The sequence below is a fragment of the Dromaius novaehollandiae genome, chromosome 2 (genome assembly GCF_036370855.1).
Source record: "Dromaius novaehollandiae isolate bDroNov1 chromosome 2, bDroNov1.hap1, whole genome shotgun sequence".
Taxonomy (NCBI): domain Eukaryota; kingdom Metazoa; phylum Chordata; class Aves; order Casuariiformes; family Dromaiidae; genus Dromaius; species Dromaius novaehollandiae.
The window spans coordinates 2,224,709-2,368,887 of NC_088099.1; the positions used below are offsets into that span (position 1 = coordinate 2,224,709).

General features: G+C 42.1%; 1 protein-coding gene across 1 annotated transcript; it reads left to right on the top strand.

The window, feature by feature from the left end:
• Positions 1-24,719: 24,719 nt before the first annotated feature.
• Positions 24,720-61,127, top strand: MYL3 (myosin light chain 3). The gene is made up of 7 exons (XM_026095877.2): positions 24,720-24,900; positions 46,297-46,324; positions 51,693-51,842; positions 53,029-53,202; positions 55,103-55,180; positions 56,671-56,706; positions 60,256-61,127. The coding sequence occupies exons 1-6, from the start codon at positions 24,778-24,780 to the stop codon at positions 56,697-56,699; spliced, it is 582 nt and encodes a 193-aa protein (XP_025951662.1). The 5' UTR covers positions 24,720-24,777; the 3' UTR covers positions 56,700-56,706; positions 60,256-61,127.
• The last annotated feature ends 83,052 nt before the right edge of the window (positions 61,128-144,179 follow it).

Sequence of the window (144,179 nt, forward strand, 5' to 3'; positions counted from 1 at the left end):
TTCCTTGGGTTGCATCCTGCACACACATACCTCATAGTAAATCAGAAGCAGCTTTGTGAAAGGAAACAGATTTACATGGAAGTAAGACTGGCGTCTATCTTTGCGCCCACTGTACATAATTCTATCAGACGCTGAGATTTGTTTGACTTCCTCTGATTGACTGCTGAGCTAATGTTGATATTAGTAGCTACTGTGGATGAAATATTGCCAGAGCTACCGCCAACTTACATTTAACCAAGGATGATGGATTGTTGTTGGGGTGGGATTCACCTCGGCTGATTTTATACTTCTGTATTTTAGTTAGACAGCCCCGACTCGGCAGAGGACTGGCGCTCCTTTCAGTGATACAAAGCAGAGAGAAGATCCCTCATTAATTTTCCCCTATTTCCACCAATCGTTTTTTCATTAAATTGCGAAGTTTGGCTGAACTCTCAGAAGTCAGACTTCTAGCACCTTTTTGTGGATGGAAGTTGAGGAAAGTAGGAAAAAAAAAAGGATGAAAATGCATTGACATTTCTGTTAGTTCCTCTGGTAGTAATGAGCTTTCTGTGCAGGAGAGTGACAAGACAGCTGACTGTATTTGGTCAATCTGTTGGTGTAGTCCTTATCTTCACTAGACAGAGTTGGTGTGTTTTTTTTAAAAGGTCAAGTGACTAGGTGAAGAGGTCTGTTTGTGAGCTTAGCCAGGATGCAGTGACAGAGAATATAGGTAGTTATACTCTCAAATTGTCTTTGAAAATGCCTCAGTTTGCCAGAAGTTGTGAAAATTTTCACGAGATGCTTTACCAGCTCTATGACTAACTCCTCTTCCTGAAGCAAGAGCTGGCAGACATCTTTCGGCACAGAACTGCTATTTTTAAGAGAAAATATTTTGCTGAAACGTCAATTTTGTTAAGCCGTCACAAGGAAAAATTTTAAAGCAAATTCTTGTTTGGCAAACTTTGTGTAGAACTCTTTTTTTCCCCTCAATTTCAAAATATTTCATGAAATGTCATTAGTACTACCTTGCTGTTGCTGGTTGAAATACAATATTTGTTGTTTGAAAAAATCAAGGACAGCTGCTTCTTAGCACTTGCTAAAGCTTCTTATCTTTTCTGGATCAAAGTGTCTTCTGTCTGCGTTAAAATGAGGCAGCATGACACTTTCCCAGTTTGCAAGAAACTTCAAAAGCTCGTTTCTGTTCAGAACAAAGTGCATATTTATTAATGTCAGTTTCCCATAAAATAGAAATATTGAGTTTTGACCAGCTGGATTTGAAATCATGAATACTTATCTCTGTTCGTCGAGCCACACACATAAAGGGATCGACTGACTTTTCCAACAACAAAACTTCAGCGCCTTAATTTACCAATATGTTAATCTCTCTCTTCTGGATCTGTATGCACTGATTTTTTTTAATTACGTAACAAACACTTTTTTCCTCAACATTAACCTTAATCCTATAAACTTTATGTGACAAAAGGTTCCAAAGAAGAGGGAAGATGGGGAATAATCAGTGCTTCAAAGAATCATGATTTGTTCTGTCATGCTAAATCTGAAAGCATCCTAAGGGAATACAATCAGAGTGTCTCATTTAACAACGCTATAGCAAACAGGCTTTACAGCCATGTGCCACACAGTTTCAGTAGTTTTGCAGAGCCTAGTGTTTTACCAGGTAGATATATTTCATTTCTATTAACATGTTACTGGACTGATTTGCCAAATTAAACATACTTATCCTCTGGGATAGAAATAATAATCTTGTGTGGATGTGTGTATTCAGATCAGTCTTGTTAAAAAGTCAGTGAAATGTGGCAGGAGAAGCTAGTTTAATATAAAAGGTTTTCTATCTGTCACTAATAAGTATGTCCCCTGCTATATTTACTGCTTTACAGCTGTTCAGATACATAGGATGGGATTTATCTTATCTAAATTTAGCCACCAAAATGTTAGACAGCTGGAATCTCAGCTATTTAAGGGATTAGCACAGACAAATTTTCTGTGATCGATGCTTTAGATGATAGGCAAAATTTCCTGAGATGATTCCTAGCCATCATGTAGGATTTGAAGGTTCAGGCTTTTATTCAGCATAGGCAAAGGAAAGAATTGTCCCATATTGTCGCGTATGGGAGAAAGTTTCTTGGTATTGTATTCAATTCTCTAGTGATCTAGAGTTTGTTTCAGCAGACCACAAATCTCATTTCTCATCCTCACCCCCGGTTAGGCAACATAAGTCCTCTTTTTATGCACAACCTGCCAAACAAATAAGTGAGAAAACAAACAAAAGTCACTCTTCTTTCATTGTAGCAGCAGAACAAAAAGAAAAAAAAAACATTGACCAAAATAGCATTTTGATTCTTTTTAGACTCTTTTTTTCTTTTTTTGGCTGAAAGTAGTTGAGGAATTGAAGTAAAGCAAAAACACTTGGTTGATGTCTGTCTGAGTGGGTCAGAAAATAAAAGCTTCAGCTGGGAATTTCATTGGTGTCTAATCGTACTGCAATGTGTACATTGTTAATGACAGTGAATTAGCAAGAATTTATTTGCCTTCGCAAGTGTTCGATGCTGCATGGAGCGAGAAGAATCCCTAAAGTGGCAATAGGACAGGCACAGTGATCTCACCTCAGATACTGCCTGATCAGAAGGCAGTAAGGTATTTTACCCTCTGGCTCCCATTTATATCAATACAAATTAGCCACTCACTTACGTTTAAGGATGCGGGTCGTAATGTTCTTAAATTGCCTTATCCCTAGGATGGCCCTAATCTGCAGCTGTTCTGAGAACTTTGTATTATGATGTGAAAGAATAGTCAATAAATAAAGCTTTCTGCCTTTCTCCCTGTTCTTATGGGAACATTAATTCTTAGTCCAATATTAGCCATGCTCTTTCATGCTGAGGAATATGTGAAAAAGAATACTTTTAATTAAAACAGCTGTTGTTTCTTCTTTCCACATAAGAAAATGAGGTTCCTGCCCATTAGCTTATTATGTTTACAGGAGACAAAGGAAATTCTTCACCCACCCAGCCAGCATGAACTCTGGGTAGACTTAATGAAATGCGAGTCTCCCCTCTCTCCCCACTCCCTCATGGACACTGTACTCTACTTGCAGATTAACTTGGGGTCTCAGAGCCTGAGTAACGTCTTTTCACCAACCTAATTTTCACACATGTTGAGCTCTGTTCCCTTCCTTGTCCTTCCCCTCCTTGCACAGATTTATTTTAGGGGCTGGTTTAAATGGGTAAGTAGTACAGTGGGCAAGGCAGCATCCCTGCTGGTGGGACCCTAGGCTGACCTTACTAACCCAAGGTGAGTGGGGACATCTGAATAGGTGGTTGCCTGAGGGACCCTGAGAAAGGGAAGACAGGGTGAGTTCGAGGTCAAAGCAGGGACTGGTCCCCTCTTCCTTGCAGGTTTGTTTCCCAAACCAGGAGCTTTACCCCAGGTTTGCTGTTTATTAGAAGCCAGTGTCAGTGAACAACCATCTGCTTCTCCTGTTGACCTGAGACTCTGCTTTACTTTGCTTCTTGAGACCCCAGACTTGTTTCAAGAGTGGCTAATCCCTGAGGGTCAGGCAGATTTGTGAATAGCAGCCAGAGCAGAGAGGCACCACCACATGATTTACATCATGGCCTCAGCTATTCAACAGCCTAAGCTAAAGGACATGACGCCAACGTCCCCTTGTAAACAGCTAATTATGTTCTTTACATCTCTGTGTTTCTTTTTCCCAACGGCTTCTCCCTCCTACACTCCCAGACTAACTAATCACTTTTATCACAGGTTAAGCATGCAGTCAAGAGGTTCCAGCTGCCATCAGTGGTGTAATTTTAAGCCTTCACAGCTGACACGACATTTTAAGTGCCAGGCTGGCTTATCCTCAGCCTTCATAACTTTGCATAACGTGTGTCAGGGAGGCATGAAGATGAAGAAGATGACTAGGTACAGATATGTGACTGAGACCAAGTTGATCTATTCCTCACTCAAGAGAATTAAAAGGAGGGGTGGCTTGTTTTCTTGATTGTTGTGTTAACCAGAGACCAAATTTCCTCCCACTATTTCTTCCTGCTTTGCTCTTACTGGCTGTTTCATACGTGACCCCACTGACAAGATGAAGCAGTGCCTCCTGAAACTCCTTATGACTTTGTGTGACACACCACAGCTTCTGAAGAGAGATGGCGAATTAATGACACAGTCAAGTCTGTGGTAAGGCCAAATCCAGCAATCTCTCCTCACAAAAGCCCATTAGTGTTAATTATATCCGTGTATTGATTATTTGTATTGCAATTTACCTGAAGTAAAGAACTTCTGAGTTTGTACAGCCCAAGGTACAACAGGTTGGCAGTGAGGACTGGGAGATTTTAGTTGCTGTAACAATCAATGCAGTGTCCAAATACTTTTGTAGGGTGAAAGAGGCTATCCATGAGTAGTATTGATGCCACTGACAGCTTTGAATGTGGGTGTGTGTCACGACATCTGTAGCAGCTCTCCTCTGGGATATGAATAATCCAGTATCTGTCATGGTGTGTCTAGTGTTGGAGGAAATAATAGTACCTACTGGGGGTATCTGGAAACTCCTATAAGAGGGCTAAGTGCATACAGCCGGCTGCAAAACATGGTTATACTTGATATTTTCCTGACTGCTAGGGGCAGAATTCATCTCACTCCAAATTTAAGCATCTAGTCTATTCAAGTCATCGAGGTGCCTTAGAGAGGGAGAAAGGCAAGTGCTCTGCAAGTGGATCACCTAGCTTAGACACTTGTGTCAACACATGTTTACTGATGCTAAATGTTGACATGGATTCAAAACATGAATAAGTTAATGGCAGAAAAAAAACCTACTGTGGGTAACTGAATACAAAGATATCCACTCTGGGTCAGCAAGTCCCTGAGGCAGAAATGTTTGGAATGTATTTTGAGGAAGTATACTGCTTTTGATCTTATATTCTTCCTAGGCATTTACTGTTGACCAATTTTCTAGAAAGGCTGAACCAGATGGATCACAGGTCTGGCCCTCTGTGGTTACTCATATTCTTATTTCCTTCAAGTGGGATGAAACACCCTCTGGAAGTGCCTATCTGTCTTATTGGGTAGAGAGAGCCTAGATTTGCTGTGGACCTCAGCTTTCATGCCCTTGCTAGTTCCAGACAGATTTAAGTTTTTCTCATAGAAAGAACCTCTTGTGTTTTCTAGACTACATGTGGTCTTCCTTTGGCTGGTAATTTGGCCCTCGTGCCCAGCACAGCTGTTCCGTGTGATGCTTTCTGAGATGCTCCGCCAGGAATATACAGAAGGCCTCCTTTGTCTGTTGAACTGTCCCGACCACTGCTATAATCCACCGTTCTCCACACAGCTCACATCATGGAGGACAAGAAAGGCTTTGCCATGTTGACACTGGGTGGTTTCCCTGGCATCCAATTACTCTGTGATGGCTTTTCCACCTCTTGGAGCAAGGGTGGGTAGATAGTGGGAGACATAGTATCCCAAGGGGTGATACTCAAAGCTGAGCCACGCAGTGAGATTTTCTTGTGTCGGTCTTGCAGGAGATAACAATGACTCTGAAAGGCCTTTCTGCTCCTTTCAAGTTTTCACTTGATCCAAAAAGGCCAAAATACAGTATTTTTCTGGGTTTCTATGCTGTCTTTTTAATAACTAAACCTCAGATTCAAGGGTTTATGCTCATAGGCAATTCTTTCTACCCACGAACATGATACTACCCAACATCCTTGATCAGAAGTTTCTATTCCTTTACATAAAATAGCAAGATCTCTCCCAGTCTCAAGACAAAGATGCCACATCAACAGGTCTAATACCGAGGCAACAAGCCTGGGACTCTCAAGCTCTCTGCAGTATGTACTTGTTACACTGCAACACAGCACTCCTTGTTCCTTCTGAGCAATTTCTTTCACTCACCCAACAAAATCTCCTATATAAGTGGGATGGTGGAACATGCTGTTAAATGTTTATTACTGAAAATTTGAGGGAAACCACATGGATTTGCTAGACAAGACTTACAAAAACAAGTTGCAGTAAAAACCTTTATAGCATCTCCCCCAGCACCCAAACATAGACTTCCTTTTTGTTTATGAAACATATGCACAAACCGATGGGCAAAATTTGCCTCTGTAAGCTACATGACAAACATCCATTTCTGACTGTTCATATGCACCAGATGAAGAGCTTTCCTGTTGCCACTACATTTGAAAAATTAACATTCAACACGCAACAGAGATTTTCACTGTATGGGGCACACTTGCAGCAGGAAACAGAGAGGGAACATTATGTTGCTAGCATAAATTCCTTTTATTTTACCTCACTTCTTTCCCTTTCCACTTTGGGAATATTTACTCAGCAGATCAATAGGTTTGATTCTGACATCATATTGGACAATTATAAATGGTCAGATTATCACAGCTTAATGACTTACTGGTGACAGACCTCATAAACTTATTTCAAATGCCAAACATGCTGCACTGAATAAAGGAATTTTACTTTGCATGGTGACAGATTGGAGCATGTGCAAATATAGTAACTTCTTCACTTGCATTATCCTTTCAACCTCATTTACATTCAGACTAATACTAGTCAAGTCTGCAGATGAAGAGACATATTATTTGATTTTTTTTTTTTTGTATTACAGTATTGTACTTGAATGGAAGCAATTATCCCTTGTGCTTGTTGTTGTATAGACTTGAAACAGTTGAAAGTTCCCAAGAAAAAATGACGAGAACCTGCAGTGTAGGAAAAAAAAATAGATGGCATTCTGAAGAAAGGGCTAAAGAGATATGCTCAAGTTCTCAGTGTCCAAGCTAGACAGGCCAAAGAGTCCGAGGTTTAAGCTGCAGCACTGATGAATTAGTTTAGGCATCTGTGAAAAAAAAAAAAAAAAACAAAGAAAAACAAATTGTGTAATGATGTGGGGAAGGAAACATTCTGTGCATTACCTGGGAAGACAGAGAAGTCCCCATCCTTGCAAATTTTGTGCACACACCTGCCAGGAATGACAGGTAGACCCAATTCTGTCTTGGCACAGGAGAGATGAAGGGGATGATTTCTGGAGATTTCAGCCAACTCTCCAACTGCACAGCAATGGTTAGTTCTGTAAATATTTTATTAATTCTACATTTGCTTTTCTTGGCATAGGTAGGAAAATGAAACTTAGTTAGGATGGAGATTTAAACACAAGATGAAGATCAGGCCTAATGGAGCAAAAGGGTAGCTTTGCTATTGACAGGTCCCATCCAGTTTTCTCCCATATGTCATGTAGTGCTAATAAGAATTTCCTGTTGGAAGAATATTCTCAGCAACTGCTGCTTGAAACAAGCCTGAACAGGATAAATTGATTTTGTTGTTCTTCAGGGGAAAGATGAAGTCTTGAAAAAACATTTTGATTACACATGATCATTTTCATTTCTGTCTTCATGAATGTGCAATGATTTGCTTTTTACCTGATGGAACACAAGACAAAATGCTAGAGTCAGAATTGTAGGAAAATGGTTTTGCAACTGTGTAAGTAGGTAATTCCTGTGACAAGATGGGTAGTGCTGAAGCAGCTTCCATGGAAGCAAGCAGAGAGGACAGAAGGAGTGAGAGGGAGATTGAGTCTTCTCTCTTTGACCATCTACCATGAAGACTGAAAATTTTCTTGCTCTTTATCTGCTTCCACCTTCTATCCCCTCTTGGCTCTTTGCTACAGTTGCTTCGTTCAGACTAACTGCCTTCACAGTTTCGCTAGTGGAACAGTTCATGAGAGTGTCACCTTTCACCACAATGTTACTTTTGAGCTGAAATGGTTTTAAAGACTGCTCACACCTATCCCAAAACTGCTAGTAGGAAAGGTGGGAGGTTCCTTCTGAGGACAGGGAAGAATGGACATCTGTGGAAGGCTGAAATGACACCAGCTGCTTATGCAGCTAAGCCTCCATCAGCTAAGCCTTCATCAACAAACCTGAATGATTTTACCTGAAGTACATAATGAATGTTAACATTGTCTTATCTGTTAGCTCGATGGCAGAAAAAACAAACTTTGAGCTGGTTAATAGAGAAGAACAGATGAAGGAGGTGACTCAGCTCCCCTCCTGCCAGTCCCCCTTGTCTTTGCTGGGGGAGAGAAGCTGTGCAGGTAACAGAGTCCTTCTGGCTTGTGAGCTTTGACATGTTTCACGGCCTGCTCAATCCCAGTTGTGTTGGACAGGAAGACTGATATAAGAAGAGCTGGATCCCATCTGTGTGAGGACTTCCCAGAGCACTGCCAGCCTACCTGCAAGCATAATATGTACAAATCACTGACATGCTGGGCTCATTGACCTGTACCATGCCTGGGGTGATCAGAAAATGGAAGTGCTCTTTACCAGCTGTGAATCCTGAGCTCTGGATCACAAATAGATGGTGATGGAGAGTCAAGGCATGAGGAAGTACAGGTGTTTTTGGAAAGCATGATCATGGGCAGGAAAAGCAAGCGAGGTGCTGAATAAAGCAACAGAACTACTCATGGGGAGTTGCGTGTTGAGGGTGCTTCACACACATAAGGTCATATAAATATGAGCATATGTCCTGAGCTCAGCTCACTCCTCACACACACACTCCACCCCTGACACCCTTGATGCAGGGGCACTCTCCACGGTGATGGCTCCTTCCCGTGAGGTCACCTTGCTTTCTGAGCCTATCCAGCTTTCAGCAGTCTTCAACGCCAACCAGAGCCCTAGGATCAGATGATGGCAATCACTCCCATTGCACCCAAAACACTGTCTCTTAGTGAAAAGATATGTCTGGAATGCACTGTCATTGTATTACAGAGGGGCATGATTTCACTGCAGGGGATACAGTAACCCCTCCCAAAGCTGTGCGCCAACCTACAGATCATGCCGCTCAGATTGCTTTTAGCATGGCTGCCTTTAGACAATTTTAATTAAAACCAGCTGGCCGTAACTATATTTAGTGATTTTTCTTTTGGTATTGTTGCTTCTTTCTTTCTTCTGTGTAATCTATATAGCTGAAAAGAATTTCTAAAAGAGCAGGAACGAGCAACTGGTGATGGTTATCAGCTAATGAGAACAAGAAATAGATGAAAGGGGATGGCAAAACAAACTGAATGGCAGAATATACCAGGGAACTGGCCACAGGCGATAGAGCTGCCGAGCTTTGTTTGCTGTAGGGTCGTGACTGGGAACTGAAGCAGCTAATTGTCATGCCTGTGTGAAAGAGAGAGCGGGATTAGTTCTGATTCCTAGTGAGAATCCAAACATCCCAGTAGATGCTGGAATACCATCTATTCCCAAGTCAGGAACTATTACGTGTATGCTACTCACGACACAAGTTCGTTTAAGCTCACCTTAAAGCTTTCCAGCGGTGGAAACCTCTCCATAACATGGATTCCAGCATGCGGCATCCATCCTGACACAAACTTTCCTTTAATATTTAAGCACAAAGCTTAACCATTCTGCAGTTTAAGCTCATGATTATCGCTGACATTGAGAACTCAGCATTCTCTGAAGTAGTGTGTTTTTTCTTGTGCTTGAAGGTTATCAAGTTCTTGCCTTGTCTTCCCCTCTCCCCCTTGTCATTCTTTAGCCCAAACAACCCCATTTCATTCATTCTCTCAGCTCATATTATCTAGATCTCTGTTTTGAGGCAGCATCTGGGGGAAGTCCCCCTCCCGACCCCACACAAGCAATAAACCTTCTTCTGTGCCTGTCTCACAGGCCTCTCTCTCTTTGTCTGTAGGGTTTGATGGGTTGCAATGCAGGTGAGATGTGTGGGCTGCATAGTACGTGTCCATTCCCACTTCACAAGACTAGAAGCTCACCCCTTACCAACCAGTACTCATCGGAGATGATTTACACTACTGGAAGCCCCTTCCCTTTCTCCCTCCCATTAAATGAACTTCTGAGCTAGCTTACTAACAAGTTAGATGGTCATATGGCTCCTATTATCCTGTGGTCTGAGCAACACCCATCTCTACATCTAACACCTTGTGAGTGGTGGCTGGGGATCTTATGTTTTGTGAAATCATGAGTTTCACAGCTGATGAAGCAGAAGGGAAAATCTGGTAGGCTGTGTTTTATGAGAACAGGGAGAACAATACTGTCATCAGATTACGCTTAGGTTTTCCCTCTTGACAGTCCAGATGTGAGCGAGGGTAATGTGTTGCTTTGTTTCAGCCTGTATAGTGCTCTTCTGAATATGACTATTCTCACCGCAGCTGTCACTCAGTGCGACACAACTGGGACAAAAATAAACTCTATGAGGCTTGGAAAACCCACCTGGAAGGTTCTCTGTCTGACTCTCTTTTTTCTTCTTAAAATCCACCTTTTTGTTTGTAGTTTTTCTAAGGTATCTCAGTGGCTGCGTCTGGGGAAAACTGCCCAGCAGACTGACACTGAATGAACAAAGTTCATAAAGCTGATTGCCACAAGTAGTTGTAGGCTTTTTTCTCTCTCTCTACTGATTTTTCTACCAGGTGTCAATGGCAAAGGGGATGTATCAGTATCCACTTCTGTGCAGTAATCTGCATTCGTTTCATCAGGATTATCACATAAATTTTGGTAAATCCCAGAAAATAATTGTAACCAGTGACATATCTTTTCAAGATGCACTGAACAAGTAATTTTTGTTTAATATACCTGTTGGAAGGTAAACAAGGCTTGTGACTACACCGACATTACAGTAGATTGGGATGCTATGGAACTGAGTCTTGTTCACCAGGCAGATCTTTCCCTGCATAGTTAAAAACCTGCTGCGAGGGTGAGAGCTAGGGACTGCATGACTCCCCAGAAAATCACCATTAATACCTCCAGCTTACAAGCAAATCTCTCTGTGTCACTTTGATTCTCCTTTCCCATGTTCTAGATCTCCTTTATCCTACCACAAAGAGTTTATATCTTCCTCTACCATGCTTTCTGTGCCAGGAATTTCAGGAATCTTGCCTCTATCCCGTGCTCCTGTCAGAAAATACGGCAGCAACGTAAAACCCCCTGGTCATTCAAGAACAAAATTGACAGGCAGATTTGGAATATTTTTAAAATTACAATGTTATTGTTTTCATATTGACTATACACATAATGTGATTTTGTATGTGTGATATACACAGATAAATCTATGTACATTCATAAACACAAACATTTCCTTGACAGCTTCATTGAAATGTACTATTTTTCAGTTCCTGCTACATGCTTATATGTTTACACACAAATATGCACATCGTCATGGGCAAGTGTGTCACAACACAAACGGACAAATATATATATTTCCCCTTCAGATAAGCCAGTGTAACAGCCAGAGAGCAGACAAATGTGCTTTAGTTTCAGAACATTCTTACAGAACCACGTCTGGGTTTTTGGAAATACTTCAAAATGGTCAAGGGTGTTCCTGGTTTATTGACATCAGCAAGTATGAATTGGAGTCATTCCATCCTCTTCTATTACGTCCTTGCGGTCAGCTATAAAACCGAGGCTGTGACTGGTCTGGGCTACTGGAGATCACATCTCTTGTCCCATGAGCTGAAGTCCAGGGTTTGCTTGTGTGCTCGGTGCCAGCGTACGTAAACCTTGATGTGCTCTCAGAGATCCCCTTGGGATCTTGACAGGCTTACCCAGTGTGTCTTCAGCTGATGTCAAATGCCGACCACTGGTGATAAGTTAATATTTTTTAGGGCAGAGGGAATTGCCTTTCTGTGTCTCGGCTGCGGGATTTCCTGGAGACAATACTCACGGGGGCTGTGACTCATTAGCTGCTTCTGAAGTAGATGGATATCCCCTGTGGGTATCACATTGCAGAGAGGCACATACCCCACTGTCTCCTCAGAGGCTGTGGGTTCAAATTCATGTTTCCCATGTCCTCTCCCAAAAACATCCTTTGGCCTTCTTCCGTACAATATCAGCTCTGGAGAAACTCTTGGAACTGAAACTAGACAGGATCAGGTTATCTATTTTATGTCTTTTTATTTGATTATATTACTATTTGCTATAGAGATCTGAGATCTTCTCTTTGAGGGTAGCACTGTTCATTTTAACTTTTGATTTCACCTGCTTCCCCTGAAACACTTAGAGCAGGTCTGTGTCTTGGTGGAAGGGATGGACCATTAAATTTATCCTACGCAAATCAGTGCAATCCCATAAGCTCCAGGCAGCTGGAGGAGTAAGAAAACCTAAGACTGGAACATCAGTCCTTCTGTTTCCCACGTGTCTTCTAATAACCCAGTCACAGGACCAACACAACTTGCACTGCACCTACATTCATTTTCCCACTACAAAGCAGAGTCATTTTGGTCTCCCAGGCCAAGACAGACAGGCTTGGCAGATGCTTGGCAGGTCAACATACTAAAGCCACTTGGGACAAATGTATGAGGATTATATCAAAAGGGGAAAAGAGTCTCATAAACGCATTCTCCAGGTGGAAGGATATCCATCATTAGCCCTAGTCTGAGATCAGTGGAGCACAATGTCAAAGAAAAAGTCTTCAGGGTAAAGTGGCGCTTCAGATGTCAGTGATATGTACTGCCCTCACCAGAGAATAATGTATATTAAGGAGAACAGACTGACTGATGGCAAAGAGTTTTCCAGGTGCCAAAATCTGTCCCTCTCTTATTTCACATGTAATTCAGTGCATGTTAGCAATGGACCAGCTAAACAGTGGTAGATCTTGTACAGTCTTTAGTCATTAGCTATGTGTTCAAATCTTGTTCCAGCTTCTTCAGTTTGTATGTGGGAAATCTTGCCTGGCACAAGCAAAAAGCCAGGATAAAGAGAGGGCAGAGTACAAGGAAAAAGGAAAAAACTTGGATAATTTTTGAAGTTGAAGAAAGATTCAATTAGATGTCAAGACCAAAAAGATGTGCATGGTGCAGACCTTTTTAAAAATGTCTCAGTCTTTTTAAGAAATGTGCCTGGTGATCAACAAAGAAGTTTAAAAAAAAAAAAAAAAGGATAACATGACAAATAAGACACAGCAAGAAATGCAACCAGAAATAAATCCGAGGGCAAGTCCTGGATATGAAAGCTGGCGGGGTTAGCGTGGGATCATATTCTCTGTTCGCAGGTTGAACTGTATTTACATAGGGCAAACTGACCAACCGGCAGAGCCGAATCTCCAAGTCCCTTGCATATCCTTGAACACTAACTTGGCTGCCTGAGCTCAGCTCTTTCCACTCCTTCTTGGTTTCTTGAGCCACACAGTGCCTGTTGGAGGTCCCCACATCTCCTTGAATGCGGAGCAGAGCTAGCCCATGAGTCCTTCCATTCTGGGACATTCTTGGCATTCCTTTGCCAGCCGACACTATGTGACTGTTGTTCCCAAGCTGTCGATCCAGATTGGGTTACAGTCCTTAACAGGGTGGGTTGAATTTCACAACCAGGCCAGAAATTCCACTGCGTAAAAAAGGAAGCTGAGTATTTTGGGAAGTGGCATTAATGTTACATGTGTGACATCACAAGAAAAGACTCCATGTTCTCCTTTGATACACCATCTACTTGTTAAAACAATAACAAAAAAAGAGCATGAACACCAGATAAATTATTTTCTGTTAAAAGATTGCTGTGTAGGATTCCTGAAGTACTTCCCCATCATAAACGCTCTGTGCTTTCTGTAGGAGCTCTATTCAGCTCCCAGGATGTGCAGTGAAGGGTGGAAACACCATGAGAAATGTATTTAGTTGCTAATTCTCTTTGACCCTGGTCATATCACTTCTCTTTCCACTAAGAAATAAATGTATAGGATAACATTCTCTCTTTCTCCCCCTGTCTCACATATGTATGATCTGAATTTTTCTTTCCCTGTGTTTGTAACTAGAAAGCTGTGATTGTGGTTTCTGCTGGGACCTCAAGATAGTCATGTGACTCAAATGATAATGATAAATGATAACAGGATGTAAATTTAATCGTCACTGCAAAAGTTGCCTATATGATTGTGGCCCAGAATTTTAGATTGCTCTGCTAATAAGAAAGAAATAGAGAAATGATTAGCAGGGCCAGATCATAGGTCTTTATTGTTCATTAGAAGTTAATAGTGCTCATCTCCAAGGAGGATTTGACCCACAGGAAGCAGAAATGAGATAAGGCTGGTACATCTATTTTTGGTGCCTGCACAGAAAGTTCCAAGAGAGGCCTGACTTGATGAAGGCTGTTTGTTGTGATGTGAGATTTCCGCCTTCGTCTCTTGTCACATCAAGAGATAATATGAGCTCAGGGCTTCCCAAAGCTATCCTTAATGCTATAGCTGTGTATGTCCTGGGAACGTTCTCTTAAGAAAGCAGGGCTAGGACTTTGGGAACAACAGAAGTAGAGACAGCTCTCCAGAAAATTCATGCTTATCTCTTGTGCGTCACTCCTAGAGACCAGGAACAGGGCTGTGGCAGTCTCAGGCTCAGACTGTGACCCTTGTTAACCCAAATTTTTTTTGAACCTACAGCAATAGTGTGGCGCTTGCTACAACTTTACTGCCTGAAATACAACTTCATTTGTCTGGAACTCATTTCATACAACTAGCCATCCTGATTAGTCTTCCTGGCTCCTTGTCTAGTCAATGGAGAGATGTAGATGTCTTTAAAGAGTAATTAAGATAGATTTCCAAGATTTCCAAGAGAATGTGCTGAATTGCTCTTTTTCCATTGAATCCTTTTTATTAGCTTCTGAAAGGGAAACTCGATGAATAATAACACAAAAGACTGCATATATCTAGGGGAGGAAGGAAGGAGGGAAGGGTCACTTGTAGATCCAGTGTGGAAGCAAACTTAGCTTTCACATTAATATGCTGCCTTTTGACCTTTCCTTGTCCGTTGCAGGCCCTGAAAGGATTTTTCTCAAGGTTGAGAGCAGGAGTCTTAATCGCATAAGATGAACAGCATGGCCAGCGGTGAGACTCCGTAGGTGACTGGGAAGCTTCATTTGCTGACAGACTTCAGATCAGACTTTGTTCTGGGAGGTATGACCTGCAAGCATGATTCAACCACTTCAGGACAAATACCTGTATTTGATGATGGGTCTGGATGACCAGGCTTCCCAAAATACTTATTGCATCCCCCTCTAGTGTGTGATATACAGCAGAAGTCCTCTTTTTAGTTTAAGTGGTAATAGTTTATGCCAAAGATTTATTTGTTTGCATGTATATGTGCAGAGAGGAGTGAGCTGTTCAACCTCTTATTGATGATCCCTTTAAGACAACTGTATGATTAATTATCTCCTGTGTTCAATACTAGGCCAGAGAAGTCTGCTGAAATGACTCTTCTCAGACTTCGTTGCGAATTCAGATAAATTGGTGGTTCTCTTGCATCCATCATTGGGCCCTGTTGAGCTGTTTTCCTAGTATAGACCTAGATCTTTGTGAATTCATTTCAGGTTGCTGGACGAGGGCAGCTGTTGCTTTTATAGTCCCTGGGATTGTTTTTCAGTTAACACCATTGAAAACAGCACAGCCTGAGATGAAGAAATCTACCTTTGCACTGCAGCTGTCTCTGGTGGTGGTTTAGCAGGAACTCGAAATGCTCAGCTTTGAAATTTACAGCAGCCACATTGCAGCGCAAGTACAAGTAGGGACAGTCAAAGGCTGTAAAAATAGTTGCATTGCCATATGAGCTGCTGATCTCATCCAGTACCAAAAAAGAGAGAGTGAAGGAGCAGAAAGGAGAAGAGCAAAATGCCACCGCTCCATTGAAATCAGCTGTGTGGAGCTAGTTTTCCTTCCAATGGTCTTTGTACAGTTGAAAACACAAGGTAATGATGAACCGGGCTGAAGGGAGACTGTTTAGTCCAAGAGACAAAGGCATAAAAACCCGCTATGGGTGGAGGCTGAGGTAGATATGTTACCTTTAGGAATAAAGGAGTGCATTCTTTTTATTCCTTTCTTCTACTGGGGTTGAAATGGGCTGTACAAGTTTGGATACTGGAGTTTTCTCACTTTAGTCATCTAAAAGTTAGGCTTCCAGTCTGAACTAGTGTGACTTCCTTTATTAATGGAAAAAGAGAGGCAACTCTAGAAGGGTATTCATCCTACCTGTTGTAAACACCAAAAGTTGGAAGGAATTGCCTTCCAGGAGCTCTTCTACTATTTGACAAAGAAAAAGCCTAGCTGATTGTCCATCTAAAAGACAGATAGTTTGTCCTTGCTAAAGTCAAAAAATGGATCTGTCCCCTAATGCCTTTAATAGGAACTAGATGATTTTCTGAAAAAAAAAAGAAAATATATCTAAAAGAAGCAGGCTGTCCTATAGCCTCTAAAAAAACTATTCATTATGCCTTTTAATCAACCACTAAGACTTTTCTTATCACCAGATCAACAAACTAGTGAAGGACTGCATTGATTTTTGCAGGCTTTTACAGGCTTTAGAGCAGGACTTTGAAAGTTTGCTAAATCTGTAACGCACAAAGCATTTCATTTGTGCTGCTTGCACTGTGGTACCTAAATAATTACAGGGTACATTATTTACCAATTTCCCACCAAATCCCATATCTCTTCAGCAACAGGAGCACACTTCCACTGAATTTTGGGTCACCAGCGCTGCTTGGTACCTTCAGCGTTATATTTTCTGTATAAAAGATACAGCCTTTCTATTTTTTTTTCCATGATGAACGCAAACATGTGTTCTCCTGATCCCAATAGTCAAAAAGTAAATGATGGTTACTGCCAGACAATCTACTATTCTGGTCCATATCCACAGCTGCTATAAATCAGCATAGTTGCCTTGAAGTCAGTGGAACTCACTGATTTATAGCAGCTGAAGAGCTGGTCCAAGACAGGCGTTTACTCTTTGCTCAAGCTGATGTTCCTATAAGGACTGGTGGTAATTTGGGTCAGGCAAATCATCCTAAAAAAGTGGTGGCAGCAGCAGCAATCTCAGAGCATGGTCTAATATTTACCTTCAGTTCCTTCCTCCTCCACCTTCACTCCTAGCAGCTTCCCTTCAGATAAACATCTGCTTAGGTTGCCCTCCTCAGTCCTCCATCTCTACAACTGCTGCTCTTGCAGACACAACCCATTGTGTTCTTTCTTCTCGTATCTTGTATTGTTTTAGCCCTTCATGTCTTCAGGTGTGGATGGGAAAACTGACCAGCTCTACAGCTGATCAGCTCTACAGTTGACCAAAAATATGGAGAGAAATGGAGAGTACTTGGAAGTTCCCTGTCTGGGATATTTTTGTTGTTTTTTATTAACTATTTCTGAAATGCTATTGCCATTTGAAATATCTGACTTTCTGTTTATAACTTTGTTATAAAAGTACAGAAGTTGACTAGCCATACGAGCAGATGTGGTTTAGAACTCATCCAACAGCTGACAAGACATCTGCTGCGTTGGGGATTGAAGAAGTAAAAAAAAAAATCATCTTTTGGTTGCAAATCTTCTAAAAACGCTATTCCTCTGCTCTCTGGGGAAGACGCTGGAGCTGTGGCCATCTTATAGTTTTAAGGACAGCATTCCTTATTGGTAAAAGTTGCACAACAACTTTTGGTTGAGGAGAGAACATCTTTGACGTGATCTCAGACTCTCAGTTAAAGATGTCTGGAGGGTTTCCATCAATGGTTGTTTTTCAAGAGATAATTGAAGTTTAAACTCAAAGATTTATCTTATTTTTATTTTTAACAGAGCCCCTCCCCCCCCCCACACAACTACTTTTGGAGGAGGGGAATATACTTTTGTTGAGAAGATGAGTATCTGAAAGCTGATATGTTTCAGCCCCAAATAGTTCAGTGCAAACATCTCACAATATTATTTCATGCAAGCTGTTCACTTTTCTTAGGTTCTCATTTTCCTTGGAAAGCTGGGGTTCACCTCCCGCTGTACAGTCTCCTCTCCTTGCTCTGCAGGGAACTGTAGGAAATTGTCGTAAATGTAGTAAAACTGGGGAGACAGACTTACCAAGGGGAAGGAAATCATAAGGCATTGTGGCAATATTCCTGAACTAAAATGACTCAGATTTTGACCAGAATATTTAATTTTGATTTATATTTTATTTTTCTAGTATTTAAGTCCAAAATTTCTGTGGGAAATTGCTTGATGAGCTCTGCTCTCTTTGAAGATTATCCCAACCCTTGTCTCAGAAGTTAGTTATCATACCACAATGATCAAGAGAATTTTAGAAAATTCACAGATAACCCAGCCTCTCATATTAGACTTCAGGGCAATGCTGGAACAGCTTTTTGGCACTGAGATCTGCCACTAACATCTGTCATGAGCATGACTGAAAAACTGAAGAACATAATTTTTTCCCCCTTCAAAACCTATTAATAGGAAGACAGATTTTTGGTCAGGGTTTTTTTGCAGCTGCTGGGACTCTAGGGATCCTCATGGAAGAGATGAAGGGGGAATTAAGGCAAGATTAGTTGCACTGATTTGGATGTTTACAGTAGCATTAGCAGGGCATTGGAGTGTCTTTAATCCATGGAACCGATCCAAGACCTCCACCTGACAGTGATTTGCCAGCCCCAGGTACCTCCCTGCTTTGCCTTAACACTGCATAGTTGAACAAACATATATGCATACATATGTGCAGAAATCACATAGATGGGTCTATTACCTCCCACCTATGCTCCATCATGCTGAAAAAGTAAAGCAAAGAAATACCTACAGGTCTGAGAAAGTGCTGACCTGCAAGGGTATTCTGATCATTGGTATGTCTGTACAAGTAAGCCAAATCAGGCCAGGGCATGGGTCACAGCACTGGCTCATCTATACTGTTCGCAATGTCCCTGATGTGGCTTTGGCCTGTGATAATGAGCATTTTCCCAGACAATGCCCAGGTATGGTTCAAGAGACAGAACGAATCAGGGACTGTTCCCAATAGTCATTTGGGATACAACCATCCCATTATAGCAGTATAAAATTTAACCATAATAGCATGACATTTGCCCTCGGGAGCAAAGACCAAGCTCTGGCCCATTTTATTTGCATTTACTGATGTTTAATTATTGAGTCCTGATCAGGTCACGCTAACCATCATTATCTTTATACAAACCACTTGGTAAGCGGTGCAGAACAGTTGGCAGAGCACTCATGGAACAGGGAGAGATGCAGTAACTGGAAGTGATTTATATTCATGTTTCCTACCTCACTGGAGAATCTCCTACCGTTCTCCTAACCAGTGGTCTACCAGAGGGTTAATTATGTCCAGACAGCATCACTGTACAGCCAGAAATTAATAGAAGTAAGTGAGAGAATACCAATATAGTGTAGGAATTAAAGTTCTCATCCAGGAGGGTCCAGACCAGCATTACCATCCCTGCTGAAGACAAACTATGATGTTCACAGGAAGTATTTCCTTTATCCAGATGTTTCAGGAAAAATGCAGGAAGCTGGAAATGGATCTCTGATCCTTCCCAAATTCAAGCCCTAGCCACTGGGCTGTAGTTGGTCTCCTGCATGTCTGTTCCTCTTCTAGCTCCATGGCACTTGCCCTCTTGGCTTACTGGTGGCTCAGATGGATGGTACAGGCATGAAAGAGATGTTGGCATGTTTTGTAGAAGCCTGAGTTGGACACTTACACTCCAGAGGAAGGCAAATGTTAGATATTCTCATTGGGCTCAGTATTCTCTGCTGTTGAAAGAGGAAAACAGTCAGATGTCAGCTGTGAGATTTAGGGTCCTCCGAGTCCTCTGTCTCACCCCAGACATTGAATTGTATACCAAGCCCTGATGCATAGTGTCAGTCTCAAAATCAGCATTTTAAGGGTCTGTTGGATCTGTCCCCTGCTCATAAAGTAATCAGCAAAGCTGAAGTTAGAAGGTGGAACTACTGGTTCTCCTCCCAGCTCTACAGGAAGGCTCCACTGAACTTCTCTTTGACTCCAACTGCAGGTTAGTAACACAGACCCAACACTTGTGGGTGTTATCTTGGGTGGCATTCGTTTTACCCAACTCCAGGCTTTTCCAGCAAATCTAGCCACCCGGGCTCCCTTTAGAGTCCATGGAGGGAAGTAGTCATTTCTAAGGCATGATTCATCTCACCTCTTTTAGACTCTGCTTTCGGATGGATGTATCTTACCTCTGATTCCATGGGCTTTAGTCACTAGGCCATTTTGATTGCAAAAGGTCCTTTGAGTGAACAGCTGGAGAAGTTTGCACTGTGGGCATCTGTATGTATCTCAGAGGAATACATGGCATACCTCTTAACTTTTTGATGCCTGTACAGTAGAATTGCAGTACAGTATGTGTCCTGAGGAGTTGTACAGTGCTTTTCTCACTAAACTCTCCTCTCCCTACTATGGGTAATCACTTTTTTTGTTGTTCAGTTAACATCTGTTACCCTCCAAACATTACAAAAATATAGGGAAATCTGATAGGAGCGGACCCCAGAACAGTGTGAAGCAGAGAAAGTGCTTTAGTTTGTTAGAAAGCTTTTGGCAGCCCAGAAGAGAAATTATCAACTTGTACAAATACACTGCAGCACAGATTGATTAGAAGGCCAAAGAAATCAATGAAAAAATATTAATTTGACGAGCCCCCAGACCGAACAAAAGCTTAGCCTTTTTTCACCCTCTTTATTCCAGTCAGATCTTGGTCTTTATTCCTACATGTCTTCTGTGTTATAACTTGTAGTACACTCATTACAACTTGTCAGAAGATGAACATTCTGTTTTATAAAGAAGTGTGACTTCAAATTTTGGCTTCTTTTTTGAATATGAACAATACCCTCAATTACTTACCTTCCCCCTCAAAGGAGCTTTGGAGGGAAATGGTGTATTTTGGTATTTGTTTATTACATTATAGTATTTGATACAGCTACACACAAATAGCTTTGTATAAAACCTGAAAATATTTAATGGGTGTTCTTGGTGGTGTCATCAGAAGCCTCCTCTCCAAACATGTTTTTTTAGCAAAACATACAATTTACAAAAAGCAGCAGGATGCCATGGATTGTTTTGATTTTGACAGAAGTGCAAAGAATGTATTTTTCTGAAGTGTATCCAGCCAGCTGTATTGTGAATATACTTTATCATGAATATATACAGCACATAGATGATCTTTATATGACAGTTTGACTACCGACTTTTATGAGTTTTGGCTGAGAATCAGAATCAGAATCAGAATCAGACTGAGATGGGCCTTCGGCCACCTTTCTGTGTCTTCTATCTTTACTATTCTTTCTCTGATGTCTTTCCATTAGTGGACAGCTGAGGAAAGAACTTGTGACTGATTTGTGGAATGCGGAAGAGAAAGTGAAATATGACCTTCCTTGTTATCATAATCTTGTCTTATCTTGCAAAGGTGGATGTGACAAGATCCCAAGCTGCTGTTGAACTGCTGCTGGCATCTTAATTGCCTGATATTCTCCAGTGCTGTTTTCAGTTCAGGAATAAGATCTGAGAGCTTTTTTACACGCTGTGTATGTGTACAATCCTCCAGTCATGACTCACTTCAATGCAGAAATAAATAAAACAAAACTTTTTACCAGGCATAAAAACAATGCAGGACTTTGGTTATTTCTTTGCAGAAATATTCGCAGCTTGTAGGGATCACTTAGTCTTATCAGCACGGTACATCAGACACTTTCCACACCTATTTCTTGTTTGCCCTGTGAAGAACATGGGCAACCCTGTGCAAATGAGAAATAGCAACCTGTAGATACACTGCTACTCTGTGGTGTTGCAATAGTAAGGAAAGATGGAATTTAGCCCAGGTGGGGGTCCTCTTACTTAATTTTAAGTGTCTACAATGTAAACGTTGCTGTTCATAGGAGCTGAGGGCTGGTGCTCCCATTAAAGTCAACGCAGATCTACACCATACATTCAACAGCTGGTGCCTCACCTCTTTCAACTGTAGATGCCTATGGCTTCACTCAGTTACTTAAGTAGAAGTATCTGGTGTCCTTTGAGATGCCTCTGCCTAGCCTACATTTGGCCCTCTGGAAGGGTATGGATGTCCTAAGTTATAGTTTAATCATTCACAGCGATGGGATTAATTTGCATACATGGATGTTTCTAGACATATTTCTGATATCCTACAGCAGCTAATACATCTATATGAGACTGACAAATATGGCACAGATCCTATTGGAGACTGATACCCTTCAGGAATGGCAGCTGGAGGCCAGGTGGGATCATCTAGTGCATCTCTGTTGCATGTCCAGTGCAAACAAATCCCACCCTAAGACAAGAAACCAAATGCAGGTTTCTATCTTAGGGATACACCCCTGGCTGCACCAGGGGGTCAATGCATTGATAGGCTGCTCTCAGAAAGTTCTGCCCCCAGATGACCATGTAAATCCATATGGTTTGGGACTCGTGGGCTCCATTGGAGCAGGGCTGTGGCTACAGTCAATGGCAGTGAGGATGCAATTCTCTAGGCTGTCCCTAAAATACTGAAATATCTTCTCAGAGTGAACCTACAGCTTCGGCTGGCTTTGCTTTGCAGATGGCTTTTGTCCTGTCCCCTTTCCCACTTCACCAAGCTGCCTCATTTTCCATTAGGCTTCTAGTGTTCACGTTAGCAAGTGGGACACTGCAGACACTGGAGACGTGATTAGAGTCAGTGCTCTGCTGTTAGATGAGAGAACTGAGCTGAGCTTTGCTCCAAGCTGGTTGAGGTGCCCTTTACTGCCCTGGAGGGTGTCTGTGAGGGGCAGAATGGCAGAGGGAAGGAGCCTTGTCTGAGCTTGTTGGTCTGGGTTCATCTCTGTAACTTCTCATCTTGCCTTTCCTGCACTGAAGAGAAAACAACTGCAGACAAAATGCAGTGATGAAGGGCAGAAGGGACAGGGTCCTCCAGCAGCACCAAACAGAGCAGAAAGAAATGGGAAAGGCCAGCAGTTTTGGTATTTAGTCTTGACAAGAAGAACTGGCTTGCAGTGTGCTTTTCAGCCAGCCAGCAGCTTAAATCCCATTCATCCTCTCTGTAGAGACAGAGGGGAATACATGTCAGGGGAGAGGGTTACAGGGAGCATTAGCCACGACTCTAATTTATACATCAGAGGAAAGAAAAGAAAGTCCTTTGAACAGGACCTGAAGCTGCATGGGGATCTCCAGGTGAAGAAAGTATGAAGGTCATATTGGTTAAACTGAAAATTAGGGTAAAAGACCACCAAGAAGGTATGGCAGAATTACAGCTGGAAAGCTCAGAGTAAGCCCTGCTCTTTTGGCTTAGAGCATCCCTGATACATTCATTTCGAGATAATTTGCTCAGCAGCAACTCAAGGTTGCTGCTATAGTCAATGTGCCCTAAAGGTCCTCTTTGATTAGAGGAGTGAGATTACTTCTTTTTCCCCATTGTCCATAAAACACAAAGAAAAAGGGTAATTACCATTACCCTGGTAATTATCATGTTGTTGTAGTCATGTATTTATTTCTAATACGGTGGCATTTCCTGAAACCTGGAACCAGAAAGCAGGCTTTGATTCAAGTGGGACCTGAAACTGCACTCTACAGTGTACAAACCCAAAGCCAGCCTCTGTCCTGTCTCTCCGGGATTCCCGAACCGTATGTGCTAAAGCTGTGGTAGAGGCAGCAACTAGCTGAGGGCTTAAAGCGAGTGGCCAGCTTTCTGTGCAGTATTCATGTTCCACTTAAAAACTGCATGTGTACTGCCAGTAATGGATGTACCACAATTTGGGAACAGCTGGGCAGGATAAAGCACAAGCAGTCGTCCGGCAGAGCTATTCGGATAACAGAGAGCTGCAGATGGGCAGACACTTAGGGGTTGAGCTAACAGCGGTATCAGACAAAGCAGGTCTCAAAGGCGTTTGAATGGTAGATTACCAGGATGACGTATTAACTCCGTAAAAGAAGGAGAGATATGTGGTTAAACTGATATTTTTTCAAAACATCAGCACAGATTCTCTTGTCATATACACTTCATTTTGAGGTTTGGTTGTCTTGTTACAAGGGACAATACTTTTTGGGGAAAAATGTCCTAGGCAATGTGGAAATGACTGTGGAATGAATTTGCAGAAAGTGAACTCTTGATTTATAGAAATGACATAAGCAAACAAAGATCTGAAAATTATTAACCCTATTTTGCTTTGAGGGGTTTAGATAAGTCAAAATAAAGCTGAGATTAGAAAAGGCTCAAATGGATATCTTTATCTTAGCTATTTTACTTGGAATTTGGCATTCAAGTCCCTGAAAAGGTCTGGAAAAATCTCAGCTATAAAGATCTGCTCACAGACACCCAGGATTATCCTTGATTTTGTGTGTGGGCATATGTGTGACTATGCCCATATGTGTGTATCCCTGCTCTGTGTTAGAAGCAGGCTGCTAGAAGCAATAGTGGTTCTTTGCATTTTCCTAGGAAAAGACCAGTGAGTGATCCCGGGCATGAATTCCCCTCTGCACCAGCTGATGTGATGATGGTTGGCTTCCCATATTGCACTATCCTCACGCTTAAATGTAAACCAATGCTCGTCTTTTAGTGAACCCCGTCACAGCAAAGGCCGTGAGTGAAGATACTCAGCAACATGTGAACTGGGAAGGTAAATGGCAGCATGGTCCTGGGGAGCATAAAATCTACTGATGGGACCAGGAGTGTAACCCAACCTCCCCCTTGTTCACATACACACGTGCACACACACACACACACACACACAAAATGTTTGACCCAGGGCCAGCCTCAGCCCTAAAATCCCCAAACTCTTTTTCCATTTAAGTGCTAATTCGTAACAATGCCCTATCTGACTGCTCTAAAATAGCCCGGTAAATGTCTTGTCCTTTTATAGCAGTGGCCCTATTGTAAGCCCTGGCATGTGACAGGTCTGGGAGTGACACAATGTGTGACTTTAAGAGACTGGACAGGGATAAAGACCTGTGCTGGTGACTTATCCTGCAGCAGCCACCTCTTTTCTGTCTGTCTGTCTGTCTGCTTCTCTCCCTTTCTAAAACAGCCCACCAACATGCCCCCGAAGAAGCCTGAACCTAAGAAGGCCGAACCTAAGAAAGAAGAACCCAAACCAGCACCAAAACCACCAGAACCAGAGCCCCCAAAAGAAGTTGAATTTAACCCAGCTTCTATCAAAGTATGTATGTCTTGACCTGGTACAGGAGGGAGCAGCCAGGGCTGTTTGGGCTTGGGTTGGTGGTGGTTCCGGCCGTGGTACATTGAATGCTGAGATAACTCTGTCTGAAAATAGCGCTTGGTTTTGGGCAGAGCAAGGAGCAAAGGGGATTGCCTAGTTTGTCCCTTCTTATCCTCAAAGTGACCAATTCCATTTCCCGCAAGCTTCACTGACCTCAGCAGGAAACTTAAAGGTGGTGTGCAGAGAATATTGCAGGTTTTTTATATTATATCAGGAAGCCTGGACTGTACTTTCAGCTGGCTGATGACTAGCCAATGGCTAAGGCCACGAGGTGGGCTGGCAGTGGGCTCAGAGCATGGTTTGGATCATTTGTGCTTGCCTGCAATGCACGAGGTAGACCTCGCTTCAGTATCACAGGGTTTGTTCTGCTAAGAAACGAGCCTGGGACTTCCTTAATATGAGCCAGTGAGACCGCCTGTGGTTTTCCAGAAAAGTCCAATGCACTGTCAAAGGGACTGTGTGCAAGCGTGTTTTGGAAAGCAGAGAGAAACTCAGGCAAAAATCTAGGCTTCCTGAATGTTCTCTTGCTTTCAGGGTCTCTTCCAAGGATTCCCCCAAGAGACAAGAGCCCTCTCCTGCTCCTTCTTCCTCAGAACAGTGTCTGCTGGAAAGAGCCACTTTGGCCTCAGCAGGGTTTGCTAAAGTCTTGCTCATAGGTGCAGGGGCAGGAATACGTTTGCAAAGGCACTTCTGAAACAGGTTTTGAGTGAATTTGGGCCACTACTCCCGGCCATAGAAATTAGAGTCCTTGAGCTGCCTGAGTGACATATTATACATTTTATATATATATACATATTCCCACAAAAATGACCATGAAATGGATTATCAGAGGCTGCCTTCTTGATTTAAAAAAATGACGTAAGCAAATGAAGATCTAAAAATGACTAGTTCCACTTTGCTCTTTCTGCACCATACACACTCACAGGGAATGTCAGAAACCCCTGCATACATCTTTAGGAATGACTTTCCAATATTGCTTGCACAGTAAATATTCATGACACATGGACACTGCAAGGCATTGTAAGATTTCTTTGCAAAGGGTTTCTTTTAGGATGGGGAAAAGAGAGGGAGCTCTGCAGCTTCTCACAGGCTTTTCTCACATGGGGATTTGGGCCAGGTAATTAATTACCTGGTGTAAGTAAACATAATTATCTTAATCAGTTTTCACCAGCTGAATTCTATCCCATTGCCAACAAGAAAATGGGTAACTAAGGGGTGAGTCCGGATCTGTGTTTATGATGAGCCTGAGAAGATAAGAGAAGAATAGATAAGGGCAAAGAGATGGAGTAGGAAAAGCAATAAAGCTCCCTGGCTGTTGATGAGACCAGCTCTTCAGAGCTTATGCAAGGGAGGAGTGTCTCTATGAGCCTCTCCTGTTAGCTTGAAAAATAAAGTTCCTCCTTCACGCAGATAGAGGAACTACTTGAGAAAGTGAGTAAGTTATTCTGTCTCTTCAGTGTGTCCTCTGAGCACCACACAAGTGGCCTTGCAGGTGACTAGTAGATCACGAGGGTTACTGAAACCCTCTGCTGCTTCTGCATGGGATTCATTCTTGTAGCTGGGATTTCCTAACAAAGGAAGCACACAGAGGGGCTGTTTTTATGGCTTGAGCCATGAAAAACCTTCAGATTTTTCACTTTAAATACTGATGCAAAAGAGCAATTATTTATAACTATATCAAGAAATAGAATTCAGTGCACAAGGAATTAATTTTTGGTGTAGTGTTTAGACTATTCACGCCAATGTTTGTGCCGTGCTCTGAGAAAGACTTCCTCTGTGACCTTGGGCAAGTGGTATGTAGTGGGATTCAGCTCTCTGCTAATGTCTCTGTACTTAAAATTCCTGCACTGTAAGAGGAGAGGGCAATTGCAATAACCTCACTTAGAGGACACAGATACTTTCATCTGGGATACTATGCTATTGTGGTATGAAGGGTGGCTAAGTGCAGTAGCAAGATAAGTTGTAATGAAAAAAAAAAACCAAAAAGCCCTAGGACCACTCAAAAAATAGACATGCATACTTGTAGACACCACAACTTCAAAATCATCAGATGTTTGAATAGGATTTGAAGTCAATCCACTTCTGCATTTTTTTAAACTCTTTGTTCTGCACACTTCTCCATCCAGGTTATTACTTTTCCTTCCAATGGATTTTAAAATTATGGACTCTCCTAATGCTTTTAAAGCACTTTAAAATATGTATTGAGTTTCTAAAAAGTAAGTAAGTCCAGTACTCCCATGGTAGCATCTCTTGGTCTTTGTGGAGAACGTTCCATTATCCGATGTATACAAAACTGGACAGGGAAAGCACTAGTAGCTGTATGGTTTGGGTCTGGGGTGGTTTGTTTCCCAAAACTCGTAGCAAGGGGGGATGATATTCTCTGGAGAAGTTTTCCTGGGAGTTTTTCAATTAAATGTTTTTCATCAAAAGTGCTTTTGTCAAAATTGAAGCTATTTGCGCACAAGGGCTGGGTCTGGCAAATATACCGCTTCCTGTTTCATAAACCTAGCTCTGGTGGAGCTCAAGCCATCTGGTGTAGATCAGAATAACTCCCCAGATCATTGTACAACATTTGAAAAAAATGCTTTAATGAGTTTTGAAATTCTCCAAACATCCCATTTCAGCATTCCAGGATGAAACTAGTTTTTGTTTTCATGCAAAAGATAATATATAGTTAAAAACTGGGATGAAAACAAACTTACATCAAAACAAAATGTTAAAAAGTATCAAAATGCAATGTTCTGATGGGAATGTCTCAAATTATCAATATTTATTCTCAGATCTTGTTATGCAATTTTGTATTTGGAGTTTTTAACTTTTGCAATCCAATTTTAGTAAAAAAAAAAAAAAATCTCAAAACAAAAACATTTTTGTGAAAGGGAAGATTACTTCTCGTTTTGTTTTCCCTGACTGTTATATTCTACTTGCACAGTAATGGTCCAAAATTATATCAGATTTTTCCTGTTGTCTTTCTTTGGCTGCCTCAAGGTCAAGGTCGGGGTCTGTATTTGGTTCTCAGCTACAGTGGCCTAAATGTGGGTTATACCTCCTTAAATAATGGAGTCATTCTAAAGTTTTAAAGTTACCTTCTAAAGTTTTAATGATACATATACACATACATTCCTGCAGGATTTGGCCCAATACTTAGAAATTTGTAAAAGAGATTGGATGGGATTCAATATTGTTTGAAACTCACAGAAAAGGTTCTGCTTTTATTTTTGTAATTGTATGGTTCAGCTTATGAGGAAGTGGGCTTTTTTTTTTTTTTTTTTTTTTTTTAATAAAAAACCAGTTTCACTAGAACTTTCCTTGAACCTCTCCCATGGGGAAGAGATAGTGCTAAAGAGATTCTGGAGCAACGAGATTGTCTTTTTCATATATCCAGCCTTTACTCCCATCTGACTATTGTCTTTTAATAGGCGAAATATTTTGCCAGAAATAGACTTTGCTCTTGTGAAAAATAATAAGGTTGATGCTAAACAGGAATTATTTTTTAACCTGATGGAGCTGATGGGAATCTGAGGGGATCAGCTCACCTAGCCTTTGGAAAGCTGGTTGCTGCCCTTAAACAGATCATGTATAATCAGCAGAAAAAACTCTCTTGAGGGTTATTCAATGCAGCAGTGCTGGACGCCTCTACTGCGATGGATCGAATCACCCTTGGGAGATGCCAATCTGTTGATTGAAGTGGGAAATGAGACAACTATTTGAGCGCCAACATTTCAGCAGCTAAAGTTAGCTGAGACAATGCGTACCCGAAGTCCAGCGAGTCCTAGGTGTAAAAAGGTCATACGGAGACAGTTGGCATATGTGAGGACTTGGAAGGGACACCACTTACCATATGCAGTTATGCTTAATAACTACATTTTCCTGGTTTGTCATTTGAGATGCTTATTGTAGCAGCATGCAGTCATACAGGTGCCTGGGGAAAAAAAAATAAAGCAGGCATGGTTTATTTTTTGGAGTACTGTGATCTCGGAGCCTTGTGAAACCTCTTCTCCTCAGAGAGCCCTGTGGGCTTCTGAGCATCTGCAGGGACACAAAAAAATAAAAGCTCCTTCCCTTTTTCTGCAAGAAAAGATGTAAGAGCAGCCGGGGTGGGAGCAGCCAAGAGGGAAATGTGCAGGCACCGATACCGATGAGGTCCTGTCCAGGTTGCATCTTCAGCCCCAGTGCATGGAGCATGCTGCGGTGTGATCCCAGTGCTGCAGCAGGGAGGTGGACGTGCAGGTGTGTGCGAGTGTGTCTGCGCAAGCGCGAAGCAGGACAGCGTGCAGACATCTTTGGCTAGACGCTGGGGGAAGAAAAGCAAATGTTGCTTTGGGGGGGAACTGATGGATTTTCAGAGATTGATCCCAAAGCCTCTCTCTAAGATGATTATATTTAAGGATATCAAACGCTCTGCTAGTAGGGATTGTTGGAGTGGTTTTAGGTGCCTATTTGAAGAATTTATTTCAGGATGAAGTGACTGAAATGACTGTTTCAGAGGTAGCTGGGAGGACTTGAACATGGGAGAAAACGATGAGTTACCAGCAGGTATATGGGTGAGAAGGTCTTAGAGTGGTGAATGACAGAACAGGTGTTATTTTGTGGGTAAAAAGGATTTTCTCTTTGAGGTGAATGTATTGTATAAGTGCACGTGGGTATGGAAAAAAAAAAAAAAAGGGCTGTCCTTAAGAAATTCAGTTTGTGGAAATAATGAAGGTCTGATGCAAAAGGGGTTGCATAGGAAAGAGGGTGCATTTTCTTGTGGGGAGGAAAAAAACCCCATCGGTTGGAGTCGAGCACAGACACAATTCAAATCTCAGTGCATTGATGAAAGGAGACAGATTAGGACCCTTTCCCTCTGGTGCAGAGATGACTGGAGCAGGATAAGTGTGGGATGCATCATGTTTAGCTTGGAAGATTTCATGTTGTGTTCTAGCAAGGCATGGGGTAGATGCAGGTCTTAGCCTGCTTGGAAACCTTTCAGGTCTGGCCAGGTCTGGCCAAGTCTTTCTTGAGGATGAAGTGGCAAGGCTTTACGCCGGTACCCCTGAGCCTCCAAAGACAAGACATCAAAGCAGCTGAACGTGGCTACCGCATGGGTTCAACCTCCCAGTGCCCTCTCACCTTTTTCTCTCCCCAAACTATGTTTCCTCTTGATTTCATTCCTCCTAGGTGTTATATATTCCCATCATCATTACCCTTATTATTATTGGCCTATGGTGCATCTCGGGAGAAATACTTTGAGAGCAATTTCCTTCCTGTGCTCATATATTTGCCAGTTTCTGAAGTGGGCAGGCACCTGTCAGGTTCAAATGAGCTCAAGCTGGGCCTCTTTCTCTCTGTGATTTCTTCACAAGACTCAAGCACGGAGAAATCTGAGCAGTGAGCCCTTGAGGATGCTCCAGGCAAAAATGACTGAAAGCTTGGCAAAGACAGGAGACCCCATTGCAATCCTGTGGGAGTCAGTGGGCAATTTGCCCCTTTGATTTTTATGGGATTCACCTCTGAGTCACCATTCTTGCTGTGGACTGGTGCTCTGGCAAGGTGTGAAAATTTGTGTAAGCTTAGTGTGGTTTATTTTTGATTTAGCAAGCTGCAAAGGCCTTTTAGGTATGTACTTAAAATTTGGATCGGTCTGGTAGAGTATCTTTAGGTGCTCAGAGAAAAAAAAGAAACATATTCAGTGTAATAATGGTAGGGACTCCTAACTCTGGAGGAAGATTTTAAATGCCATGTATTTTAGATACTAGATACTTGCCTTAGCCTATGCCAAATGGAAATATGGAGATAAGTGATGGAGGCCAAAGGCTCTTACATGAGCAGGTAGCATTTCATGTCACTTAGTGGCTGGTACTTGTTTCATCGGGCTTAAGTCTGTTTAATCATTTAGTCTCATGTCCTGTGTTTGGTTTTTGACCCATTCATGCTCTACTGAGCCCAAAGATTTTGGTTAGGGAAAAGGATTTCAGGCCTGATAAAAAAGAAAAAGAAAAATGAGGTTCACCTGTCATATCTTGGTTATCTTCAAGTTAGATATTCAAGGCTGAGATAGTCTGTTTAGGCTCTCATTAGTGTCACTAACAAGAAAAAGGTGCTTTTAGAAGTTTATTCATTCCCACCCCTAAGACAAGCACCTAAGCTGCATCAAATAAAGTGGCAGTAGAGAAGAGAGCACCCTGAGGCGTAAGCACATTTAAGCCATGATCTGGATGCAGTTTAAGAGCCTTGCCAGCTCGTTTTCACGCCCTGACTAACAAGAACTGCAAATAATTGGTGCTCATCAGTAAAGCACTGACAGAGCTGGACAGTCTCTGCATCCAAGCCAGTAAAACTGCGTGGTTTGTACTGTGGTGTATAGCTCTACCAGCCTGGATTTCTGCTAGTTTGGGGGCTTTGCATGGTATAGATATTCGCTGAATGTTAGTTGTTCTTCCCAAAGCCCTGCTAATACTGTAAAACAAATGATGGAGTTATTCCAAAATCCTGGCTACGGCTGCCCAGGGAGGAGAACAGGTCCTCAAGATCTTGGATCTGAACCATCTCTACCATGTTTGGAAGAAACCTCCACATCCTCCCCACTCCTGCTCCCCATGAAGCTGTGGGGGACCTGACTCCCCTTCCTAGCAATGATCCGATCTGGGGATTTCAGGCCATGGTGGGCAGTGATTGCTTGGGATGGGAGCTGGAAGGGAATCGTCCCACCAGTGCCGGGCCCTCCTGTAAGAATCCCACTCCAAATTTGTGTCCACCAAGGTCTGCCTCACCTCTGCCTCAAAGTGCTTTTCTTCTGTAAATGGCATTGTTTTCTCCAACCCTGCCTCGTTCCCTGTATGTGATGGGAGGGATGAAGACATGACCTTGCACGCGTGTGCATGGGGAGGGGAACCGCAGCCAGGACCATCAGCACCGTCCCTGTTTGCTCTCAGAAACCTCCCCAGCTATGAGGCTGTTGTCTGCAGTTACTTTTCAGAGAAGTCAGTGCCTGAGATGGGCTGTATTGCACATCAAATCCAGGCGATGGTCATGCTCCGAATACCCCACTAGCAGTTTGCTCCGGTGCTTCTGCATGGACCCCAGCCATAAGCATAATTAAAATGCCAAGCTGCCACAACACACTTCTAAAGGCAGCTCTGCTCTTTTATTCTCTCCTTTATTTATCGCAGTCCACGTCACTCCAGCAGTACAGCACATTCCTGGCCAAGCTGGCCATTGTGGGGCAGCTTTTAATAGCAGAGAAAGCACCTTTCCTTCTCCTTCTCCTCTCTCCAGAGCAGCTGGCCCAGGCTGATATGAATTTGGCAGCTCGCTTCCCAAAAATGAATCAGTGCCTGGAAGGGTAAAGGGTATTTCAGCTTTAGGAAACAACACGTGGCCTTGACCTGGTGAAGCTTTTCTCTGAGAGGGGATGCAGGATGCTGGCAGCCCCCAGGGCTGGGAGCATCGCCTGGGAGAGGCACGAGGTCCAGAGCTGTGCCTTGATGGGTTGGGAAAGACAGGGACGGGGAAACAAGAAAAAGAGGATTGGGTTGGATGAAAGAAGGGACTGCAAGACCGAAAAGCTGAGGGGGAAGGTTGTCTTCAGGCGAGAGACTCGGTTCGACTTCTGGTTTTCCTTCAGGCGGTCACGATTAAGTCAGCTGATATCTGTTTATGCCTCAGTTCCCCTCTTGGGAACCGGAGGATGGTAATAACAGTTCGTCTCTCCTGGCTCTTCAGACTGTAAACAGGGGCTGCTCCTCGCTGGCTGCCTCTCCGCTTCCTAGCAAAACGCTATCTCGAGTTGAAAGGTTGAAGAAATAGTAACACATTAGGCAAGCTCATATCAAAATACAGCAAAGGGTTTCTTTGCGGTATATGCTGCTCGTTCTTGGGACCGAAACCAAACAGCACTGGAAATCAGAGGAGCTTTCCAGATGAATTTTCTGGGCCAAAGAAAATCTGGCTCTTTGTATAGCTCTCGTGTTCTTAGAGCTGGGTGACATTTCTCATAAAAATGTTTTTTTGGGGGAGATTTGAAAAGTGCATTTGGCGACACCAGAGTGTTTTGCAAGTGCGCACAGATTTTGCTAAGGACTTTGTTTTGAAAAAAGTCTGAAAAGGATAAAAAAAACCTACCAGCTTCAGCTTTTTTGTGTAATTCCATATTTAGGGTTTATTTTTTTGATTCTTTCCTTCTTGCATAAAAAAGAACCAGAAATTTTTAGTGGTTGAAATTTTTTCAATTTGGGCAATTTTTTCCCCGCAAAATTTTAAAATTGTTCAATCCACCCCTAAAATACATAATAATAAGATTTTTTTTTCTTTTTATTTTCTTCTCAAACTCATTTTTTTCTGGGCAGTTTCCTCTCCCAAGTCTTCATTATTCAGCTGCAAAAAAAAAAAGCTCTCCTGCAGTGTCTGAAATACATGCGGCAGAGACACCCAATAACAAATTTAAAAACTGGCTGGAGGGGTTTAGAGATGAAAACATGTCAAGCTTTCTATGCTCTTTTCTATTGAAAATAACTCAGTCTGAGTTGCAGCTTTGCTGGTTCTTCAGGCCTGGACCCTGTTAAAGCAAAAATCTGGAGCTTTCTGAGCCTGTTGCTGGACAGCTGGAAGCTAGGAGTGTAGCAGGATTTTCTGAACATGGTTTTCCAGGGTCTGTCATGGACAGAAGACTCTCTATAGAGGAGAGGGAAGAGTCTTAAATGCCATTTCCTCTCAACTTTATTCCACCAATGCGGGGGGGGGGGGGAAGCTGCAGCCTGAGTAGACCTTGGCCAAGGGCAGCCCAGCTTTGCTGAGTTATTTGAAATCATCAGAAGTAAGTTTTTCTGCAAACCTGGCTTTCACCTCCCTCCATATTTCCTCTTGTACACCTGTATTTATCACATCTTTATCTGTCTCTCCTCACACTTATGGGGCACTTGTCTCTGTGCAGTATTTCCCGGCCAGAGAAGGCCACTTGCCTTGAGAATTTTGCAAACCAAGGACCTGGTTCCAGAGGATTTGCACTGTCCTCAGCAGGCTGATTTTGAAGCACTTATTCTCCTGATTGATTTCTTCTTCTCCGTCATTGTCTCAGACAAATCAGGACATAAGAGATTGCTTCTGCTTTGCCACAGAATGAACTCGGTAGGGTTTAGAAAAGGGGGGATGAGAGCATGACAAGCACACCCTGTTTGGGCAGCTTCTGGGGTTTTCAAGTGTGTCTGCTGCAGGTCCTGACCTAGAAAGCCCTTATGGCAATATACCCCACCACAACAGTTCATCTTCTGAGATTTCGGCCAGTGTGTTTGGCTGCTTCTCCCACATATGGTGTGAATGCTGGTCTCGCTAGGCTTTTTGGCGTGTCAACCACTGTGTGCAAGGTAGGTCTGCTTTGATTTATAGCTGGGAACTAAGCAACGTATCAATGTGCAGGTCTCCTGCTATGGGTGTGTGCACCAGAGGTGGAAAATAAGTGAAAGCCACCTGAACCCACAGCCTTATGGTCTTTCCAACTGACTGTGCTTCCCCATCTGGCCTTCTGCTCTCAGCTCCTTTTCCTCTCTCCAATCTGTCTCTTGATGGGCAGCAAGTTATTAAAAACACACTCTGGATATGGAGCAGCTCTGTAAGAAGATCTGCATTTCTCACATAGCTGCTAAACCTCAATCAATATGGTTTTAATCACCATTTGTGTAACGTGCAATAACTATTAAATTTAAATTAAACGCACAGCCTAGAGCATGCAGAAGGCCCTGGCCAAAGTGCTAACTTTCCTCATGTTGCTGGAAAGATGGACTGTAGAGACAGATTATTTATTTCTCTCATAAACCAGTTAAGATTTAACTTGGAAGAAGGAGAAAAAAGTCAAAAGTAGACAACTTTTGTGAAGATATTAGCATTTGGGCAGTGGTACCCTGGTGCCCCCATCCTTTTCGGGGGTGATGCTGGCCAAGGGCAGTGCATCTCTGGAGATGCTCATTGACCTTGCATTGCCTACAAAAGGCGCCCCAGGCAAATATCCTCAGATGTAGATGGCTGAAATTTAGACTCCCAAATAAAGGAGCCCTTCAACTTTCCTGTGTAAGCCCAATGCGGACCAATATTTTGGGTCCCCATGAATCCCTACCCTTCCTAAGGCTGCACTCTGATTTTACTCTACAGAGCTTTCGGCCATTAGACAACTATCGAGCTCCTCCACCTCCATCCTCTCTCCTCTCCCAGCCCAGAGACTCAGCTGTTTGCTTAGACTTTGTTGTAAGGTTTCCAAGTGCCAAAATGACTGGTTAAAGCTCAGATTTTATTAAAACCAGCAACAACAAAGCAATGTCAAAGTATATTTCCTAACAGTATTTTTATATATATATGTGTGTGTGTGTATATATATATATGTATAAAATTATTATATGCTAGCCAGTGTAAAGATGTAGAAAGGAATATGAGAAAGGAAATAGGAATAATATTAGTTGAGAGGCAATGCCAATATAATCCCCAGATTTTTTCCCCCCTCCTGAGCCAATTTCCTTCTTGAGTTTAATTTCAGGTCTCGTTGTATGTGCACATCTTATATGGCATCATTCCCTCCCTTCTCTCTCCTATCTGCAATCTGAATCCTAAAAAAGCAGACAGGGAGAAGAGACACTTGACTAAATTTAAACGGAAAGCATTATGCTACGTGCAGGGTATGCAGCCAGCTCACAGCCCGGCTCCCGTTGATGAGCTGGTTGCATCCCCGAATCCTGGCCAGAGCTAGGAGTAATCACCACTGGTATCAGGGCTCAAGAGAGTTTGGGATGCTTTTTTTTTCTGTAAATGCTAAGAATCAGTCCCTGATTCTTAGCAGGTGTCAATCAGCACAGCTGCCTTCAGCTGCATGATCAGTGTGTGTCCAGCAGCCCCCACACAGGCGAAACTGCCCTGATCTGCCCCGAGTGAGGATCTGACCCACTGGCTTCAAGGCACTCATGCCGATTCATCCCAGCAAATACCCTGGTTCCCAGTTTTTGAAAGGTCCGTGCTGACTTCTGCTAGCCGGGAGGTTGGGCACATTTCTCTACAGGCAACTGAACCAAAGTTTGCCCGGAGGAGATCTGAGCCTCTAGAGTTAAACAGATTAGCTCAGGTTTATGCTGGTCCTTTATGAATGATGACCTCTCACTTCTGGCTTCTCTGTCTGGCTTGGTGTGTATGTATGGTTGTGAATGTGTGGCTTGTGCTGACATATATTATGCCTACACACCTGCGTTTATATATAGTGTATGTGCTTGTATGTATACACATATAAATAAAAATAAAATGCATGTAGGTGCATGCATACATGTCTGGGTATCTGCATATGTTCATATAAGCGAATATGTACATATGCATAGACATATATGTGGGTGTGTCAACTTCTTCACCCATACCTGCCCACATGCAGCTCCTTCTCTTTATATAAGAACCTGGAGGGTGTATAAATACGCGTGGCCCTCCGGAGAGGTGCCTGAACAGCAAACCTGTGGACCTGTGCCCCCTCCCCAGCTCCTCTGCAGGCTCTGGGTGGCCAAACGCCGCAGCCAGCCCTGGCCAAGGGAAGGAGCATGAAATCCAGCCCTTGACCCAGCCGGAGCCAGCACAGCCTCCAGCCTGCAAAAGCTGGTCGGCTCCAGCACGCTTACGCAGACGGAGCCCAGAATAGTAGCGGTGACAATCCACCGACCGTGTTTTCTGGGAAGCGGCGGAACACCGTGGCCACCGGGCAGATGCGGCTCGGCAAGGCTGCGAGAAGGCTGCTCCGAGGGGCAACCTTGCAAAGACAAGCCGGTTTGCAACCTGCCTAGCCTTAACAAAACAGCACCGGGGAAGAGTGAAATGAAATAAGACTTACAGGGAACCCAGCTCAGCCTGAGAATAAATGCTGAATGCTTGCAAAAAAAAAAAAAAAAACAAAAACAAAAAAACAAAACAAAAAAAACACTTTTGCTAGCATTTAGCTTTTTTAGCATTTATGGTTAGTGCTGACTGATAGGTAACAGTTGCAGACTGGCAGGGGGTAAAAATGTTCTCTCTCTTTGATTTACTGGTTCGAAAAAACCAAACAAATGCAACCCCTCACCCCCTATAGAGATGAAATGTCATCGAATGTCATGTTGCTCAGTGACCACACTTCATAAACACTGTGAATTGCGCACAGTTTTGAGTCTGTCTCCAACTTTGTCATATATGGGAGATGATAGCCAGGAAATAGCTGGAATGAGTTTGAAAGGGCGCTTGGTGCTGAGGCTGCGGGACGTGCCCGAATCCTGGGCTTCTCACCTTCACTCCCAAGTGAAACTTGTTTTTTGGTGTCCCCTTGAAGGCTCCCTTGAAAACGCAGCCTGAGAAAACAGTCGTGGATCAGAGCACTTGTTAATGTCACGCAATTTTGGACCTTGACACCACTTTAAGTGGACCAAAGAAACAAAACTGAAACATCAGTTCCAGTTGTGTTCTTAGGAAACCTCAGATTTGGTGTCTTTTTACATAAATAAATAAACTTCATAGGGTGAATCAAGCAAAAGGCCCCTGAAGAGTGACGTGAATTGAGAGTAAAACTCCTGGTGGTGGCCAAGATAGGGAAATGGTTTTTTTTTGTTTTGTTTCCTTTTTTCTTTCTTCAATCAAATACCTGAAATTTTGATAAAAGGGCAGGATTTGAAGTTTCCATCTTCCTGACCAGCCTTCTAGCTTGGGCTGAGCTTTTCTCATCAGAGCTCCTGGGTGATTTGGGGGTGGGTAGGAGCCTTCAGGATGGCTGCGGTTACACAGTGAGATCAGAGCAGAGGTTTTCTCAGTTCACAGCGAATAATGTCTGACTTTGGAAAATAATTAAAAAATAAATAAAAGAGCCCCCACAGGAAGGTGCCAAGTGGATCCCAGTGGCAGATGAGTTTACGCTCATGGATTTGCTATGGGGAGCAGTCTGGCCCGTTTGAAACCGGGGCTGAGTTACAGCGTGATTATTTGGGGAGAGGCATGCACGCTCAGCCTGCCAGCTCTGCGAAACAAAAGCAGAGCTCTCCCGGCTGCCAGCGTGTTATCATGGTGGCTCTTCGGAAGAGGCAGCCTGATCCCTTTTTTTTTTCCAAGGCAGTTTCAGGGCGAATGCTGTGACATTTTAAATCGTGCAGCTGTGACTGGTGCTGCTACCAGGAGCTGCAAGTGCGTGAAGAAGGACTGAATCCCCCGGGGGGGCCAGCGGCTGGTGTCATCCCGTCCCTGGGAGTATTGCTCCACCGAGGTGCCAACTCCACATTTGGATGGTGATGGCTGCAGTACAGATGGCAGAAAAATAAAGCTTTGGCAGAGCCAAAGCTCTTGTGTGTGTGGGACCTCGTAAAGCACGAGCAAGAATTTCAGCTCCCACATCTAAAGCCACTCCAGTGGTTCTGGGAGATCTTGTGTTGCAGACACTTTTCTACTGCATCCTGCCTGAGACCTCTCAAGCTCATTTCACAGTGGCCAGCCAAGAGCCTCCCACGGTCCATTCACTACTAGCATGACCGACATGTCACTCAGCGACCTGGGGGAGTTACGCAACTGTGTCATTCGAGACCAAAAATCAGTTCAGCAAAGGGTGGTTGTTTTTAGGCTTGGTGGGGGAATTAAAATATTAGAAGAAATCAGCTTGAATTTTCAGGATGAGGTTTCAGTGACACAGAAAAGCCCACAAAAATTCTTTTTTGGCAACTCAGAATGGTTTTGTTCAGTCTGAAAAGAATTGTTTTGCTACACTCTGGAGTGATCTAATGTGGAGGGAGCGGGATTCTTTTAATCAATTTTACATGAAAAATACCACTTCAATATAAAAATGTTTGAATTAAAAAAACAGAAAAACCACCAGTATTTACAAGAGAAAGCATCTGATTTTAGAAAGCCAAAAGGAAAGGCTTTCGTGTCAATATAACAAGAGTAATAACAATAATAATAACTAATAATACTAGTGCCTCCATTTTTTTCTCACCAAAGTTGTTTACCAAGTTACAAAAGTGTTTCGCTTTTCCTTGTGCACTTTCCAGCATATCATACCCATCAAATTTATTGTCTGGTGACTATTTTTCCCTGCCCTATTTGAGATCTTCTGTCTTAGGACGGACTGACTCCAAGGGGCACAACTCTACTGCTGACTTAAGGATGGCAAAGAGTCTTCCTGTCCCTATGCATGTTGGATTGCAACCTGGGACCTTTTCCCTGGTTAGCACCTGGGTAGTAGGAGGTGTGAGACTCACAAGCCCCCAGGAAGGGTTGCAATGAAGTCCCCAAGCTGCACCCTTGGGGTTCTTCTTGTCCCCTTCACACCCCCAACCCAGGAGCTGACGATTGTCAATGTCAGGCAGACAGCACAGGCAATGTCTGACCTTCCCTATACGCTAGGCTCCCGTCCAGGATTTTACAGAGGGTATTTTTTTTAATTTTATGATTTCTTCAATGTCTGTGAACATCTGAACAAACATCTGCTTGTGAGGCTGTTGAAGGGGGTGGGCTGCAGAGACAGCGGGAAGCCCACTGTCAGTAAATGGTTGGAGAATCTGAAACCACGTTGCTACAGGGAGAACAGTCAGTCTACAAAGTGTTTTATATTTCTGGTGCCGGCCGTTGCCAGAAACCATCTCAGTTCTCCTGAGCGGCTGTGTCATTCTCTTGTTGAGACTGTGGAATTTCCCCTTGTGCTCTGGAAAAATATGGCAACACATTCCCCATCCAGGAAAGGGAGCTATCAATTTATGGCTGCAGCCCTGCCAGAATTGGGAAAGCACCACAGTTTAAAAGCATAGTGCTCCTTCAACCCCAGAAGATATTTACAAGAAAGAGAGAAGCAAGGGGATGCAAAGTCCTGCCGAGGGGACTGTCACCCAGCTCTCTGGCTCAGGCTGAGGGCACTGAGCATCGGTGTCAAACGTGAAGCTGCCCTGAAGACCATGCTGCTCTGAATCCACACCCTGAAGATTTATCAGGCTGTGTTTCACATCTAAGCAGGGGTTTAGAGCACTGCACTATGGCTGAGCAGATTTACTCTGAGATACTGAAGTTCAGGGTTGTGTTGCAACCGCTTCTTGGGCAAAAAGCGCTGTGGGTTCCTCAGATCCTTCTCTCCTCAGTCTGATTCTTCATAGTCCTTCACCCATCACCTTTATCACTGTGCACCTACCCCAGTTTTCCCACTCTCCAGCTTTGTGACCACCCGGAGGCATCCCATGGGGTGACTCTGAGACCCAAACCAGTTCTTTCTGAGCCCAGACCAGACACAAGTTCTCACACAAGGCTTTTGCATCCAGTCCTTGAGGGAGCAGGTGAATCAAAAGCCACTACATGGCAGATCTGGTCCAGCCTTATTCAAGGCTAAAGTAGGGACCTGCAGTCCATAAAGTCTTCTGAAGTTATAGTATAAGTAATGGTGTTGTACTGCTGTATTTTTTCAGGCCTTAGAAAGCCCAAATAGAAGAAAGACTCAAAGTGACCAGCTTCTGGCTCATATGAGTACAGACTGAAAAGAGTGTTTTTGTATTTCCCTATGTAGCAACATCATCTGCACGACCTTGACCAAGACTTTGCCTCAGTTTCCTCATCTTGAAATACAGCCTTATTTTTTGAATGAAAAGCTTCACTGGTTCAGCTGAAAATAATGATTCATTTCTATCTTAACTTCACTTTCACTATCGGTGTAGTTAAATATTGCAAAAAGGTCAACAGTTCAGTGCTCTGTTTGACCCTCTCAAGCAATATATTTTCTGCCACTCCAAAAAAACCCCTGTCATTTCAGGTCAACCTGAAGTAATTTTTTCTCCTGAAAACACTGGGGACCAACCAGAAAACTGAAAATAGAAAGTATCAGCAGAGTCTTATGTCTGGGTTTCTATCTCCACAATGTCAGTACATTTTAGCTGTTGCTCATGAAGCCTAATTGGTGCAACATGTAGTGTCATGGGTCACAGCCCATGTCCTAGCCAAGTGTCTGCATGCTGTACAGTGCCCTCCTACCACCAGATCATGAGCTGAACTAGAAATAACCAGAATGGCTTTAGGGCAATGCTGGGAATAAAATGTAGATGTTTCAGAAGGCAGAAGGCCTGGGAAGTCAGGACCGACTATCAGCCAGTAGTGAGATGATGGAGGTGAATAGGACTTGACTGTGTGCCCATGGGCAGTGGAGGAGTTTACTGGAATCACAGTTGTTTTGTGCAGAAAGCGATGGGAGATGGGATGTTGTGTATTAATAGGTTTAGAAAGGTCTTTGTGTGGGGTGAAAAAAGCTTGTGGAATACAAATGCAGTCTCAACACAGCAATACTGATCCTGATGGCCTTCTGGGCCTCTTTCCATCTGCTGCATTTCTGTTTCCTAAATCGGTCTCTGAAGAAAACCCTTTTCGTTCTCCAAAACTAGCCTTGCCATGGCTGAGTAAAAAATCTTGCTGTTTGTATTAGGATTCCACAGAGTATTATGAAAAAAGAATATTTTCTCTATTCTGGGGGGGGGGGGGGGGGGGGGCTCCTTGCCTGCATTGTCTAAATGCTTCCCCCCACATAACCTCCTGGTTGCTGGTTAGCAACAGTTTTATTAATAGGATGTCTTTCAGACTAAGTTATGATTGTGTTATCATGCACAGTGTTATGTGCTTGACTGAGATATTATGAGTTTGTAAAAAACAAAAATTCCCTGAGATAAGAAGCTGTGAATGACATAACAGCTCCAAGGGGTGCGTCTCTCCAGGTCTTTCCGGGATAAAACCAGTGTAATGCCATGGTTTAGGTAAGGGAACAGTAGCATTAGAGCCACAGCTGATGCCACTGGCTGGCCAGGTGATAATCCCCTGAAGCCAAGATTGCTAAAACAGCAGGGAAGCTGGCATAACACTTCCCATTTGCTATGGAAAGTATTTTACTCAGATGCCTAGTGTCTGCAAGGAGCATATAGCACAACCAGCACATCACGATGAGAGAAAAGAGGCAAGTCAGAGTCAAAGGCAGGTTTAGCAGTCAGCAGCTCTGTCTCTCATATGGGTCTGTAGCAAATACAGCCACCCTGAGCCTTAGTGCTCTGAATGTGTAACATTCACAAGAAGGCCCTTGCCTTAAAATCTCAGTGGCCAACAGAAAAAATGCCAGGGGAAACGGAACTCTTCTGAAGTGTCAGTATACTAAAAACAAATGAACAAACAAAACCCCAAGGAAAATCATCCTTGTTTTACTTCCAAGGAACTGGAGAATGCAAAACTGTATCTAGGAAAGGAAATTTAATACTGTAAGTTTTGCACCCTCCAGCTTCGGGCAATGGGGGCTGCTCTGTTGACTGAGGTCACTGAAGTGTGGATGCTACTGGTGTGCCAGGGACGTATGCCCAGGGGCAGGAGTGGGCCTGGGCTTTGGAGCTGCCTTTGGAGGCTTTTATTCCCTTGGATGCTGATTGCAAGAAGCAGAAGGCCTTTGGTATGGGACCACCTGTATGGCTATAATGTCTCTGCCCTCAGTGCCTGTGGTAGGCAGATGTGAGCCACCCCAGCTCCTCTGAAACAGTCTGCTGGTGCAATGCTTCTGGCACAGACCCCAGAGGCAGGGACCCCTTTGCCTACAGCTTGTCACAGTCTGGCCCCATTTCTATGGCCTGAACCCTTCTGCCGGGGGTCCCTAGGGTGGTTGCCCTGCTGTCCTCCTGGGCAGCTGCACCCTTGCTCTTGTCGCTCAGGGATGGCTTTGGTCTTATGCGCCCCATGCTTTTCTGAGGGAAAGGGGAAGGGAAACAAAACCCCAACTGTCTTCAGTCTAAATATAGTCTGGAGGCAGAGTTCGTTCCACCCTCCTTCAATGATGCCTTGTGGCCGGGTAAATGATGACTCTCCTTTCCCCGTAGCTCCATGGTGGTATGTGTGGAGAGGGGAGAAAATAGCAGCAGCTGCCACCCACACATCTGTGCTGCTTTCCTGAGAGGAAGCCGTGCCTGGGCGGTAGGTCTGGTCAAACCATCCGTCACCGCCTTGCCAGCTGTCATGCAGAGTCCTCCACTGCTGGGTGGTGTTTTTGTAGGGGCCGTGATTAGAGGTGAGGCATGCTCAGCCTTTTAGCTCAAGCCTCCCCTTTGATCTGGCCGTGGGAATTTGCAGTCACCCTATTTTGCTCTGGTGCAGTTTCTCCCGGCCTGCCATCTGCTCAGGCTTTCTGGGTGGGATTCATGAGATTGGAAAAGGATGTCTACATCTGCGCTAGTCACCCAAGCTCCTTTTATTGTCAGTGTAGAATTAGTTAATTGACCACTCAGTGAAGATGAGGCCATAATTCATCTCCTCAAGTACAGACATTAAGCAAGTTAAATTGTGCCCTAGAGGTGCCCACTCCCCTCTGCTGGTATAAAGGGAACATGGAGTGGCTGGCACATCTAGATGTCTGCATTTAAGCGTAGCTGAGATGAATCCTTCCCCGAGAACAATCCATCATAGTGATTTAAACACAAGTTGCCAGCAGCTCTGGTCTTATTTCACCCAGTCTGCCTATTGATGACTAAATAAACCCCATGTGCAATTAGCTTAAGTAAAGCCCTCAAAGCTTGATATAATTAGACACACTGGGCAGAAGGCTGTGTGCTGACAGTGCACCTGTAAAAATGTGTTCCTTGAAGGGAATTAATCTGAGGTATGTGGATTTGAGATAGGACCCAGTCTATATGATTATAAGCTTCATGACCAGGACATGTTTGGATCCCTCAGCATGTTAGAAAAGGGAAGATCATTACTATTCTTTCGGGGCTCCTTGCTTGCATTCTCTAAATGCTTCCATCCAAACAGCCTGTTGGCTGCCTGGTTGACAACTCTTTTACTGATTGGATATTTTTCAAAATAAATTATAACTGAGAATTGCAACAAAGTGGTTAACCCCTGAATGACCTAGTTCAGGTAAGGATTGAACAGGTCAGACACAAATACAGAGGCCTGGTTTTCAACTCTTGCAGAATTAGTGTTGAATCCTCTCTTCTGAGTCCACCAGATGTTTTCTGATTCCTCCTTCTCCTACACCAGAAGATGTCTAAAGTTACTGGGAAGCTTCTTTTTGGGATACAGATGCCTACAGGCAGCCTAGCAAGATACCTTGTATGCTCAGAAACACTATGGTAGGGAGAGAGAGGCAGGGGACTGGCAGGAAGCATGTGCAGATGAATGTTTGGTCTGATGGGTTAGGGGAACTTCAGTGCTTAAATAAAGTACCTAGATGAATAAACGGGTCTTTTGGCATTTTCTGCCAAGGCAGCCTAAGGCAGGAAACCCCTCCGCACCAAAGAAATTGTCTTCAAGATTGGCCAGCACTGGTTATTTCAGAAGTTGATGCAGGATACCCTGCAAGTGGGGATTTGTGAATCACCTTCCCTCTGGGACATTCTCAGTCACCAATAATGACAGATAATTAGAGTTGCCTGGAAGGAGTTTCCTATCAGATCGGGCAATGTAAATTCAATGACATTGTATCAAGCATAATAGAGGCCAATGAAAAGAGCATTGGATGAGTCCTTTAATTTTCTGCTGGTGAGTGATCTTCTCTTCCCATGACTTAATTGTCCTATCTTAAGAAGTGGAAATGCTAATAGTAATGATTACTATTGCTCTAAAAATGTTCTAAAACGTGCACAATCAACATTGGGTTAGAACATGGTATTTTCCTGAGGGGTAAGTGGCAGAGATATTCCTTCTTCAAGGAATATCTACACTGAGAAGAGAAAGATACTGGAGTGAATTTGCAGGATACTTACTATGCAGCCATGTGCTCTGATCAACAAGATACACTGCTAATATCTGCCAGGAGCTGGTTTGCAATGAAACATCTAAAAGCATAGGTATAGTGAATTTTGGTCTGTCTTTATCTGCTGCATAGGTATGTGTCCTATGAATGCTAGAGCTCCTGGTGCTGCTCAGGGTATTTTGAGGCAGAAAGCCACTGGGAGCTGTCCACCAAGGTCTGGGAGGAAGAAAGGACCTGGAACTGTAATATCCTCACACCTCACAGCTGTCCTGGCTGCAGAGTTGAAGGAGTTGGCTACAGGGGATCTAGACTGCTTTTGGGGTTAGATAACAGCTCAGTTATTTAATAGTGTGAGGATTCTGACTAGATGTTGAAGGGCTGTGTCATACCATATTTCACCTTGAAATGAAGAAGGGGAGAGTTTGCCTTTGTGGTTCTCACAATGCCTTTGCTCCACTGTAAGCCTTTGGGTGCTTTACTACCAACGAGCAAAATATTATATTAGGGAAGTGATGAGAGATAGTCAGCTTCATAAGGAAATTTGACCCAAAATATATGGGGCTGTGCATATGTTGGGGGGAAGAGGGTTGTGTGTGTCCTTAGCAGAATACTTCCAAGGGTGCGTGCTTGTGTATTGCTCAGTCTGTACCTATTGTAGCTTGCACGTGTGTATTTGCATGTTTGTGCATACCAAGATATGTTTTCTCTTTATTAATGCATTCACTTTAATGGGGATCTGCAAATCTTCCTGCACTGCAGGAAAGTCCCCAGCAGTAGAGACATCTACATTGTTGGTATTCTCTGAGTAACAGGTGTGGCTGACTCCCTTATTAAGGGCAAAAAAGGTGATATCTATTGGTGTGAGTGTAGCAAAAGATGGATCTTAGGTCACCAATCTCCTTGTTGGGAAGGGTACAGGTCCCCTTGGGAAGGGTACTGTAACATGGCAAGAATGCCCCAAAACACTCTCCTAAACCTCGATCAGGGACTTCTTGAGCTAAATATTTAGTATATTTAGTAAACCTCAATGGGATTCCCTTGCAAGAAGCTGTTCCATCTCCCTTTACACACGTGTAGACTGAGAGCATCCACAGTATCCTGTGACAGGGAGTTCCACAATTCAGCTGTAAGAGCGAAGAACCACATCCCTTGCTTTGCTTAGAGCCTGAGTCCTGCTGCCTTTGCTTGATACCTCCTAGTTCTCGTGCTGGAAAAGACTGTGGAAAGTAGATCACAGTCTGTCTTCAGATTAACCCCTTTCAGCTAAGCAACCTAGGATTTACCATGGTGCTGCCATAATCATGTCACGGAGGGGCATCAGAGGCATAGGGTGAACTTGGGATAAGGGAAAGAGAATACAGCAGAGACATAGGGGCAGGAGAAGGATGGGCAAAGGACATCTGCAGCCTTGTGATGGGGGCAGAGGTCCTAAAGGTGGGGCTAGTTGAAAAAGGAAGGTGGAGGAGGAAAGAAGAGGCATCTACAGGCTCCATAAAATAATTTTCTTGGGTTTATGAGCCACTGTAGTCTCTTCCATGGACATCACGAGCACCCAGAATCATAACACAGAGACTAACCTAGAACTTTTCTTTTTTTCAGTTTTCTGTTTTTATCTGCCAGTTATTTTTTCTCTTTTCTAGGTTGAATTCACCCCTGATCAGATTGAAGGTGAGAAAGATCTATTTCTCTTCCCTGCACAGTAAACACCATCATGGGGAGGTGCTGGCAAGTGTTGGAGTGGACACTGATGTGATACTTAGTACTCTTTTGAGGACATTGTACTTTAATTCATAGTCTTGCTATGCTGCCCACTTTTATGAATGTCCCTAACATCTCTGGATCCCTTCTGAGATCTTAAATCAGTGAAGAACCATACATATTCAGAGAGCTTCTGTCCTTGCCCTTATTACCTAACTAGGGAAGGAAAACAGAGGAAGAAGTGATATTACAAAGCATTCGTAAAAGGCCAGTCAGGGCCTGGGATATGAGCATGATCACCCATCTTTCTATGTTAGCAACAGCTGATAATATATATCTCATGGGTCCTAAGCAAGAAGTAGGACCTGGTAGTCTTTGCTACAGCGGGAGGAGTCTTTGCTTTACCCACATGGACAGATATAAAGTCCAAAATTTCAGGTCACAGCAAAGAAGGTAGTTGGACAGAAGGTGGTGGAATATAGATCTCTTCCTCAAATCATCCCCAAACCAGGTTGGAATGGTGGTGCTTGATGCAGATAGTCCCTGAGCTCTCTCAGCTCTGTCCTGACCTTGCAAATAATCTTCTGGAGGATGAGGAGGACTTTCATTTACTCTGATTAAACCAGGATCAGTCACTCTCCTGCCTCATCCCTGCTTCAAACACTGTTGAGTTGGTCAAGGAAAAAGTCATGCAGCGTAGAGACTAAACCCATGTAGAGTGTATTTATTTCATTACAGGCAACACCAGGTCCATTCTGACAATGAGAGAGAAATAAAAAACAGAAAAAACCCTCAGTACAAACATATATTCTTTCTTTAAAAAAGCTTATCAACAAAATACAAACCCCTTTACCAGAAAGTCTCCCAGCCCTGTCTTTGAGAATTTTTTCCCTATATTCAATTGGAATTTAATTTACTGCAGTTTTGTGACAGCTCTCCAGGAACCAGCAAATACTGACAGTAATGATGTTTCTTTTTTTCATTTCAAACAAAACCATCAGCTTCAGTTTCTAAATGCTTTGTCCCAGCCCAAGAAACTGATACTGAAACCTCATGCATGTTGTCCTGGGAACACTACCCACAGCAGCTGTCCCCTTTTTCCTCAATTGGCAGGCTGCTTTTTACTTTAAGGATAATTGATAGATGGTGTTGAACCTCTGGCATAATTTGCTTTGGTCTTTAAAAGCTTGGCAGAGCTTGGCAGAGCCTATCAGAGTTGGTATCAGAAAATGGGTTAAGCAGAACAGATGAAAAAAATCAGACTGCCCTACCTGGTGACTGGTACAAGACCTACTGCAAGGCTTTAGTTTCTGTCTTCTAACAATAGGTCAAAAGGCAACTCATGGTTTAAGACAACTGCTTATATCTGGGAATCCACTCCTTGCCAGTCCCAAAGCCATGGGAGAACCATAGGAAAGGCCTAATTTTGAGCCACAAACCTTTGAACCGTTCCTTTGAACAGAGCATCTGGATCTGCTAACACCTAATACCTGGGGGATTAGCTAGGGCCCATCTAGTTTCTATGTCTTGTTTCTCTCCCTCCCAACCCAAGCTAGCTCTAGGGGGATGTCAGAGAATGGAAAAGAGAAGGCCTGTTCAGAGCATGGTGGGTGCTTACCTGGCCATCAGCCAGGCATGGCTAGGAATTGGCCAATTCAGACCAACCCCAGGGCTGCCCTATAGAGCAGCAAAGCTAGAGACAGTGTTGACCATCTCTAGCAGCAGCAAGTTGCATCTTCCTACTTTACACCAGCCTTCTTCTGGTCTAGCTGTACTCGCTTCATACTAGGAGCAGAGCTGGTAATCCTGGACTTGTGAAACAGAATCTCCCTGGTATATCAAAGAAAAAGCCATGGGGCAGGAAACAGATAACATCATGCATGTTAGAAATACTGTGAGACCGCCATGTTAGCTACAGCAGGATAACAGAAAGTTATGCTGTGAGCCAGCATTGTGGCAAGACACTAAACTGATGCAAGGTTCATCCCATGGCTGGTTCATCAGTTCTACCATGATTTGGAAGGAGTGCCTAGTGGGGACTGAACAGAAAAGCAGTGCCCTTCTTTCAGTTCCTTGACATCTTTCCTTGGCTCCTCTGGTCCTTTTGTGCGCTCTTCTTCTTCACCTGATCTTTAGAAGGCTCTCAGGTTCTTAGATGAGTGTATAGATAGATAGATAGACAGACAGACAGATAGTAGATAGATAAATACTCTTAGGTAAAGCTTAGACAGACCAGGAGTATAATTATGCCTACTTCATGATCCATGGTTGTCCCTGGGATTGTCACTGGCACAGGCTGTCCTCTATACTCGTGTGCCTAGGTCAAAACCTTGGCAGTTCAATGTTACCAGTATAAAAATCTGGATGATCAGTGGTCCAGTGCTTGAGACTATTTTAATTTGCATTAAAAATATTGGTTAGAGACCTAGCACCACTTGCCATAATTTAGACCTGCTTTACTGGCCAATGGCATGACATGAAAGTTGGGACTCACAAGAGCTCTGGATTAATATGTCTTTTAGATTTTTCTCCTTCCCAATCTGTCCTCTCTCTCACAAACTTCCAAGATTGTCAGCTCTCACTTGCTTGTGGGTTTCAACTGAACCTGTCGTTTTCTGGGTTCTTTTTCAGATCTGTGTTGTACTGTTAGGCTCATCAAACTCTCTATTTCAGAAAGTCATAATGAGGTCGAGGTCACCTGCCATGCCTTTTGCATGCAGAAGAAAAATAAAACCGACCTCTAATGTATAATAATCACCTCCCTCTCTTTCTCCCTCTCACCACTGACCAGAAGGGGACCTAGCTGTCTCACTGAGACTATATGCTTCCCTGTTAGTGGGCTGAAATTAGGTCAATATTAACTCCATCCTATGTGTTAGATATCCCTCGCTAAGGAAAAGACTTTGCTGTGCCAGACTCACTTCCCTGCCTGGAGGCAGTGTAATGCCAGCCCCCAAAATGTTAATCACAGAGGAGGAAGAATGGTCTGGGGGTGAAGCCATGTGTTACACACCCATCTTTTCATGTTCTCCTGCCTTGACCACAAGTGAAATTCTTTGGTGGTAGCAATGTGTATTTATGAAACTGGATTTCTGGCCCTTCTCTCTCCACCTCCATGGCTGAAAAGAGGAGAAGAATATGAGCTGTTCAAGATGGGAAGATAGGTAGCAATTAGTCCTATGAAAATATACACTGCTCCTGCCAGTGGTTTAATGGCTAACAGGAGGACAAAGGAGACCATAGCCACGTTGGTTTCATTGCTTTGGCGGAAACTTGCATTAAACTATCAAATGCAAAAAGAAAGAAAGAAAAAAGGAATCAAAACCAGACCGCTTCTGCATATTGACAAAATGGAACTTCCAAACCCACAGGCCAGTGCTCTGGTGAGAGATGGTTACATCTAAATTTGAAACGAGGGGAAAAAAAAAAGAGAGAGAGGAAAATGTAAGCTGGTAGTGTCTATGACGAACTGCGAGCCTTTAGGAGATGGCGTGAAGGGTGTTCAGGCAACCGGTCTCAGGGAGTATGTAGGTGGCAGGTGACAGTGTAGCTCGGGGAGGTAGGTGGATTTCCCCTCCACCTGAGATGCTGAGACCCCTAGAAAAGGAGCGGATCAGAGGACAGCTTGGTGTGGGGCTCTTGCCCACTCCTCCCGTCTGCAAGAAGCCCATGGAAATCCACTATTGCCCTCTGCTGGAGATGGTACGTGGGCTCCGGCTGGTCACGGAGGGGGCAAGGAGAGAGAGACAGGCAGGGAGAGAAAGCAAGAGAGACTGGAAAAGAGACAATGCAGAGACGAAAACAAGGAAAGTGTTAATTAGCCCATAATGAGAAAGTGAATTGAAAATGTTGGATGAGGAAGGAAATGAGTAAGGTATAAGCAGAACGATCAAGATGAAAAGGGAGAGTGGAAGGAGGAGAGGCAAAGAGAGCAATGCTGGAAGAAGGAAGGAGAGAGGGAAATAAGCCAGGGAGAAGAAAGAAAAAAAAGAGGGAATGGGAATAAAGGGGAGGAGAAGGTATTGAGAAGGAAAAGGTGGAGAAAATCTGGACTGCAGAATGAATGGCTGAATGAATGAATAAATCAGGATCTAGGGAAGGAAGATAGCCTTGCTATGTCTGGAGGGTGGGAGAGAATCATATATAGCAGAAGAGTAACAGCAGGACAAGGGGTTGATTCAGGGATTCACAGCTTTAAAGCCAAAGGGATATCTGTGATCAGTTCCAGACCATGCCTCACACAACGTGTTCAGTAAAGGATAACTGCCTTTACCGTTATTTGCACCCTGACATACTCCTCTGTGTCTGTGTTGTGTCTGCAACCCAGCATGGAGAGTGAGCCCTTGTAACCAGATTTCTGCGCTGACCCCATTAAGTGGTGGTAGAAGTAAAGCATAGGAATGAGGGACCCTCTCCCTTGGGAATGCTCTTGTCAAAATATTGTTACTAGTACTTGTAGGGGACTCACCCTCATCTCTCTGGTGAAGATAAAACATGAGGGTATGTTCACAAGGATGTGGTAGAGAGGAGCTGCCTGTCTTGCAAGGAGAAGAACTCTGCTTGGGAGCACAAGGGAAATGAGGCAGATGTAAAACTGTTTGAGGGAATGGTTGCATATCCACACATGAGATCTGGTTGGCATTAGTAGCTGTTGGCATACCAAACCTGACTTCTCCAGATGCAATCTGATCTGGTGTTAGCAAAAAAAAAAAAAAAAAAAAAAAAAAAAGAAAGAAAAAGAAAGTTAGAGGATCCTTCCAGATCTCCTTGAAACTGTTAATTATGAGGATTGTTTAACTAAAAGGCTTTCTACACACCTTCACCCTCCCCCACCAATAGACTGTTATGTGATCATTTCAGCAGGTGATCATGGCTTATCTCGTTACCTGCTAACGGAAATGTTCCTTTATCTCAGTGGATTGTGTCAGTGCTCTCTAAATGTTAAACGATCAATACGATATCCAGTTAGCTAATGAGCAGAACTGCTATTGAATTCTATGCCATCATGAGTGCTCTTGCTGAGCTGGAAAGCTCTCAAGGCCAACCATTTGGATGAGGTTTTCTGTATGTCCTGACGCTAGCTGAGCCGGAAATACCACAAGAAGAGCATTTGACCTCTCTGATTCCACTCCCTGATGGAACCGGAAAATGCAGGGGAAGAGGAATACAAACATTGCAGATAACAACAACAAAAAAGCTCATCAAACTTGTTCCCAAACTGCAAAATAAAAAGGTCAGGCTGAGTTAATTAGAGGGAAGGTCTTAGCTTGCTTTGACTTTATCTGAGGAAGTATGGTATACATTTCTTTCTTTTCTTTTTTCTCTTTTTCTCTTCCAGAATTTAAGGAAGCATTCTCACTCTTTGACCGAACTCCAAAATCTGAGATGAAAATCACATACGCACAATGTGGCGATGTCTTGAGAGCTTTGGGGCAGAATCCAACCCAAGCTGAGGTCATGAAGGTGCTTGGCAGACCCAAACCAGAAGGTTGGTGACCTCCTCTGTGTTTGTTTTGAAAAACAGCACTCCAAGAATTAATGGTCAAGCCAAGCAGCTAAGGTGTCTGTTTTCTGATGGAAACATTTACTGTGAAGCAACTGAGGATATGGAACAGCCCCCTGCAAATTTCCAGGAGAACTGTAACTGAGGGAAAAGCTCATCTTAAGTCAGTATAATGGACTCAAATTTAGGAGACTGTATTCATTTAATGGCCCTGTGTTTCAGTGCATTTTACAGTGACAGTTTCTTACCTTTTAAAATTGTTTTGATGACAGGCATTCACTTGTGTTTAATAAACACTCAGATTTTTTTGAAGACATCCACAGAAACAGAGGGATAGACTGAACCTGAGTACACAGCTTGCTCAACAAAAATACATATCAGAGGGTCTGTAATGATTGCAGTGCGGTCTCCCTTAAAAGTTCACCATACTCAGAATATCTGTTCAGAATAAAGGAAAGCTCTTCTAGATGATATCTACATTCAGGCATTTCCTAGATGACTTCTCTTGCCCTTATTTCCATTTAGGCTAATGGGAACTGAGAACTAGGCCCTCATTCGACAACTGTGGTGTCTCAGGATATGGTAATGACACAGTGGCAGATGGGATAAGTAGCCAAGAAGGAGCTATCATGCCCTAGGATCCTGCTTTTGAAAAGTAGAAAGTTAGGGAAATGGGATACACAGCACCAGCCCTGCCAGGGCAAGGATGTTCCCCTAATCACTCTGAAGTTCCTCTCCCAGTTTGTTCTTTAACATCCCTGCATTATAGGGCTGCAAATAAAAGCTGATTTTGTATCAACAGTGAGCTCCTCTTATTCTCTGTCTTCTGTTTCATTTCATCTTTTTACATTGCATCAAACTGCCTTGGGACTCTGACAGTATTTGATTTCCTTGACGTTTGTGTGTGTCAGACACAAGACAGGTACAGGTACAGATCAATCTATTTAAAAACATACTTTTCTCTCTTTCTCAGAGCTCTTGTTCCCTCTTTGGCTGTCTGTTCCTCTGTCTGTACTTACGATATTCCTATGCTCTGCTCTTTCCCTTTAGCCGGAAATTTTTGCCAAGGTTCTCCTAACCCTCACCACCAATCCACTGTGGATGTCCAATGGTTAGTTCTCACCTCTCCCAGAATTCACCAGAACTTTTGTTTCAATCTCTGTCTTTGCAGAAATGAACTCCAAGATGCTTGACTTTGAGACCTTCCTGCCCATGCTCCAGCATATTTCCAAGGTGAAAGACACAGGCACCTACGAGGACTTTGTGGAGGGTTTGCGCGTGTTTGACAAGGAGGGAAATGGAACTGTGATGGGGGCTGAGCTCCGCCACGTCTTGGCTACACTGGGTAAGGGGAACCTTTCTTCGTGTGAGGTCATTGATGAAGTCTTTCCCATACAGTCTGTAGGATGCAGGTTTATGTAAAGCACCTTTATGGAAAAAATGACTGGGCAAGATTTCAGTCATAGTGTTGTTCTTCGTAATCAGGACAGAAAGAGTTCTTTAATAATGACACTAAAGATCACTGATCTATAGCTCAGACAGTGCTTGTCATTTCTTCCTTCCCCCCTTTTTTTCCTTCCTTTCTTCTGTCCTTGGTCTAGTGTTTCTTTTCTCCAGTAAATATTACATTTCTATGACCATAATATTATCCAAACAGTGGAAAATCCATCTATCTCTTCAGTGTTTGCTTTCAATTTTTCTGAATCTTCAAGCAAAGCTTTAAGATGAAGCACTTCTCTAGTACTCATTTGTTTAACAGAAGTGTCTCTGAAGTGGATAAACTCTATTTTTAAAGGAGGAATCAATATTTTTCCCTCCTCTCAAATTCTGACTTGAGAAGCTCAGTGTTTCACAGAGAGTGATGACAACAGCATGAATGTTGGACAAAAATTTTGGCTGTAACTTAATGACAGGTCTCCAATTTGGATCATAAGGCACCGACATCTTGTCATCCGAATCCAGTAAGCATTTCTCAGGATCAGCCTTTTCTACTAGTGCTTGGTCTACTGTTATAAAAAGTGAGATTTGATTTAGGCCAAAGGGTGCCAGTGATGGGTTTTGACCTGGGATATTGTTTCAAAAATCCAAACCTTTTATGCCCAGGGGTTTCAGTTCTGTGACACATCCATCTCTATTAATGACACATGAAAAATAAGGAAAACAATGCTAACTGCCTATTTTCACTGACGCCATTGGATCAGCCTGGGCACCAAATTCAGTGATGACACACACACACACGAAGTCAGGATTGATGGATCATCTAACCTTATCTTGGACAGAGAAACCACACTGGTCAGTTTTGAGAGTTTCACTGTACTACAGAAAAACACTGTTGTATATGCCGTTTTGTTTCCAGTAACCCAGACCAATGCGTCAATGTCTGATTTTCAAGCAGTCATAAGAAGTACTTAAATCCAAAGAGTTAGCACTGCTATTTAGATTGGTATTCCTAAATACTGGCCAGATCCTAGGCACAGCCAAATATTCTGTAAATTGGCATACTTTTCTGTTCACTTTTCAAAAATTCAGTGGAATTGTCACAGGTTCACATCAGCTGAGGACTTGCCCCTGTGTATGAGAAGTCAGTGATGAAAAAGTGGAAAAACATCAGTAGCAGGGCACACCTGATACTTTTTTTTTAATGACTTAATTGACATCACCTTAAAATTTCTCCCACTCATTTCTGGAAGGAGATAAATCCCATTAATACCAGTGCATAGAATAGGGGGCTGGGTTGGGTTGATCTTTTTGCCTTACAGACCAAGAAGTACCTAATATGTAGATAATTCAATTAAATGCAGTGGATCACATGGTAAGCAGAGATCCTAAGTTTGATCTTAAAATTTTTCTGAACCTGAAACTCAGAGGCAAACTACAGGCTGACTTTACAGAGAGTTTGTTTAGTGAGGACTTGGTCAAAAGTGACTAAAGCCTTCAATATTTGGCACTTAGAGTAAGCTTATTCTTAGAAGAATGACTATGTGAAAATAATATCATGTGGGTTTCCTTATTTATTCTCTCTTCATGGTTTTCGGGTCAAATGTTCTCAGTCTGCAAGTTCAAAAGTCACTTTCTTAGCAGTCAGCACCACAAATTGAGCTGAAGAGCAAATCTTTGTTTGTCTTCTCTTCTCTCTCATTCTCTTTGGTATTCTTTGATTCTTTGAAGAATGCTTCATAAATTCTTTAAAAAAAGGGAGAGTTTAGGTACTAAGGTACTGAACAGACATTTTGCTTTCCATGCAGGTGAGAGGCTGACTGAAGAAGAAGTTGATAAGCTGATGGCTGGTCAGGAAGATGCCAATGGTTGTATCAACTATGAAGGTAAGTATGAGCAGTCTGGTCTGTACAGTGACTACGTGCTTGAAGACTTCGTTCCAGTTATTCTGTGAAAGCTTAAGTCAAGAAAAATCTTACTCCCAAAGATCAGAATATGAACTTTTTGCAGATTTTAGAGCAATTCAGATTCTGTAATCCAACTGCGACTCCTTATCCGCAGAAAGGTTACTTGTGGTTACTTTCCACAGCTGATAATGGCCATGGGCCTTTCAAAGACGCTGGTCTGGTCATTCTTATCTTGCTCTCTATATTTATTTTTATTTTTGCTTTATTTTTTCTACCTACACTCTACTACTCAGAGTTCCTTGTCCCTCCAAAAAAACTAGAGATCCCTTTTGGGAGATCCCTGGTGGAAATCAGTTTTACTTAGAAAAACTCAGCAGAGAGTGTTATCCTTAGGATCTTCATTGAAGTCCTAGGAATCCTACAAGTATTGAACAAAGACTCCCAGTCTGTTACTGTTACTGTTCTAGAGAGCCAGAATAAAGGGAGTTGGTTATGAATAAATGGGCCACGGTTCTCTCAGGCATCTTGCAAACCTGCACACTTTTAGTTCTTCAGTAAAGTCACAATATGCTTTTAGGGATCATGAATGGACATTATCATGCACAGCTGGGTCCTTCTTTGAAGGCGATATTGTTAGTGACTGATTTTCATATCATCTTCATTGAACCTTTTATGATTGGCCATTTTCTCCTTGCAAGTGCAGTACTGGTGATCTGAGCTCAGGGAAATCTTTCTCACCTGTAGTTTATTCATAGGAACTTGTAGATTTAGCCAAACCACATGATACCTGAATTTATGATGAATTCAGAGAAATTCAAAGTATGGAGGATCAGTGGGAAGGAAAAATATTTCTCATTGATGAATATATTTCTCCATTTCCTTTTGAATTCAAAATTATATTTTAAAAAATACAGTTTTACAATGGAGAAAAAGGAAACCCCAAACTTTTTGAAACAAAAGCTTAATTACCATGTTTGTTTCTAAACCTGAGCTCACTGGAGAGATGCAGTCGTGATACTGAATTGGTTACCTACTGTGGATTCTGGTGATTCACTCCAGAAGTACTTTCAGTAACCCCTGACTTCAGTATAAATGCGGTGAAGTCTTGAGAGCCTTCCTAGGTGAGGACCCAGAGTTCTTCATGGCTGTATACTTTGGAAAGGCACTTCTGTGTGGCAGCCAGGGGTAAGGATTAAGCAAGCTATGGATTGACTAACGTGTGTGTTCATTTCCACTGCCGACCTAGATTGATGGCTTTGCTACACTGTATATATATTATTTTAAGGATTTGCAATGGTTTTAGCACTAAAGTAGTTGGAGTCTTATTTGCAAAGTGACATTGTCTTCATTGTATCAGACCAGGCGAGATGAATAAATTTAAATAGCAGCCAAGCTGAACAGAGGTACTGAGACATTACCGAGTTTAGTGGAGGGAAATTGATAAATAATCTTGTTTCTATTCTTTCCAGCTTTTGTGAAACATATCATGGCTAACTGAATACCAGGTAAGTCTCTTCTGTCCTCCTTGCATATCCTATTATTTTGGTTTTGATTTCTGAGATCAGCTTGGGGGAAGTGCAAGTGATTAATCAGAGAGGGAGAATTTTCAGCAGACTGTACAAGGAATAGGCCAAGAATGAGTAAAGCACTATCTTCATCCTATCAAGTGCACAGCAAATCAGTGACCTTACTGCAATTGTCCAATGATTCTGGATGTCTTTATCTTAGGTAGTCCAACAGGCTTTGATTTCCAAGGAGCAAATGCTCACTACCTTTTTGATAACTGGAAATGTTAAAGGATGCATATTTTGGATGCTCACTTACAAGTCTCTGCTCCTAAACCTTTCCTTAAAAAATCAAGAAGATAGAATTGAGCTTATTAGAGAAAGAGTGGGCAATAAATACAAGGACGAGTAGATAAGGAGTAATGCATGACTAGGTTATTGAACCTACAGTTGGAGGATAATTATTGGCCTTCCATAAATCTGGCTCCCAACTTTTCCTGGCAAATGGAATGATTTTCCAGGAAAAGACATGAGCTTTGTCCCGCATATCTTCTCTGACTTTATTCGGTAACGTTCTCCAAACCACAGTGCCATTAAGGGTATCTCAGTCTCACCATTGCAAATGAGCTGAGCTTCATTTCCAGTATTCACTGGTCATGGTTTATTTTGTATTCCTGGAAAAGGTGCCAGATGTTTTGAACTGGTATTCACCAATATTTATCTCTGTTCAGCTCTTGGGGAAGGTCTGACCTGAGAGTTAACCAACTCTATCTATTCTGCAAAGTATCTGATGAACTGGGAAAGACACTGTCTTTCTTTGGGTTTGTACTATTCCCCCCACTTCATCTTTGGTTTATTTTTCTACTCTGTCCTCACCAGGCCTGGCTTTATTTGCTTTTGGAGCTGACATTATTCCAGCCCATGAGACCTGTCTGCTGTGTGGTGACTTTTGATTATGTTCACTGGCACCCTAGGGAGTGAGTTAAGCAGGAGTCAAATCCAGGTCTTTGGGACTTTTGTTCCAAGATAAAACTGACCAAAATGTAAAATGGCTACACAGCTGATCTCTTTCTACAGGCATTTATCTTCTCTGAACATACTGGCTCCCAGTTTTAGATTCCAAAGATTTGGACTGGCCCACAGCCAAAGTGGTAATCCCACAGCTAGCATGATTCTTACTTGTCGTTTAGAGAGGGTCTCAAGGTTTAATCCCATCCAAACCTGCTGCCATGGGAAACTCCCATTCTGATGCCAAAAGTCTTTCTAGTCCCCTGAAGCAGGGTCAGCCACCAAGGGAGACAAGTGAGCAGTGGTATGTTGTAGAGCTGGCACAGGGCTGGGAGCTGCAGCATACAGGCCAGAAAATGTGTCTTGGCTTCTGGTGGGTTTGGAAAGGGTGCTGAGAGCTCTTGACTCACAGAGAACCCATCTGCCACTGATTCGCCGATTAGACATGATGGGCTTCTTTCAGGGGTGGCATCTTCCACTCCCTGCAGAGTTTCTGTTGGCATGTTTAAGGAAAGACAAATACAGTTTCTACCCATGAAAGGCTGATGACCCCTTGCCATGAAGCATATAACAAACACATCCCACAACACTGGGTATGAACTCTGTGGGAATCTGGATCTGAGTCCAAAAATGAAGTAGTGGCTCATGTTCCTTGGCCATTACCATAAGCTGGTGGAAAGCTAGAGCTTGATCCCAGTCCAAGAACTGAATTGTGGCAGTCACTTTCTTCCTTCTCCAATCACAGTTATTGTGACTATACTGTGTAACTTTTCTTATACAAAATTTCTCCACATGCTCTTCCCCCAGGTGCTACACCCTATTTATAACAGAGTAATCAGTTACTTCTTCTATTATTGACTCTTCCATTTTTTTCAGGCCCCCCAGGGCAAGTGCGCTGCTGGATTATAGCCAACTCTTCTTCCTTTACAGTAGAGAGTGATGTAGAAAACACTCACAGATTGGCTATGCACCTACTTCTTACCTTGTTCAGTGGGAAAGACACAGGCAGCAGAAAACATGAAGCTTTCTCACGTAGCTAGAAAGCACTCTATGCTACTTTTTGTCCAATGCCCACTTTAGTGTGAAGCAGGGCTGTGGGATACGTGATGTGGACTACACTGACCTCCTGTGAGGGCCATGCACACAGTCCTCCCCTGTAGCCTGCCGTGTGTCTGAAGGTGTGGTGAGCAGAGAGTCAATCTTTATCTCATGGCCTGTCTCTTAGGTGCATGTCCTTTCACGGGATCAAAGGTATGTGCAAGCTCTGGTTAAACAGTGCACAATGTTAGTGTGACCATCTGCTCATTCCACTCTCCTGAGGAGCTCCGTCTGCTCATATCACCAATGGGACTCTTTGACCTGTAGCAAAGTGAACCTTCTCTGGGAGGAAGCTGGATGATGTCTGGGTTGTTCTGATGCCTGCTTCTCTGACATAGACTTTGCACCATAAAAATATCTGAGCTAACTTTAAACATGTAAGCTCAAATAGCAGAGCAGTAGAGCTGGAGGGCCAATTCATAGTGTGGACACAGGGGCTCCATTCAGTTGCCTACGTGTAGGTGCTTGTTATTTCAGGTGCTCCAAGTGTCTCAGCTATCCACAGCAGCACAGATGTGATGTTGAGCCTGTGGCAGACCTGTGTCTTTTGGAGTGCCAGCTGGAGGCCAGGGCACTCCGGGACATCTCAAATGGCTCTAGGTACCTAGGTGTGGGGAACTGAATTGAGCCCAGTGGCTTGAACTCATGTGACTGGGTCAATTACTAGAATTAAACATCAGTGTCTGATCAGCTGAGGTAGCCTTCCTTGGCTCCCATCAGATGAAGACACCTACAAGTAGGTGTCCAATGGTGACCCATGAAAACTGGGTATCTAGGTTTTTCAGACCTAAAGGAGGTCTGGTCAGATGGAGCATGCAGAGTGATTCAGCTTGTCCAATGAAGGGACATAGATGCAAGGAGTCCAGTTTCCAATGCAGAAAAGGACAAATCTCACATTGAGCCTATGTCATATTTGCCAGCTGTAGAGGGATGTTCTGAATGCCTTGGGGCTCTCAGATTGCCCTAGATGCCTATGGTTAAGGAACTGAATCCTGCCAGAAATCTGGAATTTAGCTAATGAAATCCCTGCAGCTCAAATGCTGCTAATGGGAGACTGATTTTAGATAAGAGGATGATAACAGAAGTAAAACAAACAGTCTAGTGGCTCAGGAACAAGACTGGTTTTCTGGAAATCTGAGTTTTCACCCTAGCTTCATGTCTGGCTGATTATATCACCTCTCCATATCACCACTTCCATGCTTTGTCCATCACTTACATACCGAGTGTAAGATTGCAAGATTGGGACTGACCGAGGTTTTTTGTCATGTTGTGTCTTTGGTCCCTGATCGCAGTTGGCATTTTCATAGTGGAGAGATGCTCAGCTGCAGGTCTTTTTGCCAACAGGCTGAGTACAGATGCATGAGAATGACTGAGGCTGATTCCTGATGATGTTGTTTGTTTCTGCTTTCTTCCTCTAATGCTTAAAAATAATTTTATTTTTAGGACAAGATAGGCGCCGAGAACCCCAGATGCTGGCCTTGGATTTCGATGTAATGGAATGTCTTCTCATTTTGCTGCCCAGATCCCCATTACACAGCTACAAAATGTACTGTCCCTGAAGTTATTTGGATAAATGTTTTTTGTTTGTTTTGTCTTCTTTCTTCATGGGAAGAGGATGGCCTTTGTGGAGATGCAGTACACTCAGGAAACTGAAGAAACTGGAATATGAACTGTGAATACCTGGGCATTCTCTATTTTCTTTTTTTTTCTTTCTGATACAGGATGTAAAACAGTGATAGAATATTGTGAAGGGAGAGGGGAGAAAAGGAGAGTAACTTATTTCATGACTAAGCCAAGCAAAAATGTATTTTCATTTAGCAGCATCCTTCTCTGCCCTCCCCTCTTCCTTCCAAAACAACTAGACCCATCTCTTTTTGCTCATTACATCTGTCAAAATAGCTGTTTCAAAATCAATTCAGAAATCTGAGTAATCTGAGAAGGTAGGGGAGAAATGAAACTAAACCAATTGTATAAATCTCATGTGCGCAAGGTATGTTCTTAGTTATTGATGGAAAACAAGCAAAGCAGAATACCCAGCAATGAACTAACAAGTGCACTTACTCACACGTTTCTCAGTTTTGGAAGATACAGCCTTTAATGAATGAGATGTAAAGGAGGAAAAGAACAAAACAAAGAGTATTCAATGCTTGCAAGTTTGCTAGAATTCATCCCTTCTCTCTTCCCCACCCAGATATCTTCCCCATCCAACAGTCTCACCTATGAAACAAATAAAATATCTTTCCCAATGAAAACTGGAAATTATTCTAATATACATGTCCTGTGGCTTTTATCAGTAAACGATGGGATTCTTTGTCTCCTGGTTTCAGCGTTGTTTCTGTGTCTGTACAAGGAGAGAGTAAAGAAGGGAAGGGGAAATGGGAAATACCTACTGCTGGGGAAAAGCTCTGTAGAGGTTAAGGAAAACTCAGAAGCATGAAAGAGCACACAAATTAAGTTGATTCATCTTCTGGGGAGAAATCACTAAAAAAAGAGAAAGAAGCTATATTGGGGGTGGGGTGGGGAGGAGAACACAGAAGCTGGTACCGTTCATGCAGGAAATACAAGACAATCGAAGGGAGTGACACTCCATTTAAGCAAGAGGTATTGTTAGAAAGGACATCTTGGAAACTTAGCGGAGGGAAGCTAATCAGTGGAACATTAGAATACCAGGATACAAATTACACAGGAATGACAGAATTGGTCACCCCCATGGAGAACAACTGCTGTGAATGAGTGAGCGCAAACAATCAAATTACATCAGTATATGAGCTGTAACAAAATGAAACGTTGAATAGCCATAAACAAAAAAACAGTTAGAGAGCTAAATGTAGTATTAAGATGATGGCAAAGGCAATAAAACGCTAAAGGAAGTTCAAAAGGCTAGTGGAGTGGGAAGAGTAGAAAGATGTTAATAATGACACAGTTCTGTTATTTCTAGGCTGGGTTTACTGTACATAAAGGGGCAAGTAAAAGACAAGAAAAATTATCATCACGAATGACTCATTTTGGAGTATCCATTCTGAAGCATTAATCCTGAGCAGAGCAATGGGTTGAACAGGCCACTGACGAGGCCATGAGATTAGCAACTAGGTCTGCTGTTGTACGCGACATTGCTGCCTTTTCTGCTGGTGTCATTTGGGAATGTCTCATACGAGCTTCGCCAGGGCAACTCCAGTTTGAAAATCCCCTGGACTAGGAGAGCTTGGTGCAGACGCACTTTGCTAACAGGCGGCATCACAAACTTGTTAGGTCACCTCAACTCACCAGCAAATTGAGCTGTCACTGCTACGTAGTGAGTCCTACATGGCCCAGTCTAGGCCAGACCTGTCAAAATTTCTGTCAAAATCAAAACCTGACTTCTTTTCAGAGATATTTAGCTACCAGATCAGTGCAGTTTAGTTGAAGCAGAACTCTTAATCTCACCAGCGGGCCATCAGCTGCTTTTCTGCTTTCGTTCTCAGCTGTTAAACACAATACCACATCCTGTCTGCCTCTCAGACTCCTGAAAACATGCCAGATTATACATAAATCTGAAAGAATATTTCACCCTATGTTCCCAAAGCCACATCTGTCCTCATCCACAGATGAAGGTGAACCTTGCATCTGGGCACACAGGTGGCATTCATCCAGGTAAGTGCTGATAAGCACAGAATTGGTGTCTCCATCTGTCCTTGGCCTGTGCTATGTTCAGTGGTTATCTTATTGGCACAGACAGTATCTGCGCATCAAGGATTACACATTATTACTACTATTGCTACTACATTTGTTATTGCTGTTACTAGAATGACAGCTGAAACCACATTTAGGCATGTCGGTCCAGTAGCTAAGACTTACACAAGGCTCACAGCTATTCAAGAAAATCTTCAAGAGCTGATAATGCTGCAAGTGAGAAAGTAAGTTCTTTGGTGGAGCAGTAAGAGAGAGAAAGACCAACAGGCTAAGCACAGACGCTAGCTGGGTTGAGATGTACCAACAGGGAGAGCTAGACTACAGGACTGCCAAAGCACAGCCTATGAGGCAAGCTGGGCCCACCAGCAGTCCAGTGAGGCAGAAGACACTAAAATAACAGCTGGTATTTCACCCCGAGTGCATTGGCAAGGCTCTTAGTGGGAGGATCTGCAGGTCAATCCAAGGTGCATAAGCAAAGCTGTGTGTGGGAGAAGGCTGGAACAGTGCCTATTGCCTTCTGTGCTAGACGTATCACGGGACATGCTACTGCCAAATTTTGTTTTTGCAAGCAGAAAATTCACAAGCTGACCGGAATAAATAGGCAATATCTTCCCCTTCCTTTCAACTGCTCCACTCCCCCTCCCCCAAACCCAAATTAAGAAAAATAACCTCCTATCTAGAGAATGTTTCTTCAAAAAAAAAAACGTGGCCAGGAGACATGCCAAGTTTCTAGAAGATCTTTTTATAGCAGTAGCATCTGGCTCTTGGGGAGGCTCCGCAGGGAGTTTTGTTGGTGACTTTACATCTGCTGTGGTTAAGCTGCTAATGGACTGACTGTCTGGGCTGCTGCCTGCTCCACTGATTTCTTAGTACCATGCTTTGGTTATTTGAGGAGTTTGCGCCTATTGACTTCTTGCCAGAATTACATAGTACATTCCAGCAGCAATTTGCATTGCGACACCCAGTCGTGTGGAAGGGGCCTTCAGATGGAGCAAGGATATTGGCTGGCATTTTGTTACCCTCTCCTTAAACTCACCCAAGCCTGGATTAGACCAGAGGTGAAGTATGGATTTTTTTGGTTGATAAGCCAGAGGGAAAGTGAATACTGTAGTATTTTTCAGTGATGTGCACAAGGAGATAAATATCTCAATAGTCTCATTTGGGGGTCAATTAAAAATGCTTAACCCTCCCAGTGGTGTGTTCCATCTCATTTTTAGACTTATTCAATACTCTCTAAAATCTATTAAAAAACCCCCATCTTTTACTTCCTTTGGAGTGCAAAATGAAAAAGCTCCACCTGCATCTTGTCAATATGAAACATTTTCACATTTTTCAATATTTTGCTCTTTGGCCCTAATTCTTCTTGTTTTCCAGCTAAACTGTTTTCAGAATTACACCTGATTTTAAGGAAGAACTTCTTCCCTAACATCATTTTCCAGAAAATTTTCAGTTTCACCCAGATCTCGTCACAGTAGGCAGGATTCATTTTTCTCAGCTTACCTATTTGAGTTATCTCTTAGTTGAGATTAATTGCACCTTGGAAACACCTTTTCCCCCTCCACTGAAAAGAGAAGGACCCTGAACAACTGCTTTTAGAGCCCCATGCAATGGCCTAAATGGTAGTGTCTCTTGCTATTCGGGATGCTTCAGGATAACCCACCCAGGCTCTAGCTGTTGCTTAGAAATATGCATATCTATCTCCTCTGTGTCCTGATTGAGCTTTTTGGTGGGTGAGATTCACCTTATTCATCTCAGGAGCTCAACTGATTTGCTCACAGACAAAAACAAGTGCTTCACAGACCTCATCAGCGTACTAGTTCATCCTCTCCTCACACCACCAAGATAAGTGAAATAGATATCTTTTTTTCTGATTCTAGCAACAGTGCTTTTGGAGATGTAATGATAGGAAGACATCTGTATGTTCAATTTTGCAGGTAGCATTAATATCTGATTATATGGTACTGATCTTAAATATATATATGTATGTGTGTGCATATATATATATAGAATATATCTATATATAGATATAGAATATATATATATAGATAGAAAAGTAACAACACTGTGCAGTGTAGATCATAGGAACTTTGAATTTTCCAAACACCTTGTGACACAGCCTGGTTATTTTCCCCCAGTTTTATTTAACACGGAAAATTCTTTGGATTCTATAAAATTTCTGATGTAGCCTATGTCCATCTATCCTTCTTCTCCCATTTATCTGGCAAAGTTGTTGAAATATGCCAAAAGCCTGGCAGAACAGCAAAATGAATGTTTTCATTTATAAAGCCAAAAGTGCCTGTGTTTCTGAACTAGCTGTTCTGTGAATTCCTTCACTTTCCTGTAATAAAAGTGCCATGGGAGAGTTATGATGCATGCCAAAGATAAAAGACAGCAGAAATAAAGAGAGAAAAGTATGTATGTGTGTAGGTAGACCTATATGAATTGAAGCAACTATGTGTCATTTGGGACAGCGTTAGTATTTGAAGCAGTGCTGCTTTTTTCAGCAGGAAGGATCAATGGGTGTGCAGGAATATGCACATAAACGCGTAGCTACACAGACTCACAGAGTGTCTCAAGATGTGGTTTGACTTTTCTGGAATGGAGATTCTCGTTTGATGATACTAGGCTTTTGGGAGCCTAGGACCAGATCAAAAAAAAAAAAGAAAAAAAAAAAGCATGGTCATGCAACATGCAACACAAAGTACTTCTCCAGTGTAAACTTATTCTGTGTCTTCAAATCTGCTTGAAACTTCTTAACAAGTTTGCTTGGTTTAAGCAGACTACATATGGGTTGGGCATCACTTTTCTCTACTGCTCTAACTTCATGCTGGCTTGTGAAAAATAAAACATCAGCAGCATCTCTGTCTTCCCGTAGCTTCTATAAAGCAGCTGGAAGAAGAGAAACTCAGCCCACACTCTGTGTCACGTGCACTGGACAGAGTGAGTGTCACGACTGTGCACTTAGGGTAGGTCTGGATGAAAACCTCTACATCTGGCTGATGTGATAGCGTAAATGTTGGGCAGAGCTGCAGCCGCTGCCAGCTGCACTCACAGACACGAGTGCATGGACACATGCACAGATATATCAAAACAGAGGCACTACTTGAATATCCCTTGGTAGCTGCCACTCCAGAAGGCACCTCTTGCTTGTGTGACATCTCTTCACGTCTGTCCTGCCTCCCAAACCTTCTAGCCGCATGAGGATGCCCTTGCACACAGAACGGACCAAATTTCTCTCCTAAAAGCAGCAAATACAGATGTCACTGGAGAACCGGAGAAGAGTGAAAAGTAATGCCTTTAGATGAAGTGAAAAAGATGTGCTTTAGGTCCAGAAGCAAGGCAGCAGTGAAGCCAAAATCCAAGTTTAGTCTGGACAGTTAATTTACTGTCTCCAGAGCAGAGTATTCCAAAGCAAACTTCTGCCCAGCTCCAGTAAATTTTATGAAGATCTCTTCAAGGTCCCAGATATGTAATATCCCCTGTATTCCTGTAAGAAATACTGGAAGTTCCTCAGATGTTCTGCTGACTTTTTGGCTTTGTGGATTGAGTACAATGCTTATTTGATATGATGGGATTGGGTTTGGTGTGCTGTTTGTTGCACAGAGGAGCCTGGATCATGGCGGTGTTTGTGTGTGTGTGTGTGTGTGTGTGTGTGTGTGTGTGTGTGTGGGTGTGGGTGTGTGTGTGTGTGTGCATGGCCCCAACTCTAAGAGGCATATTTTAGAACGGTAATGTAGTTTTAGGATAAACGCGGATCTTGGCATAAACTGAGTAGCCTTGGGACAACCCAAGGGGGATTCTAATCTCCCTGTAGCTAGTGAGCATTTCTGAAGCTTAAGCAGTTATAATACCATGTTACGAAAACATCTTCAGGCAAACATGTCTACATATTTTACTGAAACAAACATAGTGTTGGACTGTGGATGTCTCCAAAATCTCCTTCAGGATGTCTTCAGATTCTTAGTTTTCACTGAATGACTCAAGTCATGATCTTATTAGTCAAGTCTTCCTTGCTGAACATGAAATTCAGTCATTTGACCCCAGCGCCCTGATGTCACGTAGGCAGCCTTGTACCTCTTTTGTTTTTCATTCAACCTTAAAGCCTCCCCCACTTCTTATGACACCACAATACACACGCCAAATGCACCTGATCTGAATGGAAAAACAAGAAGTAGCAGAAAAACAGTGGGCTGCAGCGAATGGTGTGTCACATGAAGAGATCTCTGCCTTGGTGAAGTCCTCTTAGAAGATTCATTTCTCTTCTCTGGTCTGGCAATTCAAGCTTCCCCCAAATGCCTCTCCAACCACCCAAAATATGATCTCATATATTTTGAAAAAAAGAAAGCTGTGAGAGGAGGCTGATGCATGTATGTGGGAGGCAGCTAGCAAAATGCAAACTATTTCATTAATATGCTGTAGTATCATGTGCATGATGAGCAGAGCACAGAACGAACAGAGGCACTATTAGTAACCGTTAATTGCTATTAATTTACAAATTACTACTAATTATTACTATTTCCAGTGATGGCAGTTGTTGACCAAGACCACACTGTGCTTGAGGCTAGACCAAAACAGAACAAAAAGACAATTCCTTCAGTGTGGCTTTTACAGTCTAGTTTCTTTCAAAACTATTGTTTTCATCAGATCGAATGTTTACAATGTTTGCCCAGTGATTCACAATACCATCATGCAGAGAAGTGAGTAACTGGCAAAAAATACCATCCTAAACAACATTAAGGTGTGCAGGAACTGGGTGAAAAATGACTGGAAAAGTTCTTTAAAATAAAGCACAAATCTCCCTGAGTTTCTGAGGTCAAACTTTAACGAAAAAATGGTAGAGTAATTTCACACTTCTGTTTTGAAGAAGTGTCAGGGTGAAGAATTCAGGTTGGGAAGAGCTGTCAAAACTCCCCCATTTGCTGGAGTTCTGCTTTCTGAGATTTTTATGTGCATCTCTCCTCCACTTTCACAGTATGGCTTACTCCCCTTCTGACGCCCCTCTCAGCGATGAAGTATGGGCCTGTCTGTTATGTGAGTGTTTCATCATGTTGCCACAAATGGATGGAAACCTTGGACCATATGCTGAGAGTCTCTGTTTAGAGGCAATCCAACACGACGACTATCCCTGCTCCAAGGCTCTGTGCTGCAGTCCCTTAGTAGCCCCAAGTCCACTGCTTCTGAGCACCCTTTGGTGGGGTTGGTTTCCATGCTTGCTGCTGGTGAAACACTGGAGAATTTCACCCTTGGGAAATGAGCACGACCACTGGAACAAAGTGAACTGATTCAAACCATGATTCAATAGTTAAGTGTGTTTATGCTTCCTGTTTCTCCCTTTTTATATAGTTTTTGAAGAGCATAAAGTGCGAGCGCGTCTGGTACACCTCTGCCAGCTGAAGCTGTGAGGATGGTTACCCAGGCAAACCCACTTATTTTACTGATATGGTCTATGAACAGTGATGCAACTGCCTGACCAAAGCTCTCTGACTTTAACCTTGCTTTAGCTCAGAGATGCAGGGCTTCAGACATGAAAGAAAATTAGACTAAGTATCAAGCCAGCGAATTTAAGGTTTATCAAGGTCTGTGGCCAGGTGCAATTAGGGAATGATGTGTACAGCATCATGTCTAACTGCTTTTAGTTCCCTTTACTAATGTAAATAACGGGTTGCAGACAGCTTGTTCTCTGACATGCCTTGTAGGCATGTCCATGCTAACCCCATGCCTTTTCTGGGAGGGGAGTAAGTGGCTTCACAGATCTAGAGTTTGGACCAGTGCTGGAAGTCATGGGACACCTGAGATCATGGTGAAGTTCTCCTCCTGCTTAGGAGACAGACTGCTTCTGCAAAAAGGCTCTCTGTCCACAGCCAGTGATATAGTGCTTGTGGTAAATGGGTTTGGGAGCATCTGCTATGGGGCACTGACACTTCTGCGTGTGAGCTAACTCCCCATTGCTGCTATCTAGAGAAGGGGGATATTCATTAAAGTGATGCTTCCCAAGGTCACAGGTGAAGCCTGTTTCTGAGCCAGGGTAAAGATTTAAATTCTGACCGATAAACTAGAGTCCAGACCCCGTCTTTACGTACACCAGCACTGCAAAACAAATGCAATCAGATAAGCATTAATAAACAATATGGAAATAATGTAGAAATGCCGAACTCTGCTCTCCTGCCCAGTCAGCCTCAAAAGCAAAGATTTGAAATGTAAAGCCCCAGAAGAGGACTGAAAATCTGTGCTGCAGGGGACTGGTTTGTATTTCTAGCAGAAATTGAAAACACAGTCTTAGCAAGGTTCAAGGTAACATTTGGTTTGGAGCACACAGATTTGTGGGTGGCAAAAGCTGTGGCACAGGCTGTTGGGAATTGCGTGCTGCTCCTGTGCAGGGCTTAAAATACAGCAGCCATCTAGAAAGCTAAATAAGTCTCTTGGGACGAAAATAGAGCTACAATTTGTGGGAATGCACCAGAGTAATTTGAGCCACATGGGTTTTGTATAAAGCAGCTTTGACTAAGATCACCTCAGAGAACTAATGACCTACTCGTCCTCATGAAAACCACAAGGAAAAGGCACTAGAGAAAGAAGAGAATCAAAATCGGTGGATGTTTTGCTTCCAGGAATAAAATTATAAGGAATCAGAAATGGCATTTCTGTGGATGGGAGTGATTGTACCAGGTACCCCATCACCAGTTAATGGACCTTTCACGTATTAATTTATGGAGGACTCCAATAACCCCGGAGGCTTCATGGGGAGGTGGGTTTATGGGAAGCCTGAGAGTCTCTTCTTCCCCTTCTCTTTTTCTCTTTTGCTGACTATAACAAGAACTGATTTCCCGGGTGGGAAGGAAGAGTGAACCTCAAGTCAGATATAGATACTCCATGAAATAACAAAACCTCAGAAAGACAGGAAGCGTCTAGAGACAGGGCAACATAGCCAAAGACAACAGCTCCTGAAGGCAACCAAAAATTGCTCCCCATCCCCTCCCCATTGCCACCATTAAACATATGTTGGCTCCATTTTGGCTGAGTTTGTTTCCAAGAGGGCAAGATGTGCAGCCTGTCTCCTGCTTGCCTGAGCTTGCATAAACAAAAGGCAGACCCTTCCCCTTCCCCTTCCCCTCTACCCTCCCCAGGGTATGATCTCTCTAATAAATCCCTTTGGGGGAAAACAAACTGAAAAAAGAATAAAAAAATAATAAAAAAGAGGATGTGGGGGGAGTGTAACCAGACAGACAAGCACAAAGTTTCCCCAAGGATGGACAAATGTTTCAGACACTCAGGGACTTCTTGCAATCTCAGCCCCTGGCCTTCTTTTACCCAGGAAATATTCCACAATGCAAAAAGCTCTGAAATCTCCCACTGTGCAGGGCTCCAGTGGCATACACACACATACACGTTCATGCAGCTCTCATGGCCTAGACTTTGCTCCCGGCCTGCCAAATAATTGTATAGGCTTGCTTGTCACATCCGTAGTGCCTGATACGCATGTCGCAGGCTCCTGTCTCACCTTGCCCACACCTGGACTTTTATTTCAGGTGTTTCAGCAGCATTGCCTGGTGGCCCTCTCTCCTTCCACATCATTTCCAAGCAGCAAGTGCAGCTGGCCTGGCTCTCGGAGCCCGAGTGCTTCAAAGAAACAACTGCTTTGTGCCATGTTTGACCTCAGGGTAGATGCTGGTGGGCACCATGTTCACAGAGTCCTTCTTGCTGGCTGATTTCCACTGTGGGACTTCATACCGGGGCATCCTTTCTGCCAGGCTGTGACACACATCAAGGGAGAAGGTACCTGAGGTGTCTACAGAGCACACAGAGCCTTGGACTTGGGCATGACACTGAGTCTCTCTGCGCCTTGGTTCTCCACTGGAGGAAGGAAACTAGCAATTTTTACCTCTACTAAATGAAAAATTGTTCAAGGCAGGGCCATCCAAATGGAAGAGCCTCATCCAAATGCAAGGACAAAAGTAAAAACTCCTGCTACTGTTCTCACAATGCTTTAACTCAGGAGTTTTTCCCACTGTTTCTTTTCTTTTTTCTACCTGGACTTCTGGCATTGTTAATATCTGGGCTCCCTCCAATTTTTTTCTCATTTCTCATATATTTTCTTTTTTGAGGCTCTTGGTTCTAGTTTCTAGGGATGCTGGATTTGACACAGGGGTTTGTATGAGGGGGATATTTTATGGCTTCTTCTGCATGTGGACATAGGGAGTAGGTATATCATAGACCTTCCTCAATTAAGTATTCATTGAGTGATTTCCTGGGACTATGATCTAGAATCAGTTTCCATAGGAGTCACTTCCTACAAATGACTCTGAAGGCTTGATCTCACTGCTATGAAAAAGAATCCAAATATAAGCCATTATTGACTTAACTGCAAGTGTAAATTGATATTATTGAAACCGGTGATTTCTTACTGGCTTTTTTGGGGGGCCTGTATGGACAGACATCTGAGGAAAGTTGGCACAACCGTGTGCTGCTGAAAACCAGTTTATATTCCTGTTTTTCCTTGCCATGTTCTTTTCAGGCCTATGTGTTTCCCCCCCACCTCCCATCTCCCACAACTCTGTCAGGATGTGGGTTGATTTATGAGTTTGTTCATTTTTCGAACATTCTTGGTTATTTAACTTTGTACAATGAAAGATGTGGACAGTGATTGCAATCAGCATCTTGTAGACAATTGGCTGAACAAAAGAGATGTAACGAGGAATTGTTGAGGTACTGCTCTGCCTGCCACATATACAGAGGTGGGGATTTCTGAAAAATTACATCTTTTAATGCTTTGCAGATGTCATTTGTCATGCCTACTACAGGGTAATAAAGCACAGAAAAAAATGTCCTTGGACAGACTTTTGTAGGACAGCAGTACGTAATACCTGCCATGCAGCATTTGCTGTGGGATTTACGTGACTAAGTAACAATAATTCCACCTGAACTAGGTACCTTGAGTTCTTCTTATTGTCATTGGAGACCTGGTCAATATAGTTAATAAACTACAGTGTGATTCTTCTCATCCTAAAGTATATGCTGAAGGTAGTTCAGATGCATCATTCCCTAAAATGCCTATTCCTTTCGGCTGACTATAAAAAGAGAGGAGGGAGACTAACTCAGCTGTACGTGTTGACATTGCAGACATCTAGGGCTCCGTTCACCATCTGCTGCTCATTATGAGCTTAATATTGGCATGTATTTCCCCAATAATCCAGTTGTGTTTGGCAGCCGGTGTAGATCTTTCAGCAAAGCCACAAGTAGCAGCCAGAAGTCACTTAGAGCTAGTCATGCTGACCTCTTAGATCGCTTTCCTCCTAATTTTTGGTGACTCTGCCCATTGGGTCATGTCCCTGATGGGACTCATGATGATGAGCTGCAGCAGGGGGAAAATGCAACCTGGAGTTTTCCTCAGAGCACCCTGTCCCGCTTGATGGGATTCCCTCCTGGTGCTGCTGTATGGCATTGTCGCAGCTTCCCCCTGTTTTGTGACCCCCAGGTGCCATACAGAGGCATGCGGGTGAGGCCAATCAGTTGGGTCTAGCATCTTTGCTGTAAGAATTACTGGTTTGTTGAGTTTCCTGTAGCTGCTAAGAGATTTCCACAGCCTTTGGCCACCCCGTGCTCACCTACTTGACCTCTGAAAAACCTCTGCATCTGAACTTGCCAGTATTTTCACAGTCTTGTTTGGCTTGTCTCCAGAAACAACTCTCCTATTTTACTTTGTTTTTTTTTTTAATACTGAAACCTAAAATTATTTTACACACACACATGCACATATGCATCCACACTAATAAATATTTTCAGTACAGTCTAAAAAAAGAAAAATTTGTCAATAGGAGGAAAGCCATTCAGAGATATGAGAGACTGGTAGATGTATATATTCGCTAGTATTTAACTCTGAATGAAAAAAACAGCCATTTTATAATAGAGAATCCAAATGTACTGTGCCCTGCTTTGGTGGAATTTGCCTTCTTTCATTGAGCTTTTCTGCTTTTTATAGGAAGGGTTGAGTGCAAAAGCATGTAAGGGAAGGAGGTTTCTGGGCATGAATTTGAAAGCATATTTGGGGTCCCATTTGAAGCTTGTATAAAGCTTGCATATGAGTGTATTTATGTGCAAGTTCCCAGACTTTTCAGTTTGCCATAGGATGGCATTATCTGCAGACATTTTCATAACTTCTAATGCAGGCTAGAACATTCATTGAAACAACGCACTGCCTTCACCTTGTTCCTGAGTATTTGTAGGTGATTGGGTACTATGGGTGAGGGTTATCGTCAGTAATTTTAGACAAGTAAACGTGATCTGTCTAAATCTAGTTCATCTTACCTGAGAGATATACAGACATGGTTCAGGTAAATCACTGTAGAGGAGGTTGGAGGGTAGCGACCTGCAACAAAGGAAGATTAACTGGAAGAGGGCTTCAAAATTAGATGTATCTATTTTAGGCATCTAAAGTCAGGTCAGATGAATCTCACTGATAAACCGGAGCAAGTCCAGCAGAGGACCACCAAGATCTCTGGGGACTGGAGCACTTGTCCTCTGAGGAGAGGCTGAGGAAGCTGGCACTGTTCAGCCTGGAGAAGAGAAGGCTTTGTGGGCACCTAACAGTGGCCTGCCAGTCCTTATGAGGAGGTTATTAAGAGGATGGATCCAGGCTCTGCACAGCAGTGCAAGATGGGAGGGTGATGGGACCCTTCCCTCCCTTGATCTTCCTTTGTTTCTGGTCCCTGTCTTTGGAGTGGATGAGACACTCAAGCCTCTCTTTAGGTAGCTCCTTCTAAAAGAGGTCACTGCTGCCTTCTTAACCTCTGCCATCACCTCTGGTTTAAGGTCTGTTGTACTGACTTCTGCAGAGAGGTATATTTGTGGAGAAAAGGTGTGCTGTGGATTTCATAGCTGCAGGAGTTGCACAGTGGGGAGGATGAGGGAAAATGCCCAGGGATTTCTTGTGGTTTGTTAATTTGGCTTTTTACAAAATATTTTCCCTTATTTTGACATCATGGTTGGAAGACTAGGAAAAAAATCCTCAGAGTTATATATTTACCCTCAAACCACTAAATTCAGGCATGAAAGTATATTAGGCCATTTCAATGCACACAGGAAAGCTATTGTCGAGCAAAATTATTCCTTGGTTTTACTACTATAATATAGGGGCATGTGTTAGAGTTTAGAGGCTCCCTAAAGAGCAGCTGTGGGCCAGTAGCAATTTAATTGAGAATGTAGCTATGGCTAGCTGATTATGCTTCTAAATCTGTCTTTGGCTCTCTTCCTCTTTATCTTTGATCTTTGAGGTCTGATCCAAAGGCCACCCCAGTCAGTGGGGGCACAAAAGTTACAGCAAAACATGTACTTAGTTTTATACCCCATCTTTGCAGTGGGTGGGAACAAAACTAAAATAACAGCAGAACTTTCCATTCCTCAGGGAGAGAAACTGGAGGAGATTTTCCTAAGCACGTGTGTGTCAGTTGGGAGATTACTTATGCAGCAGTGATCCCAGAAAGGTAAGGGATCTAAATTAGGGCCAGCACTAAGAGGCTAGGTACTCTGACCTTCCCCTGCAGTCAACGGAGAGAAGCAGAGAGGTTTAGAGGAAGGTTCTGAGTTGTCATCTCAAGGCAATTTTTCTCTGTTATTTATAGAGGAACCTCAGAAAGAGTAGCTTCCTAATGTAGATCTCTGGGTTAGAGCTAGATCTAGACACCCACTTCTAGGTGCCTACCTGTGAATGCCTGTGACCTGGGTGTCCTGGCTCCCATCACAGTCAAGGGAGATCGGAGGGTCAGCACACTTTCCTAAACATAGGCATGTGCTGCCATTTGAGATTCCCTGGGCCAAGCATCCTACCTCCTACAGGACCAACGAAAAGGGATGAGGGAAAATTTCTGATAACTCAGATTGCCTGAAATGGCACTAGAAGCCTACCTTTGGGCACCTGATCTTAGGCCTAGATCTGCATAGACCATAATGGGAACCAGAACACCCAGTTCGTATCAACACATCCCATATAGACACTTGAATTAAGATGTCTCAATCTGCAAGGTAAATACCACCCCTTGAACTAGGCAGTGTCACTACTGCCCCCTCTATCCCCTGGACCTGTCAAATTCCTAATCTCCCCTACAAATATCAGCCATTACCCTAAAAGCGCAATGGAAGGGAGTCTGTTTGGATGTCTACTGGTGTTGAAAGCCATGTTTTACATGGGAAGCAAATGGAGCAGGATGATCTTGAGCCTCCTTGCTGGTTTCACTGAAAGCCAGTGGGTTACCAAGCATGTCATCAGCATAAGAACGAGCATCTGAAGTGACTCTCAAACTAGCACCTTGCTATGGTATGGAGCTGAGGAGATACTGGTCTGCATCCCAAAGCATTGTATCTCCATTATCTAAGGATAATTCCCACACTAACAGGCCCTGAGTCTCATAAAAACAGATACTGCTTCTAGCTAGGATTTCACCTCCTCTCCTGAGTGCCCCATCCAGCAGTTTGCAGTGTTTCTTAGACTATGTGAACTCAATCCCTGTTGACTATGTGGGGAGCCCAGATTTACTGTCTCCAATGGAGACATCTGCATTTATCCAAATGAAACAACAATCCCAGCCTCTGAGCCCACTGCAAGGCACAAGCTGTTCTGGGTGTCAGGTAGGATGTTCTGTGCCTTAGCTGAGAGACCAGCACTCTTGTCTTTGGGCAAGTTTAAGATGGATGGGAGAAGAGAAGGAATGGTGTATTTATAGATTGACATCTGATGTCTTTGTAGAGCTTAGGCATTAGGCTGCTCAGTTTGTAACTTTACTATCGGTCTACAACTGGCGTATGCACATTTTAGGCACAATTTGCTGAGTTCTTTATTGCACTATGTCGCTTTGGTTCTAACATCTATTAAAACCACAGATGTTGAATAGCAAAAGGTCACAATAGCATCTTGTTGCCAGTAAGTAATGCTTGGCTGGGTGGTTACTGCTTTAACTAACCCTTATGCAAGCAATTCACTAAACTTGTGCAAGACCGGAGTCTCATCAATGCAGACAAATCAGTTCAGCTTTGAACGGCTGACTCCCTGCTACAGCTTTTAATAAGAAAGAGGTCAGGAAAGGGAGGCAAGGCAGCAAATAAACCATTTAGAACAGCTTTCTTTATAAAGAACTTGGGAAAATATAGGTCAGCATGCCAAAATCAGCAACAGAGGCAAGTTTTATACAGTGGTTCCTATTAAAACCTTTACAAATGCCTTTGCAATTACCCTGGCCACACTGTTTCCCAGATATTCCTGAGGCTATACACGTATATTTGATACTAATTATAGGGAATATCATGAAGAAAGTTAATTGATAACGCCAAAATTGCAAGGAACCACATGAACTAGTCCTTAAAGGAGATAAACAGCATTTATGTAGGACATATTAGCCAAACTGTGAGTGATAATCCCTATTCAGGCCACTCCCTATGATATCCAAGGTAAATATATGCACCCATGATAATATCCTGGATTTTGTATAGGGATTCATGATTTATCTGGAGATTCTTGTGCCCGACTCTGATCCCTGTATAGTCGACAGAGGAAAATCATAGGTATAAGTAAGGCCCTTACAAAACTGGATTGAATATGACCCTTTTTCTGAATATGAATCAGGATTTATTGTCAGTGACCTCAACACAACTCTTTGTGCTTAGGTTGTAGAACTGAGCTTCAAAACCTTGGTCAAACCGTGAGTGAGAGTCTTAAATGTTATAAGTTTGACACCTGACTTTACTGGAAAATTCATTGCTGATGCTGGATGTGGCACATCCTTTTCCTGGGCCTTTCCTCTCCAGAGAAGAAACAAAGACCATAAAAACACGGTGTGTGTGTGCAAAACACAGGCCATAAAAATTGCTTCATCTACTGAGGAGTGACTCATTTATTTAGTGCTGGAAGTCTAGTTACATTTTACATGACTAAAATTATCCCACTAGGCCCCCAGTAGCAAAGTCAGAAGATCATGGGTTTCCCATAAGTCTTGTGTCACATCTATCAGCCCTGTGCAGATGCCTTGGGTATCTAAAGGTGTCTCAGATGTCACTAGACACTGATGTTTGGTTATCTTAACATCTGGTTATCTGTTGTTATCTTAAACAGAAGAAGAAGACTCAAATGAGAAAAGTGTAAGGACAGGAATATATCAATTTTCTGAGATACAACAAACAGGTTTTTATGAAAGTTTCAGGAATCAACTGTTCTCTGAGCCCAGTGTGAATGAAAACAAGTTGTTGGCTTTCTTGCAGTAAAACAAACCTTCAATCTTGAATACTAAGATTTAGGTAAGCAGTGCTGCAGGCCACTTAATAATGTTATGGATTTCCTTCTGGGGAACCTACTAGGAACTATTTAGGGAAAAATCAGGGAAAGTCTGAAAATCCTGAGTGAATGAGTGAATTAGAGGAGTGCATTAGGTGAGGTTCCTTCTACATGTACATTGCTGGCATCTGTTTGGTTGTTTACAGATGCAGTACCCCAGAGATGTTCAGATTATATTTGCCTACCAGAGCACACCTTATTTTGTTGCTTATTTTGTTATTTTGTTCCTTCAAGACTCCAGCTCCATACATTTTCCGTTAATCCCAAATGCTGATCCCCACATGCTGATAGGTTGGAAGTCTTTTTGGTTAATGGGCTGTATATGAATAATTGGCTACAAAGGTTTTAAGCTGCAGCTCAGAAATTTGTGACATTGGGCAGCAATCTCTGGATGTAGAAGGATGTGTGTGTCTTCCAGGCCCTGTGCTATGTTCATCTGTGGATGTCTTGGATACCCAAAGGCATCACAGATTACACTAATTTGCTACATTTAAGCAAATAAACTGTGTCCCTACTAGCTGCTCAGATGAATTGTCCTCTAAATTTCCCTGAATACATCAACTGATTTTCCACCAACTACAGTGAGAGCTTACACATCTATTTCGTGTATAAGAACTTCAGGTTTTCGCATAAAATCTCAGGTTTGAATCTACAAGCTGAAACTGCCCTGGGTTCTGCATAACTCAGCGAATCTTTTGGTGTATGTGGTTACCATTTCTCAGCTGTTCTGCAGTACCCCACAGGAGACATACCTTTAAGCTGCATCTTCCTGACTGTGGTATAAATTGCCTTCACTTAAGCAATTTCATGGTACTAATGTAGACACTAATATAGTGCTTCAGGTGACATGTTGTTTTAGAGCTGGGACAGGTTAAGAGCCTACACATCTATTATCATGATCAGTGACAAGGTGTAGCTTGCTGAAGTATAAGTTGTTTAATAACTCAGTTGGTTGTAGTCATATGAATGTGCTCAGGAACTTTGTCAGTGATGATGTTCTGTTCATTGCTGAGAGAATTAGAGGGTGCTGTCCCACCAGAGGAGACAGTGGGCCTTTTTGGATAAAATACAATGTGAGCCTCCTCGCTGCTTCTGGACTTTGAAAAAACTCTCCTGCCATTTTTACAGGAGCAACCATGTGAGCTCCAGTAATCTGATTCTCTTCCCATCTGGTGATTAGCATGTTCTTTTCATCTAGCTAATTTAATTTAATTAGAATTTTCTTTATTCTTTTTTTTTTTTTTTTAATGATTATGCACTGCAGTGGAACATTCTTGTGAAGTATTTGCCACCTTGGACTCAAGACATGGGATCAGTTTCTGCATAGATCTGTTTTTCTCCATGGGTAGTATGGAGGTCTCGAGTGAATAGCTGACTTAGGTATTTACCGTATCAGGTACCTAAAGGCAGGAGAACACTACCTTTACTGTACATGCACATGGCTGAAGATGTCCCCTTAAAATAGAGGAATGAGGACAGCTTTGACAGGCCATAAAGTCTTGGTGCTTAAAATACTCTTCACCAATATCTTGCCTTTCCCTTGGCTCAGGTTGGAGCCTTATAGTTTGGAGGAAAACAGAAGTTATTTAGGTACTCACTCAGCCAGGAGAGTTTCAGTAAAGGAGAGATACAACAGCACCTAAATTAATGTAAGGGATGCCAGGGTGCAAAGGCATACTGCCAAGCACAAACTCTTCCATTACTGGAAGTCCTCCCTAAGGGCTACAAATATTGATTGCAGGCCATCTTAAAACTGTACAGAGAAAAAGTGTTTTTACAAACCCCTCTGTGTTCACCACCCACATCCCATGTTTTCAAAAAAGGGAACTGAGCGGTTGGATCCTGTTTGTTCCAGCTTTCTCAAAACCTGCTGCAGTCAATAGCTTGATCAGACGCATGACCTGGTTCCCCCCACTGCAAACTTAAAGTCCGAGCTACAACCTCAGCCCCAATTCAGCACAATGCTTGTAAGCACGTGCTGCAGCTTGCAGGTCCTATGTCCCCCTCACAGCTGGGTGAGTTTTATGTCCTCTTTCAGAATTTTGTTTTCCACATTTTGCCTCTTCATTTTTCTGGTGGAAAATAGCTCTGAAGGCACCTTTTGAGCAAGCAGCAACAATTAAAAAAAAAAAAAAAAACCGTTTCCAAGGGTGTAACCTGACAGCCTTGAATTTTCAGCTAAAGGAGAAAATTACAGGGGGATCCAGTAACAGCCAACCTCAGAGCTGTTTCATCTTTAACAGGGGGCATTAAAAACAATGTTTAAAAACAGAGGACATCATCCAGTTACGAAAGTTAATGGAGCAGAACATTCACTTCAGTTCAGAGTTTTCCTCATGTCTGATCCGGGAATGCTTGTTTGTAAGAGTCTCGTGTTTTAATGCAGAACAGGTGCTGGATGGAGAAATTCAGGAACAAATTGATCAGACAGACAGCTTGTCAAGAGCCAGAACAGCCTGTCAAAGCAGCAGGCAGGAGAGGGCAGGCTGCAAACTGCATATCATTTCAGGGAAGATTAATGCTATTGTTCATGTGTGATTGAGAGACGGTGTATTTATGATTTCCTGAGCAGAGACTGAGGTTTTTAACCTACTGGTTTCAGACTGTTTTTGGACATGACTGTCAGTCACGGGAACGAATGTGCTTTTGCTCCTTACAAACAACTTCAAAAATGAAAATGCTCTTACAATAGGGAGTATTCCAGCATTTTTGTATTCGCATCCTTCTTTGTTTCTTCTTTTGAACTCAAGAAGCAAAAATGTAGTCTTTCCTCCCCATTTGTTTTTCCTTTCTCCTTCCTTTGCATCCCCTGAATGCTTCCAGTGAGAGCAAAAGAAACAGAAGTGGCAGCAAAACAAGGGAGAAGGGAGACTGAGAAATATGCAGATAAAAAAATATATTTTTTCAAAGTATACGAAAAAGTTTGAAAAAGTAGCATTGAATATTTTATCACCATTTGTGATGTATCATGATGATTGTGTACAGTTTGGAAAAGGACAAGGTTGGGATGCATATCCTGACATAAGTTTCCAAGCCTAAGTATCTCACAAAAATGAGTATTTTGAGAGAAGCACTACAGAATTTTTGGTTAGTTCTGCATGCATTTTAGATAGCAAACCCATGGATAACCTATTGTTAAGCATATGGTGCAGATCCTGATGTGCTTCTTGTAGCTGATTCTATTATAATTTTAAGGAAGAAGCTATAATTTCAACATAAATACCTAAATTTACACTCCCAAATCTGGCTCTCCCTGGTTCAACCTTTCTTGTGCCAGCTACAGTGATGACTGCCCTAATAGCACACAGGAAGTGTTCACTGGAAGCCCTGGGACTTCTCAATTTTAGCTCAAAAAGCCTTTTCCCTCCCCTACTCCTCTCTTGCCCAGACACAGCTTTCCCTACCTCCCCTCTGTACAATTACCAGTGATTGTCATCTCTGCACATTTTTCACTAATTTGAGGGACTCAGTCCCTCAAAATGAGGGACTCATTTTTCTCCTGAGCTGAGCCTGTAATGCCTTGTCAATACGCCCCTTTGCTGTCTGTGTAGCCCAAGGTCCGCATGCTGACATATCACAAGGTTTAGTGGGATCACTGCCTTTCCCCAGTCTTAAAAAGCCTGAAGGTTCGCTGGGTCACTTGTATTGCCTGCCTTCTCTGCAGGCCAGTCATTTTATCTTCTCTTTCTGAAAAGCTGAAATAGCAGCAAAGAACTTTAAGGAGTTTGTAGGAAAGGAAATCCCATGAAGATGGTCACATTCTCATCTATGGTACTAACTGCAACCTTGTTAGTCCTAGAGAAAAATCACATTTAGCTGCAACTACAGATTCCTGACAAACCTTTGGCCATGTCTCGTCTCACATTTCTGTGCCAATCAGCAACAAGATCCTGTTCCCAGTGACTCAAATTGTTGAGCTCTCAGATATGATGAACCTGGATGTTTTATGGTTATTGCGTCCTCTTTAATATCCATGGAAAGTAAAGGGTGGGATGCTACAGTACTGTGGGGTTTGGTTATTCTGTGAGCTAGATTATTAATGCCACAGTATGCCTTATCAGGAGGCAAAACCTGATAGCTGAATAGTCTTGACCTATTTCGTACTGAACACTTCTCACATCCAGAGAAGTGCTCAGAGATCTGGGCACCATGACCCACTAGGCTCTTTACTGTCCCATGCTGCTATGTGAGCATTCCCACTGATTTTGATTAACAAATGCAATGAGGATTTTGCTTCTCTCGAAAGGTTGGTGATGGACACAAGTCAGTTGCGTTCTACTGAGGGCAAAAGGTTTTTGCCAGTTTCCACCCTGTTAGACAATTTTACCTTAGTATTAAATCAAACAGCAATACACACACTGCATTATTGCCCCCTGCCAGCTCCTGGGTTAATCATTTGTTTGTTTGTTTTACAGAAGTCATCAGATCAAGACAACCTGACTTCATTAACCTGAGGTTTTTTTATCCTCCTTAACCATTTTTCCCCCCATGATCTTAGCTACCTGTCTCACCCCTTGGCCTTACGATACCAGTGCGGTGAAACAATCTCTGTGTTTCACTTCGGAGTCTTTGCCAACAGGTAGAACTGATTGTATTTTATGCTGTGGTCTGTTCCTTTTTCCAGGGATTAAGCTGTTCTCCATGTCCAGTGGGGACAGAACAAAAGGTCCTGGACTGAAATTGCAGCTAGGGAGATTTAGCTTAGATAGCATGACAAATTTCCTAATAGAAAGGATAGTGAAGTATTAAAAGTGACTGGTTGTGGATGGAGCAGCATTTACAGCCTTTTATCTCTATCCCATTTAAAAAAAACCTAGACATGCATCTTTTATGAATGTCCAGATAGTCCACTTTTTCAGGAAAAAATCATTCTAGATTTTAAATCCTGAGATAAAGAATTCTGAGTTCCAGTATAATACAAGTCAGAGACCATCACACAGCAATTCTTATGCCAAATTTACAGGGTTTTTTAGCAGATGCTATTTTTTGGAAAGATATAAGATTAGTCTGAATATCCCATTAATACAGAGTTGACCATGAACTTGTATGAAAACTGGCAATTTTTTTCAAGACAAATTTGTCTGGCTTCCATTTCCAGCTTGAAGATCGGCTCAGATTCCAAGACTTGTCTACTTCAAGGGTTCCCTCTTGAGGATGGCTCAACTCTCATACTAGATCCCTGGTCCTCCAGACGGTCATTTTCCAGTTATTCTGGTGATCTAACTATATAAACTCACCACTGAACCATCTGAATCCATTTCACCCTTCTCATTGATTGTGTATTTCTACCCAATAACAGAATATATCTCTAGTAAGTAGAAGAGGTAGCTTGTATTTGAATGCTAATCTTAAACATATCTGGAAAACCAGATTTGGAGTTAGACTTTACTTGGTTCTTCATTGTATGGGTGTAGCCTAAAGGTGAGACATTGAAGTTTGAGCTCACCTCCAAGACTTCCCTTATAGTTGATGGTGAAAAGTAGCCATCTCGAGAGGATGACTTATCTCAGCTGCCTCTCTTGAGATGTCTCACTCTCTGGAAGTTCCAATTTCTTTCTAGAGATCATAAAAGGAAACTTGCAAGATCAGCTCAAATATTTGGGTGCTAGCCGTTGAATTTTATTGATTAACATTGTCTCTTCCTTGGGTTTCTGAAACATCCTTAATAGCAACTGCAAGTTACTTTAAATGATTTTCTGGTGAACTCATGTTGTAGATAATTCATAGCTTTTAATTCATTGGTTTCAGCAACAAGTTTAAGCAAGGGATAAAGTGGAACAAGTCCTGGGACCCAACTGGTATTTCCAAAGTATCACTATAGATATTTTGCTCCCTTACCTGGAAAGGCCATCATGGAAGAAGAAAGCTCTTCTACTGAAGCTGGTACTAGAGCTACTAAAGAATATCTAGAGCTTGGCTACATAACCAAGGCTGGTAGGCCCTATAAGCACCTTCATGTAAAATATAGCTCCTCATACCTCATGCTCAGCTGGTTCCTAAATCCTGGAAGTACCTAAATCCTTTAGTCATCTAAGGTTCTTCCAGAGATGTCCCTAAAGTCCTTGAGCAGATGACAGCTAACAAATCAGGCCTTGTGTTGATCATGTAGGCTTATCCATATTTTATCTGAATGTAGTTATATTGGATTAGGTGTCTAAATTCAGGAGATAGCTTCTGGCTATCTGGTTTGGAAGGAAGCTTTTTCCAGTGGCCTAAAATTTGATGTTTCAATCCTTTTGAGGACTCGAATCAGCACTGCCCCTCTATGTTTCTGATTATCGACCTTAACCATGAGCTCCACTCATCCTCATTCAGAGCACCTCACTCTCCCTGTAAGAGAAAGCTGGTGTTCATGCCAAACAATATATGCAGGTTCAGTAAACTTCAGCAGTTTGGGGATCATTAGGAACAACAGGGAATGCAGGATTTTCTTGTTTCGCAAGATTTCAGCTTTTGTGCCTTCTTTGTTGATCTTTCTGTACCTAAATCACAGATACTTCAATGTGGCTATTTCCCAGCCTCAGCCAAAGCTCATTAAAACCAATAATATATTCTCTGCTTAAAACTGAGCAAGTGCTCAAATGCTCTGTGGATTGGGACCTTGCAACATGCAATGTAACTCTGGTAGGTAAACAGGCAGTTACATAATGGGCAAGAAATCTTTGTATTATTCCTACTATAATAGGAATCTCATCTTATAATATCAAAGCTTTTCAGATGGTTTCAGACATACCAGAAACTCCTGGAGAAATAAATCTTTTAAATGGATCTGTAGTGTGACTGAAGATTTAAGTGTTACTGATCAGACAGCACAAATAACACGGAAAAGTCCTAAAGTCCACAAGTCATTTCTTGTCCAGGTCTTTTGTAAAAATTATGGATATGCTTATATCTGTGAAAAATACTCCGATGGAATCATGAAAAAAGAAGTATTCTCCAGGATTTTTGCTTTGCTTAAAGCTGTACCATAGCTGGATACCACCTAGATTATCTTTGTGGTGCTAGATTTTATTTTTGATGAAGTAAGTATGTCTGTACTCATAAATTAAACAAAGTTAAGGCATGGATCTGGGTGGTGTCCTCCAGCTGCCCATGCCATTAAATTGTTAGCATCGTCCTTGGCATAGCTTTGACCTGTGTCCAGCAGCAAATGCTTGGACAATGCTTGAGCACGGCTGGGGGACAACAAAAATGAGCCCATTCCCAATAGGAAGATTGCTTGTGGTCACTTATTTTATGGCCTGTGGGAGGAAGATAATATATTTTTATTCACACAAACCATGGTCTGCCATGTGCCTTCGGGATGCAAGAATGGGCTCTGGCCCATAATATTGCTGGAAGCCCCATGGAGTCCTGTTAAGTTGGCTCTGATGGGTTAAGATCAGAACTTTTCACTTTTGACAGAGCAGAGTTAGGCAACTTGGATCCCTGAAGAGAAGGATTGAAGAGCTTAGTGGTGACCTTGCTCTAAAACTTATACCCACATGCACATGCATAGAAACACCCTGCCGTATAGAAAAACTTCGAAGGCCAGTAACAGGATAAGGACCCACTGAAATAAGTCCAATGGAAGATCTCCATGCATGACACAATTTTGGCTAAAGGTGGACAAGGAAAATGTATGGGGCAGGCCAGTAGTAACAAGCACAGTCCGGCAAAGGACACAGCATGCTTTAGTGGTAAAGAAATCAGATGAAGAACAAAGTGCTGAATTCTCTCTTTGCTGCTTCTGTGATCTCAGTGTCTGATCACCTTGCCTTCAGCACACTTGCATTTACAGCTGAGTAGTTACATTAATAAGAAATAAAATAAAAGAAAAAGCAGTGTGGGTGTGAAATGTCAGACATGAGAAAGGGGTAAGAGACTTTCTATCTGCTAAGATAGCAAGGATAATCTTGACTGAAAACAATAACATCTCTGCAAGCCTTTTGGAGATTAGAAGTATTGTATTTTATGCTGAGATAATAAAAGATGACCCCTAATAAGCAGGTTTTCTCTTGGACTGAATTCATGTCCCTGAGAAGATTCCCCTAGGCAATGTTCAGAGACCCTTTCAGGAAAGCAGGCTCCTGTGCATGGACAAATTCCATCCACATTAAGCTGGCCAACTTTAAACTCAGGTTTTAGATTTTTGCTTTCTTCAGTCTTCAATCTCCAGTTTATCAATTATAAATGAATATGTGCTGAAGTGCAGTTCTATTAGAGCTCTTTATGCACTAGTCTTTATGTGTTTATATGGCAATTTTAAGATTTGAAAACTCCTTTTAAATAAAGCTCTCTTAAATTAATCACTGTGTCTACATGTGCCTGTTTCTGCAGGCGACCTTCCTGAACTCCTTTGGTACCTGTTAGTCTTCTGCAAAAACTTGTTTTGGAGCAAGCTGGATGCAGTGTTTTAATACTACACCCTGGGTAATGTCAACACGGCAGTATATGACATACTGGTGAGATTCCTTTCATAGAAGACTCTCTAAAGTCATCCATATACTAGATGTAGGGTAGATTTTCAATCAATGCAAAACAGCATTGCACCAGTGAGGCCAGCAGAGAGGCACGAGTTTGCATCAGCTGAGTGTTTAGCCCAGTGTCCATACACAGCTCAGCTTATTCTTGCTTTCAGGACAGAGCATCTTAAAGAACCTCCCGTTATAAATTCCTTTATTTCTCCCACTTATAAATAAAAGACAGCTGAGTAGATGAGTTAGCTCTTCAAGATTTATAAACAGCACGCAGAGGGCTTCATAACTTTTTACAGTGACTTTTTACAATTTAAGATCTTCACTAAGTAATTAAAAAGTCCTCAGAGCAGTGAAAGCTAAAGGTGAAAAGGGAGTGTTATTTGTCTATAGTCATAGTCTTTTATTTTTCTGTTTTCTTCTTTGTTTCATACTAGAGATGGAGTAGGCAAGAGACTGTAAATGCCAGTATTGAAGTATGAGAACAAATTATTTTTTTCTGTAATACATTTTCCAGGTCCTGTTCTTAATGAGTAGGGAGTGCCTACAGGAGCTACTTCCTGTAGAAGTAAGTGCTTTGAAGCCACGTACCTCCACGGCTTTCTAGATTTAGCTACTCCGCTACAGAGAAAATAGTACGCTACAAGTCTCTGAGATATGTCTATGTGATGGAGCTCTGCTGTGTGTTGTGCCCAAACTCTTAAGACAGACCTCTGCATATGGCTTGGAAAACTCAAGTTTTGTGTGATATTTCTGTGTCTGTATTGCTTTTCTGTGGAAGTCAACCCCCGAGCAGGAAATTAACAGCATGGACAGAGCAAATGCAGTCTGGTCCTCACACATCTATGCGCACTGGTCTGAAAGATTCCTCCTGTTCAACTTTCAGTACGAGGGAGAGAAGTGATTGCCTTTACAGTGAAGTGAAATAGAAGCAGAGGAAGAGAAATGTGATTTTTTTGGTTTACCCAACTTTTCTGAAGATGGGCTCCAAGGTTGTTCTCTCCTTTGCAAGGCATATTGATTTGTCCATGGGTGACATAGAACTAACAAACTCATAAAAAGTGAATTTTGAAAACCAGGATCCACCTACCTGTGTACAGAACTCACTGGCGGTGGGACAGACAGTTGAAAACAATTTGGAAGCCATTTTTGGTGCATATTAAAAATTCCTCAGCTACCTCAGGGCACCTCAGATACCTCTAGATGCCTCTTTCAACACCTGACACTTTAGGCAATGAAAGTCCTATCCTTTCTTTCTGATTGCTCCAGTTTCATTAAAAAAAAAAAAAAAAAAAAAAAAAAAAAAAAAAGGTCACCCCAAACCTTATTAGACCACTGGTATCAAGTGGAATCCAATACAGACTGTCTAATTCTGCAGTAAACAACATTCTTCATGCTTTTGGTGATCTCAATGTATGTAGACTGATCTAAGTCAATCAAACTCTGAAATCCAGATTTCTGGGCCCTCATATACTTTATATAAAATAACTAATAAAAGAAATAAACCACGAATATAACTGAGGTGGAAACACCAAGAGCTATTAAAGAATCGTGTGAAATCTGCAAGGTTCTAGTTTGAAATTCTGGACAGAACTAGAGAAAGATCAAACTTAGCAAACTGTAAAAAAGAGTGAGGTTTAATATAACTGCATTATTTATTTTGACTTCTGATTAGTTATCCAAAAGGGAAAACGGAGAGTCCTCCAGTGAAGCAGATGTGGGCACAGGTTTGCTGGAGTAAGCCACGAGTCACTCCAAAAGAGCTTTTGCAGTTACACCCACCCGCTTCATATAGGTAGAAGCCAAATCAGAATTAAAATCATGACTTCCAAGGGCTTCCTGTTGATGTGCAGCCAGGTAAATATGATCTGTTTATGTGGGCAGACCGTCCAGCTGCCCTTTGACATTCCAGCCTACATGATGATTCTACAAACGGGCCAGTTGGGTGGAGTTGGGGTGGCCTTCAGTACACCTTCAGAACAAGAATTGAATTGGTTCTTCTGGGACCATAGCAAAATATCTGAAGTTTGTGGCCAGAACTCCACCCAGTGTTACGTAAGCATCCCTGGCGGATGGGACCGGCATCGATCTGCCGGAATCAGGCTGGGTTCTACCAGGAATGTGGAGAACAAAGATCAGAGCTCTTCTTGGAAATGGTTTTCCTGCTCACCGACAGTTTGCAAACAAATTTGTGATGGCAAGAAGACATGGAACATAGCCTTTGGCAAAGCAAAGCATTGTGGATCATTTGTGAGCATTCTTGAATTTGGTTCTTTCATTAAATAGCATTAAGTTCAAACTAGCATGTCATTTTGAATTAAAACAAGAAAAACTTAAAAATTTCTTTCTCTATCCAGAACTTTTGCTCAGAAATTCCTCCTTACCCTCAGGAACAATTTAGTTAAATGAGCATCAGTTTGGGAAACTTACCATCAATCTTACCCTTTCCCCAGAAAACATTTTTTGTGAAATACTGCCCAGCTATAGTATTTATTCCCTCCTCCAAATCTGAGCATCCAAAGGGATGGACACCAACTTTCCAGTTCTCTTTCTGAGAGGAGGAGCTCCGTATAGAGTGGTAACTGTGCAGCCTAATAAATTACAGGACGGTAAATAACTGGGAAAAAGTTCTTTAGCTCATCCCATCCCTCCAAAATACCAAGCGTCAATGGATGACGTCAAGTCTGCGTGCTAGCTTTCAGTTTGGCTCGCTCAGCTGCTGCGGTCCAGTTGTACCTTGGCTCTTTTGGGAGCTTTCACACCTTTGTGCACTTGACCTTTCCTTTATAAGACTTGGCCTCAACCTTTTATATATTTTTTTAAACACTCCGCTCTTTGGATGAGAATAAATCCTAATGCCAGGAAGCTGCCACAGACAGGATTGAGTGGAATAAAATTTGTATAAAAAAGACACTTTTGACAAGCTGTTAGCATTCTTGGGAGCTTCAGAGGTTCCTTCTGTGTTGGGAAGCAGATGTTTCAGAACATCTGGTGCACACAAATTCAACAGGGCTGTCAACACCCCAATCTGCTTTTGTCCTGCAGGGAACAGGGTAAGAGAGCAGGTAAACAATAGAAGGGTGACAGGAAATATGATTGTTCATCTGAAATCATCTAGCCTTGCTCAAGAATTGTGCTGAAGGGCATGATTGCTCCTCCTGCGCACGGGACTCAGTGATGGGAGGGCACTGGGTTATTTGTTCTGGGGGGGTCAGAGGCAGCTGGCTCTGATGTCAGCCACATCCTTGCCTTGCATGACACTGGCACTGCAATTTGGCATGTCTTAGCCATGGTAGCCCAGCTGGCTGGCTAGTTCCCTCTGGCATTTGACTCAGCTAAAAGTTCATGCTAAGACCAGTCAAAAAAGAAAGCCCTCAAACCACAAATGTATGCCAAATGAGCATTTTTGGTTTGTCCTTCTCCATCCCCCCCCCCCCCCAAATCAAAAGCAATGACTTCTCCAGCCTATTTCAATTGTTTTCACTCATATTCATTTCCTGGATGATCTTAGCTAAATGTTCTGACTTTTAGAAAAATATAATAATAACAACAACCCCCCCCCCACCTCCCGAAACCACATACACTAGCACAGAAACCTGGCAGATGGCATTTTGTTTCAGGCTTGCTTTTTTAAAAAATAAAGCCAAAGCTTGGAATGCAGTTTTACATTATTACTGGTCACATTAACACCAAGAAATAACAGCTGAAGTTAGGATCCTGTTGAAAGAAGCTTTGAATACAAAGAGGAACATATTCTAATGGCAGGCTTCATGTCACGCTAAGAATGTCGCTTAGGGCTGTATTTTGTTCGACATGCAAACACTGTTTAAGTGGATCCTGTTCAAGTGATATAAAACCCAGCAAGTAGCACTGATAAGTTCACTTTTCCTCCACAAACTCCAATTTATATTATTCATCAGCTGAGGGTCCTCAGCTGGGAATATCCACAGGCAGCAGGAATCTGACCTCCCCAACTTCAGTGGAGTAATGCTGCCCTACACTGTGCAAAAATCTCAGCTGGTGTCTGCTATACCAAACCTTTCAATGAATATAATATTCCTCTCCAGATTCAAGGTTCAGTCTCCTTGAACGGCAAAGAGGTAGGAAAGCCATTCTCTGATTGAGAGTGTGAATTATTTTTGTTATTTAAGTATCAGTTTGAAACAAACTGATGAACCAACATTTATCAAATTGGAGGTCACAGAAATATGTGGGGGAGAAGAAAGTTGTGCACAGAGCCAGACAGGAAGAAGCAGGGAAATGTAATGATCAATGGCAGGTAGAAAGGATCACAGGTCCACAACAGCGAGGAGTGAGAAGAGGAAGGAAAGGCAACAGTGGTAGCAAAAATCCTCTGCTGCTCCCTTTCCAGCTCATTTTGCTAATAAACAAAAGAGATCGTCCTTTATGAATTACATCATATCATTAGTAACTCATAAGAGAGTTACTGATTTGTACTTGTTCTTGAAAAAAAGTGTTTTCATTGCTTTTTTTTACATTTTTACATTTTTTTACATTTTTATTTTTTTTACATTTGATTATTACAATTGGAAAATTAGCAACTTAGTTCTTTTATTCAAGTGATGGGTGTGCCGATGGCTGTACAACAGAGAAATTTCCAATTTTGACAAGATCAATAGTATATACGGCCATCTAGTCAGGCTTATAGATGATTTGACAGGCAGGGAGGAATGCACTACCTTAACGAGCAGCAATGAAGAAAAAAGGGAGAAAATGCCCTTGTGGAGCTCAACCCAAGGGCTGAGCCACTTTCTGTAGCCTGCAAACATTTGTTCTACTTTGTGAAAAAACAAGAGATTCCATTTTCACACTGAGGATCTGGAAATCTTGTTTGCCCAGGGACTGGTCATAAGGCGTCACTGCAAAGTCAGACTGGTCCAGCCACTTCCACATTTCCTGGCAGAGGGGTGAAATTCATCCCATGTTCCCTCAAATGTTTGTAATGTAAATGTCTCCAAATGAGCTAATTACTTAAAGCATCCTGTATAGTATATGGAGATTTAGTCAAGAAGTGATAAATTTCAAAGGGCATATCTGAAATATGCCACATGAATCCCACTTTTTTTCTTTTTTATTTTCTGGCTTTTAGGCCTCTGCAAACACCAGACATCTTTTATAAAGAGAAATGAGAGATGAAATTGGAGTCAAAGGGTGCAGAATAGTAACTACTGTGCTGAACAAAGAGACAGAAGGGAAGCTATTTTCATTCTTTATGTTTTGCTATGAATTAGCCTGTGCTGTGCTCCAGTCTGTGCCTGCTTTTCCTCTTCAGGAAATTCTGATCTCTTCTCTTTTCTTGATATAGAGGCTTAAATCTGTATTTCTGCTTCCTGATGTGTAGTTGCAGCAGCAGCAGCAGATGGCTGGAGGATGTGGATTGGACTCCCTCTGCTTGAGGATCCACTGCTTGCATTGGAAACAGCTTGACTCTGCACTGCCTGCAAGCCACAATCCAACAGAAACAGGGAGACAGATAGGGGCACCACAGCCCCCAATTCAGTAGCTAAAATGGTGGGAGTGCTGCTGATGAGGTGCCAACTGGAGATAATGACATGCTGTGGGGAAATAACCCACAGGAGTGTTCCCAGCTCCATTCTTGACACTTTCTTTGTCACCAGAGTGGCTCTGGGAATCTGGATTATACGCGAGAATCTGCCCTGGAGATGCCTGGTCACCTCTCATTGTGCCATACTTTCAGTTCTGTTGACATGGCACCTAATACTTAAATAATTGCATGTATCCTGATGTCCAGAAATAGCCTCTGATGGGGTTGTCACATGGCAAAGCAGCCTGTGGCTGCAAGGACATCAGTCCAGATGTGCAGAAGGTGTGTTGGTTCCAGCAGCTAACTTTAGCTTAACCTCATGAAAACAAAAATGCTCTTCAGAGGACAAGGTTTTTGTTGGCTCTGTCAAGCCTAAAGGCATCCCAGTAGGCAGGTCAGGCTTAGCCATCATTATGGGAACCCTGGGTCTGATCCAGAGCCTGCTAAGTCAAAGGGAGTCTATCCATTGACTCCAGCAAGGCTTGGATCTGTTCCACTGGGTACGGGAGTGGAGACCTTTGCCCACATTGGAAAACGTTATTTCCCTCCAATCCTCCAGTGTGTAACAATTTTAGAACTCCTGCTTTTTTTGTTGCTCTCTCTCGCGCTCTTTATTTTTTCTCTCTCTTGCTTTCTCTCCTTTATTTATTTATTTTTTCTCTTGCTCTTTCTTGGCAGCAGCTGGTCTGGAACAGTCAGAGGAGAAACTTGATCAGACTGTTTTCTTCAGTCATACGCTGCTGTCAGTATTGTCTTGGGTAACCGGACTGCTGTTTGTTAACCATCATTACCTATTTCAAGTGGAATCATTATCTGGAGTTCCAGGTTCATCAGGCAAACTGGTGCAGTGCAATGCAGACACTGCTTTTTATTGGATTTCTGGGCTTTTTATTGCTCTTTTACAGGCAATGTGGGCGAAATCCAGGCCCAAGCCACTGCAGGTGTTCCGCCAAAGTCCATAGCTAGAGGCCAGCTGCAAATTTTCACCTCCTGGGGTGAGGAACTAGTGCTTCAGAGCAATGTCACCGACTCCTTGTTCTTCCCACGCTTTCCTCTGTATCCAATATATATATAGCTGCATCTGGAGTTATTTACTGGGGTCCTGATATCCTCTGACTGTCCAGACAGGAGACTTGTGCCATAGCTCTTGAGCTTCCTTTCTGAATGCTGCTGATCCTCCTCTGCATTTTGCCCTGATATGGTCAGGGCATATATTCGGATGAAGGAATAGTGAAGCAGCCAGCAGATCTGACCGTAGAATCCCTGGCATATCTGAGTGCCTCAGAGTCATTCCCTCAAGCATCCCCACCGCAAGCCCCTCATTGTGCTCTCCTGGTTCCTCGCAGAGTAGGTGAAAGGTGAGGATTTTTGTTGCAATTTTTGGGAATGCAAAAGTTAAAGGCACTATCAGGTTATATAAATATAAGAATCTTGTGTCGTTGACATGGGATAGAAGATAGGACTCAAGACTTGCAGTAGACCTGCATCCTCCCAGAATAGCATTTGGGGGCCAGGCAAGATACCCTAAGGGATTAAATGACCTGTGTGTAGGGAATGGAATTACCTCAAGGCTACATAGAGAGCCTTTGCCAGGGCAGAAACTACATCTGAATCTTATAAGTCACAACCCTTCATCATCATCAATATGTGGCTACGCTTAGTACTTACTTCCAACTCAGAGCTGTGCCTGAGGGTAAAAGATCCTCTAGCCAAAACTAGACATCCTGTTTCATTTATGATGCAGAATTCAATTAACTTAACTTGACACATTCTAACTGGTTGGCTAACTTTCTTTCAGAGCCACTGGAGAAAAAGAGACACTCTTAGCGTTCACTGAATGATTAATTTCATTCTGTTGGGATTCTTCTTCCTTCACTATGAAGCCACGTACTGGAATTACCTTACCATCTTTTTCCACTTGAAAGGAAACTTGAACGACTAGCTGTAGCGGAAATGCCTATTTTGGAACAGGTGAGTCCCAGCAAACATGAAACCTCATTTCAGGAGCCCTCAAATCTGTACAGTTTTCCTATCCCAGATCACAAGACACAGATCTATAGCACAGTAATCCCATATCTGAGTGTACACTAAGAGACCTTCTATCACCACCTCCATGTCTGCTTGAAACATTTACCTCCATTCCCAGGGCAAGAAGGATTATGGAAGCAGCCCAGCAGCCTGAGTCATTTCCTTCTTTAAATGGGATCCTCAGGAAACAAACCTGGAAATATCTCCATGGAATTTACAGTTCTTCATGCATCCAGGCTCTAGTTCTCCTGCTGAGCCATGCTTGAGCTGAATAAAACATGTCCTCAGGCTGCTTTTTTTCACACCGGATTGCTTGCAGAGCAGCTTTTAGCAGCTGCACACAGTAACCCCTGACCTCTGCTTCATCTGCTACATGGGGTCCTGGTTTTGAACAATGTAGAGTCTAATTAAATCACTGCATGAAGTTTTTGGTTTGATAAGTGACACAGCTGATTAATTGCAATGACGTACCAAGGTCATTGAGCCACCATGTAATAGATGGCTCGGTTATGTGGACATTTCCCTGGCATCCAAGCTTGGGGGCTTTCTGGAAACTTCAAGGATTTTTGCCTACAGACCCCACAAGTCCCATTTATAGAGACTGTAGGAGTCTGACTCACATTCTCCTCATCTCCCCAGCAGCCCACTCTGGCTTTGCACATTTATGACTCTTTGATATCTCCCCACTGACAGCCGGTGCCTAAGACAGATGCAGAGCTTTGTCAGGGATCTCCTGACTACCCATGCCTGGTCGTAGAGCAGGAGAAAGTCTGCCTCCTAAAGAGTCCTGCTTAGCAGTCCTCCTGAAGTGTTTGGAGGAGTCTCTCCACATAGACACACCTGCTCCGTAGAACTGAACTTACTTGTCAGGGACCACAGTCCTTCCTGGGCATGAAGAGACTCTGATTTGGTGAGGTCAGTCCAGCAGCTTGTAGAAAAGGATAAGACCAAGGCTTCTGCTTCTGCCTGAGTGACCTATCCAGAAAAGCAGAGGTATCTCAGGTAGATGTGATCTCAGGAGAGGAAACATTAGTGGCTTAATGTTAAGGGTTAATATCCAGGAGGACTGATAAGCAAACATGCTGTTGGAAGGGCCTTTAGGATGGACTTATATTCTATCTAGACTATCTGTGTTAGATCTACTTCCCTCTTTTCTCACTGTTTATTAGCGTAATATCTCTTTGGCAGATTTTATTCCATTCATTTCTCCTCTCCTGTTTTTTTCTTACGCTGTTCCTTACATACCTCCTTTACTTTCCAGCACAGCTCAGCAGCATTATTTTTCCCTCTGATGTCTGAATAAAAAAGTATAATAGTCACAATCATTTAAATACCAAGGCAGAACAGGGAAACAAAGGAAGGAAAAACGAATTAAATCAGCTATGCTGCTTTTGGCCAAAACAAATCAAGGAACAAGGCTCTGATCACTCTCATACTCTTCTTTTTTTTGAAAGTTTCATTTCTCTGTGCAGAAGCTACTGAAATAAAATCTGCACTAAAGGAGCTTCCAGAGCAGAGCAGGTTCACTTTTCTTTGTTTGCTTTCTGAAGAAACAACTGGCACTTCTTTCTCTGCTGAGCTTGCAAGCACTGAGGGGGCTGATCCTGTTAGAATTGTTTTTCCACATGTCCCGAAAGAACAGGTTTAAGCAATTCACTGCAGTGTATTCATTGCACCAGGATGCCAGGTAAAGAATGCAGGCAGCTCCCTCTATACTGAAGCATGATCTAGTGATTAGGCCTCTAAAATGCACGTCTAATTCCCTGTACCATCACACACCTCTTCAGGGGCTTAGAGCAATCCACTGGATTAGCTTTGTCTCAGCTGCCTTAGATGCCTAAGTATAAGCTATTTACTTTTTGCTCACTTTATACCCAAAGTAGGGCTGGCATTTCTACAAGACAACAAGTACTACCTAACATAGATTTCTTTTCAAAGGGGTCTTGCTGGAACAAATAACAGTGATATAACTATTTGCTTCTGAAGTTATAGATTGGCAGCTAGGCCCAGAAGGGTGGTTATAAGTGTGAATCTCATCATCACATCCCAGTCCAGTTCAAGGAGAGAGTTCAGAAAGGTCCTCTCTTTAATGCCATTTGCTGGTTGATGCTTGTCCCCATGCTCAGGGCCCTGAGAGTCAAACAACCTCTGGGGAAGGTAACTCTCCCCATTTTCCCTCTGGAGAGCTGCAGTTGCAGAGCTGGGTACCTGCCTTTTCTAAAGTGCAGTTCTCAGTGTGGTAGCATTTCTGTCCCCTGTGAATCTGGGACTGAAACTGTAAAATGAGGAAAGGTCCTTCCACACTGTGATGCTGCTGAGATCCATGCTCAGGGCAGCCTTTCCTCTCGGGAAGCCCTTGTGTCCCTCAACACCAAAATCTAACTTCTCAAAGCCAGGTATTCTCTTGTGCAGGGCATACGTGGGCCTGAACCAGGCTGAATGGACTAACCGACAGCTAACAAAGTCCTTCTTTTGACCTCTTGGCTAATGAATATTTATTATTTGATGAATTTTTCTCAGAATAGCTACCTCGGGACTCAATGTGTGCACACAGGTGGCATTATGTGTCTGTCAATTGATATTTGGGTGCCTGATCAGACATATTCATTAGCTGTGCAGGGGACCTGCTCTGGGCTGGTGACATTCCCCCACTTTGCAGAGCACCATAGTAATACCTGTGCTCTTGGCTTCAGTTCCTCCTGGATGCTTCTCAATGCTCTGGGTTACCTTAGATTCAAGTCTGAGTCACAGAGCCAGATATGAAAGATAATTATTGGCCTGATCTGTATTAATACAAACTCAATTCTGCCTATTCCCTCAAATGCTGAAGCAGGTTTCATAGTACTTTTGATTTAGGAATAGAATGTGTTGGCTTGAAAACTTCCAGATATACTTGAGGGACCTGTGGGACAGAGTAATCTCTGGACAGGAATAAATCCAGCTGAACAATGGCCAGAAGGAACTGGGATAATCGAGCCCTGTTCATGGACCTGGCCTGATCTTCCTTTGAGGTTCAGCAACTGGATTTGTGAGTGCATTTGCTGTAACCAGCAGTGCAATTTCCCCACAGTCATGACAACAGCAAGACAAACACATAAAGCTGATTATATTACAATGAACACCAGAAGGACAGACATTTCACTTTAGCTTTAACTCTGGAGCAGACTTTCTGGAGGAAACGAGAAAGTTAGCATGGCCTGGAAACTAAGGCAATGAACTGAGACTCAGGAGATTTGAGAATGTAACTGGCTCATAAGAGTTTTAAGACCAGAAAGGACAATTACATCTTCTAATCTGATATGGAAAACATAGGCTAGAAATTTAAACATTTGCCCTTCTACGAAATCCAATAACAGGTGTTTGCTTTGGGAACTGCTTCCAGAAAGCTATTCATTCCTGAAGTAGGGGCACTGCCTTTTCCCTTAATAGATTGTTCCAGCAGTAAATCACCATCGTTTTTAAAGGTGCTTCATTTCTCAGTTGAATTACTTTGGCTTCACATTCCAGACACTAGAATTTATTAGATCTTTTTCTGCTAGATTGAAGGGGCCTTTAAAACCCAGTGTGTTTTTTCTTGCTACAGTACTGACACATAAGCTCAGTAGGATTTGATTTTGATCAATGGATGTCATATAGACACTCTTTCCTTTGCTACAGAGGTACAGGTCTCTTTTTTTTCCTCTCTCTCTCTCCTTCTCTCTCTCTTTCTCATGACCTGAGACTGAAAACAGTGATTTTTAGCTATAACTCCATAATGTTCTCAGTTTGTAGCAATGGATAATGACATCTCTAGGCTCTGTCAAACACATGGATGTACATTCTATTTGGTTCCCATTGATATCCCTGTCTTCCCAGTGTCTCAGCCCATTCCCCTATCTGCAGCTGGACCTGAGCTTTGCAAGCAACCACCCAGCATTTGATCCTGTTGTTCCTGTGTCCTCTCCATGCTTTTCCTTGCAGCTTTGGGTGGGAGTTCTTCCAGACACAGACAGCTCAATTTATGTCTTTGTGTAGGTGTGTTTATGTGAGATGAGTGTGCAATCTCTCCTGAAGTAGACACCAAAGGAAGGATTAATTTGCTTAAACATAAATATGAGTAAGTATAACTATGTATAAAAATAAACATGCCTGGTGTTATTTTAGACACTGCAGGGTATCCCACCTGGCCTCCAATCGATAGGCTGGAAGAGTGTTTCTTCGCCACTCCCATGCAGTCATTTTGAATACATTTGGGCATGCATTGCTAGTGTTTTGGCAAAGGAATTTCACTCCCATGCTAACCTGGCTAATCTCCAGTGTCCGTACTGACCACCTGCCCAGCGGACCTGGCAGGTCCTGCCCAGCAGCAAATAGTCACCCAGTGCAACACCCAGCACACATGACACACCTGCACAGCTCTGGCACAGCCCAGGACCTATGGAAGACCTCAGCCCTTTTGGGCTAGCATCTGCAGCCCGGGAAGGGTGCTCTGGGTTATCTCAAATGCCAGCAGGCATCAATGTTTAAGTAACCAATCCTTCTCTTAACTCACGTGGAGACATGGATGTTTTGGCTACTTAAATTTAAATGTCAGAATCTGGAGCTGGATCCCAGCCTTGTGAAAAGCATAGCATTGACTCTGTGTCCTTCCTAGATCTCTAACTTTTTTCCTCTAGCCATCTGGGTATTTCTGCAAGGGGCACAGGGCAGCAAAAAAATGCATTAAAGTAATATTCCTAGCTACAACAAATAGCTCTTCTAAGATGCCATTGTTAAATGATAAGGGATGCATGACATGAAAAAGTTGATGCCTCTTTGATAAATCAACAACAGAACAACATCGTCCCAGAAGGCCCATCAGGGAGAAGTTCTTTCACTTTGTTTTTAAAGACTGTGAATTTCTGATTTTATTTCATAACAAAAAAGCAAAAAAACAAAAAAAAAAGTAGTGCATTTATTTTGGCCTAGTTTTGCAGTATGATGCTATTTTAATAAAATCACAATTTGCTGATGTACTGGAATCTGTAAAACTGAGTATGGTTCCCAGATGGGATTATCGTTAAGGTTTTTTTTATTTACTCTTCTGAGGTTCTAGATGGCAGTAGGCTTACTCTTTTAAATGAAAAAGATATTGTATTCTCAAAATCAGAATAAGCCTTGAGTTTAGTAAGTAACCCTTGACTAGGACCTTACAACCCCTTGACAGTGTTGACTAATTATGGAGAGAGCCTCATGGTTCAGGCTGGAATCACAGAGAGCTGATGTTAGTTCAGGTTTGTCAGCAGGCAGAAGAGCAGCACAAAGGATAACTTTGCCTTTAAAGTACTGTTGTTATTAAGTATTATATTTTGGGCATAAAAAACCTTGGAATACTTGTTAGAAGCTGGACAGATTTGTCTAGTGTATATAAATAAATATAAATATAAATATAAAATATATATATATATATATATATATAATCCTCCCATATGCAAAAGTGTGGAAGAAAAGTAATGCAGGTCAATTATTTTCTGTCTCCTGAGAGAAGATCAAGAAGCTTAGTTTTGGGGGGATAAAAGATATTTTCTTAGATATGAAACTACAAATGCTAAATTTAGTTATTTCCTAAAGTCTCCTTCTCTGGTGGTGTTTAAAGACAGGTCAGAAACACATCTGTTAGAAATAGTTTTGCTTCCTCAGAGAATAGAGCTGGATGAAACGATTTCATAAGGTCCCTTCCAGCCCTAAATTTCTATGATTATTTTATGCTTGTCCTCCTTAGTTTTGGTTTAGAGTCTGTTTTTAGAGAATGACTTAGCCTACTATTTAAGGACCACATATGTTGTATCTTGACCAACATCATAATATCACACAACTTTAACTTCTTTGGATGTATGAGAAAGTTCTGTGCACTATTCCCTAGTCTAATTGTAGATCTCTCACTGTTTAGAGCCATCTCTCCTCCACCTCCTACCATTTGCTCTCAGTTGAGTATTGACCAAGTGGTTATCATTTAAAGCTAGGATGGACTTTTTTCTATATCTTCCTCCAAAACTACATTCCCACTCATTAGGTATTGACCCGCAATTTTGGCTCACTATGTCTATAGGATCAGCCAGAAAAAGTCAGAACTTTTACGAACTTCCAGGACTTCTTCAAGATTATAACTGCATTGAGAGATCTCATAAAGATGTGGAGTATTGGCTAAGGATTCTGCTTTTAATGCCTCTCAGCAGACCTCAACAATAGCACATGTTTTTTTTTTTTTTGGTTTTGTTTTGTTTTTCCCTATGATCTGGAATAAATTCACCCAGTTGAACATGTAGATTTTTGCTTCTTTCAGTAGGCTGTGACTCATAGTCTCACCTTCTTTCTCACAGTACTTTCATAGAAATGAGGCTAGCTGTAAAAACATAATCAGCTTTTTATAGAGAAATTCCAGGTCCCTGAAAAGAAACTCCTGCCTCGTTGTTACAGGACAGCTATTGCACTGTATCTACCATGGAACAGGACTCTATGATACAAGACCTACAAAACATCTGATTCCTTCCAGATCATCATCAGAGGCCAGGTAGAGGACCCTAGGGCATCTCAAATGACACTAGACACCTATCTCAAGGTAGCTGAATAAAAACCTTGGTTTCTGTGAAGAGCTACATTTAGGCAGCTAAAGTTAGGTCTCTTAATCTCAAGCCGAACTCCACCACACTCAATATTTAAAGAGATTCTGTGGTAGAAATACCATCATGCCTTTACTTAAGTGGTTTCAATTATTAAATAGCCTCAGTTAAGCATTTGTACTTAGTTACTCATCTGACTGACTGACTGACTTTGGTTTCCAATCACTGGGTTTTGTTATTCCTCTCTTTTATGGGATAAAAAAGAGATTCCTGTAACAAATTTCTCTGTAGAGGTGCATGTTACTGAAGCATGAGTCACCTCTTATTTTTATCCTGAAAAAGAAATTACCATTACTAATCATATGTTTATGTAGCAGTCATGAGACAATATAGAATACAAGCCAATCCCTGCTTATTTAGCTTAATCTCAAAATGGATAGTCTTGAAGAAAAACAAACAAACAAAATAGGAAATACTTTACAGTATTTAGCATCATTCCATTAATAACGTGACCTTGACACCGACTAAAGAAACCTGGAAGACCATCAGCTGGTACAAATGATCAAGTACCATTGACTTCACATGCCAACATGGCCAGCAGAGCATTTGGCCCTGCAAAGCTGAAGCTGAGAAATAAGCCACACTATTGGTCATTTTTAGAGATGGATTAATAAAAGCAGATGTTGAAATGTCTCTTCTCTGCTATGAGTAACTGGTAATTGCTTTAAGGATATCCATCAGTGACTGCTATGACGAACTAACCTTTGTAAATGAGTTAAGAGATAGGTAATTACTCATTCAGAAATACTTTTCTCATTATTAGGATAATGAAAAGGTTAGCTGGCCAGTGTGTAATGTCTTGGCCATTATTTGTAAGTCTTTTCACATTGGACTTAGATAGGAGATTGGTCTTCAGCTGATTTGCAAGAGCTTATAGCCTGCTTTGTTTTACAACTCTGTTGGTATTAAGGAAGAGCCATCCTGATGTTTACCGGGGTCTTTGGAGGATTCTGAAACACATCTTCTCTGCAATGTCATTTTCATGAGCTCAGGGATGGCTTCAACCCAAATATCCACAGCAGAAAAATGTCTAAATGGAGATTTAGAAGGTAAACTGTCTCCTCTTCAATCACCTGGGATTGGGAAGTAGAGGTTAAGGAGTCAAATAGGTAAAGCCAAGAGAGGAGTTCATTGGTTAAAGACTAGGCTAGTGGTTAGACCACATCGGTTGTTGAATGGGACAACAATGTCCCATATCTTGTGATGAAGTGCAGCTCCTACCCCTCCAATCTATAAATCTGTATCAGAGCTGGCAATGCCATTTACTCCTGTGTATAATCCTATCTACCTCTACCTTGAACAGATGTCTGGCTTTTACAGAGGTGACAAATCTGCTGCCATAACTTCACTTCTATGGTGGCCAAGGTCTTCTAATTCCAGCCTATGGATATTAAATGCCAGGTTATACCTACTTTTTTCTGTGGTAGTGTTATCTTTCAGTTTAAAAAGCTTTCCTGTTAGCCTAGCCTCCTTTTCTTTTTCTTTAATACTTTTATAAGGAGCAGTTATGTCCTGTCTCAGTCTTCATTTGTTGAGCTAAACAAACTGATCTTTTTTGTTCTCCTAAGATAGGCTTTCCTTTCCCACATACTGCATTAAAGAGAGTAACAAAAGTTACTTAGGTACTAGTTCCTAATCTCTTTCTTTCAGATGATCTTTTGATTTATCTCACTTGGGAGATCAGCCATATAGTTTTTTTAAATTAATTGTCTATATAATTAAATGCTTTCTCTGAGTGCCTTGTCTTTTTCTACAGATATATTTGTGTATGAAGATTTCCAGCTCCCTGTATCATTGCAAAATGCCCAGTTCCCCAGTTCAGACACAGACACCCGGTACAACCTGATCTGTTCCATTTGCCTGCTGTGGGATAGAGGGCTGATGTGACGCCAGGTTACACATTCTTTCCAAACTGAGCTGTCAGGAAAACACGAAAAACCCTGGGAGGTAAAACCAGCTGCAGTTCTCAAGACAGCTACATGGCACTTCCTGGTACAAAGGGATCCTGGCAGTTGTCGCTTATCCATTATTTATTACTTGCAGGAACTGTCTGTATCCAGATGCTTTCAATGGCAACCTTTGCTCTCATGAGCCCATGTACTAAGGATAGGTCAGCAGAGGTCACGAGAAAACAACTTATCTACCATGGTGAGGTGTGCAAAAAGATTTTTTAAGGTCAAACCTAGACTTCCTGAAAATATCATAAAATTTTCATGTACAGGTTCCTCTTCTGCAGAGCTAAGAACTTTGATCAAGACACACGTAGACTTTGGTTGCCAAAGTTTCTATACACGCTCAGACGGACAATTCATGAAGTCTGCAGGAGAACAAATATGAGAAAGCATGAATTTTAATCTAGTTGGTAGGACACTCATTGGGGTCCCATGTGTCTTGGGTGAATGTGCTGGCCCTGATGACATGGTATCACCACACCGTTCAGAACAGAAGCAAGCAGAAAGCCCTTCACATTCTCAAAACTCAAGTTTTAGATGATATCTCTTAGAAGAGGTCTTCAGGATCTTCAGAAGAGGATCTTTTATCATAGTTCTGGTTTAAGCCTTTAAGACTCAGAAATTTTAGGGATTTTTGGTATGTCCTTTACATATTATTTCCTTCTGGCTCTCCCCTTTTGGGAGGACACGTACATTTTAGACCGACCATTTAAGTCATGAAACTTTGCATAGGGAACCCAAACTAGTGTTTGGATGGCATAAATAACATAATAACTAGCTTTGAGTGGGTCCCTAAACCCAGACCCCAGACAGTAGAGCACCTCAGATGTGGGCACTGGGAGTTATACCCACATTATTTTGGTAGCCCTGTTTGATTTTGGGGTGCATTCTAATGCTAATGACATTTATGCCCTCATTGCATGTTGGGAGAGGACTTGAGAGCAAACCAACCTCCCTATGCCTGGGTTTTGCAGCCTAGAAAGCCAGCTAGCTCTCTCCAGACTAGAACTGGGGGCAAGTCAACACAAAGGCAGTGTGGATGGCCCAGAACTTTGGGCTGTGATGTTGGCTGTGTCCTGAGCTAATGTGGTCCCTCCTCCCTTCCAAAAAGGAATCTGAGGGGAAAATTGCAAAAAGACAAAGCTTTTCCATTGTTATTTAAAGAATCAAAACAGTTTTTGCTTGCCCACGTCTTGTGAAATCGGCTGAGGGAGAGTCAACCTTATACAGATGTGTGACTGTTTTGAATGCTCACGTACTGCATTGAGAACTGCATCTTGCTCTGGTCTCCTGGGTCAGGAGAGGGCCAGATTGGTGGGTGGAGTCAGGGATTTTCTTGTCCTGATTCTGTAACTGGTAATTAAATAAAGCTTGTCCTCAGATTTATTTCTGGAGCCACCCAGAATTTGATCTCTCCTTTTACACAAACAGAGAGTCTTGAGAGTGTTGGACTGGGACTTAGGATACATGGATACTCTTAGGATACTCTTCCCTCCCCTCTTTCTGGCCTTCTGGGCAGTATATTCTTCTCCCTGTATTTCAAAATCCCCACTTATTAAAAGAGGTTAATGAAACTGAACTCCTTTGTAAAGTGTTTTGAATGCTACTGATGAAAAGCCACGTATTAATAATAAGCGTTAATATAGCATAAAGCAGTTTTCAAAAAAGTGTCCAAAGATTTACATCCACTTAAGCTTCACCAACTTTTATTCCAGATTGGCCAGTACATAGTTGGGCTTCACTTATGCCATAATTCAGATCTCTCTTGCCCTTTTAAACTAGATCTTTTCAACTATTTTCAACTTCCAAAAATCTGTACCATAAACCCATACCTGGAAATCCTCCATGCCAGCTTTTTAGAAGAATCACTGCCACTTCATCAGCTTTATTGTTCTTGACATGGTGACGTATTTGTTTTTTCCTCCCTGAGGATGTTATTTATGCCATCCAGTTCATTAAATAAATTGAATAGCCAGTACTGGGAGATCATTACCCTGTCAGTTCTCAGAATGTGTTCCATGGTGCTTCTCTGTCCCAGAAACCGCTGACCAGAGGGCAGAAACCCAGAACATGTGTATTAAATTATCTGCCTGCTTCACACAATCCTATTAAGCATTGTTCTTCTTTGTCTGGCACACTCCATCCTTGCCAAGGCCCAAAAGGCCTAGGTTAACTTTATTATTATTATTATTAGCCTTTTGGATAAATCTAACTAACTAAAGTGATTCTGGGCTGTGTGCAGCAGGACATCCTCACGCGATGGGCAAGAGGACTGTGGTTCAGCCATAGCTGACCTGTGTGGAAGCACACCTCTGTTCCACTGCTGATGAACTCGGAAGGATTCACAGAATCACAGGGTGATTAAGGAGAGTCTGGATGCTGGGAATGATTCAAAGAGTTGTGTATCTCAGGCTAGCTTTGTTGCCACAAAAGTCGCATTAATAGTTGGGTAACAAGGGTCTTGTACTTCAGCTGACCCAGTATTGTGGAAACAGACACACACACGCACTCAGAGTATTTGTTTACAAAGATTATTTGCAAGCTGAAATGGTTCCCAAGAAAGTAAGAGTATCCTTCCAAGTTCCCAGCCTGGATGCTTAATAGTTGTGCTTTAGATGTTAGCAAGTCTGTGATCAACTAAGAGTCATGCATTGATATATGTTGGAAAGTTCTATATCTGAAAGAAATTATGGCCAATGATTGCTGTTTTTCAAGAATAGGCCAGTGCTCTGACGTTTCCTTGCCATCTGCCCTAGATAAGAGGTACCCAAGAGAAATGTCTGGTGTGGAGCTGAGGTTGTGGCTGGTGAGTCCAAGGCTCCTGGAGAAGCAGAGCTTGGAGGGCCAGCCAGCAACCACTGTGGGGCTATGGCTCACCCCAAAGGACTGGCCATCCAGATGTTGTTCCCGGGGGCAAAAGGGGTTCCTCGGGGCAGGAAATATGTGTTTCACTGTGCTGTCCTTGGTGAATAAAACTACACAGTGATGCTCATAATCTCATGCAAATCCTAACTTCTGCTGAAAGAGATAGCCCCAAAGTGCTCCTCACTCTCCACAACCTCTCATTTTCAGCACCTCTTTTCAGCTACAACACTATTACATCATGATCCACAGGAGGAAACAAATCCAGCTGAAAATTTATCCTACAAAAGAGGAAGGATGATGACTTACCAAGCAGCTGCAAAATGACTGGTGCTGACAGGAACAAGATAGCCACTTCCACCAGGCAGGTCTTAAGTTGGATTAAATTGCCATTTAGCCCTGACCTTCGCTCTGACTTTTCTTTGCAAGGATTTGAGAGGAACACGTCCAGCATCGGAGTGCCTTCTTTCTCAGGGTCATGTAGAGTATTGATTACCTTAGTTCAAGATAGATCCCTACTTCTCCTACCCTGGCAGTCAATTATACCTATGAGCCTGGGATTTTTGGCTTCTTGGGTGTTTTCTATTCATCTCCTTGTTTTATTTTAGGATTTTTTTTTTAAAGCAAAGTGAATATTACCTGAAATAAGCTGAAATGGTTCTGACACTTTGATCCACTAGAATGAATCTGACAAGCTTAGGTTTTCTTTTTCTTTTTCTTTTTTATCTTCTTTTTTTTTTTAATAAAGATGATGATGTGTTTTTCTGCTTGGCAAAATCCATTTTGCTTGCAAGGGGCCATGTACCAAGCACTGAGGAGGAAAGCCTATGTGCTGAAACCACAGATCCAGTTGCTGTGGCAGCTGGTTACACAGAAATGAGTCCTGTGTCCAAGTGAGACCCTGGGTGCTGTATGGGGAGAAAGTCTGAGCAGTGTTAAAATGGAGCATGACTGATTTACAAATTTTTGCTGTGGTGCCATGAGTACAGGGTCTAGACTGAATAACATCCCTTCTTGTCCAGTGATCCTGTCATGCATGTTCTTGTGGCAAAAACATATGGATGAGCTTGATGGTACAATGCTTCAGCTTGGAAACAAGTGGAAAAAAGAGGGAAAAAAAGTTATGATGGATTCATCTCTAGATTCAGACACCTAAATGTAGGTGTCTGCATATAGGCATCTAGACATGAACTTGGTGTCTAAGCTCCCATGAGAGAAAGTGCAGATCAGCACAGCTATTCAGCTGACTAAATAAACCGAGTTCTTCCCTTGAATCAAAAGAATGGAGAAAAAAAAAGCATTATGGGTGGAAGCAGAGATTCTCATGTAATCTCTGCATATGACAGCTGAGCTGCAACAAAACATTCAGTATTAGGAAATTCCTTATACAAATAAAGTTAAATGACTCCCCCTAAATGTCCCAGAATGAGGCGCAGTGTCCAAAATACTTTGCTCTTCCTTTCTATTTTCTGTACCCCACTGCTTCCAGGGTGTCCAACTGCTCAGTCCCCAAGAGATTAACACGAATGCCATACATTCCCTTGCAGAAAGGTACCTTGACCTATGCAGTGATAGCCACAACGCTGACATCTCTCCTGTGGCTGAGGCCAATAGCCATGTGGGACCCAGGGGGTTGGTCCTAACAAGCAAACAAAAAAGAGAGCTGTGCTCATTTTCCTCCTCATCAACAACTCAGAATAAATGCACCCATGACTGTGCAAGCTGGAGCTGGGTGTGCACATGGCTCTTTCCATGTGTCATTAATCACTGTTGGTCCTCAGTTGAAATTGCCCAAAAATGTCTGATCACAGCCCCACCAGTGGTGCCAGAAGCAATGACCCATTCAGTGCTTGCTCAGTGGAGCATATGGGTCTCCAGGGGGTGCTTGCCACCTCCAAACAGGCCATCTGGGACGTGACTATTTGCCCAGCTGCTTCTCTCTCTGAAACCAATGTGAATTTTGATGAAGAGACTTTCTTTCTGAATCAGAATTCAACTCCACAGTCAGATCGTTGAGTTTTGTTTTTAAAACACTTGTGATTCCCACATGAAAGATGACATTGGACCCATTAACCCCTGTGTCAAACCATCAGAGAAGTTGTATGGAAGGGACAGACTTGGTGGCAAACAAACTGAGGTTGGAAATTAGGTCTCCAGCTGTTAGTGGTGCGAAGTTCTGGGAACTTATAATAGGGACAACATGTCTATCCTATTTTAAAAAGGAGCATGAAAAGTCTATGGAAAGGTCTGAATGAACTTGGAATTAGAAATTTGTGATGTGACTGTTTACGCATTTGATTTGGTGCAGATTCAAAGATGACATCATTGTTCTTTATTAGTCATATTTGTTTGCCATATAAATTATCATATTAATCTTACTCCCCTGGGATTCCACTTCTAGTTCCTTTCAGGAGGTGGGAAAGAACTTACCTCTTAGTGGGTATCTTAGTTTGAGAGAAGGATTTCTTTTTATCTTCCTCTGAAGCATCCAAGAACTGCCACAGCCAAACACAGGATGCGCTCAGTGGTATTAACATCTTGCAGGTGCTTGATGAATGCAAATTGTTTACACTTCTTACATTAGGCCAGTAGGCAATTTGAAGTCAGAAAGACATTTTCTCCACAGACTGTTAATAAAGAATTGATAGGGTTTTTTTGTTGGTTTGTTGGTTTTCGTTCCTTTGCCTTCCTCTGAGATGTAGTCCAATTCTTTGGATCACCTTAGATGATCCAGCAGTTCTGCACCTCGTAGAGAGCCAGGACCAAGGCTTCCAACTCTCTAGGTCTCTTCCTGGATCAAATGGGACTTTATGATAGGTCTAACATTAAAAAAATGGTATTTTACAATAGGTCTAAAGTTTGTCCTACAACATGAGTAGTAGAGACATGCCATGGCTGATGTGGTGTGAGAGATGTACCTGTAAACAGATGATTTGTGATCTCTTCTAATATCTACTTAAGTTTGCTGCATCTAATAATAATCACCTGTGAACATCTGCTGCACACCCATCCCCCTGCGAATTAAGGGAAGTTGGGAGGGTCTCATGTGGCAGATCCAGCTGCGTTCTGGATGCTGCTCTTCCACCCACTGCTCATGAAATGGGGCTCTGTCATTTGTAAAGAAAGTCTGATGGGAAGGTGGCTTCATATCTGCACCGTACTATGCGAATCCAGAGGCACTGCAGGATGGATTTATGAGCTGGGTCAGAGAAAAACAGATTTAAATAAAGCTTGCAAGCTGCGCTGCACCTGCTGCTTGACTTGTGAGGCCAAGTCAATTTATCAGGCTCTATCGTATTTCTAGGAAATGATTAGACTGCCTTGTCTTACAGCCCCTGATACTTAATGGAACAAGGAAATTAGTTTATGGCAATTAGACAACATCCACAGCCTAATCTCCCTGAAATGGCCTATAAATGTTTTTCAGCAAGGCAGAGCCTGTGCTTTGCCAAGCCATTTCATATTACACTGGATGAATATCCCCGAACAGGATTATGTTTTAACTTCCCTTTCAAAATATACACAAATGAACCCACTCTCATTCATCTCTCAGCTAAATTCTCAGCTCTTCAAAAAGAAAACTTGATGTTTTTCAGGATGTATTTATTCCTTGTTCTCTTTTATCACAAATGTAATTGCAACACATTTCAAAGTGGAAGAACGTGTTTAAAAATGATGTATAATTTTCTGCACAGCCTGAGCTCCTGGTTGATTTGCTCATTGGAGATTTGCCTAAAAAAACTGAATGCAGTGGTAGGGACTCCAGCTCATAAATAAGTGGACATATGATACAGGTAATCAATGAACACTAAAAGCATAAGAGAGCAAAAGGGGATTTGGTTTCCTTTCTAGTTTTAGCACTCCCTTTCTACTTCCCTTATGCTTAAAAACAAATCATAAGAAAAAATAAGTATGTTTGGACTACAGACATTACTAGGGAGAGAAAATAATCTGACTTAATTCCTAGCTTTAACAGCATAGTTTAATATCATTCCATAGGGTGTTTTATGGCCATGCTCTTTTCACAGGGAGACAGCACCCTGTATTTGGAAATAGGCAACAAAAAGGATACAAGGGCATTTCTTCCCATGTTCTTCCATTGTCTGATGGTAAGGGTGTGAATCCCCATTGATGGAGCCACATGAATCATTTTGCATGAAAGTATTATTCTCATTTAGTGAATTCTCCAACTGCAATTTGGAAATTCCCATCCACTATTTGCTTCGAGACTTTATTAGCACAAGAAATGGAGCCTTTTTCATTGTTTATGACACAGAAATGATGATCAAATTTAACGAAAATTATAGGACTGTTTCATCTCAGCAGTTCAGCTGAAGCAAAGCATTTCAGCTGAAGCAAAGCATTTCAGCCTTCCTAAAACTGAAATGTTCTAGTATGCCTTGTTGAAATGAATCTTTGTTTTGGGCTTTTTCATCATTAAGCTGTGTTTCCCTGATGTGGTGTATTGGAGCTACAGTCTCTGGGGTGGTTTGAATCTTTTCTCTTTGTAGGAGGAAGGCTTTGTGGTCAGAATACATCTCGCGTCATGCACCAAATAAAACTTTGTTAAAAGAATGCATGCATTATATTAAGCACGTGGTGAGCAATGTCATTTAGGCAATTCATTCCACAAGAATGAACAAGATTTTGAACTACAACTCCCATAAAGCAATTCATTAACAGGACAATACTATTGAACTGATTGGAAATGAAATGCCTCACAGAAGATGAGCAAAATAAAATATTCCAATACAATTTACCCAATAAACATTGACTGGTACATTTACTTTCTTCTTCAGGACATTTTGGTTCTGCAGGATTGCATTTCTGCCCAGAAATCATTTAGTTAGAAAGATTCAAACCCTCTCTATCCATTTCAGCCTTTCCAGGATTAGTCTCCAGACTGATGAGTTCCTATCAGTGTAGAAAATGTATCTATTTATAGGTGCTATAGGAACTATAGTTCTATGTATGTTAGTTTTATATACATACATACATATATATTAGCTACAGTTCTACAGGAATTTTGTCTATACATTTGCACTGCATCTGGCATGAGGGAATCCCAGTTCTGAATGGGAGCCATAGACGTCTCAGTAAAATAATAATGAAATACTTCAAGTCAAACTCTTTATTGCCAACAAATCGCTCCTTATTCAATAAACTTGTGTTTGCACAGGGAACAGAGTTATTCAGGCAGGACAAGGGCTCCAAACTCAGCCCTATATTCTGGGGCTTGGGCTCTGTAGCCTGAGGCTGGAAGCAGCTTTGAAAGTGGACGTCATTTGGAAATAACTTAACGTCCCGATGGCTACTGGGATACAGCCTCCACCTACAGCCGCGTGCCTGGGAACGCAACGCAGCTGGGAGCCTTTGCCAGACGCAGCGTCCTCGTCTAACTCGAGCCACTGTAAATCTGCCACGAGCTCCAGGAGGGCGGAAATAGCATCACCGGGAGAGTTCTTCTCAGGTCACTTCGTGTGCAGGAAAAGGGAGGCTGGGAAGGTGGACGAGGGGATCCTGATTGCAACAGGGCGTCTGAAGCGGTTCTCCTTGACTCCTGCCAGGAGTTGGAGACAGCTCTCTGTTTTGTTCCTATGCACAAAACTGAGAGCATATTAAGGTCTGAATTCCCCTCTTGAAGCTTATAAAAGCTCTTAAAGAAAAAAACCATACGCACACGCTCACACACACACAGAGCTGGCTGGCCCTTTTTTTCTAGGTGCTGGAAGTCAGACCGTCATCTGTGTCAGATTTCCTCTTGGCACCTGAGCTGGCTGGCTCTCCCGTCCAAGACTGCTAGCCAATGGCAACAGAAAATTTATCATGACTCGACTTTTAATTGAGCTTTGCCTCTTCTTTCTGCTGAAGCCACAGGAGGCTTGGTCTGCTGGTTGTGAGCGGATTTGCAAACGACACCCAAAATGTTCCAGGACAGCAAATCTACACAAACAGGGCATACTTTCTTCTGCTTTTTCAACCCCAGAAACAATAATAATAATACCCTGCCTGATTTATAAATAGAAACTGGAGAACCCTTTGGAATTGACTCCATATCCGCTCAGACTAGATGGTTGCAAAGTTTGTTCTTGCTGGAAGCTAAAAGTCTAGGAGCATAACAGAAGTTGCAGCAAAGGAGGGAAAGACAGGAGGAAGAGGGGGTACTGGGTGGGGGAGAATAACACATCCCCTGATGTCAGGAGGCTCTCCTCTTTCTAGAGGAGGGGATGAGAGATGCCAGTGGGGAGAAAGGGAAGGAGAACTTATGCATTGCCAAGGAGCGATCCAAAGTATAAGACAACCTGCTTGGTACCTAATTGCTCAGGACATGGCGGGAGCAGGATGATGTTTCACAGCATCACAGAGGCATCAGTGCAGGAGGTGAGAGGAGAAGGAAGATCCTGGCAGATTTGGCCAAGGGTAATGGCTGAGTAATGATACAATGGGCCAGGTTCTCCTCCCTGTCTGTGCACCTCTGCAAGTCGTTGCAGTAGAAAAGGAGAGCTGCGTTGTTACTGGTACAACTGCAGAGGCAGGAGGCTCCAGGACTCTGCTGTTAAGTCAGGCCCTTCCCTGAGGCAATGGAGAGGCAGGAAGGATGACTGTGGAAGGAGAAACAGAGGCATGAGGTGCTGCTCAAGGTCATCGGATAGATCAGTAAAACAGAGTGGTATGCAGTCACGCTGACATTTTAATGCAAGGCCATGGGCATTTAGTTCCCATGCGTGACCCCCCTCTCCTTCACATTGCCAATTCATTAGCCAGTAAATAAAACATATCAGGTCCCACTTTCTGGCCCTGAGGCCAAGTGACACATCATGACTCATGTTCACACACACAAACTCTTTTCCTCCCCTGCCTCCCCGAAAAATGGCCACATCCAAACTGTCCTTGGGGAACTGTCCCTGGCTTGGCTACCTCTTTATCAAGGGGCCTTCAGACATTCACATAATCATGGCTGTGCCTATTTCCTGGCCCTGTTTTATTTGGTAGTAGAACAGAACCACTGTATCTTCCTTTCCAGGTTAGGAGCAGAGAGTTGTATGTGTGGTCTCCCTGAGATGATAGCCCAATTATTTCAGCTCGAAGGGCTTCCAATGTTTCACGACAATGAATGAATGAAAGTTATTATCCTTCTTTTATGGGTGGAAACCATCAAGGGTAAGGGATTAAGAGACTCATTCAAACTATATAAACTGTGATTGACGGAGCAATAACTAGAACTCACATCTCCAGACTTATAAAGAAGTCTTTATTTACTGAAGTATATAAGCACTTTTGTCAACCCAGTGTTTCCCTCCCAACTTCACTGAATGATGCTTCCACATATCCAGGCTGAAATCAAAGGCTTTCTTATTTTTTATTTCTTCTCTATCCACATTCTTCACAAATAAGTGAGGATGCATGTTCACACGGTTATACATGATTAAGAAACTTCCACAAAGCGAGTTATACATTATCTTGTGAGTAGCAAGTTGCTGATATGTTCTCCGAATCTTCACCACTTGCAATTTAAGAGCATGCAAACTAATGGGCTTGCTTACACCCACAACAGATGAAGAAGATCACAAAATCTGTGCACAGAAGATGTGCACAGCCTGTTTCAAGGGCTTAGTTGGCATGTGGTAACCTGGTACACGGTAGTGGCAAAAGGGTTGTTGGTGGGCAAAGCATGTCTGAAGACCGCACTGAGTAAAAAAACCACGGTGCATCAGAATGATCTGTGGGAAGTAGCATTTTGGAATGTCTAAGATAGGGCAGAATTACAAATCCAAGATTTTCTGGAGTGTCCGCAACTTATGAGAGATGAGAGTAGGAATGCGACTCTAAAATAAGAAATGAAAGAAGTGTTTGATTTGGAAGAATGTACATTGATCATTATCTCTGTCTAGTTTGACTTCCCCCTAGATTATTAGTGGTCTGTGTTTGACGATTTTCTCTGAACGCATGCTACAATGACAGACCAACTGTGGAGATGCTCATATGCAGAAAACTACAGGAAATACCAAGGGAAGAACATACCCTCTCTGATAGCTCATGACACTGTCATTTGTCAGGTTATTAAAATCTTAATGTTGTTTAACTGATTTCCTTGCAAAAGGCTGAATTGGTTGTACTTCAACTGGCCTGTGCCAGGTTAATCCAGCTGAGAGGATTTTCTTATTTTCAGTGTATTTGTCACACGCTTTCTACTGACTGCCTTGGAGCTGCCCTTCCTCTCACCACCCCTGAGTGTTGCATAATTTTCTCTGTGTTTTCCTCCATACTTTAAGATATAGAGGGGTTATCAAATGGGATGCAGAGGCACAATGAGCCTGAAGAGCTTGACTGGAGTCACACCATAAGTTTTCCCAGAGGCAGAACTGGGAGTAGGGCCCTCTGGGACCCAAACTGATGATCTGTTCACTGCCTATGTTTTCATCACATCATCCAGCTCAGAGTCATTTTGAAAATATACTTCTAAGAGTGCATAGAGGTTCTGCTCTTAGATGAAGCTATTCCTCTATAGCTCTTCAAGGGAGGTAAGTTCATTACTAAGCAAATAGGGAAAACAGACAGCATGGGAAAATAATTTCACTAAAGCTACAATGCAAGGAAGGAGAATATAACTGTAAGTTCCTTGCTGGCCTCATTCCAGTGTGTTGGCCTTTGGATCCACAATTATTGCCCTTCCTGAATTTAAGCCTGTAGACATCTGCTCCTATTCTCTGAGTAGTTTAACAAAGTCCATCCAGTTACACCTGCGTGCTCTCTTTTAAGCCTCAGTATCTTGGTTAGACCACAGAACTTCAGTGCCCAGGAGAACAGAATGGGAGGAGAAGACAGGAAATCCATGAACCTCCTGCAAAATGCACCTTCCTGCACAGAGCCAGAGGAGCTCTGAGCACGGCATGGCCACTGTCTCAGTACTTCATGGCTGCATGCATTTCAGCCTGAGTGACACTAACGAGTCAGAGTGAAGCCACCAGACATGATATTTTCCATTATGCCTCAACAGAAAACCACTGCCAGCCTTATTGTGCAGCCAACGCCGGCAAGCTGGTCTTTTTGCCAGCAGTGTGGACTTGATGGAGCATATACTTCCTAACTCACACAAAATGAGTGGGAAACATGCACTGGCCATTTTCTTCTCTCCTCCACAGCTTGGTCTTCAGCTTGCAGTGGCCACCTACAAGACATGTTCTCCACTGGGAGCCTCACACTAAGGCTTCCTCTCTATCATGATATTTTGGCTCGTCCTGCATACCTCCTCTTTTTTTGATCTGGCAGAACACTCTTGTGCTTCAGAGGAGACGGCACAAAAGAGATAGGAGGTCACTTTACCCTAAATCTGTGGGAAAAAGTCAGAGCCAACTTTAAAGTGATGTGATGACCTGGGCATGCTTTTATTAAGGTCTGTGAGAAAAAAAAAAAAAAAAAAAAAAAGGTCTTCCCCTACCTGTAGTACTTTTATGGAAAAACTCAGGAAGATCCAAGTCTCCCCATCCCACCCCAAAATATACATATAAATAAATAATATGTAAACATATGCAGTACCAGTATCTCTTAAGCCCCTCCTGGGAAGCTGTCATTCTGCCACTACAAAACTGCACAGGCTGGAAAGTTGTCTGATGTTTCCAGCATGGATTAGTCACCCTTCTGGTAAGGCTTTGGCAGCTCTGATTGACAGCTGGTCCAACAGGTGGGGCTGGAATTCCAGGGACCTTCCTCCATCCTGCGGCTCTGCCAACACCTGGACACGTCCTTACTTAGGGCTTATCACACCCGCTTCCACGGAACAGGGCTTGTTCAGCACATTATTACATTCAGGACGTGAAAGTGCACATACAAAACAGCTCCTCAGTCCGGCTGCTTTTCTGATGATGCACAAAGTATTCCTTTCTGTCATTGCTTATTCATGATTTTTAATGATTGCCCAGCTCTTTTTGGAGAGAATGGGTGATACTTTCCATTTTCTGGTTGAATTCCAAATCGCTCTTTCTCCTTGACTCTTCTGTCATTGCCATTTGATATCATAATTCTTTCTTTCCTTAAAAATCACTTCTAAGGATTTAATAGGAGCTGCTAAAGCCATACCACCTCAGCCTGCAGAAATAGTACACTTGACAAGAAGAAAAAGTTTAAAAATCACCTCTAATTAAAGATAAAAGAAGACTAAAAAGCCAAACTTTGATTTTAGTACAAAATTCTTAACTTGTGGCCATATTACCATGTTAATGTGACTATAACATCACATATTTGCAAATACTAGAAAAAAATCCCAAAAACTTCTCGTTGTTACAGTTCCATCTTTAACTGCAAGATCCATTTTTCTGGGGAATCCCTACCTTGTTCAGTGCCAGTGATCCTGGCCATTCAGTTTTATGAGATGGTTGAGGTGCTGGTAATGGACAGCTGCCATGAAAGGAAGGGATCCTGCTCCTTTCTGTCTGCCCTGTTTACAGATTCTTGCTCCATCCTTTATAAGCACAGTTGAATACATCTGATCCCATGGTACAAAGGCAGAGGGTGTGTCATTGGTAGAAATTTAATTACTTGATTATGTAGGATGATTTTTCTGATTGTTTAGCTCTCTAAGCTGCCTCTTCAGTGAGTCAAATGAGCTACAGAGGCAATATGGGGTAGTGATGGCAGTATACAGTTGGGGACAAAGATAAGAGAGAACAAGACTATGAGGCCCCTCGGTGTGTTGGTATGATCATCAGTTTGGGTCCCAGAGGGCCCTACTCCCAGTTCTGCCTCTGGGAAAACTTACGGTGTGACTCCAGTCAAACTCTTCAGGCTCATTGTGCCTCTGCACCCCATTTGATAACCCCTCCATGTCTTAAAGTATGGATCTTCCTCCCTCCTAGAGATTTTGATACTTGTGTTGAAAGTTATCTTTGATGTGGTGCCGCCATGTAACCTTGGATCAGTCCTGTGTGAGAATGAGCTATGAGCAGACTCATTTGGCCATGCTCCCTTCACTTGAGAGCTGTGTTTAAGTTCAAGCCTTTGCCAGAGCTACATGGCAGGTATGAGTGTGTTCACCCATGACCATGTACCTGATCCTGACCCTGGCTTGCTGGCTTGACTTCCTGGTATGACCTTGGATCATGTCGCTATAGACTTGTCTGACAACCGTTGCTGTTGACTGACCCTGGTTACTGTCACCAAACTTGCTCTGCTTTTCTTGTTCCAGTACTGTGGGGCTGCCCCCTTGTTTGTCAAGCCACCATCCATGCTTGCCTGCTGTCACACTTGGCTCCAGCCTCACCTTCCCTTCCAGAGCATCCTACCCTTGTTGCTCCCTCATAAAGACTGCTTCTTTCAGCAGTAGCCTGCAGAAATACTGTCTCAGCCAATGTCATAAAACCACCCATTCAGTTATGTACTTCTTCCCAGCTCCTCCTTTCTCTCTCCCACTGTTGGCCAGGTAGTCTTCTCCATCCTTGTTGGTTGGTTCAACTCTCTGCTGAGCTGATTTAACTCACTAAAATGGCAGAATAATTTCCTCCTTCTCCACCCCCAGTTAGTTTTCTGATGTTTCAGTGGGTTAACCTGGAATCTGATGAATACAAAGCTGGCAGGAGGTAAAAGGCATGAATGTGTGACCAGAAGTGTGGGTGGATGGTAAGGGCAGATGAGAGGAGGGAGGTGCATCTCCTCCAGCCGATATGTTGGCCGACTCCACCTCATGCAACTGTACGAAAGAACAGACCAGGTTAATTGCTCTGTGCATGTTTCTCTCCATTGCAGTAAAGGGAGCATGAGACTAAATATCTGAAGCACCTCATTAAAATAGGCTGTCTCATTTTCACAAAACTGCCCTTAGAAGAGGTTCTTGTCAGGTTCATGGTTCTGCAACCTGCACAGACATTGTCCAGAACTTCCCATGGTTTATGGGGAGGAAGGGTTGATGTGAGATGTCTAAGACCTACTTTTTCAGAGCATTGACCCTTTACAACACTTATATTTGCCCAAAGCACAGGTCCCAGGTGGAAGCTACGTTTCCATTTCCCTTCTGCTTTGGAGCCCAGTTCTTCTTGGTTTTACTGCTGTCATGAAGCTGAAGTACAGTTCTATGTAGTTTAAATTGAGAAGGCTAATGAAATCAAGAACAAAATCTGTTTACTTAGAGTTTTTTTAAATGTCATGCAATTATTTCCATTGCTTGTGACTTTCAAAGTTACTATTGTTAATAGTAAAAGTACTGCAGCATGTGTGTCCCACTTTAAAACAGAGACTTATTATCTTAAATTCTCACAATAGTGCCATCTATCAGTTTTGGGAGATCAGGAGTTTGGCTGTAAAAATAAAATAAAATAAAAACCGGTAGGGGTTTTGCTGCTTTTATTGTGGTTATTTGCTTTTATTTGGTCTTCTAGATTTTGAGCTTTAAGAAAGTCATATTGCCAAGCAATTCTCTGCAACAATTACACTTAAAAATTACATTCCAGTCAAAGAAATCATGTGGTTTCCTAAATGAAGGGGACATTAGAAGCTCAGATGTTCATTTGATTCTGTTCATTTCATTGCACTGAAAACTGAGTTACAAAGACTTGAGTCCAGAAGACAGAGTTCTAAATTTCATCATAAATGGTGAGATTGCAAAATTTGAATGGCTCACTACAAAAATACTCTTTGGAGAAATATAATCAAAGGGTGAGAGAAGGGAGTGTTGCTATTTAGGTTTGCATGGATGGATCATCTCTAACAGCTTGGTTTTCAAAAAAGGCCAGGCTCTTCCAGGTTTTTGAGTTTCAGGGATCTTCACTTTTGATTTACAAAGACAGTTCTTCGGACAAGCTGGAAGAACAGAGTAATAGACATAAACCTGGTATTTCAAAAGATTTGAGAAGATTTTCCCCTTGTGCTCCCATTGAGAGCAATGCTCTCTTTCTGTGTTGATTATCAGCAACAGGATTTGGGCACTTGAAAGCTGAGATAGAAATAATTAGATAGACACCTGTCATGATAGAGGTACATGGATTTTTTCCTCCTCCTTGGGACAATTTTGAGCATTTTCACTGTTCTACTCTTCCCCTAGAATGCAAGAGACCTCCTCAGGCTTTGAAGTCATTCCTTTCACAAAAATCAGACTATTTTCAGAAAAGCAGCTATGGTTTATACAAAAGTCTTTTTACCTGTCAGGTACTTCCAGAAGGAGACAGTTCAAAGTTGGGCACTAACTTAATTGCAGGTTTTGATTTACTTCCTTCCTGCATCCTTTCTCTCACTTGGTGCTGGTGCTCTTTGGGTATTCATGCTCTTGAAATTCATTCTATCATAAAGTCTCATGCAAGAAACCCAGTGACAGAAAATGTGATGGCTCAAACAAAAAGGAAAAAAGGAAGCCACAGGTTTTTTTTTTTTAAGCTGCAAGTCATTTGGTGTCTTTGATCCTTGTTCCCTGTCTAATGAATTAAGTTGGTGAAAAGTGCTTATTATTAGGAGTCAGAGGCTGGAAACTCTTCAACTGACACTTGACAGAAACAGTGCTCCACTGAAATACATCAGTCGTGAAGGCTGATTTTCAGCATGATGCTGCGTTATTTGTCTTCTAGATTTGCACACATTAATAGGCATAGACCTACTGCTCAGCATAAGTGAACAGGGTGGTAAACCTCATTCAAACAAAAAATGAAGAGCCCTCTTGCATAAACATCGCAGACAGGGTTGGCATGATCAGTTTGCCTACACAAAGGCATCGTGAGCTATTTGAAATGTTTTAGGAGATCTGCCTGAGGTCCAGCTGCCTCTCCAGAGGGCATGGGCCTCTGCTCTTCGATGAGGGTGTACAAATGGACTGGTTAAGAGTGTTTTGGGAAAAGGATCTTCAGAAAGATATCCCATCCAGAGGGCAGATGGCAGTAGTTATGGATGGGACATCATCAAAATCAGGATTTATCTGCTTAAATATCAGTGTCTAGTGCCACTAGCTGCCCTAGGGTGTTTTTGCCTGGCCTCTACTGGCCACTCCAAGGAGATATAACACCTCCAGCCCCAATGGGACGGCCCTGATGCCCTGGCGCATCTCGAGTCTCACCGAATACCTACATATATGAAACTGAAGTGGGACCTTGGTGTCCACTTTTAAGTGAGCTGAATCACTCCGGGCTTGTCGACAGCGCTGTCTGGATTGCTGCTGACTGCAACAGGAGCCTCGATGTCACGGGTGCATGGAGACATCAACACTTACTTTCCTTAATCAAAAACTTAACCATGCCTGTAAAGACTGCTATTTGCCCTCTTTCTCAGAAATGTTCTTGGAGATCTTTTGTGCAACACGTTTTCTGCATTGTCAGTTTTGCAGCCAAGTCTGCTGTTGCTTCAAAAAAACTCTGGAGCTGTTCTTGTGCTTTAAGCAAGTGATTTCGGAGTCATTAGCACTCCAGTTAAGCTACTTTGATTTGCTATGGATAAATTTCTGTACAAAGCTAATTTTGGTGTGGCACAGCAAATCCAGAAATGACTGTTAACTTATTTTTATTTCTGTTCCAAGCAGCATCTGGGTTTTCCTGCATAGCAGAATGTGTCCAGGACTCATGGGAGTTACCAAAATAACAAAAAAACCCAAATAACAATAACACAGAGCAACACAATATGGAAGAAACAGTAGAAACTTCCTAACACCTGCTAGCTGGTATCCTTTAAATCTTGTCTGGTCCTGCCAAATCCCTACTTTATGCGTTTTGGGCTGATTTCTTAGAAGAAAAACATAATATAAAAGTTTCCAGATGTGCTGTTGTGAACCTAAGCTGGACCCCAGAGTTTTTCAAAGCTTACCAGGCTGTTTGGGTTTAGAAAGGAGCAGAGATTTAGGTCTAGTGAAAGATAACAAAAAGGTGATTGAATTTTATACCACAAAAAAAAAAAAAAAAAAAAAAAAAAGAGAGAAAATCCAAGAAATCCCAGTTTACTAGCACTGCCAGATTTTCCAGAACTTCCTTAGATTTAAGTATCAATTTAAGTTGGGTTCTAAAGCCCTGGACAACGTTGCAAACATGTTTTTACCTTTAAAATGTCATTAATTTGGAAACTGGTTGCTGTTGATATATGTGCATGTATATCTTCCTAGAGACTTGTGTAAACATTTTTAAATACTGTAACTGGTTGATAAGGTGGGGAATTGGACATTATCCATGCTGTAAGTAAGCCTTAGTCTCATAGTTCAGTATCCTGTTCATACTGATCCAAATTTTTCCTCCTCTTCTGCTAGTGATGCTTGAGAATTTTGCATTGTGTGGAGATTCAAGACTGTCAGGTTTTATTAACCCCTGTAGGATCCCTGCTGACTCTGATGAGATCCAGGCTCTATGCAATCAGATGCTTTGGCTGAAAGCCTTGTCTGCTCACTCCATCACCTAATGCTAAAGATGGTATTTCTGATCATGCTAAGTCATGGGGCAAAAACAGAGGCAATGCCATAGAAATCACTGGATTATACTAAAAACAAATGAACACATTTGACTTCAAGTCTAATTCTCCCCTTATCGCACCCAGTGTTTACTAGTCATTTAAAATGAAAAATGCTGCAAAAATGTCAATTTATAGGTGGCAGAATGAGTAGGCTTTGAATGACTAAAATGCAAACATGGAATTATCTGGAATAATAGTGGTATACACTGAACTCTGAAACCTGCTGGCCAATACAAATGAAATAGTTGAAAATAAGAGTGGAATTTTGCTCTCTGAATAGGTAGTGAGAAGTTTATCACTGACCTCAAAGAATGGGCAGTAAAGCCTGGTGACCAGACAACAGCAAGCAATCCTGCTTCCCATATTCATAGAAAATAAAATTTTCCAGTAAGCTAAAAAAAACCCTAACAGAAATCCTTAAAAATACAGGCAGATGTATGTGATTTTCTACTTTTTTTTTTTTTTTTTTCTGGTGAAGGGACATTTGTTATGTAAAAAGTGCTGTTCTATAGTGCTCAGTGTGTAGAAAGCTGAATGTGGAAATGATGAAGGAGAATTTTGGCTGCCTGGCCTTCCATGTGTGAAAAGACTTAAGAGGTTTGGATGCCGTCTTGTTTTTCCTTTGCAGAGTGAGGAATCTGATCCAATCGCTTAGTGAGTCTTTTTCCGTTTTAGATTGGCTATGGAAAAAATATCATTTGAAATATTTGAAATTGTTTTGCTTACAATTGTCCCATAAGTAAAGGGGATTTTGCACCCCTAAATAGGACTGGTAGACCAGCCCAGCAGCCTCTTGCTGCTGGCATACGAGAATGTATCAGGTTTTTAAAATATGTGTTATGTGCACAAAAATACCAGCCTGCTCCTGCTGTTATTGAGTGGAATTAATCCTTGGAGTGACAGAGGTTTCTGTTTCAATGCTGTGGGTTTCAGGCTCAGCTGGTACAAGCGGGTCAGATCTTGATTTGATGAACCTCTATAAAATCCTACTCTGAGGAAGCTGCAAGTCCTGCTCTGATGCTAACAGTATAACCTTTGTCCGCCTCTAATTTATAATCTTCCCTGTGAAACCACTATCCTGAAATTGCTTTTCTGCCATCATTATCAATAGGGGTGAAATGTTCTTCCGTCAAGTCAGCCCTGCATCACATACTCAGATTGCTTGTGGGATCATTAGCCCGCACTGGGAACCAACCTCACCCCCATCATGTTACCATGGAGGAAATTGCAGTCTAAGGGGGAGGTGTTTCTGAGTTACAATATGTTTATTTTATGAAAGATTTTAGTGCGGACACATATGAGGTTGAAAGTTGTGCCGTGACTCTGCCCCATCCTGTCATCTCCCACCATCCCCAGTGCTGTGGAACCGAAGTGGAGTCCAACACCAGGAACCGTTCATTTCATTACATTTGTGTCCTTTATAAAACACAAGACAGAACCAGGTTTGTTGGTTTAACAAGCATGAAGGCACCTTCTGGGCTTTCTGTAACTTTGAAGTATATTCAGCCTGCAGTGTGCGAGCCAAATTTAAGCACTGCTGTGACTGACTTCATAGACCAGTGGTGATCCAGGGCCTGAAAGCCATTAATGTTGAGCAGCCTGAGTCACCTTATTGCTTCCTTGAACTTGGAAGCTGTGGTGTTTGTGATATATAGCATTTAGGAACCTCTCTCCATATGGTTCCTGTCATGCTAATTGAAATCAGGTTATCCCATTCCTAGAATTACTCACTAGGATGCTTTGCACCTAGGGAGGAATAACCCCATGCACCAGTACAGGCTGGGGGCTGAGGTGGGATTCAACTGCCTGAACTTAGGCAGCTAGAACCATTTGAGATATTTTAGGTATATGAAACATTCCTATGGGGTTTTTAGATACAGCACAGGGCCTAAAACAGACCTCAAGTCTTTTGGAACAGGAGCTGGAGGACAGTGGGGATCTGCACGGATGTCTGGGACACCAGCAGAACTGGGCAAAGTTACCTGGTTCATTCAATACCTCTTTATGCCCTGGTCAACCAGCAGAAAGGAGAAGAGTTATTCTGGTAACTTCAGGCCCACTATCAATTATAAAAGCCTGTTTTTTTGGTGTTTTTTTTCCTTTTTGTCCATGTTTGCATTTGCTTTGAACTGTTTTGTTTTCTAAATTGTTCACACAGAGTGGATGACTATGCAGCATGTGGAAACTGCACTGGGTTTTCACTACTATTTTTTTTAAACTTTCATTTTTGGTTAGAAAATTCACTTGCTTGAAGCCAGGACTGGCTTTCCAAATGCTTGGAAAAGAGACATCAGGAAACCTTGGCCAAAGCTCTTAAAAAACTATCCAGTTCTCCTAATCTCATAGTCCTATGAGTAAATAAGCAATAGTTTATCAGAGAACTAAGCAAACTGAGATTCAAAGCCCAGCAGCCCACATCGTGGTTTTGTTTTTATTTTTAATAAGGTGACACAAGACTACTGCTGTACAGAATGTTTGCTATTTCCTTCAATCTGCTGCTAATATCAGGTGTAGTTTTTAGGTATTTGTACCTAATTTGTAAGCCAGAGTTGACCTGAGCCCACTGTGGGTGAAAAACCTTGCCTTTCTTGAGACAGTGAGCTGCGTGCTGGCTGCTTGGCCCTGCAGGTGGGTTTGCTGGGGAGCATCACCTTGCATTTTGCCTGTCAAGCTCATCCCTGCTCCCTCTACTAGGTGTCTCAACGGGTTTCTGCCAGGTGCTTGGTGGCCAAAGTGAAGTTGCAGGAGCCGAGACAGAACAAGATAGATTGACTCCCCTAAAATAGGAACAAGCAGCAGCCATCACAGTCATAACCACATGATTTGGAGGGAGATGAGGTCCCTGCAGTTAGAGGGAAATGCCGAATTTCCTTGGCACCTTGCCCTCTGACTTCTCACTATAATGTCCCATTACTCATGGAGCTGCTTTTGGAAGTAAACAAGATCTGAAAAATACTGTCTAATGTCCTAGACAAATAACACGTACTCTTTGTGGTGGGACAACTGACAGCACATCAGATGACACTGTTTCATCCAGTGCACAAGGCAATTTTGTTTTAAGGCTGATAATATTTATCTATTTTATTCACCACTTGCAGTAGTGTCTCTGTGCAGAGTACTCTGTACTCCACTCAGCTGTCCCACCTATTTGTTCACACAAAGCACTGGATGAACACTCCCTCACCTGTGATACACTAATTTTTTTTTTCTGGCTTCCAGTGCACCAAAATGCACCCAGTCATGCTGTCTGGTTGTGCCCGTCTGCCTATTTGTATGTCTCTTTATCTTGCCTCCACATCCTTCCCCTCAACAATTGTGTTTTTTTTGTTTGTTTTTTTTAAACCAATGGGTATTATCAACTGACTTTGACGGATGCAGTCTCAAGGATATAGATTCCTCAGAGACTTTGTATCAATAGCTAACCAGACAGAGGAGAAAAACCTTATTAATAACTCCATTCATGTAAAGAAGAATAACTTTACCCTTTACTAGGCATCAGAGGATCTGCACAGGAAAGAGCCACTGAAAACCAGACTTCCTTAATTTCGCTGCTACTTGAACTACAGTGTTTCCAAATTACAACAGGGCCCCATTGTTAATCCCAATCCTGGATGTCATCAACACACTCTCACTGGGCTAATTTTTCAACTCATTCCATCACCTCCTCATACATAATTTTCCTCTAAAGACCTTACAAGTGCAGCAATTTAAGAACCAGCCCACTCTGTCTTCCTCTGATGAGATCCTTTGGGCAAACACCTCGCGCTTTAATGTTACAGTAAAGCCACGGAGGAGCTTGAACTTTTGGAAATAACTTTGGCAGCCAATTGGCAGTTAATGACAATTTGACTTAATACCATAGAAGCATATCCGAGGAAATAAGCACAATCCTATGGACATTTGTGTTTGCTACTATTGCCAGTTAAATCAAAACTCTTCAGAGGTTTGTAGCTTTCTCTGGTTCTATTTGGATGATGTTTGGGGTTTTTTTTGCATTTTTAGCACTTTTTTTTTTTTAATTGCAGTGCTTTTTTGGAGGATGTGTGTTTACTTAATGTTGGTAAAGAATAAATATTGCCAGGTAAAGCCTACATATTTTATTTGATGAATGGGAGGGAATCTTTTATTACAATTCTCAGAACACAGAAGATGGCATATGGCCCAGCCTTATACGGATTCACACATTTCTCTCCTTGTAGTCCCAGTCACATTAAGAAGCAGTGTAATGAAATGGGGAGGGTACTTCCTTGCAATAGGAAAAAGCAGTTTCTAGTTCGTACACTACTTTCTGAACAAAATTAGGTATGGTCTCTTTGATCAGCCCTTCCTTCTGGAGAGAAAATCCTTCTCTGCTACTATAGGTATGTGAAGGACCTCTCAGGTAGACCATGAACTCAGCTGTAATGAATGGATATCTATCTACCATACCTTCTAAACAGCTGAAAAATATGTAGACTATTTCCCCCAAGTCCTTAAGACATAGTATAGCCTGATCTGTTCTTCCTTCCTTATATCTATTTTTTGTTCCTGTCACCATGGCATTTTTTCCTCTAACATAATTACTGGTGCCATTTAATTGTCATCACCCTTTCCAAGGGAAGATGGATTTTGATCATGAGTAAATGAAAATGTCTTTGTTCCTTCATGTAGTAATCATAACTTTTTGTTCTCTGACAGATTCTAAGTAATGACATTTTCTCTTTCTCCCTTTGTCCATTTATTCTAGTCATTATTTATTGTCTTTTTCTTTTTCAATGGTAGCAGAATGTTTTCAGAATGTTATTCCTCTTCTTGATAAATTCAGCCTGGGAAGCCTACTGTGAACAAACTTGGAAACAACTAAGGGTTAATAAGCTAGAAAATGAGTAGAAACCTCAAAAGACACCCAGAATATGAATGAACATTCAGAAATTTCAGTTATTCATTGCCCTCCTTGTTTATGAATTTTGTTGAGAAACAGAAGTGCCCTGAGATGGATTGTTCTCAAATAGGATTAAAAAAGCACCAAAAATTTCAAGGAAGAGCCTGAATCTTGAGCTAGACTTTCCATGCTGGTAGATCAAAGACTTTTGGATAAGCATCTGGATTCTTGTTTTTTTCCATCTGAGTCAAACTCTCCTTCCCGTCCCTCTGAGGTTCTCCTGTGACTTGTAACAATGTCTGCGTAAAACAGCTTCGCTTCCTCCTCTCCTGCTTTCCTCCTCCACTAAATAAATACGAAGAGGCCTATGGCTCCTACTGCACCTATTTCCAGCTTGGAAGGTTGCCGGGTACTCATTGCAATTGGAGCTTGGCAAAGCAGCTTCTAGCTGGCAGGCCAAGCATTTGGCAATCAACTCAGCAAGCGAATGGCTATGGCTGGCAGCTTTTTCTCTGATGGCTGAACCAGCCAGCAGGATGATGTGAGCACAGAAAGCAGAAGATCAGCTCACATTGGACTGTCATTCCCTTGGAGGAGAGTCGGTGATTGAGCTGATTTGTAAACTGAGGAGCCTTCATCCGTCAGCACTTGACTTCAGAGATGTGGTCGTTAAACTAGATGGGGGAAAAAAAAGACTTTAGGAATCAAGACACCACAAGCAATATTTATCAGCTGACATGAAAAATAACATAAAAACGCTGAAAGCATTAGCTTATTAATGGCACAGTACTAAGCAGGCGCCCATTATGACCTCCAGCTCTGACGGCTGCATTCCAAACTCATGAGGTGAGAAGATGGATTCCGTCAGCAAAATAATTGATTCTGTGCTGGGAAACAACGAAGTCCAACTTTTTGTTCATCTCTGAGAACTTGACAAGGGAAAAAAGTTGTATATTCACGTCAACAGGCGTACCCTGTACCGTGGCATGCCATGCCAAGATAACAGGCTCTATACGAGGAAACATTTGCATTCCTGATAAACAAGAGCTTACGCATATACTTGGAGACAGGATTAGCAGCCCTACAGAAGGACTGCCAAGAATAGCATGCAATCATAGATATGCAAGATTAAAAAGACCTCCCAGAAGTAAGGCACCTAATCTATTACCCTTATAATACAACATTTTGTTCTGTGGTAATGTCTATGGTAACGTTCTATTATTTTTAAATGTGTCTGTCCTTTCAATGACATTTAAAATATTATGAACTCTTCACTGATGTGTGGAGTCTTCTGAGTTGCCTTAATATAGGCAAAAAAGAAGCCTCACTGTGCATAAAGTTAGAGTCGCTGGCATATCTTCAACCAATATTTGAACTTACACCTCTGCTCATCTTACCCTTGCCATTGCTTTTTATCTGGTTTCTTGCAAATCAGATGCAAAAAGTACTGGAGAGTTTGGAAAAATGCAGCAACTTTAATTTTGAGTCAAACTCAAGAGGTTAGTTGGACCAGCATGTTTGACCATATAAATGGAAGGCTATGTGATACTTCATGCACAAGCCATGTCCTAAGGAGGCTGGAGTTAGCTCCCAGTAGATGTGACTTCAAAGGCTGCTGTTCAGTTCCCAGGTCCAGTAACAGATTTCCAGTGCAGTCTTAAACAAATCATCTTTTTTTCCTACTGTTGCAGTTACCCACCTTCAATAAGAATATCTTACACCATCATGGCTTGGCGAGGGCAAATCTGTTCGTATCTTTGAAGTGCTTGGATGATATGGGGATGAGGGTTATGTAGCCTGGCTTGTTGTCTTCTCAAGGATGGAGTGCTGAGAAGCCCTCCAACTAGTTCAGCATTTTATCTTCTGATTTTTGTCAGCTCAGAAGAGCTGGAGTCCCACAGCTTAAGACAGTCACTAAAGGGCCTTCATATGATCTGTCCCTACCAAGAAACATGCCAGCTTTTAGGTCAAGGTCAGGGTGCTCTGCTTCTAAAAGCTGGGGAATGACACTGCCCTGACACTATCCAGTTGTGTCCTGAAGCAGGGTACGATGAATGCTAACACAGATGCTGACTTTCCCTCATTCCTCTTTAATTCCTAGCAAATCAATGTACAGGCCAGGTAATGCTGCTTTTTCAAACACAGAGCTGGAATCTCACCTGGCACAAATGAGGGGAGCTCCAATAAGGCAGTGATAGTGAACTGCACCAGCTAAGGTTATGGTCCTGGCATCAAATAAAAAAAAAATATATTTGGAAATTGATACTTGGTATTAAGCTTAAACCAACTGTGTGAATTCATTAAGAGAATGGAAGTGCCTTGGCTTAGCTGCAAGTCTAGTTAAGAAATACCTAGAAATTACTCCTTTTTATGATTTCCTCAGATATGTTACTTCTTTGAGCATTTTGTGTTGCTACATTATCTCTTCAATATGAGCTACTACAGTGCCTTGTGTTACAGAATGAGCTGCCTGAGGCCTTAAGTGGAAGATGTATTAATTACTTGGAAAGTATTGCATTTTGTACATCATGGGGTAGTGTCGGGGGCATGTTTTTCTCCAGCCTACATTTCACATCTAGAACCATTCCCTAGGAATGAAACAAAGTAAAGCCCCATTGTTACTGTCCCTGTTTTTGTTTCATTCAGACTAAAATTTTCAGTTTGCAAAAGTGGCACATGTGAGAGGTGATCTGTGCTTACATGGGAACTCTCCAAAACAATGCTGGAGTGCAAAAATGGGGCTAGGATTGGCATCAGATAAACACAGTGTAGCAGAGACCCCAGTGGTCTTTTCTGTTTGGACGGCCTCCTTCCTCTGCCACAGCGGGAGATCAGCTTTTATGTGATGCTAAGAGAAGGAAGCCAGGGATTTAGAATAGAGGTCTCCAGGCACATCCAGCTGTTTCATAACCTCAGCACCCTTTTATAGGGAACATTTTCTGCATAAGGCAATTTGGCCTGCTTTGCATCTAAGCACCCGGTCCCAAGTTCTCTTCCAAACTGCAAACTCTGGTTAACAGCACTTAGTGGATTGAGTGCTCCAAGGGAGCAACCAAGGTGCACCACTGCATACACTTGGTGAGAAGCAGGGACTCCTGGAAGGGCTGGAGTAAGGGGACGATGCTTCATTTCACAGCTCCACCTTTGCATCCTGCTCCCTGTGCCGTGCTGCACCAGGTCTCTGGGAACGTGCACCTTCATGGGCACTGAGCTGCTACCTCTGCTCCAACACCGATGTAAACCTGCTGTGAGGATATTGAAGTTGAGCCTTCCATGAAAGTCAACAAAATGACTCACTGTTTCCTCAGACATCTTAATTTGTAGCTGTATCTACCAAATGCTTTCCTGAATACACAATCTGTTCTTCATTCTTTCGGCAGCATGATTCTAATTACCTTCTCTCAGCCACAAATTTGGAGCTATCATTATTGCAACAGTCTTCAAGTTTGTTCTGAGGCAGGAAAGTTGATGAGTGATTATACACTTCAGCTCCTCTTTAGAAGAAAAAAAAAAAAAAGGAAGAAAGATTACTTGAGGGAAGTATCTGTGTGATGGTTCGGTTTGTTAAGCATATGCTTGAGTTAGCCCAGTGGGAAAACAGCGCTGGGAGAACAATCTCTCTCCAAGCAGACTGGTAACATAGGTACTTCACTGCAATTATCTTTGGCCTGAGACTTTAACTGTGTTTATTAAGGAAGAGTTTTATGTAGGACTCCAAGATTGGTAGTTTAGGAATAACACAGGGCCAGAGGGATAGCCCTGTGGTCTATTAAACTCTTTTGAAAACGGTTCATATGAGCCACTTTAGAGGATGGTGCTAAAAAACTTTAGTTTTAGTACATCCTGCTATTTTAGTGAACAGCATGTTTTGGAGAAAAGCACTTTCCTGCTGCCAGTGCTTTGAGATAGAATGGCTTATATGTCTTAAGGAATGAAGATTTCCTTTGCCTTCTAAGCCAGTTTGTATTCAATTTACTATTTTAACTCCAGATTTCCTTCCTCTATCCACCCAGTTGTCTTCTGCATCATATGATAGTAGTAACCTACAGTTTAATTTGACATTAAACTGTATTGTGCCAGTGAATTCCACAGGAACCTGTTCACTGTGGGCATTTTTTTTTTCTTTCTGTGAGTTTTTATTTTCCTCCTTATTCCATGTATGTTTTTCTTAACTACTTTCTCTCTCTCTCTCTCTCTCTTTTTTTTCTTTCCTAACAGGCTTGTGTATGTCCTGGCTTACCAAAAGAGAAAATAAATACATAAGTTCAGTGAGAGAGAAAGTTTCTGCGATGCTAATGATCACATGCATGCCATGATACCACATCTAAGTAGTGACAGCGATACTTTGGGGTAGGATTTAGCTCATGGTTAAAGGCTTATGGTTTTTTGTCTATGTGTGCACTAGGTGTCTCAGCTTCCATTGCAAGAAACGCAGAGCCAGTCAACACAGTCAAGGGAATGTGGACAGCAGTGCAGCTCTTCACCTTTAGTGGTGTTCAGTTGCCCATATCAAAGCACCTAGTAACCATCTGAGGTGCCCTAAGGAATCTCACTTGCCTTCTGATTGGCACTGAAGGAAGGCATGGGTCTCCCTTCACTCCTGTATCACATCTGGTAGCCCTGTGTGGGGATCTCACATATCTTGAGGTGTTTCAAATGCTACTGGACTTCTGTGTTCAGGAAAGTGAGTCTCGTCCACCATGCTGGTCAGTAAATCACTCCCTAAACTCTACTGACTGCAACTTCCCACTGATGGTGATGTGAACTAGCTCACATGCAGACCCCTGCATCTAGCCTCCTCTGTGTAGGTATCTTCTTCTGCAAGTTTTATGTCACTCCTTAAGTCAGAAGCTGAACATGGCCTCTATAATAAAATGGTGATTCCCAAAGTAAGCTAACTATAACATTACTTGCACATGGACAGGCTCAGGAGCTAGGAGTGTCCCTGTTTTGGTTAAGAAACCTGGAGACCCATTTATGTAAATCACAGGTTGGATGTTGGGTCTGGTTTCTGCTCAGGAAAAGGCTATGTTTGTGTGGGACCTACCATTGTTGCCATATATGTGGAAGATGTGCAGCTTTTTGATATTTCTACCGTACATGGCTGTTCTGTAGTTTCAGGGCTGTTTGGGGGCCAAGAAGTTTTGGGATCCCAAATCTGTCTGCATTCCTGCATGCAGAGATGACCTTGGTTCTCACTCTTCCAATGGGTATTGTCCAGCCAAATCATCTAGCTCTTCGGAGTAAGGGTTGTTTCTAACATTTTATTTGTAAAGCACCCAGCACATTGGGCTCTGATCTTGGCTGGGGAGTTTTCTTGCGGTTTCACTGAAGTCATCATTATTATTTCATGAACTAAAATATCTGTAGAGGAGATAGAGGAATTATGGTACATCATTTCTAGCTCTCATTTTCATGGCTCTGTATCCAGGGCCAGAATCTGTAACTAACTAACTAAATAACTAACTAAATACCCATTTTCTTCCACATGTTGTGTTTATTTCTTTTTCAATAAAAGCACTAAAAAAGAGAAAGTTTGAAGGAGAGGCAATTAGACTCCTACTAGCAGAAGTAAAACAGGAATATTTGAATCACCTTTTTTTGTAGTGGAAAGGGAGGAGTAAGGAGGGATGATTCAATTATAGCCCCCAAATGAATTCATTACATTAAAACAAAAAGAAAGTGGTAGGGACACAGACAGCCATGATTTGGGCCATTCTTTAAAGTTTGTGGTTGCATGCCTTCTTCCTTAATTGGTGATTTAGTGTTAAACATTTGACTGATGCAAACACAGAACCTGTTGCATGAGATTTTAATAAGATTGTAATGATGTTTTTGTATTAAGCAAAAAAAAAAAAACAAAAAAAACCAAAAAACCGCCCAAACCTCTATTAGCTCCACTATTCATTATGCGGGCTTAGTACAGTACTTGGATGATAACAAGCATGTCATAGATTAAGCAGTATTTGGAAATAATTGCTTCCAAATAATCTGACTGGGAGCATGCCAAAACAAGTGCTAGAAAAGCCAGACAAAAGAACACAGACTAATTGTCCCTTACGCATGTCCTTGCTCACCAGATGATTATTTTATTATTCAACAAATTTTGCATGCGAAATGAAGAAGCAGGCAAGACAGAAAAGTCTAGGAACCAGAATATTCCTGCTGAGCACCCTAATCTCTGGGATACAGCCCTGCTCCTCCTTCCTTGCTCTCCTTTTAGACCCAGGAAAAATCATGTGTGCCTTTATGGTCAGAGGAAAGCCTTCAGCAAGAGTAGAGTGAGGTGTGAGCTGTAGGTGTGAAACCCTCTCAGGCAAAGTACCTAGAAAATGTTAAGTAGTTGCATGGGGGAAGGGTTTTACTCCTTGGATCTCTGTCTTTTGGTTCAAGTATCTCAGTATCGACCTGGGTCCTCTGGGTGTCTACAGGCATTTTCGCAATGCATTTCTTGATGGCTTCCTGGGGAAATCAGAGAGATGTCTCCAAACACTAGACCTCTTTGCAAATCTGTGCCTTTCCTCTCCCCCTCCCTGCTGAACCCATTGGTTAGTTTCAGACAGCACCCAGCTGTGAGGAAAACTGAGCCCTATGTTCACACCTTAATAGACACTGAATTTGGTCAACGATGAGCCACAGATCCACCAGAACCCAGGCTCTATCCATTCCGGTGTGTACAGCTCTGAAGAGATCTGAGGAAGGAACCTTAGCTCAGAATCAAAGCTGCAAGGTTGCCTTTTCTTTCTCCCAAATGAGTGGGTAGAAATGTTGTTTTATTTTTCACCCTGGTGTTCTGTGCCCTTTTTGAGAATGGAAGATGTTGTTCCAATTAAGTTTAATGAAGCAAAGCATCTGATCACCTGCAACTACCTCTGCTGAAAATGAGAAGGGCAGAGTATCCCCTAACAGGAGCTATTCAGAGAAATTACTTACATTTTTCCTGTAACTATTCTGCAAAACAAAAATTGACCATCTCTGGGTGGATCTTATTATCAAAACAGAAAAGCAAAGGATGAGGAAAAAGTTTCTCCATCATTTACTACTGTCATTAAAACTCACATGAAGACCAGAGAATTTTAGTATGTCAGACCTTCGCCCACCTTTCTGTGATGGAAACTTGGGCCTTTCATAACGTATTTACTATCAAGTAAATAAGACGTTGACACCTTAAAGCAAAAACCAGCCAACTAAGAAAAAAACCCAAAGACTGACAACCGTGTATCAAGTCTGCTATTAAATCTTGCAGTTGTTAATTTACTTTGTCATTCCCCAGTAAATTTATATCAGAAGGCAGCCTTTGTTTTTTAGCATGTTGGAACCAATGGAGGACCACATGGTTCACAAGCATAAAAAAAAAAAATTGAAAGACAGCCTTTGGTTCCATTTCAGGCCAGCCATAGACAGAAATCATTGCCAGCTGAAGGCTTTTTCTCTGGCATAGGTGAACAGTGACCACAGATGTGTTTCTAGTTGTTAGATGATCTCCATGTAAAATTGACCATCAGGGTAAGTCAGGTCACCTTGCTGCCCGGCTCGGTGAGGGCCATCAGACAGCTGAAGCTGACCTGTCCTTGAACTTAAGCCTTGGCAACTCTCACCCCCTGTATGTGTGAAGCTTTCCCTTCTGGGCTTTCCAAAAATGTGTTCTCTGTACATAATTTACTTTCTGCTTGTGCAGTAAGGAACATGGGCAAATGCTTTAGCAATAACGCTAGTCTGAGGGAGATCTGCATACCTCTTCTCAGTTTCTTCTCAGACATGTGATGTGGCTCTGCCAAATCGCTTTGGGTGGGATTCACCTCACCCAGCTTTACACGTCTGCAATGCAGACGTCTAGATCTTCACTAGCTTGGCTGCTTCCACAGTTAATGGAGACAAATTACATTTTTAAGGTATGGTTCATCTGTCTTGTTTTTGCCATCTACTTTAGAATGATACCTACATTTGGCCAGATAAATTCCACTGCTGAGTCTCAGCTCCCTCTATAAAATAGCAGTAATATTGTGGCTCTACAGCTGAGTGTTAAGGGACTGGATGATAGCTCGGCCACAACCATAAGCCTACTGTTTTTGTTCCTAAACATCCAATGAAGTGAGCTGTAGTACAACATTCTGGACTTGAACCCTCAGACACTTCATTTTCCAACAAATAATCTACCAGTCCTGGCCCTTCCAACAAATAATCTACCAGTCCTGGCCCTTCCATCCACAAAACCATCTTGGCCCAACACTCCTGACCCAAAACTTCCTCCAGGCTGATAGATCAAGCCATGGAGTGATCACTCATCAGAAGTCCACCGAAGGCAACAGGTGCCCTGGCAAAGACAGCTGCCCACAGTCCAGGGAAAAGAAAGTGTGACCCTGGGCTGACTGTCCCATTGAACCATGGCAATTGCAGTGCTCCTAAGCAGGGCCACAGACCCTTGGATAAATCAGAGTACTGATGGCCAGCTGGCAACTCTCGGGCTTCATCGATAGCATAAGAAGTTCAAGTCTGGTGCTAGCTAGAGCTCTGGTTATCTCGTGTGATTGGCACAAGGGACAAAAATCCCTGGTTGAAAGGGGAAATATGACAGCAAAGCCTGTTATCCTTGGGTCATCCTGGAGCCTTCTTTCACACCTCACCCTGCTCCATCCCACAAAAGACTGTTAGGAACCTGGAGAAACATGGCCCTCTCCCACCTGTGAGCAACTATGAGCAGTTCCCCTCACTTCTCTTTTCCATGGTATGTGGCACAGGCCGAGCGATTCTTGGCTATATGAAAAAAAAAGTAGCCTTTAGACTGCTGTAGCTTTGCCACAAGTTTGGCTTTGTACGCAGACAAGCCAGGATCAGGGGAAGAACACCTAGACATCTTCCACCCTGATCTTTTTTGAGCACTTCTGGAAAGCCCTGAAGATAGTCTAACACATACGTTAAAAAAAAAAAAAAAAAAAAAAAAAAAAAAAAAGCCAAGCCAAACGAAACACCCATACCCACATAAATGAATTCCACATGCTTTTTGGAGAGTTACTTAAGGATGAATCCACAGGCAGTGTAAATCAGAAGAATACTGCTGATTTTGAAGGAACAGCACTGTGAAGAAAATGCCAGATCTACTTGCTGCAGCATAGTTGGCAAAACACATTTTGTACCAAAACTTTGATTTTCTTTTTTTCTAAGGGAGAAGGGGAAAAAAGATGTATATAAATAACTAGACTGTACTGCTCTGTCTAAAAGGTCAGGGAACATTTTACAAGCTGGACTCCTAGCCAGAATTTGTGACCCATGTTTTTCAAATGCATCTCCAGATGGGGGCCCTTTATGTAGTAGTTAAAAAATGTGGGAATATAATAAAACGAGGAATGTCTCAGCTTGAAGAAAAAAAAAGAGACCAAAAACCTCTATTTTGTATTCCTGTTTTTTTAATGAATTAACTACAGGGGAAGCATTCTTTAATTTGTGTGTGTTTGGAGGGGAGGTGGAAGGTTCTAAGGCTACCGGAAGGATTTGAGCATTTAATTAAAAGCAGTTGAAAATAATAAAATTAAAAATAAAGAGAAAAAATAAAGGTAGATCCAAATACCATCAGTGTAATTACATTTTAAACCAGTGCTTTCCTGTTTGGGATGCATTTCAACTAGCTGACCTGTAAACTCTGTTCTGGCCATGACCCAGCACAGAATGAAGTTAATAGAAAGAGTCCCTGAGAATTTGATGGACCTCTGGGTTGAGCTTTATATGAAGAACTTGTCCTCTGGAGCCTGACTTTGTTCTTGGAGGGGACAGGAGAAGGTCACAGGTTTGTGAGTTTCAGATCAGTGAGACGTTGCTGAAGACTGCTGGTGTCACCCGAGGCTGGTTTCTGAGCAGCTTCCTAGGAACTCCATCTAAATAACTTCTGATTCGTGCCAGGGGCACCAAGAGCAGAAACTGGTACAACGTGTATGTGGGACCAAGCAAGAACATCTCATGGGAACTAGGTTTATTTTCTCACTAGGTTTTGGGGTTTTCTTGTTTCTGGTGGAGGCAAAAGTAATGAAGAAACTGTGTCCCTTGTAGTATTTCCATTCGCTGGCCACAACCAGGTTTTGCAGCGGCCACCAGAAGAAAGAAAGGTTACCTGAAAAATTTTAAAACTTTTCCCATATGCTTTTCTGCAAACGGCCTAGGTCTTTTTGGTAAAATTAATCAGGGTGCAGTCAGCCTTCATTATATATTTTGCAAACAAATGGTAAGGTCTCTGTTAGCTGTGCTTGTAGCAGTTTCACTTTAGACCCTTTAACCTCCAAGACAGACCTTCATCATTTGAACTGCAGCATGAATTATGTCATATAAAGACAACTTTCCTTTTTTTTTCTTTTCCAATATCCCCTTCTAGATCTTTATCTTCTCTGCCAGTGGCCAGGAGTGGATGTGCAGAGATCCTCTGTAGGCACAGAGCTTGCATAGGTAGAGGGACTTCCCATGGCCACATGCTTCCGGCAATCAAGGGCTTAGAGACTTCCACAGATGAAAGTCATGTCCATCCCATTTAACAGCCACCAAAGACTATTTCTCCCACCAGGCCATCCGGTCCCCATTTAGGCCCATTTTATATTAACTCCACAATATCCTATGCTAACAACGTCCACCATCCAGACTGTATATGAAAAAATAATTTTTGCCATTTAACTTGTTTTTAAACATACTGTTCGATAAATTTTGCTGATATGATGACAACCCACCGCATTTTGTCTGTTTATTTATTTTAGAAGAAAGGAATATGTTCCCTATCCAGCTTGTCACAACTTACGATCTTTCAGATCTCTGCTATTTCAGTTGTCTCTTTCCCAGATTAAAGAGCTGTTGTCAGTTTAGCCTCCTTTGGATGAAAACTCTTTTTCTTTCCCTGAATACTTCATATTATTAGAAGACGTTTAGATGTCTTCTGGAGAAAGGAAGGACTTACTGACACTCCGGAAATGTACTCATCTATGCCAGTTAAGGGAAGTCCCTCTTTTCTTTGTTGGAACTCTCCTCATTTATGAAAGCCAAACATCTGTGGTCACATAAAGATGCAAAAGTGTTGTTCCTGCCTTGGAGGTATGTTGCTAATCTGAAACACTGTTCCTCCCTGTCTTGTTTTCCATAACTACAACTGATTTATGTCATTCAACTACATTGTCTTTGGTGATGTCAATAATTATTCTTTTAATGGCAGATGGATATCCCACCTACTTAGGCCTTGACAAATGCTTGCAATAGTAGTGATTTCTGGGTAAGATGGGCTTAGTCAATCTTTCTGATTCAGTGTGGTTCAGCTTGCAAGTCAGTGAAATGTTTTTAGTGGACTTTCTATTGACCAGAGTAAAATGCATTATTATATTTTATTTTGAGGTGGCAGGATGCTTACTTCACATTTTGTATTTTTAGAATTGGGCAGGAAATGGTTTTCCACTCCAATCCTACAAAAAGCTTTGACATTTGAAAAAATAATTCTTTGCTGTAAAGTGTGATGAAACAAAATCCGTGCGAGTATTTTAATGGAAAGAAAGCAGAACTCAGAACAAAATGCTGAGACCTCCCCAGATGCTGTAGAGACTGGAGTACTCAGTGAGGGGGTTTCATAATTTTGCAGTGTGTAGGCTTTTACTTCATTATAGACCCCAGCACATTTTGCAGTGGAGTTGCAATCTCTGACGTAGTGAGTATAACTTTATTGACTACATGTTTGACTTTTATGGCCTCTTAGAAGTAGTCCATATATCTCAAGAAGTCCACAGAAAGAAAATCCTCCCAGCTAGGTCTAATTCTTGCTAAGCTGCTTTCATCAGTCTTAGGAAACTATCAGGTTTTCTTTCAGTCTCTTCTACTGAAAATACATTAGTTTTTTGGGAGGACAAAATAGATAGAGTGAGGATTTATGCATGTGCAGGTCTCCTACAAGCTGAATGAATGCCCCTGCCTTTGAATTGCAATCAGTCTCTAAGACTTTGCTCACTTCATGAACCTAGAAGTAAGACATCATTAGCAACAAAGGTTTTATCTTGCCTTTCTAGTTTTAAATAATTTTATTTTTTCAATAAAATTTCCATCCAAAGAAAAACAAAACAAAACAAAACAAAACCCCAAACCAAAACCTTTTGTCCAGAAGTTTCCTCCATCTGGAAAGGTTTTATTTATAGATCTTCTAATGAAATGAAGATATGGCCTTAAAATCATCTCTCTCGATAGTATTATTGAAATATTGACCCAAACATCATCTAAAAATAGAAACCGCAGTGTCCAGAGCGCTGAAACTCATCCCTACAGAAAGCAAAGACAAAGTTAAAGGACTGCTTAGTGTTCTTTAAGACTCACTGGAGCGATTCTGTGTCCTGTGATTTGCTTCTGGGCACGAATCAAATTTTAACGAGGTGCAAGGCTGAGAAAAAGGAGTAAATTGAGGTGGCATGTACAATACAGGGTTTTTTTTTTTTATTGCTGTTTGGAAAATTAGCTGGGTAGTAAAACTTTGAGCTATTTGGTGAATGTGTCGTGGCAAGATAGCATCCTTAGTGCTACAATCAATCTGCAAACACTTCAGAATGTGATTTTTCAGAAAGGAGTCCTTTTCCCATCCAGGCTAGGTGCAAAGAGCCAAGATTTCCAGTCAGGCCAGCAACAGGGCAAACAGTTGACTACTCACTTTGGCCTGAAGTTCATGCTCCAGTTGAACTGTGCAGTGTGTGAGGGTGGGAGTGGTCTTAAAAAAACCCAGAGTAGTCTATGAAAGTAAAACCTACCCTAAAGGCTTGAAAATCCTGGATTTCATTCATGTTTTTTTCTTGGTTGAGTCACTTTTTTTTTAGCGTAGAAACACCATGATAAAAAGTTCTCTGCAAAATACTTTGACATGTTTTCATTAAAAAATGTTCATTAAGAGCTTAAACACAGTGGTCCTTAGTTTCATTAAGTTGATCTTTTGGACTCTAAAAGTTAATCAAAACCTGGGAGCTTATGTTCTGGCTTCTTTCCTCCTGAGTCCTTGGATCCTTCCTACTTTCCTGAATATGCTATATGACAGACACTTTGCAATAGATGCCATCAAAATTGCCAGAGAAACCTAGTCTCTGATGTAGAATTTACACTCTAAATAATCAAGACAGACCAGAGAGTGGCAACCATAAGAGAAGCTGAAATGCTTGGCCAGAATTACAAAGGAAATCAGCAGGTGGATCCAAGTCCTCTCCTCTCTATGTTTTTGGATACCTTTAAGAGGGTTGTAAATATTTTTTGTAATAGCTCTACTATCTACTAGTGCGTACAAAGAAAGAAAGAAAGAAAGAATTCATCTGCATAGAAAGTCTTGAGATCATGGAACCACTCTGATTTCTGCAGATCTATATTCAAATCTCAGCTGTGTTATATGTCAAATATTTGATCTCATGCATCTCTAACTATTGTATATTGGTAATGGTAGTTTCTTGGCTTCTCTCAGCTGGTTACATCATTGGATCTGTGCATTGCAGATGTAGTTAAATACAAGATTCAACATACTATTAGGAGATACACATGCATGCATGTATACATGCATGCAGGCATAAACACATACAACGTAAATGGGCTCTAGTATTCTGATGTGCTGTAACAGCATTTCAAAGAAATATATCCATTTTGACCGCAGCCTTAAAACACGAAAGAGAATCAGCTTGTCAAGATGTCTTTCCCCTCTGTGTAGGTAATATTAAATGTTTAAAAGGATAAATCGTAAGTATCATTCTGAGTACTTTAAATGCCTGCATAATGTCCATGCAAACATACTATCATGCATTCGTAACAAGCACATCAGCATGTACAGCATACCTGCAAATACACAGGATTTAGTTGGAGATTTTCCTCCTCTATTTTTGGCTAGGTTATTTCTATGGCTTGGTGTTCCCCTCTTCCTTTGAGGGCATGACCAAGTCATGCCTTGGCTACAAGCACATTTGCTCTGCCAACAAAAAGACCAAAGGGCTTAAGGTGTCAAGGACTTTGCGCTTTAGTGTCCCTTTGTGGACCTATTAGCTTTGAGTGTTTCTTTCCTCTAACACTGATGTAGTTCTTATAATCAGAATACCCATGGGCCGCACAAACTTCTATCCCCGTAGCATACCTATATAGCAGAGAAATGGCTTTCAACCCTGTTTCATGGATGAAGAACTTCTCTGAGTCCACTCCCACCTGCCCCAAAAGGATGGGAGGAGCCCTGGGCCTGCATTCATTTGCATCCTTCCATCAGCCTTTCAACTCGTACTTTTGACCCAAAATGTTCTGTTTCCTGAGGCACTGACTTTCATTTTTCTCTTGAGGTGAAGCCTGTTTGGCATGTCACAGGTAGGAACTACTTTGTTCATTGCATTCCTCTGAAGTTCAGGGAATCAGTGTTTTCGCTGACCACCACAAAAAAATTTCTCAGGAAATTTCTCTGCAAAAGATCCCCAAAGGTGCATTGCTTTTTGGTATACTTCCATGAACTTTGATGATTTCCCACCAACATATAGCTTTGCCCTATGGACAGAAAAGCTACAATGTGTCTTAGCTACAGCATTATATGTTCACATGGTAATTGCATTCCAAAAATTCACTCCATTTTATCATTCTAGAGCATTATAGTTTCACTAGTCTCTTGAGGCCCTTGAATGACTTGATTAAACCTTATGGGAACATCTTACCAAGAGACCAGCTTGAAGCAGATGTGTCCTCTCCTTCCTTTATAAATGAAATGTAAGTAGTGCTGGTGCTTTGTGGGTGATTGATATACTCATCATTGTAGTCTGTTTACATTTAAATGTACAGGGTGCAGTGATCAAAGAGATGGCACTGACATGCTTGTGGTCTCTTTGCAGCTGGGGAACGGTCAGACAAATTAGAGGTATTTCATTTGTGTGAGTTATTTAGCGGGGCGATTTTGAGCAGCAAACAGTTTTCATTTGTAGCCATAAGGCATCTCAGGGAAAGGGAGCTGTTAAAAAGCATCGCTGGCAGCTCTGAGTTTACTAATGAGGGAATCTTTACGAGGCTCCTGGCTGAGCGAAAGGGAAAAGATTGGGTTTTATTTCTATGCATAGCCTGTGTTTGGCAGCTATAGATGAAATTATGACAGTGAGGCAGAAAGATTGGACTTTGTCAGCGGATTGGACACCATAGACCATAGAGAGCCAGGAATTTGATGGAGGAGGGAGGTAAATTGGGTAAAAATGTAGTTTAAGGCTGGGTTTCAGAAAGGGCTGGGGAGGTGAGTGCCAGCTCCCTTTGAAAGTTATCGGCAATTACATGTTTCACTTTTTCAGTGAGCTTTAGAAATTTCAGCCTGAAGGCATCAAAACAGCAAGGCAAAAGCTACTATAGCCAAAAAATAATGGTTACTAAGAAAAGGCTAGGAGCTGGATAGAAGCAATTTAGGTATTGCTAGATTGCTTTATTTTAACCCATAGTAAATTGGATGAGGGAAAGAAAAGCATTTTGGCTGGACTGGAACAGTTCAGTTCCCTCTCAATATAGCCCCCACCCTGCAAAAGGCAGGCACACAAAATCCTATCAAGATGTTTTCTTGTGATTTTAATAGGAAATATTTCATTTCATTTCAGAATTAGTGAAGCATTAGTTTTCAGTATTATTAAAATGACACTTTTGGCTAAAAAAATAGTTTTTCATCTTTTATTTTAAAAAGCAAAAAGGTTATCAAACTGTGTCTCGTACTGGTTTAACAAATCTGTTTGGCCCAAAACACCTTTTTGAACTTTTGCTTTTATTTAGCCAAAGTCTCTGCCTAAAACTTTGTTTTGTTTCAACCCCAGACACTTTTGTGTGCTATTGTTTGGGCTCATGATTCAAGAAAAAATGTAAATCATTATTTATCTAGATCTAATTGTAAGAACGTTTTATAAAGGTGATATAAATGAGTGATGGGTAGAATTAGGACAAGAAAAAATGAGGTAGGATTTCAGGACAAGACCCCGAAATCTGAGGTTAATTAATATTATTCTCCTGAGAAAAGATCCCTATGAATGGACTAATAAAGCAGACTGTGAGGAACCTCACTGATATTAATGTAATGTGTTGAACAATATCAGATCATCAGTCATCTCTGGTTTATGTAGATAAATGTCTTATTATTCTGAGTGTCCAGGAGGGCATTACTCAATGATTCACTGTACAGATGAAATGATAAGAGACAAATAGTAATGACTAGTATTTAAGGAAATGATCCAACAGTCTTTTATATTTCATAAGTTTGCTCATGCACGTATATAAGACTGAGCTCAAATGCTCTGATTGAATGAGATCCTCACAAAAAAGCTTATTCTGTCTTCTATATATCAGGTAGAAGTGTCTGTCTGGAACTTCTATTTATCTTTTGCTGCTTCTGTCATTTCCATTGAAAGGTTTCTATGATGAGTATTCAATCTGACAGATGTGAGGAGTTCAGTAAAGTTATTCTTTGACTGCAGTGGCATTCAGAGGTGACAACAGCTTCAAGAAACCATCCACACACTGATGCTGGGTGACAGCAAGCCTCTTCCGTGCAAGGAATTCTGCAACTGCTAACTGCCGCATCCCGTCATTCATGTAGCACAAAAATACAGTGCCACAGGGTTTATATCTCTCTATTGACTCTGTTGACTTTAAATACCTGAAACATTTCCTCTGTGATAGCACAGAGATGCCAAATTATGCCCTACAGCCAGAGTTTTGTCAAGAGCAGACCGTATAGTGTATCATCCCTGAAATTAGTCTACCACAGAGGAGTATCAAGAAGCATGAAAAACTTTGCCTTTGGTGTTTCTGGACAATTTTGTACTAGATATAGACTAATTTGCTCTAGCTGAAAACTTGATTCTCTTTAGATACTAGAGTAACATGTTATTTGGTGCAGGAGAGATCAGTTCATAAAAGGTGATGGCCTGGCCCCTCCAGCTCCACTAGATGTGGTTTGGGGATTTTGTTTCAGACTTGATGTAGATTGGTCTGGACTGAAGAGAGCTACCACTCCTGTGGTTTGAAGCTGGCTTAAGGATTAATCATTACTTCAGACCCTTGCCACAGAATATTATAGGTTGGAGGAGACCTCTGGCAACTGTCAGGTCTAACTCCCCACTCAGAGCAGGATCAACTTAGATCAGGTTGCTGGGCTTTGTCCCATCAAGTTTTGAATATCTCCAAACACAGAGATTCCCTAACCTCCCTGGGACCCTGTTCCAATATCTGATTGACCTTATAGTGATTTTCTTTTCCCAATATCTGAGTGGAATTTCACTTATTTCAGCTGGTGTCTGTTACCTTCAGTCCTGACACTATGCACCTCCCAGAAGAGTCTGTGTATAGCTTCTCTCTATCCTCCCATTAAGTAGCTGAAGAGAGCAATTAGATCTCATCTTAGCCTTCTCTTCTTAAGACTGAAAAACATTGTCCAGACCTGTTGTCTCTATTATGGTGCTAAGGAGCATATGCTGGGTGCTTGCAGTAGAGTGACCCTTTAAATTCTTCTCAAAGGAATCTAGTTTGCACAGTCCAGGCCTTTCTACTACATGAATTAATTTACAATAAATGAGGTGGCTGTAGGGTTCACTGCCAAACTGCAGTAATACTGCAAAACAAAACACTCGTGTAGACTCTTCCTATATTCTCTGTCTTAATTTTGGAAACAAAATGATATTAGAGCATCACACAGTGAGTTCTCTCATGATCAGACTCAATTTTGGCTCTTTTGAAAGAATATTTCATTGCTGAAGACCAGCCACTCAAAATGTGCAGACTACCCAGATGGTATTGATGGTTTTTTAGAGTGTCTGGGTCCCCAGTGATGAAGATATGGAACTACCTTGCTTTGAAGAAAATGCAATGAATGTGCACAGATTTTTACATTCTTGTTTTTATCAAGTCCTCGGCTCAAGTCAGTAGAGCCCTTCAGTTCTGCTGCACCAGCTGCAGCAAGAAGATCTCCTATGAGTAGGAAGTGCTGACGTGCAGGTGCTCTGCTTATCCCAGCAAGCTCCTCACCTCTGAACAGGAGCTGGGTACATGAAAGTGGCACCAGGATATACCAGTGATAATCTCTATTGGACACAGAATTTCTTTCCAACACTTTGTGTTTTCTGAGTGACAGTAAAGTGGGATTCTTCAGCTCAGCTTTAGACATCTGCTTGTCATCAGACGAGTGGCATGCTGGGGGACCACAGTGTAGAAGGAAATTTAGCCCTCTTAGTATCATTGCAAATGTTCAGAAAGTTTTATCAGTTCATAGATGTTAGTGCCAAAAGGGATCATTAGACCATCTAGTTAGACTTGTGTTACACACGACCTATAATTTCACTCAGTTTCCCTCGTGATGAGCCACAAAATGATTTTGCAATGTGCAACAAAATACAGTGTTAAACTCTGGTCCCAAGCAGAGCTTTCCAGTCCCAGATGTGCCCTCAGGCTCTCATGAAAGCAAAGTATGATAGCCAGATATGAAGTTTTTCTGGTTTTTTTGTTTTAACTAAAAATTTTGTGGTTGAAAAAAATTAAGCTTTTTATCCTAAACTATTTTTGAAGAGAGAAAGTTATATTCTGAGAAAAAGGTTTTTTGAGAGGTTTGTTGGTTTATTTTTTGTTTGATTTTGTTCAAAGCCACTAATGTTGTCGGGTTTCAGTTGCCAAAATCCACTGGCTACAAATTGAAAGTTGTCGGCTGCCAAAAGCCAGAGATTAAAAAAAAAATCCAGTTTGTTGCTGCATTTTTGGGTTCTTTTTTTAATGAAACACAGAAATTTATTTTTTGGGGGGAAAATACTTTCCAATATATTCCAATTATTAGCACTATGAACACATCCTTTCGCTTTCAAATGACAGAAAGTACATCTCCCAAAGTCCGTAGCATTGCTAAGAAAGGCTGCTCAATTAATATAGAAGGATTTGGTGAGTGGAATAGTCAGTCATCTTGTGGTTGAGGTAGTAGGAGGAAGGGATGGTGATGTTTTCACACTGAAAGAGAGGAAAAATTATCTTGCCTCATTCCTCCTTATTTATTTTAAGTATCACCATCTGGCTTGTAAATCTTCATCTTGGCTGCTGGGGAGTGCAGCCTTCCTTTCAAAAATAATGCTTTACTGTAGATGTAAAACAGGAAAAAAAAGAAGAAATACAGCTAAGAATGTAATCTGAATCCAAATACAGATGTCATTTGAATCTAAACACACTCTCAGATCCTCAGAGAAATAGTTTGGAGGTTTCAGCAGACCTTTTGCTCTAATGAAACTTGTGAATCAGTCATGCTGAGGGCCTGGATTAACATAGGGTTAGCAAAGCAGTGGGGGGCTCGATGCAGCTTGACATCAATAGGTGACTTTCCTTTGACTAGTGTGAAGCAAGAAACCAAGAACACATTCCTTTTAAATGGCTTCCAGCACAAATCTGATTCATTCGGAAGTTAACAGACATCTTTTCCACTGGCCTGGGATTGGAAAATCAAGCTTTTATTCACGCTTCCTGCATCTTATTTGATCTCTATTCTTAAAGACTACCCCCTTGAAGTTTAGCTGGCAAGAGATGTGGTGAAATGAAGGATGGAGGACAGCATCCAGCTGACCATCCCATCACTGCTTGGTTTCAGAGAAACAGCAGTGACATACGAGGAAGGTAGAGGAGGAAGG

Excerpts from the sequence above, each read along its gene's own strand:
- MYL3 (XM_026095877.2), top strand. The coding sequence starts at position 24,778 with ATGCCCCCGAAGAAGCCTGAACCTAAGAAGGCCGAACCTAAGAAAGAA. Across the intron at positions 51,843-53,028 it reads TGGCAGACCCAAACCAGAAG|AAATGAACTCCAAGATGCTT; the intron begins GTTGGTGACCTC and ends CTGTCTTTGCAG. Across the intron at positions 55,181-56,670 it reads TGGTTGTATCAACTATGAAG|CTTTTGTGAAACATATCATG; the intron begins GTAAGTATGAGC and ends TATTCTTTCCAG.